This window comes from Pinus tabuliformis, chromosome 3_1 (genome assembly GCF_031772625.1).
Source record: "Pinus tabuliformis cultivar Carrire ecotype Pingquan chromosome 3_1, CPIR1, whole genome shotgun sequence".
Lineage (NCBI taxonomy): Eukaryota > Viridiplantae > Streptophyta > Pinopsida > Pinales > Pinaceae > Pinus > Pinus tabuliformis.
In genome coordinates this window covers 346,307,942-346,452,120 of record NC_142301.1, presented here as the reverse complement: position 1 = coordinate 346,452,120, position 144,179 = coordinate 346,307,942, and the positions used below count along the sequence as shown (strand labels likewise).

Here is a 144,179-nt window from a genome sequence, read left to right as displayed (position 1 = left end):
CAACAAATTACATAGGCAGCAGTATAGTTCTCCAGCGCAACAACAGATTACATGGACAACCTCCAGCGCACAAACCTTCAACGAGAATCATTCATCGGATGACCTTCAACAGAGTCTACGACATATGTGATTTAACTCGTAAACAAATCCAATACAAAGGATTCAATACAATGCACCAGAACTGTATGCATTCAACAGACACCATTGTATGGAACTCTTTGTATTCCTTGTGTAGAGTATAGAGAGACTACACATAAAGTATGAGTCAATGCACGCAGAGCGACACTCCAAGTTTCATAGAGGAACAAAGGACAAAGCAGGGAGCAGAAAAATAACAGTCATTACAAGGATAAAATGGAGGCCAGCAGCATTCCAACCATTCACTGCACCCGTTCAATGCTCCATAATCTTTCACGCAGATATGGAGGCCAGCAGCGTGGAGAGAGCAGTGTATGGACTATGTCAGAGGAGTGTGGGAGGTTACAAAAATTGGAAGAAGAATGCAGGACAAACTGACAAATTTCTGAAGAAATAACAGAAGGGAGTTACAATGGTAGACTGCAATGCCAAAAATGGAGCTGGCTCTGATACCATGTCAGACCAGGCAGTAACTCCTCAAAACAATTCAATTCATGTTATTCCTTTAGGTTGGTCTTTATTATATACATGAGGGAGACTGTTCACTTCATCTCTCGATGACTGTTCATATCTCTTATTATTTATTTACATTGATTATATTTATTCACCCAATCCTGATGATTAGGCCAACCAATTTAGGGACTTCCACGTACCACCCGACCATAGATTGGGCTAAACCAAATCTTTCTTTTAGCCATTCACCCCTGTGCCATATTCCAAGCATGAATGTGGGACTCACAACAAAATCACCCAGGGATTTTCAAGTTTTACTGTGTATCCCGCCATTACCAGTCAAGGGATTCCTAGGCCTGAACCCTCATCTATACAACTAGGCTTTATTGTGTATCCTGCCATTGCCGATCAAGGGATTCCTCAGCCCAAACAATAAACATACACTACCAGGATTTATCGCAATCCTGCCATATACCGATCAAGGGATCACTAGGCCCTAAACAAGCATGGATGCCTCTGGGTCTCTCCACCTAAACCATGATGAATTTGCCCGTCTCCACCCTCAAGCTTTACCGTGTATCCCATCATTTATCGATAAAAGGATTCCTAGGCCTTTGGGAATTTTCCTGAAACCACCCCACTCAGTTTCAAAACCATCCTTTAATCCAGCTCAATCAAGTAAAAGAATCCCATCACACCATGGCTATCTAAAAATGGGAAGGCAATGTTGAAACCATTGTCACACCTGGAAAAACCCATGCCAATGAGAACAAGATAACCACAACACACACATGCATGTACCATGCATGCCAAAACTAGTAAGGAAATCATACATGCAACTCGATACCTGCAAGTAATCCCACTGTAGTTGCTTGATCCAACTCTTCCTTGTTTGATCCTTGCTTCCCTTTTCCTTCTTATCCTTGCTTTGTCTTCCTTTCTCTAATGCTAGAGTGCTCCAAGAATGCTCTAAGTGTGCACGAGTATGAGAGAATAGAGGTAATAGAGAGAGAGCTCCAAAATTGACTGACAAAATTTTGTGAACTGATCCTCATAAGCCTTTTTATCATTGAGACCTCTAATTTCTTCATTTTCCTCCATTTTCCTCCTCACATGCAACATGTGACCTTTCACCTTCCTTTTCTCCTATTTTCCATTATTTCATAAATAAAATTCCAATTAATGCCTCTTTGCCTTTCCAAATCCTTTGCCATTGTCTTTGCCAATTTCCCCTTAGCCATAATAAACCAAATGAACACCCACTAGGATGTTTTACCTAACATTTAGCTTGGAATACATGTCCCATGACCTTGGCCATATTTTTCTTTTATTACTTTATTACATGAAATTATAGCTTGGGGTTGTTACAAGGCCCATACCAAAACTTCACTGCCTGTTTGTGTAGGCCATTAAATTTGTTGGGGTGATAGGTAAAATGGAAATAAATGAGGTGGGTGTGGCCTAGTCTTAACACATCACAAGCCACCTCTCCTCCTTAAATTTGTAAATCTATGTCCTCTCCTTCAACTCATTCATCAATTTCATTTTTACATAAATTACAAAATCAAATTTACACAGTGACATTTACATGGGGTGCAACAAAAAGGGCTATTATAGTTTTATAAAGTGCCCATTCCTCCTCCCCTTCTTCTAACACCATTTAACCTTACCACCTTTTCTAACCTTTTCCCTCCATTTACCCCATGGTTTAATCTCTCTTGTAGCCAATTCTTTTACTGTTAATTCCAAAAAATTCTTTTGAGCAATAAACAATTTTATTAAGGACATACTCATAATATCTTCATCCCATCCTCTAGGCTCCATTTGTCTACAATCATGATTTTGTCTACTATGTGCGATCTTCATACATTCTCTGAGGATAGGATATTTATTCCATTTTAAATCTCATTTTTAGAAGATTTATATCAAATAGTCTTGGTTTGGAACTCTGACCATTAGGGATTTTATTAGCGTTGATGTTCATTACATCATTTCATCTTTAATGATTATTGTGGTTTTAGTGGGTAAAATGACCACAATCTCTACCGCGAATGGATGCAATCTCTTCCACTATGCTTCCAAGGCTAGTTCTAGAGGTCAAGGGATCATCTATTTGGAGAAAGATTCCTCCAATGTCAACTTTGATGTCTATCCCTTTATCTTTTTATCTTAGTGTTCATGCCTTTTGTGTCCCTTAAGAAACCAATTTCCTGGCTGTGTAGAAATTGTGCTTAAGACATTAATGTTTATAATTATTGTCAATTGTTTGTCACTTAATTGTATGTGGTGTTCTCAAATGAAGGACCTGAAAGACTTGGTTTTAAACCCTCAATACTTAGGTGACATGAAAATCTCAGAATGCCATTTGATTGCTGAATATAAATGATGAATGAAGAAAGCTTGTAGAAGTCATAGACAATATGTTGTTTTACACAGAATCTACTATCTGTGACACTTGGAGAAGTTAAAGATAATATGTTGTCTTACACAAAAACTACTATCTATAACTTAGAAGAATTGCAGAGGTGGGAACTTCAAGTATAGGAGTCATAGACAATATGTTGTTTTACACAGAATCTACTACTTGTGACACTTGGAGAAGTTAAAGATAATATGTTGTCTTACACAGAAACTACTATCTGTAACTTAGAATAATTGTAGAGATGGGAACTTCAAGTATAGGAGCGCTCTTTTAAGGGATTTTAACTTCATTTACATAAGAAAATAAAGGCATGCAGCTTCATTACCATACTTAAAGGAAGAAAACATTTGATGACACATAACATAGAAGTCACAAAATCATACCCAACAATGTGTGGAAAACTTCTGATTCTTTCATTAATCAACAGTTGTATCAGGAATACAGTGGCCTAGTCTTCAGGTTCTCCAAAGTTTCAACCCTTTCCTTTCTATAATCTTACCTCTTTATACATCATAGATAGCTAATAACCACCCAAAACTGTCAAACTACCTAACTATCCTCTAACTACTTTGAAGTAAATATCATTACAAAATATTACATTTGAGGGTAAAGACACCTCATTCATTTCAAGAAAACAAGATAATAAGAATTAATAGAAATCAGAGAATGATGGAAGATTGTTGCTCGCTATTAGAATCTATAGCTTGAGCTTGTGGTTCTGCTGATGTATCTTTGTGTTGCTCTATCATCCATTAATGGGGTATGGTGAGTGACGTGGACAATTAACAGATGAAAGTGGTGGAAGATGTGGAATGAGCGACGTGGGGCGGAAAGATTTGGGAGCTCATCGCGGGGGTAAAGAATGTACGGGAGCTTCAACGAGGTTGAACCCCCACAGTAATTTCAGGCCACACATTGTGGTCAACCATGCTAACGTCACGGTCAACTGCGGGGGTTGAGCTTTAATTAATCTTCGTGCTCATTGCTTCCCCGCAGCACACCTCAACGTACTTATAAAGCTATCTCTTGATCGCACCTCTTGAACCTGCATGACCTTTAGACAATGGAAAATCGACGGAACTCAAGAGAATTAACACTCTGGTTCATAAACATATTGTAACAGCCTGAGCTGTACGCGATCACCGTCTAATCACCCCTTCAATGGACGGTCTAATTCTTCGGAACTAACAAAACTTTAACCCTGTTGAACTAAATCTTATCGAGTCCGCTTTTCCAACGCCCCTTTGACTCCCATATGGACCTGATAGGAAATAAAAACTGCCAGTTAATGATTTATTGGGTCCGATTTTAAAGATAAAACCTAATTACTTTCCAGCCCGATATCCGTCAGATCCTGTCTCTTTCGATGAATGGCTAAGATCGGCACAGACTTCAGCGAATTAAACTGTATTTGATACACCATCGCATCCGGTTTTAGAAATAAACTTCGTTCTAGTTACCCACGCGATTGTCGTAGGATTTGTGGCCTATTGATCGAATGACCCAAATCTTCTCACGGGTTTATCACTTTCAAAAGCCATTAATAATATAAAATCAACCATTTATTTCAAATCTTCGCATTTCTTTTTATTTCCGTTATAACATAATATTTGGTTTTTCTTTCATGCCTTTTTATTTTTCTTTCATTTTGTGATAAAACTGAAAATAAAAATTAAATAACAATGGATGCTAAAAACTCTGGCTCCACCCGGGGATAGTGATTTTGCCACAGAAGCACTAAGAACCGCAGATCAGTGCCTTCACCTCGGGCATGGAGTCATATATTGATTAACCAATTCAAATTCTATGGCATTTGTACACTGAATTCACTCTAATATCTACAATGATAGGATGCTTGTGCTACAGAACTTGAAGTAATGCTTGAGGTACTGCCCATTGACAAGCAACTATAGAGTTTCATCAAAGTTTTGTTAGTGGATTCAGCCAATCCATTTCCCTGTGGAAGATAAGTAGTTGAATGAGATAAAATAGCATTATACTTCTGACAAAAGGTAACAAACTTACTTGAATTGAACACTTGAGCATTGTATGTTATGACTTTGACAGGGCATCCAAGTCTGTTGAACATGCTTTCCTCATATATCTTAAGATTCACATAGGACCAAGACAAAACATCAGTGTATTTCCTGAAAAGCTTAATATATCTCTCCTTATAATTAAGTGAAACTTCCTTGAATAATTTGACCAACTTGGTCTCCTTCTGGGTTCCAATATTGTGATCTTGAATCTGTTCATCCTATAAAAGGAAACCATCACCTGTTTCTTCTTTAGAATAGGCTCTAGCAAAGAAGCACTTCCACACCCCTTCTGTTTGCAGCTCTGTATTTACATAGGCTGAAGTAAGTTGCCTCTAGTTATCTTTAGCCAATTCTGCATTGTCATGCAACATGAAGCAAGAAAAGTCATCTTTTTCCTGGCTATATACAGGTGAATTGCTTGCTTTGTTATTTGTGATTGTTCTAATAAGTCTTGTTTCTCTGTACATCCTCCTTTCTTCCCCACCAAAAATTGTTATGACAGCATAAGAAAAATCTAGTTTCAAAACACCACCCAATTTATCCCCCCATGACCTAGATAGTAACATTCCAAACCTAGCAGGGATATCTGCTACCACTACATCCATTACCAAACTTTTGGCTGGAATCTGGGCTAGTGACACCACCATATCTTTAATGCCCCCCAGACACTTGACTTTATGTGAATCAAAAGAATACAAGTCTCTGTAAGGTTTAGTAACTTGTAGGTTTAGTTGTTTCATCATTGATAATGGCATAAGGTTATGTGAGGCTCCTGAATCAAACATACAATTGTGCAAGAGTAAATCATGAACTAATAAAGAAATGTACAAAGGAGGTGTCGAAGAATATACCTCCTCCACATGTGAACCAAAAACCACTACCGGTTTATCTTTTTGCAAATTCACAATGTCATTTATATTCACATTCTGAGATAGATTGATAAACTCTGTAATTTCTCTTTGATAAGCTGGTGTTTTGACTAACTATGTGAGGGGCACTTGAATTCTGATTTTTTCTAATTCTTTAGTTAAATTGAACACATGACCTTGTTTAGTGTTATTTTCATTTTCATCTTCACTTCTCTTCATGACTGAAATCTCTTGTGGAATTGAAACAAATTTCTCTAAAGGAATTTTTTCACTTTTGTCTTGAGAGGACTCACCTTGAAGCATTTGAGTCTTGCTACTTGTATTCTGTTGCTGCTTTTCTTTATTCAATTGTTTTGCAAGTTGTGGTTCTTGTTCTTGTGTAGTCACCTTTTGTAAGGGAGCTGGAACTTGCTGCTCACCTTCATCTTCTTGACTTCAAAATCTTTTCCTTGATCTCAAGTCATATTTCTTATGTAGTTCTGCCTGCATAAAATCAGAAAACCGCTTCCAACATTCATCAATTTCATTATCATCATAGATGACATCTGTTTCACTATATTCTCCTCCCTCAACACCTAGTTCATCTTCATCTACTGCCTACAATATGAAAATATGGTCATCATGATCCTTGGAATGCTCTAGTACTCCATTAGGATCTGCCTCTATATACAGTGGTGCTTGAATTTGATCTTGATCTTTTCTCTCCCTCTATAAAATTTGCAGAGGTCGACTTCTATATTAAGGATTAAAATTTCTATTTTTTTTGTACTTGTCTCTGAGAATTCTTACTCTCTAATTCCAATTTAATCAATTTATTAGACAAATTTCTAATTACATTATTCATATCCTCTAATGTTTGACTTTGAGAGGATTCTATCTTTGCCTTTCCCTTGTCTTGAATAGGTTGTGTCTCTGGTTCTTTGCCTGCAGCCACCAGATTTGCTTCTATCTCTAATGCATCTGTTTGGATCTGATCAAGGGTTGGAGATCTCCTCTCCCTCAATGTGAATCCAAAATTTGACTCAAAAGCCCCTGCAAAAGTTATTTTTGCACCAGCAGGAGGGGGCTTAATCTCCATTGGAAGACTATTGTACAATTTATTGGACCTTTTGATGATTTCAACTACATTTTCATCAGATTTCTTCTTTATAGCATTAAACTCTGTGAGTGAATACCCATGGTCTCTTTTTTCTCCCCATCTTTGGGTGAACAAGCACTCCATCTCTTCCCATGTTGTAATAGAGTTATTAGGAAGCCCTTTAAACCATTTTCTTGCTTCTCCATCCAAGGATTGGACAAAAAGTCTTAGAACAACATCCAGGTGTTCAACATTTAGGTTTTCTGCGAAATTACAAAATACTAATATATGATTCTTTGTTGTTTGTTCATCCTCCCCTGTGAAACGAGGAATAATCTTCAAGTATTCTTGTGGAATTTGATTCAACTATTGTGGAAATTTAATATGTGCATACCTATTCATTAAAAATGCAGGTGCTGCCATATTTGCTTCTGAATTTAGTGAACCTTGATTACCAGCAAATGTGGAACCTGACTGAGGAGTAAATGGAGTGTGGAAAGGTGGTAATGTAGTTATAGGTTCAGGCTGAATAACTACAGTAGTCACTGAAAAAGAAACAGACTCTAAAGATTGTTCCTAATAGTTGGGTTCTTGGAATGAATTGGATGTAGAAGGTGACTCTTGGTCAATAAAAGATGAATGTGAAAGATGTGATGAACTGCTGCTTGGCGCAGACAATGTAGGACTCAGTGTAAGTGGAGTTTTAGGCCTTCCAACCCTCTTGGAAACTATCCTCTCAAGATCTGAAAGGGCTTGAACTTTATTCTGTGAGGTATCTGACCTTGTATGGGGTCTCTTTGGAGCCAGAGTTATTGCTTTGGTTCAAAACAACCAAATATTCTCTCCTGATTGAACAACCAGAGGAAACTATTGAAAACCTAGGGAAAAGTGTTCTTGTCTTCTCTCCCCGGCAGCGACTCCAATTAATGTTGTCCCTTAAGAAACCAATTTCGTGGCTGTGTAGAAATTGTGCTTAAGACATTAATGTTTATAATTATTGTCACTTTTTTGTCACTTAATTGTATGTGGTGTTCTCAAATGAAGGACCTAAAAGACTTGGTTTTAAACCCTTAATACTTAGGTGACATGAAAATCTCAGAATGCCATTTGATTGTTGACTATAAATGATAAATGAAGAAAGCTTATAGAAGTCATAGACAATATGTTGTTTTACACAGAATCTACTATCCGTGACACTTGTAGAAGTTAAAGATAATATGTTGTCTTACACAGAAACTACTATTTGTAACTTAGAAGAATTGCAGAGGTGGGAACTTCAAGTATAGGAGTCATAGACAATATGTTATTTTACACAGAATCTACTACCTATGACACTTGGAGAAGTTAAACATAATATGATGTCTTACACAGAGACTACTATCTGTAACTTAGAAGAATTGCAGAGGTTGGAACTTCAAGTATAGGAGCGCTCTTTTAAGGGGTTTTAACTTCATTTACATAAGAAAATAAAGACCTGCAGCTTCATTACCATACTTAAAGGAAGAAAACATTTTATGACACATAACAAAGAAGTCACAAAATCATACGCAACAATGTGTGGAAAACTTCTAATTCTTTCATTAATCAACAGTTGTATCAGGAATACAGTGGCCTAGTCTTCAGGTTCTCCAAAATTCGAACCCTTTTCTTCCTATAATCTTGCCTCTTTATACATCATAGGATAGTTAATAACCACCCAAAACTGTCAAACTACCTAACTATCCTCTAATTGATTTGAAGTAAAGATCATTACAAAATATTACATTTGAGGGTAAAGACACCTCATTCATTTCAAGAAAACAAGATAATAAGAATTAATAGAAATCAGAGAATGATGGAAGATTGCTGCTCGTTGTTAGAATCTATAGCTTGAGCCTGTGGTTCTGCTGATGTATCTTTGTGTTGCTCTATCATCCATTAATGGGGTATGGTGAGTGACGTGGGCAATTAACAGATGAAAGCGGTGGAAGATGTGGAATGAGCGACGTGGGGCAGAAAGCTTTGGGAGCTCACCGCGGGGGTAAAGAATGTACGGGAGCTTCAACGAGGTTGAACCCCCGCAGTAATTTCAGGCCACACATTGTGGTCAACCATGCTAACGTCACGGTCAACTGCGGGGGTTGAGCTTTAATTAATCTTCGTGCTCATTGCTTCCCCGCAGCACACCTCAACGTACTTATCAAGCTATCACTTGATCGTGCCTCTTGAACCTGCATGACCTTTAGACAATGGAAAACCGACGGAACTCAAGAGAATTAACACTCTGGTTCATAAACCTGTCACGTCCGCCTGAGCTGTACGCGATCACCATCCGATCACCCCTTCAATGGACAGTCCGATCCTTCGGAACTCAACAAAACTTTAACCCTGTTGAACTAAACCTTATCGAGTCCGCTTTTTCAACGCCCCTTTGACTCCCATACGGACCCAATAGGAAATAAAAATTGCCAGTTAATGATTTATCGGGTCTGATTTTAAAGATAAAACCCGATTACTTTCTTACTCGATATCCGTCGGATCCCGTCTCTTTCGATGAATGGCTGAGATTGGCCCGGACTTCAACGAATTAAACTGTATTTTATACACCATCGCATCTGATTTTAGAAATAAACTTTGTTCTAGTTACCCACGCGATTGTCATCGGATCTGTGGCCTGTTGATCAGACGGCCCAGATCTTCTTGCGGGTTTATCACTTTCAAAAGCCATTAATAATATAAAATCAACCATTTCTTTCAAATCTTCGCATTTCTTTTTATTTCCGTTATAGCTTAATATTTGTTTTTCTTTCATATTTTTTATTTTTCTTTCATTTTGTGATAAAACTGAAAATAAAACTTAAATAACAATGGTTGCTACAACACCTTCCAAAATTTTAGTTAACAATGTTTTAATCCTCCTCGCACACTTGTTCAAATTAATCCCCATAGATTCCTCTTCCACTAGGATCCCAAGATTCTTTACCTCAAGGATGCTATTTATTCCTACCATTCTTTCCCACCCTTCTCCCTTCTTTAGAGTCCAAGTATCTATCATCTCATTTTGTGAAGGGATTATAAAATTCCCGCACAAAGCTTGTAATGACCCTAGTGAAAATTCCATGTTATAAAAGATAATAAAGGCAAAATAATAGCCATGATTGATGGAACTCTTATTCCAAGTTGAATGTTAGGCAAAACATCCTAGTGTGGGTGTTCATTGGTTTATTATAGCTAAGGAAATTGGCAAAGGCAATGACTAAGGCTTTGGAAAGGAAAAATGGCATTTTTGACACATTTATTTATGAAAATAACGGAAAGTAGGAGAAAAGGGAGGTGAAAGGTCACAAGTTGCATGTGAGGAGGAAATTGAAGGAAAATAATGGAAAATTAATCAAATACAGTCCTTATTAATAAAAAGGCTTCCGAGCATTAGTACACAAACTTTTGTCGGTTTAGTTTTGGAGATCTCTCTCTCTCTCATTCTTGGACACTTAGATTTTTCTTGGAGCACTCTTGGAGGGTGTGACATACTTGGAGTTTTGGAGCAAGAAGTCAAAGGAAGAGCAAGAAATCACAAGAGGACAAACTTTTGTCAGTTTAGTTTTGGAGATCTCTCTCTCTCTCATTCTTGGACACTTAGATGTTTCTTGGAGCACTGTTGGAGGGTGTGACATACTTGGAGTTTTGGAGCAAGAAGTCAAAGGAAGAGCAAGAAATCGTAGGAGGACATTGAGATCAACAACTACTATGGGTTTTTCTTGCAGGGACCGAGTTGCATGTATGTTTTCCTCACTAGTTTTGGCATGCATGGCATATGCATGTGGATTTTTGGTCATGATCTGTCACTGGAATGGAGGATTTCCTGGATTGACAGTGGATTTGCCTAGCCTTGCCATTTCCTGGATAACCATGTTGTTGTGGGTTAATTTCTTGTTTTCTGGTTGGTTCTCATGTATCCTTTAGCTTGGGTTGAGTTACTAGTTCCTGGAAGCCCTGGTTGGACAAACGCTCTAGAAGCCCTATAACAGCTTAGGTTGAGTTTCTAGTCGTGGAAGCCTTGGTTGGACAAATTCTTTGGAAGCCCTTAGTGGGTTGAGTTACTAGTCCTAGAAGCCCTTGTTGGACAAACACTCTGGAAGCCCGATTAAGCTGTGGGTTGAGTTGCTAGTCCTGGAAGCCTTGGGTGGAACAAAAACTCTGGTGCCTTGGAAGGCTTGGGTAGACACTAATCTGATGATGGTTTTGTGATGTCCGACCATGAGGTCAAATCACTGTTTGATGGGTTGAGGTGGTTAGCGTCTGGAAGCCCTGAATGGTTTTGGATTGATGTGTTTATGAGATCCCACATTCATGCTTGGAATATGGCATGAGGGTGACTGGCTGAAGAGAGTTTTGGCTCAGCCATGTCTACGGTCATGTGGTTTGTGGAAGTCCCACAATTGGTTGGTCGTTGCATCATTAATATGATGTTATTTCTGCTTGTTATTTTATGAGTATTGTACTATTTTATATGTGGATTATATGGTTGTTGTTTCCTTGGTATTTCTGTTGTTATTATGTTGGTTATGATCATGTATTATGACAGTAGCTATGTGTGGCTCTCATCATGTTTTCACTTGTAAATGAATTAACAATGTATCTAAGGGATAATGGATGAAACTGTAGCTAATGCGTTGAGGCTTCAATCCTTCTTAGCGATTCTCAAATGAGTATGATACCCCCATCCTTAGATCTGTCATTTACACCTTTAGATTACATATTTGTGATATGTTTAACTAAATGCCCATCATGGCTAGTAGGGGTCCAATTAAGGGTTTGTTCAAGTAATTACATATGTATCATAATTTCTTTGTTATCTTTATGTTTTGAAGGTTTCATTGAATTCTGGGCGGTGACCTGAGCTCTGGGCCTGAAAAAGTGGCTCAAATCCCGAGAATGCTGGCACAACAGTGAGCAAAATAGTCCCTGGTCACTGGCATGCCATGCTGTGGGAGCATCCAATGCCTTCTGGGCGATGTCATGCCCATATCATGCGAGCGTCCGGGGGTTAAGTGGTCTAAAATCTTAGTGGGACCTAAGCGTTGGTTACTAAAAAGGTTGGGATGGTTCTTAGGAGTCCTATTGCTGATGTGGAAGGTTTGTATGGTGTGTTTCCATCGGTTCCACTTCCTTAACGTGACTTAGGAGGTCGAATCATATCATAGTAACTTCTCATCACATGTTTACCTCGGTTGGCCAATTACTTGAGTAGATGTGGGAGGAGGGTGTTACAAAGCTTCTAATATGTTCAAGGAGCAGTCTCTCTCTCTCTCTCTCTCTCTCTCTCTCTCTCTCTCTCTCTCTCTCTCTCTCTCTCTCGCTATATATATATATATATATATAAAGGGAAATCATCCTCTCTCTCAGCTTGAGGGCGAGAGTGAGGGTCAATATAACAATATTCATAGGCACATAGCCATTACAACAATATTTCTCATCATGTCACTCGTAGGGAATTTGGGTGGGGGAGATAATAACCATTTTTCCCAACCACCCAAGATATTCTCCTTTTATTCGAACGTGTGATCTATGGTCTTGTTGTCAGAAATATCCTTATGCAGACTATTCAACTAATTAAACATTAAGAAATACACACACTCTCTCTCTCTCTTTCTCTCTTACTTTTGTATCAATATTAACATTTTTTTCTTTGGAATATACATTCCCATAAAACCCTTGGGCACTTCCCCGTGTTTTACGAATGGTACCTAGTGTAAAGCGGGCCACATAAATTATTATCTGTTGACTCAAAAGGCATATCGAGTAGGCCCCACGTAGACGTACTTGACCTTGAGACCTCTTGCTTGCTATTCACAACTCTTAACCAGTCAAGTTAATCCATCAAAATTTATATCAATATTAACATATCATGTTTTTTTGTTTGTTTTCTAACATGTTTGTGAATTGCGGGACTAGAGTGTGTTCTAGAAAATCGTGACCTAGGGGTATTTAAGACATCAAAATCACCTGATGGATTACCCTAGCCTGGGCCACACAAACCCTTAACATGGTTGTTTTTTTTTTGGTGTTCTCTTAACTATCGCAAGTTTCAATTATTGGCTGCCTTACAAAATAAAACCCTCCAAATCTAATGACACTAACAAGATTTGACAATATTAACACACACAGACACTCACACACACACATTTATTTAGTAATCAAAGGTTTTGAAACAATAATCTTTACATAAGGAATACCTTAACAATACACTTTATTATTGAATATGCTACACCTTATAATCTAATATTAACATCTTTGGCCTGTTGTGCTAAGGCTAAAGGAGTAGGCTCCCCCACCCTGTTGGTCCTCGTTATGTCATAAATTCCTTGTATATCTCTCTTATGGGCTTTGGATATACTTTTAATGAATGATTGGAGACTTCCACAACAAATCATATTGTTAGAGATTTCCAAAATAACATTGTGTAATATGTGTGATTTGTCCAACGTTTTGGATGGTGACTCCATCCATCATCAAGGACCACAAAGAGCCTTATGAGTAAACGAGTGTTGGAGAGCTTTATGAGTAAACGAGTGTTGGAGAGCCTTATATACTCTTAATGTTATAATAGCAGGGGCTAGGTTTGATCATGGACCTCAACCAAATTACTCCAACAAAATTACAAATTCATGATGATAAAAATAAATAAATAAATATTTCACTTTATTTTCTAAAACTATTATTATATCTAATTTACTCCCTATCACATTAATATTATATATTTTAACGCCTTTTTCAATTATATCAATATGCATTTCTTAATTTACAATTTTTTCCAAACTTTAATTTTATATATATTTAATATATATTAAATTTCACATTTTTATTAGGGATACTGCAATCGGTAATTAGTTGATCGGGTATTAATTTAATCAAACTTTTTATATTTTTAGTTTTACTAAAGCAAAATTTTAGAAAACAATTTTTTTTATTATGTTACTATTATATTATTTAAAATTATCTCTCCACTTATTGGCTAAAAACTTTCACATCTTATTGGGAAATACCTCGAATTTCACAATTAAAAAGTACATATGCCAGACGTCGCCACTGCCACTATTGAAGTCAGTCGTATTTGAGCAAGTCCAACAAATTTACGTGGAAATCAATTTAAAGCAAAATTTCCAAAATTGCGCTACTATCGAAACATGAAAAGATGCAAACACCGCGAAATATGTGGCGAATAGGCCCTAGAGATCCTACAAACGGGCCGCACTTGACATCTCATTGTGTTGCTAAAAACATATTTAGGAAAAATGTGTGCTCATCTAATTTGGTTTGTTTTAACTAGATGGTAATCTAACTTTCATGAAGATTTGTTTTAACTTCATTGTAATTTAGTTTTCATGGAGATTTTTTTAATTGATGTTTTTAATGTAATATTAACTAGCAATTGCACTACATGTTGCAAAGGAAACGTCGTAAGGCTATAGCATATGGAATAATAACATAGATGAAAAAAATGTGATATGTTATGTGATCTAGATGTTGCCTAGTTTGGACTTGTTTCCTTTGCAATATAAGTTACTTAATAAGAATAGGTAATAAATGAATTTAACTTTACAACAACCTGTCCCCTAGTTTTTTTGTTAAAGATATTAGCATACCATTCTATAAAAACAAACATTTTCCTCCACTCTAATTGAAAATTGAGAATGGATTGACGAGGGTAGGGTGATGGTACAACACAACAACTTTCTATTATTTGTGATTTCATTGTGAGGGCATGATCATAATTGGATTTGGTGATGCTCATATTCTCCTCATTTCCTCCTCAACATCTCCAATATTAAATCAATGCAACATATAAAGAAAAAAATAATATGGGTCGTCTCTTCATTATCAATTTGTTAAGTGCCACATAATCAACACCTTAGTAGTTGTGTCTTGAAGAACATGCTCCACACCTATCTCTGTGTTGAATTTATCCAACAAATTACACAAAATGGAGCATCCTCAAATTTTGTTATTAACAAATCAACACTTAAAAAGAAAAGGTCAATAGCTAAGGTAAATGTAAGTGATTATACAAACACTACCCCTAAATTACATTTCTGTTGGAAAACTAAGTTTCAGATTTCAGATGTCACAGAATATAAATTTTTCAGTGTCTTAAAGATGCAAAGACAAGTCAAGCTCCACATCTTCTGTATTAAAAACGACCATGTTTCAATTTGTAGTTTGTTGTAGAATGGTGCAATTACCATGACAAAAAATCAATCCAAATCAATCTCTTGGCTCTACATGGCCTTCAAACCTATTGGCTTCTGCATCAAAGTACACAATAAGGTAGTTTCCTACCTGAATTATGAGGTATTTTACAGTACCAATATTCCATATTTCCTAGTGATCTAATCTCATTATGACCTAAGTTCTTAGAGCAAGGTTATCAGCCTGCAAAAAGAAATTCAAAAAATCAATCCAAATCAATCTCTTGGCTCTACATGGCCTTCAAACCTATTGGCTTCTGCATCAAAGTACACAATAAGGTAGTTTCCTACTTGAATTATGAGGTATGTTATAGTACCAATATTTCATAGTTCCTAGTAATCTAATCTCATTATGACCTAAGTTCTTGGAGCAAGGTTATCAACCTGCAAGAAGAATTTCTTCTGGCATGTAGTTTACATATAACTTTGTCCATGACTCCCAAATCCATGAGATTACCCTCTAACGTAAATCAAATATTACATTTCCATTGGAATACAAATCAATGTTAATCAATCTCTTGGCTCTCCATGGCCTTCAAAACTCTTAGCGTCTGCATCAAAGTACATAATGAGATAAATATCCTAAGCCATTGAAGCACATCCATACCAATCTTCTCGGTAGGCTGCAGAAATGATTCAATCTCTGAAGGCATTGCGTAAGTGGGAGCCATGCAATCCCCTACAACCCCAGTAGTGAAACCACTGTGAGGGGCTATTCTATCGGGCTCAGAAGATGGCAGAGAATGTCTATATGTCATCTAATGAAAAGAGAGCCCATTCCATGTAGAGGAAAGTAAGTCTTCAGAGTCCCTGACAATACCGAAGTAGCAAAATTTAGTACCCAAATGGGAAAAATATATTCTAAAAAATTTTGGTTCCTAAAGATGTGTTGCACATAAAGCATTTTATGTGTGTATGGATATTGGCTGAAGGGGAATGATGTGCGATGTAAACAAAGTGTTTTCTTGATGTGGTTGGACAACACTTCCCATTGTTTCCTTGGTGTTAATATTATTGAATATTCCATCTCTAGTGGAATGAAGGAAGAACCTTATTTGGGTTGATTTCTAAACAAACAATAGTGGCATTTGATTAGTGCAGTAACATGCTTTTCTAATTTGTAGATAGGTAAATACTCATTCTCAAGTTTCTAACAAGTATTTAAGTACTTTAAGCAGTGAGTTCACGATCTTTTCCCTTTTGATCATGAGCCACAATGGAACTTGTTCTTTTACCTCTAATGTGCCCCACAAACATTGTATGTAGATATTCAACCACAATTTTCTATGTTGTCATATAGTTCTCCAAAATGTTAAGCTTATTGAAACCCTGTGAGCTTTCCTCATGTTCCAATGCAGTAGGTTGAAGTTTTTTTTCATTGCAAGCTTCAACACCAAAGATCCTAAGGCTCCCAGACTACTTGCATCCTCTCTCCTTCAAACATCAAATACTTGAGCTTCATGGTGATGTGTGAACTTCATCATACAAGTTGCTCTACTCCAACCTCTCCCCTCATCCAATCTTAGTGGACAGAAAGAATGGAACTTTGGTTTTGTTAGACCTACTTATTTCTAACCTCCTATTAACAATTGTTTAAATTACATTGTATAACCTATCATGAGTTATTTAGGATTGCAGTGGCATATTTGAGTTTATAAATCTAGGAAATTTACATCGTATTTGAACCTTCATCATATGGAGTTTGTATATGCATAGAAATATGTATATGGATTTGAAACCAAACAACCTGCAAGCATTAGCCACATAACTTGTTGGACTAGGGTGTCTTATCTTTTAACATTACCTTGGAAAACATGATAAGTTAATGTATTGTGCTACACTCCCCTTAGCTATTGGGCTGCATTTTTTCATTATCCATGTTTCTTGTGATAGATGGAACTGACTTGTTTGAGAACAACATACAACCCCTAGGGACATCCCCTTGAGACTACAAAGCCACTCTTCCATCCTAGGGAAATTCAATAGGCATTTAAAAATATGTTAGACAAAATAAAGGTCAGACCACATCATTTGTCATCAAACTTATCTAATCTAATGCTTGGTATTCATGTATCAATCTTGGGCCCATGGCTATTTGTATGCACTTCATTGTTGTATAATTTTCATATCCACAACAATGGGTTTGGCTATGTTTTATTTAGCGAATGGGAGATACGTTAGGGAATGTAGTTGGGGAAGGAATTTTGAAACTATCAATATGCAATATTGTTTATAGCATTTGTGGAGATGTGTTGTGCATAAAGCATTTTCTGTGCATAAGGATATTGGTTGAAGGGGAATTATGTGTGGTGTAAACAAAGTGTTTTCTTGATGTGGTTGGACAACACTTCCCATTCTTTCCTTGGTGTTAATATTATTTAATATTGCATCTCTGTTGGAATCAGGGAAGAATCTTATTTGGGTTGATTTATGATCAAACAATAATGGCATTTGATTAGTGAAGTAACAGGTTTTCTAAATTGTAGATAGGGAAATCGTCATTCTCAAGTTTCTAACAAGTATTTAAGTACTTTAAGAAGTTAGCTCACGATCTTTTCCCTTTTGATCATGGGCCATAATGGAACTTATCCTTTTACCTCTAACGTTCCCAAGACACATGGTAAGTAGATATTCAACCACAATTCTCTATGTTGTCATACAGTTCTCCAAAATGTTAAGCTTATTGAAACCTTGTGAGATTTCCTCATGTTCCAAAGCAGTAGATTGAATATTTGTGTCGTTGTAGGCCTCCACACCAAAGCTCCCAACCCTCCTAGACTACTTGCATCCTCTATCCTTCAAACATCAAATACTTGAGCTTCATGGTGATGGGTAAACTTCAGCGTACAAGTTTCTCTACTCCAACCTCTCCCCTCATCCAATCTTAGTGGAAAAGAACATTATACAACCATAGGGACATCCCTTGAGACTTGAAAAGCACCACTAAAAAAAAGGGACATCCAGAGGGGTTTAGTTGTCTAGAGTTGGTCCACAACTCTGTTGGCACATACTAAGAAACATAGATGCAAAAGAAAATAGAAAATTCATCACAAAAGGTGATTCGAAAATTCATGTTAATTATTTAAGAAATAAGACAAAAGGGAAACAAAATATCCAACTTGTAAATTGATACAATATCAAAAGAAATATACCAGTGAATAAACCAACTTCAATACCGAAGGAGGGAGGAGGAGGAGATGTTCTACTCTAACCACATTCAATCTGCCAGTGCGCCCATTAATGGTTCAATCTGGAGTTGATTGGCTACAATGACTCATATTAGGCATGGTGCATTGATGACAAGAAGTCCACTTTAGACAATTTTATACAACTAAAGATATGTGAAACACATGTTATTAATTCCAATTCTGTAGAGATATTGGGGTGATGACTAATTCACTAGGCCATCAAGCTTCAATGGATTAAGGGTAAACTGCTAAATAATGATATAAATCTGAGGGGTCGTCTCCGAAAACCACATGTCGATCTTGCTCTTCAATTGTACCCGCTCTTGTATATTATGTGGGTTCTTTCCTTTTGACCACATGTCTCAACTCACTATAAATAAAATCAATCACTTGACATTCTACGCTTTCTTCTACCCCGAAGATTAATCGAATTTTTGATATGGGATCTCACTCGACTGCCATGGGGAGAGGGGACAGGAAATTATTATATAAGCTGTGATTAGGTTGGGGACTCATTATTTATGTTAACAAATCAATGCATAAGGATGAGAGGGAGGGTTCGATGAGTTTTACCACTCCATCCCTAGTATTAATCCAATCTTCTCCTAAGCTCAGGGTTCATTAGAGTGTTGGAAATTTCTTAGTTGTGCAAGATTTATCCAACATGCTTATGAAAGTTTAATCTATTCTCTCAATTATGCTACTCAATTAGGTGGCCATGGTTATTTAATGTTTTGGAACTGATAGAGCATTTCTTCTTTGTTGCTAGGAGAGAGACACTTTGTTTACTTTCTAAAGCCCACCTTGCTTTTGCACATATTTCGGCCATAGGTTTAGGATTTGAGAAATAAATAAAACCCTAGAAAGGGAATTTCATGGCTAGATTGATTGAATTGGCAGAAATATTTTGTGCTTTAGCACATCAGGAAACCTAATAATAAGTGGCGCCGACATTCCCAACCCTCCCAAATATTTGGAACCAACAACCTTCTTGATGAGCTTCATCACATTGATTTCTTCAAAAGGAAGAGTTTCATAACCATGAGGTCAAACAACCACGTTCCCATTATAATTCACCACAAAATTTGGGTTGATTTATGAGCAAACAATAATGGCATTTGATTAGTGAAGTAACAAGTTTTATAACTTGTAGATAGGGAAATCCTCATTCTCAAGTTTCTAACAAGTATTTAATTACTTTACGAAGTCATTTCACGATCTTTTCCCTTTTGATCATGGTCCACAATGGAACTTATTCTTTTACCTCTAACATGCCCAAGACACATTGTATGCAGATATTCAACCACAATTCTCTATGTTTTCATATAGTTCTCCAAAATGTTAAGCTTATTGAAACCCGGTGAGTTTTCCACATGTTCCAAAGCAGTACGTTGAATATTTGTGTCGTTGTAAGCCTCAACACCAAAGCTCCCAAGCCACCTAGACTACTTGCATCCTCTCTCCTTCAAACATCAAATACTTGAGCTTCATGTTGATGGGTAAACTTCAACATACAAATTTCTCTACTCTAACCTCTCCCCTCATCTAATCTTAGTGGACAATAACATTATACAACCCTAAGGACATACCCCTGAGATTGGAAAAGCACCAGTAAAAAAAGCGATACATCCAGAGAGGGTTTAGTCGTCTGGAGTTGGTCCACAACTCTGTTGGCACATATTAAGAAACATAGATTTCAAAGAAAATAGAAAATTGATCACAAAAGGTGATTCAAAAATTCATGTTGATTCTCTAAGAAATAATATAGAAGGGAAACAAAATATCCAACTTGTAAATTGATACAATATCAAAAGAAATATACCAGTTAATAAACCAAATTCGATACCTAAGGAGGGAGAAGGAGGAGATGTTCTACTCCCACATTCAATCTGCAAGTCCGCCCATTAATAGTTCATTCTGGAATTGATTGGCCACAATGACTCATATTGGGCAAGGTGCATTGATGCAACTAAAGATATGTGAAACACATGTTATGAATTCCAAATTTGTAGAATCCTTCTCAAGTTAGGGTGCTGACTAATTTTAAGGGTAAACTACTAAAACTGATGATATAAATTTGAGGGGCCATCTAGGAAAGCCACGAGTTGATCTTGCTCTTCAACTGCACCCGCTCTTTTATATTATGTGGGTTCTTTCCTTTGGACCACCCATCTCAACTCACTATAAATAAAATAAATCACTTGACCTTCTACGCTTACTTATGTTGCAAAGATTAATCGAATTTTTGATATGGGATCTCGCTCAACTGCCATGGGGAGAGGGGACAGAAAATTATTATATAAGATGCAATTAGGTTGGGAATTGATTATTTAAGTTAACAACTCAGTGCATAAGGATGAGAGGGAGGGTCCTGTGAGTTGTACCACTCCATCTAGAGTATTAATCCATTCTTCCTCCTAAGCTCAGGGTTCATTAGAGTGTTGGAAACCGCTTCGGGTTTATCCGGTGCGCTTATGAAAGTCTAGTCTATGCTCTCAATTATGCTACTCAATCAGGTGGCCACAGTTATTTAATGTTTTGGAACCAATAAACCATTTCTTTTATGTTGTGAGGAGAGTGACACTTATATTTACTTTCTAAAGCCGCCATAGGTTTAGGATTTGAGAAAAAAAAAAACCCTAGAAAGGGGATTTCATTGCTAGATTGATTTAATTGGCGGAAAGAGTATGTGCTTCAACACATCAAGAAACCTAATAATAAGCGGCTTTGACATTCCCAACCCTCCCAAATATTTGGAACCAACAACCTTCTTGATGAGCTTCATCACATTGATTTCTTCAAAACTAAGAGTTTCATAACCATGAGGTCGAACAACCACGTTCCCATTATAATTCACCACAAAATATGGAGCTACCCACCCCTCGAATCTATACTAAGTAAAATATTTAGGCTATATCTTGAATATAGAAACAATAAATCTAAGCTCATGCTATTAGATAAAATATTTAGGGTATATCTTGAATACAGAAACAAATTTGCAGGAGTCCAGATATTAAAAAAAATTGACTAAGTAACTAAATAATTCAAGATTACTAAATAATTCAAGATTTATGTAACTAAATAATTCAAGTTTTTTATGTGCACAGATAATAAATCTAAGCTTATGCTATTAAGTAAAATATTTAGGTTATTCTAAGCTTAGGCTATTAAGTAAAATATTTAGGTTGTTCTAAGCTTATGCTATTAGGTAAAATATTTAGGTTATTCTAAACTTATGCTATTAGGTAAAATATTTAGGTTATTCTAAACTTATGCTATTAGGTAAATATTTAGGTTATATAATGCTTTTGTGAGAATGAAAGTTTTGTTGCGCGTAGCTCTGGCTTGACCTAGCCGCGCGCCCTCCTTCCTGAGCTGCCTCCTGCGGCCGCCCCGCCTGGCAGCCTCCTGCTGCTGGGCTCGCCCGCCCCTGCCCCTCCCTCCCTGAGATCCTCCCCGCAACAGCCTGATCATTGTTGCTCCCTACTGTGCGATCTGTGCAGCTGCTCCTTGCCATGGCTCCCCCAGGGGGCCCGGACCCTTCGGCCCCTCCTCTGCCCCCACCCCCGGAAGTGACAGCATTCAAGGCAATGATCGCTTCGAGCTGTAAGAGAGTGCCCTCTGTCAATCAACAGAAGTTCGTCAAGAAGATGGACTCCATCCCCACAGTAGCCCTTCCTGAAGAAGAAACCTGCAAAGCAGCTTTGAATCTCGCTGAGAGAGGCCTCATAGGTCAGTTTACAGGCCTCTGGCCTTCACCCAAGTCGGTGGAGGACTGGACACAAAGGAACTGGAAGCCGTTAATCAAAGAAGGTATAAAAAGCTACTTTGTAGGCAAAGGCTTCTTCATCTTTGTATTTGAAAGTGCAGAGGACAGAAGCCTAATCTTCAGAAACGGACCTTATTTCATGGGCCCCCAAGGTCTATACTTAAATAAATGGTCGCCAGACTTCGACCCAACCCAGGATGTCCCATCAGCTGTTCCGGTGTGGGTGCGACTCCCTCATCTCCCCTTACACTGCTGGAACCAGAAGTCACTCCAGATCATCGGCAATGGATTAGGGAAATACATAGATCAGGCGGTAAGAAAAGACCAGTACTCATGCGCATGCATCTGTGTCGAAGTCGACCTGGAAGAGGGTTTGCCAAAAGCCATAAAACTTACAGTCGCAGGCTGGACGCATGTCCAAGAGCTGGACTATGAACAACTGCCATTTAAATGCAGGCACTGTCATGGCTACGGGCACTTCGCCAGACACTGCAAGAAGAAGTCAGAAGAACAATCAGACAATCAGAACGGCGAGCAATGGACTCAAGTACAAAAAACCACTAATCAGAAGAAAGGCAACGGGAAAGGCACTCAGAGAGAGACTCCAAGCAGCTCCAACCCCACTCAAGAAAAGATCTCAAATGACAAAGAAAAGAGTCAGAGCAAGACAGTCACAGCAACTCCGGAAAATGTGAACCAGATCGACCCTCCCATCAACAACACAGAAGATGCAGAAATGGCACACCAGGAAGCCCCCCAAGGAAGCCCCTCCAACCCTTCATACGCAGAAGTAGCAAGGAAAAAACCCGCTGAAAGTTCTGACTCCTCGGATGAGGAAACCTTCGAGCAACCCACAAGAAAAGTTGGAAGGAAATCTCGCAGAGAAGTAAGGGAAGAGGAGGCAGAAAGGCTCAAAACTCAAGGGAGCCAGCCTACAGTAGAGATGTCAATCGGGAGAAACCCCAAGAACAGGCCCCAAAAGGGGGGTTCCCACCCCACCCCTGGTAAATAATGCGACTCATCTCTTGGAATTGTAGAGGTCTAGGAAACCCCTCGAAAGCAGAAGCGATCAAGGATCTCCTTAAAATAGAACCCTCAGACATTCTAATGCTCCAAGAGACTAAGATAGAGGGGAAAGCCCTGCTAGACATCAGCAAGAAGAAATGGAAGAAAAGCACAGGAATAGCAGTCAGCGCAAGAGGCTCATCTGGAGGGCTGGCAACTCTCTGGTCAGAAGACCTCTTCCAGCTGAACAAATACCATGAAACCCAGCACTGGATCTACACGGAACTTACGCACTGCACAAGTAAGTTAACCTTCTCCCTTTTCAACCTTTATGTACCTGTTTTGTATTCAGAAAAAAGGGACTGTTGGAAATCTCTCAATGATTTCCTTGAGCAGCACTCCCCCAGTAATATCATTCTTGCTGGGGATCTAAATATAGTATTAAAAGCAAAAGAAAAAAGGGGAGGCACTAATAACAGAGACCCCATGCTCCCCATGGTGGAAGACCTCATCCAGCAGTGGGATCTCCTCGATTTCACTCCGGTCAAAGGGTCCTTCACTTGGTCCAACAACAGAGTGGGTGAGGACCATATCGCTGCTCGGCTGGACCGTTTTTTAGTCCAAGGCACTCTGATGATGCAAAAGAAGATAATCATCACCAAAATATTGCCCAAACTGACTTCAGATCATAAGCCCGTCCAGCTAATTCTGGAAGAAGAAGAAGACCTCGGCCCAATCCCCTTTCGATTCAGCTCTCTTTGGATAGAAAGGGAAGGCTTTATAGATACAGTGAAAACTGCATGGGCAAAACCAGTCACAGGATCCTCCAGTTATGTATGGGAACAAAAGCTCAAAGCCACAAAGCAAGCCCTGAAGGATTGGATTAAGAAACCGGTCCCAAATCCAACCAGTGAAAGAAAAGAAAATGTACAGTCCCTTGAGGCCCTGCAAGAAGAAATGGAAAAAGGAGAAATAACCCCAACGCTCCTTGACAAAGAAGTCAAAAATCAATGCTCAACATATCGATCTCTTCGGAGGGAGGAAGAGTATTGGCGAACAAAGTCTCGAAGTTTGTGGCTGAAAGCTGGTGACCGGAACACCACTTTCTTCCACCGCCAATATCGAGCAAGACTTGCCAGAAACCATATTTCTGAAATAACAACCACAGAGGGGCAGATCTGCAAAGGGTTCAATCAGATAAAAGAAGCAGCAGTTGAACATTTCAGACAGCTCTACACCGCAGATAATCATATAAATGAAGAGGAAACTGCTGACCTTCTTTCCAATATCCCTCATCTGGTCAACCCTGAAGACAACTCTGTTCTCATTAGCCCCATCACTGAAGAAGAAGTCAGCAAAGTCATCTGGTCTATGGATCCGGACAAGGCCCCTGGGCCTGACGGATTCACCATACACTTTTACAAGATCTGCTGGGACATTATCAAAATTGATCTGCTAAAAATGGTAAAAGGCTTCATGGGAAAAGCCAAGGTAGGGGGAGGAACCAACTCCACTTACCTCGCCCTCATCCCAAAAGAAACCAACCCTGAAACTTTCTCCAGATTCAGGCCAATATCGCTTTGTAACGTCTCATACAAAATTCTGGCGAAGCTGCTAGCCAACAGGATCAAGCCACTGCTCAACAGGCTGATATCAAACAATCAAGGCGGCTTTGTAGAAGGCAGGCACATCTTAGACAATGTCATCCAGGTGCAGGAGATTATCCACTCAAGCAACCAGCGCAAAGAAAAAGGCATGCTGATTAAACTTGACATGGCCAATGCCTTTGACCGTGTCAACCGCCCCTTCCTCTATAAAGTCCTCCTCTCCTTTGGCTTTTCCCCTCATTTTGTCAATCTTATCACTGCCTGCACCCACAATCCCTGGATAGCTCCTCTCGTAAATGGCCGACCCTCCTCCTTTTTTCAAGCCCAGAGAGGCCTCAGGCAAGGATGCCCGCTCTCTCCCTTCCTTTACATCTTGTTGGCAGACTCCCTCAGTAGAAAGCTAGCTGCAGAAAAAGCCTCAGGCTCCCTCCCTGGCCTCAAACCCTCTCTATCCTCCCCAGCTCTGAACCATGCTCTTTTCGCGGACGACTCCCTCCTCCTGGGTGGAGCCTCAGCCAGAATAGCCAAAGCCTTTGATTCCGTTCTTAATTGCTATTGCAGGGTCTCGGGAGCTTCTATCAACAGGAATAAAAGTGAAATCTACGGCTGGAACATTGGTCAGCAGGAACTCACAAGCATCTCCAACCTGATAGGCTTCAAAGGACACGCTCAATGGGAAAAGATCAATTACCTTGGCCTCCCCATCACAAACGGCGTCAACAAGAGGTCGTTGTGGACTGGAATCATCAACAAAATAAAAACAAAAATTACAAGTTGGGGAGGATACTGGCTTACAAAAGCAGGCAAACTCATCCTGATCAAGACTGTCTTGTCGGCGCTCCCTATCTACCAAGCAGCCTTCCTTCTCGCCCCCAAAAGCGTAACAGATCAAATCTCTAAAATTCTTAGGGAATTCCTTTGGAAGGGTGGGAAAGGAAATCAAAACAAGTTTCATTTAGTGAAATGGGATGTGGTCAAGCGCCCATTCTCAGAAGGAGGCCTACAGATTCGTGATCCAGCATTAGCCAACCTGGCATTGGGAGGCAAGATCATCTGGAAACTCTTCAAAGAGCCCAATCATCCCGTCAGCGACATGCTGAAAACAAAATATGCGCACAACGTCCAGCTCAGGAACATTCAGACAACGCATCCAAATCATTGCTCCCAGGTATGGAAACTATGCAGCAAAACAACGAGTTTCTTCATGCGCAACGTGTATAGGATCCCAGGAAGCGGTAAACGCACAAATCTGTGGCAAGACAGAATCATGAATCGTGACCCCCTTGCGGAAAATGAAGAAATAACAGAGTTAAAATGCTGGCTGGAACGCGCAGGTATAAAAAGCCTCTATGACCTGTCAAACTGGGATTGCCACGATAACTGGGAAAGCTGGGATTTCTTTGGAGTACCAGAGCGATTACAACAGCAGAAAAGCATCCTAGAAGAGCTGTTAGAAGACGCAGCCCCAGTGAATAGAAAGATGAAGGATAGCTGGGGATGGGGGAGCTCAGGAATTTACACAACAGCCGCAGCCTATAACTCCCTTCAACCCAACAGGAACAGCAGCAAACCGCCAGAATTTTGGAAGAAAGTATGGGAACCATTAGCGCTTCCCAAAGTAAACTTTTTCTTCTGGACGCTGGTCCACAACAAGTTGCTAACTGGAGATAATTTGATGAAGAAAAGCATAGCAGGGCCGCATAGATGCGAGCTGTGTAGAAGGAGCTCAGAAACAGCCAGACATCTCTTTATGGATTGCAAATTTGCCAAAGAAGTTTGGGGTCTCATTCTTCAAGAGTTGCATATCCCAGCCCCCTCCTATAATTCTGTTGCTGATCTTTTCGATTCATGGAACCAAAGCTACCCCAGCAAAATTCCCAGCAAGTCCATCTGGAGAAAAGTCTGGAACGCTATCCCCAAGTTTGTTTGCTGGCAGATTTGGTTGACCCAGAATGACTTGATATTTAATGACAAGCTGCAAACTCCTTTCGTGGCAGTGGCAAAGGCCAAATCCCTTCTTCTTGAAGCAGTCCAACAACAACATTCTCCAGAAGATTCCTTGCTCCTCCCTGAAGAAGAGAGGTGGCTGGGCCCCCTATCCTCTCAACCTTGGAAGCAGTTAACAGCTCCACACACAGTAAACCCGGAATGGCGTAAAAGGGACTCAGAATCCAACTTCCATGAATGGTGGCGGCAACAAAAAATAACCACGATTTTTTTTACGGAGCCTCCAAAGGCAACCCCGGGACAGCAGGAGCCGGAGGGGTCATCTATGCCCCGGATGGCACTAAAAGGGACAATTTTTGCTGTGGCATCGGGAAAGAAACCAACAATCAAGCAAAGATCCAAGGTCTCCTCATAGCTTGTCAAATAGCTAGAGACAGAGGTGACAAAGAATTCCAAGCATTTGGAGACTCAGAGATCCTAATAAAGAATTTAAACACGGGCAAACTGTTTAACAACGCAGGCCTCAATAAATCTCTAAACAGACTAAAGTGCGTCCTGCTTGACTTTGACTCCTACAAATTCCTTCATATTCTCAGAAGCCTGAATAGTGAAGCTGACTTGATGGCAAACAAAGGCTGCATGTTGGGGAAAGGACAACTCCTCATCTTATCATCCCTGTAACCCTTGAGGTTCCTGAATATAGAATCAGCAAAAGAAACAGAAATGGATGTAATGTAAAGATGGCCGCTATGGCGTGAGCCCAATCTATTTCTCATATTAATAAAACATAACCGTTTTAGTGAAATATATATATATATATATATATATATATAAACAAATTTGCAAAACAAGAATCGAGAATTACTAAATAATTCAAGATTTACATAACTAAATAATTCAAGATTTTTAACACACTTTATATTAGATTTAAAAACAAAATTAAATACATTTTTATTATACAAGTGATTTGAGAATTTTGAAAAATCCGAGATCATTTAAATCATGTTAATTTTGCACATCAAAATTGTGAATCTACGAATACCAAAAACACTTGCCGCAATGGTTTCCAATTACTAAATAATTCAATATTTATGTAACTAAATAATTCAATATTTTTGACACATTTTATATGAGACTTAAAAACAAAATTAAATGCATTTTCAATATACAAGTGATTTGAGAATTTTGAAAAATCTGAGAACATTTAAATCATGTTAATTTTGCACATCAAAATTGTGAATCTACGAATACCAAAACCACTTGCCGCAATGGTTTGACCCACAATAACTTTATATGTTTTTGTTTTTTCGTGAAATTTGATAATTTTGAAAAATCTGAAAACATTTAATGCATTTTCAATATATTTGAGAATTTTTTAAAATCTGAGAACATTTAAATCACGTTAATTTTGATGTTGCACATCAAAATTGTGAATCTACAAATACCAAAACCACTTGCCGCAATGGTTTGACCCACATTAATTTTTTTGTTTTTTCGTGGAATTTGCTAACACATTTTATATGAGATTTAAAAACAAAATTAAATACATTTTCAATATACAAGTGATTTGAGAATTTTGAAAAATCTGAGAACATTTAAATCAAGTTAATTTAACACATCAAAATTGTGAATTTACAAATACCAAAACCACTTAAAAATAATCAAAATTTAGAAAAAGTAAACTCACCCAATTTTTATTAGAACGAGACAAAATGATATGTTCAACCATTCCTTTAATAAATTGGATTAAGAAGGCTGACTGGTCAGCTATGGTCATGCGCTCCAAAAGCAAGAATTTCTATGTGCATGCATGGTGTCGTCAGGGTATGTCTGGTGCGCCTTGGGCTTGTCGTTTTTTTTTAGAATTCGGAAGATGGATAGGAGGAGTCGTGGAAAGCTTGCTAGAGAATGTTTATTGGCATTGAAAGGAGGAATCCTCTGAGTTATTTGCCTTGGATTGTTTGGCAGGTCGTTCATAGCCGAAACTTCCTCCGGATGGCCTTGCTCCCAAACGCGTAACTGTCGCTGGAAGCTTTAGATTTCTGGGATAGTCGGTGAGGGATTCATAAGAAAAGTTATTGTGATAGCTCATCAACACTTCCAGTTGTTTTGTTGGTTCAGAGAATCCTCCAAAATCTGGATATTCCATTCCCTACAAAACAAATAAATATATCCCAGACAATGTGTCATCTCTTTTATAAAAACAATTTGCCATACGACGAAAATTACATTCTGTGTCTCGCGCTCAGAACCAAACCAACTAATGAATATACACTTTCTAACAATCGAAATGAGTGGAACAAATCAAAAGACCATAGAACAATGAATTCAAAAGAAAGAGGAACAAATCATAACAAAAATGGAAAACGGGGAATTACAAGGAGGAGAACTATTTGTACGAATTGAAACAAAAAGTTCGGCAACTATGAATATTCTTGTAATAATCAAATAGAGAAAATCTTATACCAGTTTCGGCCACCACTGAGAGGATGACGTTTCCATCTTCTAATTGCTTCAAGGAATGTGTGCACAACTGTAAGTCTCAGTTGAAGTTGCATAAGACCATAACGCTGGAGCCAGTAGAGGGTAGGAAGGAGGGTAAATGATCGCTATCGCTTGCACCAATACGAGAGCGCTGATTAATAACCCTTGCCAGAAGAAAGGAAGAATCTTGAACATATATGAATGCGATGTCATTACCGTAATGAACTACCCTAACTTCTAACGCAATGTTTATTATAACTGATTATGATGATCGGATGGTGGAAATCATTTTAATTGTCTCACATCAAATTAACAATCCAAGATGGTACACAGAGGCACAAAATAGAGTTCATTTCAAAGAAAAATGCCGCACGGCCTAAAGTTTTATGGATTTTTTTCAGGGTTAATAATCAAATAAATTAGCAATTGCACCAGATGTTGCAAAGGAAACGTCGTAAGGCATAAATTCGACAAGCACAATGCAATATAAAAAATCATTGAAGATAAAAAGTAATAAACAAAATGATAGCCAATTGTCTTAAATTATATCAACAGTTTCATGTGAGTTATTAAATCCTTGAAAGTGTCCATTGTCAGTGGCATATCTCTGAAGTGATAATTCATTCAAGAGTTGATAAACTCTTGGAAGTCCTTGTGACCCAACTGAAATTTGATAATCCTCACCATATCCAAAACCTTTGGGTAAAAAACCATTATAGCAAAAATCACCTGAGAAATTGTTGGGTCCTATCTTTTGAGGCATATAATAACAACTTGAACCACCTAAAAATTGAGAATCATATTCTGTTTTTTGTGGATCATACTTGTTAGGAGCGTGTGGATGAGAGTCTGTACATGGGTGTCAATGAGTGGAGATTACCATCCATGGAGAGAACAAGGGTGTTCAATAAATATGGAGTTACATTTCATGAACTCAAATAAAGAAAAATCTGACATCAAAATTTAAGAAAACAATCACAATCAAAATTGATGATTATAATTAATCTTGAAATAAAGAATCCATTCTTGTTGACCATTCCAAAATTGTATTTCAAGATTACCATTAAGAATAAATGAGTGTTCTCCTTTTTTTTCACTCTACAACTCTAATGGTCAGGCGGCCATGAGTTAGGCGGCGTGGGAAAACCAAAAACTGTAGCAAGCGACAAACACAGAAACCAAGAACCAGCAGAAATGACAGAGGAGGAGAGGAGGGGAGAGATCCCCTCCTATCGAGATGCAGCAGCAGGGGAAGGCCAGAACACCAGCAACCAGGCGGGAGAAACAAGAAAACCAAGACCTATCCTTGGAGCACGATGGCAGGCAGGTAGCAAAGGCAAGTGTTTACCATGTGCGACAGAGAAACCAAGATTTATAATCCCAATGAACAAACTGGAGCGATACAGAAGCTACATGAAAGACCATGCGCTAATCTGCAAATTCATCGGAGTTTGGCCAACGAAAAAGGACCTCACCAAATGGATCCAGCAAAAATGGCAACCCCGAGGCCATATCGAGCTAAAGTTGGGAGCAAGAGGCTTCTTCACGGTAATCTTCTCAAACCTGCAAGATAAAGAAAAAGTGTTTGAAAATGGTCCATACTTTCATTATAATGTTGGACTGTTTATGAGATACTGGGAAGAATGTTATAACCCTAATAAGGAAAAATTCTTAGCAGCCCTGGTATGGGTAAGGTTATTCGGGCTACCAATGGATTTCTGGGATCTAGAAATCCTAGAGGGTATAGGAAACACAATAGGAAGCTTTGTTAAAATAGCTGAAACTACAAAAAAGGGAAGATACACCTCATATGCTAGAATTTGTGTCTACATGAATATAGCTAACCCTATTCCAGATACAGTCGAGCTAGAGTATCATGAGGAAGTATGGCAACAAACCCTTGACTATGAGCACATTCCATTCAGATGCAGAAGATGTCATGAGTATGGACATCTGTTCAAGGAATGCCCACTCAACATAGAAGAAGAGGAGCGAAGAAACAAACAACAGAGGAAAAATCAAGAAGACAAGGAAGGGTTTCAAGAAGTAAAAAGCGAAAGAAGACACACAAGAGAGAACTCCAATGAAGGAAGGAAAGAACAACAAACCCAGCCAAGTAATACAAATAGCTTTGAAATCCTACAAGAAGAAGAAGAAGATAATGAGACCCAAACAATGGATTATCAGGGAGAAAAGGGAAAGGAAAGCAGCACAAGTCAAGGAAAATCACATACTAAGAGAAAGGCACAAAGTGAACCAACAGAGAAGGAGGAAAAGGAAGCGAGGGAGAAGATGGACAACGCAGTAATGGAAATTGACACAAGCAGAGGAGAAGAACTAAGCTCAGAAGAAGAAGTATTGCAGAAACTTCTAGATGAATGGAGACACCTAGATGAAAGATTCATTCCAGAAGAGCAAAAAAGAATATATAGAGAAACTTTTCAACAGTACCAAGCGAAACAGGGATAGGGAAAGTTGGAAATGGTAGAACAACTAGGCCTCCAACAGGATAATACTCAAGACCATCAAAGCAAAGCAAAAGGCGGGAAAAAAAGAGGTCGGCGAAATATACAGGAATCGATACAGATCATGGGAGAAATGTTAGTGAACACCGGGAGAGTAGTTCCACTCTTAACAGTATTCCACCAGTCAAGCCAAGCACCCCAATGATAATCACATCCTGGAATATAAGAGGCCTGAATAGTAAAGGCAAACAGAGACACTTAGCGGAAAGGCTAAGAAAAGAAAAACCCCAACTAATGTTGTTACAGGAAACAAAAATCTCAGGAAGGAAAATGGAGGAAATCCTAAACAAAATCAAACTGAAATATGAATGCATGACCATAGATGCGAAAGACAATGCGGGAGGCATAGCGATACTATGGAATCTTGCAGAAATAACAACAGATTATTGGATAGGCATGAAAAGAATACTCATGGGGAAGTTCTGCTTAATCAGAAATAGATAATGGTTTCTCATTTCGGCAGTATACAACCCTCATACACCAGCAGAAAGAGGAAGCTTCCTCCTCCAACTTCAACAGCTAGGAAACCTTCATGAAGAAAAATTGTGGTTGATAGCAGGAGACTTTAACATGACAACATCAAAAGATGAGAAGAAAGGTGGACTGCAAAGAGAAGAGCCAGAGATGGAGAGATTCAGGGACCTTCAAGCAGAACTGAAAATGGTAGATATCCCAACCATAAATGGAAAATACACATGGAACAATCGACGAGGAGGGAGCAGACAAATAGCATCAAGGCTAGACAGATTCCTAGCAACAGAACACTTCATTGGAAAAGATATCTTCTATGAAGCAACAATCCTCCCGTGTCTAGGGTCGGATCATTGGCCCATCAAATTAGAAATAGCTATGAATCAACAGAACCAGAATAGACCCTTTAGGTTTGAGGCATTCTGGTTGAGAGATCCCACCTTCATAGAAAAGATGAAGAATTGGTGGAAGGAGACTGAGACTGGGATGGAAGGAAGAAATAAAATGCACACTCTCCAACTCAAACTAAAAGACTAAAAAGGAAGGATAAAGAAGTGGAACTAAAAAGAATTTGGAAATATTCAAAAGGAATAAGAAACGCTCCATATAAAGATGAAACGAATACAACAAAAAATCATAGATGAAGGGAGAAATGAAGAACTGGCAGAAGAAGAAGGACTGGTGCTAAATAAACTGGAGGAAAGAAGAAAACAAGAGGAAATCTTAGAATCCAATGGCTAAAAGAAGGAGAAAGAAACACGAAATTCTTCCATAAGGCAATGCTGCAACACCAACAACAAAATAGAATATTCTCCCTAAAAGACAACCAAGGCAATAGGCTAACACAGAAAGTTGAAATGGAGAATTTGATGGTACAACATTTTAAAGAGCTCCTGACAGAACCCAATATCAGAAGGGAGGACGACATTGATAAAATTAGTCAACATATCCCCAAAATAGTGACTAGAGACTAGAACTTGGCACTCCTAAGGGTCATAACGAAAGTAGAGGTGGAGGAGGTAATAAAAAAGATGGCAAAGAATAAAGCACCTGGGCCAGATGGATTCACCTCAGAATTCTATCAAGCCACGTGGAACTTCATGAGTCAGGATATAGTGAATGCAGTAGAAGAGTCTCGATGCACCAAAAGAATGCACCTGGCCTTGAATGCTACATTCCTAGCCCTGATACCAAAGACAGAGAACTCAGAAGAACCACAAGGATTCCGACCGATAGCGCTCTGCAACGTTATATATAAAATACTAGCTACAATCATGGTGAATAGACTAAAACCAATACTACCAGAGTTGATATCCCAGGAGCAGATGGGGTTTGTCAAAGGCAGACAAATAATAGATGGCATAGTGGTAGCACAAGAAGCAATTCACTCACTGAAAAATTCAAAAACCAAAGGGATGTTGATAAAACTAGACCTAGCCAAAGCTTATGACAGACTTAGTTGGGGATACCTCCAACAAATCCTAAAGGCATACGGTTTTGACGATAGGTGGATAAACTGGGTAATGTCAATGATAACTACGCCAGTTATGTCAGTACTACTAAACGGGTCACCAACAGAAGCCTTCAATCCTTCCAGAGGACTCAGGCAGGGTGACCCGATATCCCCGTTCCTGTTTATCCTCGCAGTGGATGGACTAGGAAGACTAATAAAATCTAAAGTTAATAGCGAACAACTGAAGGGATTACGACTATGGGGAAATGACCTACCTCTAACCCACTAACAATTTGTCGATGATGTTATGTTATATGGACAGGCAACACTCAAAGAAGCAAAAAAATAATGGAAATTCTCACAGAATTCACAGGGGCCTCTGGGACAGAGATAAGTAAAGAAAAATCGGAAATTTATTTCTTCAATACCCAAGCTTCCTCCCAAGCCTTCCTGGAAAGAACCATGGGATTCAGAGTCGGGAAATTCCCTACAAAGTACTTAGGCATCCTATTAAATGACAAGCAAAACAGAGTTGCTAATTGGGGTACCCTGATGGGTAAGATTCAAAGGAGAATGCAAAACTGGACATTCAGGGCACTGAACATCCCGAGCCACATAATCCTACTAAAATCGGTGCTCCAATCCATACCGATCTATCAATTGACCAGCCAAGCCACACCTAAAACAATCTGCCAAAAAATGGTAGATATGTTTAAAAAGTTCCTATGGCAAGGGTTGAGTAAGATAATAAAAAATGGGCGCTTCTATCCTGGAGTTGGCTAAGTAAATCCCTAAAAGAAGGAGGACTAGGCTTGAGAGACCCATACATTTTGAACCAGGTAATGGGGGCAAAGTTGTGGTGGTGATGGGTATAGGGAGGGGACGACTTGTGGAAAAAACTATGGGAGAAAAAATACGAGATGCCCAGGTCTCCAGAAGGAAAGCTGAGAAGCCAAACCGAGAAGAAAGGCTCTGCAATCTGGAACTTGGCAAGAGCCAATAGGGATCTGATCAGGGAGCATAGCTTCTGGGAAGTAAGAGAGGGGGATAAAGTGAATTTCTGGGAAGAGGCATGGCAATAGAGAGAAAAACTCAACAAACAGCCTCTACTCCAAGAGATCCACCAGTTCACCATCCAAACTGAGGGCGATACAGTATGAAACTACTGGAGCCTAGAGTTAGATGGATATTGGAGAAAGTGGAAACAAAAGGAAAACTGGCCAGAAGCACCTGTAACAGCTCACTGGGAAATATATGAAAAGGAAATGGCAACAAGGAAAGTAGCAGTCAAAGAAGGGACGAACACTCTAAGATGGGGAAATAGAATCAAAGGTATGTTCACAATAGTAGAAGGATACCATCTAAAAGCAGGATACAACAAACACCCAGAAACAAAAAAATGGGAAAGCATATGGAAAACAAAAACATGGCTGAAGGTAGCATTCTTTACCTGGATCCTGAGCCACGGGAGAGCACTAACATGGGACCAGCTGAGGAAAAAAGGAACGCAAGGCCCATCGCGATGCGCCCTCTGCCGAGAACAGGAAGAAACCATGGAGCATTTAACCAACGCTTGCAAAGTCAGCGGCAACCTGTGGAGACAACATCAACAACTTTTTGAAATCAGTGATAGAGACATAAACAACATGAAAATAACGATAGAGAATTGGAGGAATAAACCTTACCAGAATACAATCTTGAACAGGGCTTGGAAACTCTCAATAGGATTTGTTCTGTGGAACATCTAGAAAGAGCGGAACCACCTGATTTTCAAGGAGGATGGTAGAGCAAATAACGAGATATGGAACCAAATCATCCAGAATATAAGAGAGACCATTCTCACAGAGAGGTGGTACGAGGAGGATTGGAAAACTGACCAAACAGAGACAAGAATAATGACACGCCTGCAACTAAAGCCTAGTATGACACACAAGATAGCAAGGAAACACCAAACTAACGAGATGGAAGAGGTCAATCACTACAGAAATCCTCAACAGGGGTTCATCAAGTTGAATTTCGACGGGGCAGCGAAAGGAAACCCAGGAGAGGCAGGGACTGGCGAAGTATTCAGAGACGACAAGGGAACAACGCTCAGAATCTACGTGATGGACTATGGCAACGCAACAAACAACGAAGCAGAGCTTCATGCACTGAAAAGAGGGCTGGAAATTGCCATAAGGGAGGAATACCAAAAGCTACAGGTAGAAGGAGATGCGAAACTGGTAGTGGATATAGTCAAATAGCTACAGCAAGGAACACCAGCAGAAAAAATCAGCCGTAGCTAGAGAACCGCCTGGTTGGTGAAGGAGATAAGTAAACTCCTAAGACATGTAGCCTACATCCTTCCCACCCATGTGAGAAGGAAGGGCAATGAACCAGCGGACAGTCTGGAAAATTGGGGTTGCAGGAATGGTGGAAGAACTCTGGATGCAAGTGAGGTCGAGCTAATTCAGATGGAGGAGATGGCAAACTTAATGCAACTCCTCGAAAAAGACAAAGAAGGAGAGAGGAACTCCAGATCCAGGAACATCATAGAAAATCTAGAGAGACCGGGGAGGCGCGGCCGGGAAGGGGAAGGAAGAGGACAGGTGGGGGAAAGGACAGATGCGGAGAATGAAGTGAGTAGACAGGTAATCTGGCAGGTGACGGAGCAGGGCAGAGAAGGTACAACTCTCAAGAGTACGAGGGTGGTGATGGATGAGAACGATAGAGAGGAGGGCAGGGTAGAGAGCAGGAGGGCGGGCAGAAGAATGATACCAAGTGGCAGAACAAGGACAATAGTAACACGGCAAGAGCAGCTGGGAGAAAGTGTGGATTAATGAGAGGTGACAGTAGAAAGGACAGAAGGGTAGCATCCCAAGATGAGGGTGAAGGGATCCGTGCCGGTAACAAAGTCAGACAGGTGGTAGTAAAGGCAAGGGACCAGAGGGAGAGAGGAATAAAACTTAACGAAAATAAGAATATAGCAAATTGCATGCAAATGAAGACAAGGAAAGTTGGCGAGAGGGAAGGTGGTAGAAGAGCGAAGACGCAGGCGGCAGAAGGAAGAGGCAACAGATCGGCAAGTTGGTATGTAGTCCTTTCACTCCACATTCCTGCTAGACTCAAAAGTATTTTCAGTAGGAAAATAGGAAGACTGAGTTGGAACATGTATAAGACTGTAAAAAAGGATAACATAACTTCCCGTGATAAGGGAAAAACCAATTCTGTAGTGCATCTGAATTTCCAGGGTAGGGAGATTGGGTGGGAGGGTCTCGCACCCAGGAAGGGAGAGGGCCATCCTGTGAAAGAAGCCTGTAGTATTCCCCGAAAGAACATGACCCTAGCTAGCCCTGTAGGAACTGATGGGAGTGAGCCAGTAGACAAAAGGGAAGAAACTTGGAAGGGAAAAAACCTAAGGATTAGAGGGAACTAGGCAATCATGCAACCTATGGGGGAGGGAAGGAGAGTCAGCTCCAGGAAACCTGTTGACAAGACAAGGAGACCCTGGGAAAGGTGGAACAAAAACCTGACCTCATCCGGGGAGGAACCCATGAGGTCAACTAAAATGGAAAGGCAGGGCACAGAGTTCTGCCACGGGAGGAAAAAGGGAAGAAACCCAAGAAAATACCAAACCCCGACCAAAAAAATGACTGGCTCTAAACCCAATCTGGCTAAAAACTGGAAGGTGGTAAATACAGGAAAGGGAAAGAAAATGAGCAATTGGGAAAGTGCTTTGATTCAATATTACAACTCTAATAAATGCGTCGATTTTGTGATAGGTATATTAACATACCATGGAAAGTACAGTGAACAGAACAGAGAACACCAGGAAGAAGATAGCTACAGTTAGGCAGGGAGCAAAATGGCCCCCAGGAGAGGAAAGAGAGTAACCAAGACAGAAGAAGGAACAAGTGGGCTGACCAGGGAAAGAGGTACGAAATGAGGTAGTGAACATATGAAGACAATCATCGATGCCTACATGGTAGGGAATCCATTGGACATTAGAGCCCAGATTGCGAGTTGGGAGAGGGAACTGAATGAAAATATCAAACACTGGGACATCCCCATGGAAGAGTGGGAAATCATGGTGCCGGATCCCGGGAACACTCGTGGTAGGCATTCCCTATTCAGGCAAACCATACAAAAGTACTCGGTAATGAAGAACATGGTGGCATGGGCCATGACCCTACATCGAGAACAAACTACGGGAGAATAAGCATTGGCACAGGACAAGAACAAGGAAAAGGACCCAGTTAGGGCAAAACTACTCAGGGAGATAGCGACAATTCAGATACAAACCTACAGAAATAACCTGGCCCTGGGTAGAATTGAACAGACTCTAAAAGACCTGAAGTGGAGAATTGAGCAGCAGAGCGAGATTCCAAGATCCAGTGCCAAGGCACCAGCCCCGGTAATATCCTCGGATGAGGATTGAAGCAGTGAACCAGTTTGATATCAAAAATGGCCTCTTTTGATGAAATGCATTTACATGTTTAATTTTCTTTCTAGGAACAGTAGTATTGACAGTCAAAACAGTGATGCTAGATGGATAGCAATAAACCTATTTAAATTTTGGACAGGGTTTAAAGCTGACAAGTGGTTATCTGGTTTCCTTCAGGCAGGTAAACCACCTGGAGCAAATGGTTGTTAAATTTTTTGAAAATGGAATATAAATAGAGGAATTGCCAAGTTAAAAAAAAAAAATGTATTTCAATGGAATCTCAAAACTGAAAATATATTTAATCTGTAAATTTGATCTAACATCCATTCCTTCATCGGAATTTCACACCACTACTGTGAAGGCAAAACATGGTCTTCAGAGATAAGATGCAAGGGCCCTCACACAAAAAAAAATTGGTGTCCTTACTGATTTGTAGTTCTCTTTTTTAGGCTCCATAGATCAATTCTAAAACAAAGTTCTAGATAGCATAATTTGAAGCCTTGTATTCACTCTTGTTAATAAATTCCAAATAGTCCGAGGAATGTGGCCTTCATCAAGAATTAAAAGACCTAGACTCCTTGTAAGGTACCTTCCTATCTGCTTTATCTCTTCAGATATTTTGGCATTTTCTTAATTAGTGAAAGTATAAAACAAAGAGTAGCTTAGTATCAGCACACTTTCCTTTTTATGCCACTCACGTGGCATTTTTATGTTGTAAATAGTATAGACCTGTTTGATGGGTACTTTACATGGCATATACATTACAGATCCTCTAAAAGGGGAATCCCTTATTGTGAAGTGTCTTAATGGGCTCAGAACATAAATGGAAATGTTAAAATTCCACTTTTAAAACTCTTTTTGCCATGTATGGAGCATGCTTTTTGGGGCAATGATAAATGGTTTGCATGTTGGGAAGAAACTCAAATAACTTTGTAGGAAACTTATAATCATGAGTGATTTTCCTATCGCAGGATTGCCAAGGATGAGAGTGGTAAGTATATGAGCATGGAATGACCAAACATCTAGTAAAAAATCAACCCCTCAATGTAGGGAGAAGTAAATATGACAAACAATAATTTGTAATTTGTATGTCAATGAAGCCATTATTTGGGAAACTCACACATTCGCAATATTAAACTTGCAAAGCACCAACAAATTTTTGAAATAAAGCGAACAATTTAAGACATGTAAAAAATGAAGAGAGGTTTTTTTAAGAGTTTTAAGTAGCTCATTTCAATTTGAATAAGAATGTTCTAAACCCGAATGCTAACAAAGTCTAAAAGTTAATAATGTACCATTTATAGGCATATAACGGTTTCTTGCTACAATTCATTGCTAAGTATATTAAACTTGCAAAGTAACAACAAATTTCTGAAATAAAGCGAACAATCTAAGACATGTAAACAAATGAAGAGAGGTTTTTTCAAGAGTTTTAAGCAGCTCATTTCAATTTGAATAAGAATGTTCTAAACCCCAATGCTAACAAGGTCTAAAAGTTAATAATGTACCGTTTATAGGCATATAACGGTTTCTTGCTACAATTCATTGCTTAGTTTTCAAAGTGTTGACATGGCGAATTTTCGCTATGCCAACAAGGGGAACTAACCCGATCGCAGGCCCCAATTAGATCTGCTTTCGTTTGGAGTGGCTAGTTCCGACGGGTTTTAAAGGACCCCGTGAACTGTTACTGGTGTTGAAAGATTGCTCCCCGGAGGAAGACTTCATTTAAATCCAAAAAAAGGAAACAACTAACCTATATGTATCAAATCCTATCTACGCTACTTCTACTTTCCTATGCTAAGCTTAACTATTATAGTCTATCCTGCAAGAGCATAATAAAAGAGATTAAACACCGTGAATAAATTCCAAATCCAAAAGAATCAATTATTGAGTTCATAGATGAACAAGGCTGTATTAGAGCTTGATTGCAATCAGATTACTCATACAAGAATACACATTCCTTCCGTACAAATAAACTTGCAACTGGTGTTTAATATGGTTTTGAATCAGAGATCGCTCATAAGTTAACCAAGCAATTGAATCATATTCGAATAAACAAGACTAATCATGAGCAGTATTCCATCCATATGCACAAACACAAATCACATTTATATTGATGCCCTCGGCAATACTCGACTTCAAACACATAAAAATAAAGGAAAATAAATCAGAAACTAAAGGCCCCTTCTTGAAGTAAACAGTCCTCTTTATTCACAATAAACCAAAACCGTTCTTCCCCCAAAAAAACCCCTTCTCATCTTTGGACGTAATACTTATGCAAAATCCCGTGAATCTCGATCTTCCCTGCCTCTTCATCTCCCCCACTGTTTTCGATATACAAATCAAGTATACAGAGATAGGATCGTCAGTGTAACCACTGACATTTAGAAAGCATATCTGTTGGAGGGCTTCCTTTTCTGAGGAAGTGAACAGATGTTGATAAAAGGGTGACTGTGTGTCTCCTCCCCATGATGAAAACCAGCACAAATTTGCTTTCGGAATGCATAGGCAACGCGTGGAATCCCCACCTGGAATGCCTGAGGCCCTGATCTTTAAACACAACGATTCTGCATACATGACTCTTCGAATCCACTCCTGCATCCTTTGCTTCTCACCTACAGAGATGGTTGTCATTAGCTTCATGATTGTGAACAATATAATAGAAATGTTCAAACGAAACATAAACGACACCTTTATTCACTTTTATAAAACTACGAAGAACAAGTGTTAAAGAAAAGGATTTACGCACAAAACACACTTAACACACTATTTTCCCGCTTAATCCATAGGCTTGGCATGGTTTTCGAGGGCTTTACGTAATCACAATCGGGTATCGACCCCTCCGCGGGTCGCAGTACCCATGCCTTCAACTTCCCCGATGTGCGATTACTCTATCGCGACTCCACAGGCGCGCCTGTTACACTAAAAACCTGTTCCTTTTGTTATATCTGGAAATTTGGAAAACACAGGAATACAAAGAAAATCCCACTCCGATCACTTAGGCCGAACCTCAAATTTTATGTATCGGGGCCTATAACTGTTATCGGGTCTGGCATATCGCATATCGCAATATACACAAGCCTGGGGCTCCGCCGATATGCGATATGCCCCCGAACCCGAAAGTGTATATATATATATATATATATATATATATATATATATATATATATATATATATATATCATATTTGATAAGCTCGGCGGGTCCGCCATATCGCCGCGCACATTGTGTATAAGGCCCGGGCTCCGCCGATATGCGATATGTGATATGGCCCCGGACTCGACATATGTATGAAGTATGGTTAATAGTGTCGTCAAGTCCAGAGTACAGCGACGCACTTTATATATATATATATATATATATATATATATATATATATATATATATATATAAGCCTTAGACCTTGGCTGATTGCGATATGCGACGGGGCTTCAGACCCGACATATGTATATATTGTGGTTTATAATGTCGTCGGGTCCGGTGCCTTATGGTATGCGTTATGTGCCAAGGTTGAGTGCGATAAGCGAAAAAGGGAATATTTATGCATGTTAGTGAAATCTTTCATTGCAAAGAGTTAAAATGGAAATGAGGTGCGATAGAAGGTTTTGTGTGTTAAGTACTCAAACGACTATAGTGAGGGTGGGGGTGATTATGCATGCGGGCATAAATGTACTATGGATGCTTATGAGGATTTGAAAAGTCCTGATGAAGGGAATGAATGAAGGGCTAGGCTGGGTCATGAATGAACCATGCAACCGAGATTTATTCAAGGGGCTCAACCATTATGAATTGAAAATTTGACTCGTGATAGAGTTAAAATCACTAGGATGAAACAGATCATTCGGAGAGATGAGAGATCAGATTTCTACAGGACCCATTCAAAATTGTTAATAGGGCAAGTTTTAATAGGGTGGTGGTTGTGACCACAACAAATGGCGAACCGCTGGGCAAACCAGTTATCTCTGTTTCCAAATAAACCTTGGATCAATAACACATCAGGGTATTAAGATAAACTTGAAATGCAAACTATATAGATGAATAGGCATGGGTTCCACTTCAACATTAATTGCTTCAGGTGGGATAAAGACAAATAGCTTCTACTAACTGATGGGGTTTTGACAGGCATTCTCCAATGGTAGTATTATGGGATTGGTTGACCTTCCTTTACCTGTTTCCAACTTTCAAAATCCTTTTAGGGCCATCACTAGTTTGCCAATACTTGTTTTAGGCGTGTACCTCAGCTCTTTATGTAGATATGTTTATTTGCACTTTGTATAAGAATTTCAGTGCTATATTTTCATATGATTGAATGGGGCGCAGTCATGGATCATGCCATATTTTTAAACCGCTTAAGCAAGGTTGGGCTTGCTGTGTCAACCGTACTCCGAGCCCAGCAACAGTGCCTACTCTAACCGGCTTCCCAAACCACCCATCCTTCCAGATTGGCATAAGGACTTGACATTTCATTTTCTTTTAAATAAGTCCTTCCAGTTTTAGGCACAAGGACTAGAGCGCAATTGGATTTGCCACAGGGTGTATGACAGGGAGCTTGGCCCATGAAAGGAGGTATACTTGTAGATGACAGATATTGGAGAATTTAGTGTGGTAGATGGGACCAATGGAGAATAATTTCTAACCTTACAGGCAAGTATAGGCTAGGTCTGAGTGGGATTAAAAATGCAGCGTTCCTCCATGCCAGTCCAGCGGTAGTTACACATTTTGTTTTATAAAGATGTCCCTGCATGCTCCAAATATCCAGGTTATCAACGAATCTTACCCAGTTCTCAACAAATGCCAATGAGTGGCTTTGGTTTGAGCTCCACGGCTGATTTTCAGGTTCTTATGGGTTGATTGAAATTTTGTTTGATTTGGAAGGTAATGATGGGGCTAGAAACAATAGAATTATTAGCAGGTTAATGAGGGAAGGAAAGGTTGAGTGAATGAGGGAAAATCTGAGAGGTCAAACGAGGCTGGAGGACTGAAATCAGTTGGCTGAGAAAGGACTGTGATTCAAAACAGCAGGAAAATAAGCTTTACAGAAAACAAAAAGAAAAGACAGAAATATAACTAAACTAACAACAAAATGAAATGAACTCTAACCTACTCAGGAGGTAGCCACCATGCAGTGGCTACTGGAAGTATCTTTTCAGATGCTGGCCATTAACAGGGAGCTTTTTAGTCTCTCCCTGTAACGTTTTCAACCTGTAAGTTCCTTGACCAATTTTTTCAACAACTTGGAATGGGCCCATCCATAAGTGTTGGAATTTTGTGTGTTTGCCTTTTGGCTTACTCATCTTGTCCCATTTCAAGACTAGATCCCCTACTTGGAAATTTTTATCTCCTGCGAGATGATGATCAAACCAATTTTTTACAATCATTTGGTGATTTTTGAATTTAATTCTAGCTTTATCTCTTAATTCCTTCAGCCTCATTAGTTGGTTGATCCTTTCTTGAAGCAAGGTTGAAGGGGTTCCTCATGAAGCTTGGGAGATCTATAAGGAGGGAAGGTTAACGTTTGGAGGCAAGATGGCTTCTTGTCCATAGACGAGGAAGTATGGGGAGTTTCCTAAGGCCACTTTAGGGGTGACCCTATCGGCCCAAAGGGAATTTGTTAGGGCGTTGTTCCAGTTCCTCTGGTTGTCAGCGACGGACTTGCGAATTATGCGGATAAGGTTTTTATTTGAAGACTATACAACTTCGTTTCCCTGGGGGTAATAGTTTGCTGCATACCTTATGTGGATTGATTTATCAATAGCAAACTCAGTCAATTTTAGTGATGAAAAGTAGGAAGCGTTATCAAATATGAGAGAATCAAGGATGCCATACCTGTTGATAATGATTTTATCCATGAATGATATTACCTCATCTTCATTCACCTTCCGAAGCGGGATGGCTTCGATCCATCTAGTGAAGTAACTAGTCACTGTGAGTATATACTTATGCTGCTGTGAAGAGTTTGGAGTGATCTCGCCTATGACATCTAGGCCCCATTGCTGGAACGGTCGATAAATCATAACAGGATTGAGGGGAACAACAGGCTTTCTTTCTCGTCCGGTGGCAGTTTGACACACCTTGCATTTGCGAGTGTGGTTATGCGAGTCTTTGGACACTGTGGGCCAATAATACCCAACTCTTAATATTTTGTGGGTGGTGGTCTCTCCGCCGTAGTGACCACTTGCTGGGTCATCGTGCATTTCTTTCAGTACATGGTCGGTATCACCATTCTCCAAACACCTCAGCCAGATTCCATCATGATTTTTTTCTGTACAATACGTTGGCGGCCAAATGATACTGATTGGATTTCAATCTGAGTGCTCTCCTCTGTGATGCATCCATGTTTCTAGGCCACGATCCCCGCACTAGATAGAAGTGTATGTTGTAGTACCACGACTTAGGGTCCAAAAGGGCTTCCGACTTCTCTCACTCATACATCAACGCTTCGTTAATCCATAAGGGCTCTTCCCCAAGTTCCATTTGTGCATATTGCATGCTCAATGTTTATGGTTCTTCGTGTTAGAGCCTAGATTTGCCTCGGGCTAAAAAGACAAGGTTCTAGGTCCACATCAAACCACGCTCAGCCTCGTAGCTAGCCCTACGAGGACAGGAGAGGGCTCTCTCCAAGTCAATCTCAGCGAAAGATAATCAATGGGGCTTGAGATGACTGAATAACAAACTAATTTTAGGCTAGGTATGAAGTGCAAAGGATTTGATTTGAGTTTTTGAGGGTTTTGTTGGAAAAAAGGGACAGGCAAATTTTGGGTCCAGGGATGAGGCCAGATTTTTGCAGAGTTCAGGTAGGGGCAAGATAGGCAGTAGTTTTGATGCTTTGGATTGAATGAATGGGTGGATCAGACCGGTGAGAAGCTAAGGAGGGCAAGAGGGTCTCAAGAGTCCTCCTCAAATAGATGAAAACATGAAGAATTAAACAAAATATCCAGGTAGAGCATAGCAGTCCAATGAATTCTACCTTAATCACTCATTTGTTTAATTGTAGAAGACAAGAGAAGGGAAAATGATACACATAAACATCAGTGAACTTACAAGTACATAGAGAAAAACACCATCAAAACATAGAGCCACATGGATCCCAACAAGTGCTGCAAAACCCTGGTCTTTCCTTTGCCAAAATTGCAGAAATGAAATGTACAATAGAGTGCCAAGCAATCTCAAGTGTCCAACCATGAAAATGACTGAGAAATTACATGATATAGACAAGCCTAACTCCTTCCCATGCCTCTAGGGGTTGAGCTCATCATTCTAGGAACTGTTTCAACCAATTCTAAACAAGGCACTGAAATCTAGGCAATCAAACAACTTGCCTCTATATGTTAGGAAATTGATTCATTCATTTAATTTTCACTTTTTAGTGAATGAATCCTCTATAACAAGTAAATATGTGCCAAAATTACATCATGGTGATGAAATTACATCATGGTAGATCAAGAGTAACATCAAAAAGTAAAACTAATCAAAACTGGCCGAAATTCTGAGCTGAAGAGTGAAAAATAAGTCAAATTCCTCTATGCGTTGTGCCCAAATTCTCTATGCGCCACTTTGGAGCTGATTTTGAGACACTTCCTGAAGTCCAAATTGAGCCCAAGATAGCTTGTTGGAAAGCCCTGCCTGTCTACTTTCCAACCCAAGTGGAATTTCTGAATTTGGATGTCATTTGCCCCTCCTAAACTTCAATCTCCCAAGACTGCTTCCTGTTTGTCAAAATAAGGGTAGTGAGGTCATTTTTTGAGTGTTTTTGGCCTCTTGAGGTCTCAATGTTATGAAACCAGCTCAAAAAAAGATAGAAAAGAGAGATCCACGCCTTAGAATTCAGCCTCTTCGAGGGGGCAACCTCCTTTACATTACATAAATGAACAATTCTTGGATGATACAAATGAAAATACCTCCTTTCTATATATAGGAGTCTAAGTGGTCCCAATACAATCAAAGCCTACATAACAATAATATTGTAGGGCACAACAATAACAATAGTGGGCTTCTATGTGGCACAATAGTAACAATATGGGCACTACATGGGTACATCAATATAAATAAGGGGTATAACTACAATAGTAATGGGGTAATCACTAGTATTATAGGGACCCAACATGCCCCTCTCCTTCAAAAAAGTGTTGTCCTCAACGCTTGAGTAGTTCAGGATACTTCTGCATAAAATTCTCATCCTCCCATGTGGAATCTTCAGCGGATAAGTTCTTCCACTTGATAAGGTACTCTGAAATTGATCGATTTCGTAGCTGTCGAGTTCTTGTTTCTATGACTGCTTCCGGTTCCAATATAATTTTTCCTTCCTCGTCAAGTTCTGGCAATATTGTTTGAACTGGGAGCTTGTCGCCTATAACCTTCTTTAAACATGAAACATGGAAAACTGGGTGCAATCGAGAAGCTGCAGGAAGCTCCAATTTGTATGCCATAGTACCAATCTTTTGCAACACCTTGTACGGACCATAATACTTTGGTGATAATTTATTATCCTTCTTAGCTTGCTTGAGGGACATTTGCTTATATGGTTGTAGCCGTAGGAATACCCAATCACCTACATCAAAACTTCTTTCACTGCGATGCTGATCTGCCTGTTGTTTCATTCTATTCTGTGCCAACACGAGGTTATCCTTTAAGAGTTGGAGGACTTGTTGTTGATGTTCGATGTGATGTTCCACTGCCTGAACCTTAGAATTTTCTCTTAAATATGATGTGATGGATGGTGGTTGATACCCATAAAGTGCCATAAATGGGGTCATTTTTGTTGCTGTATGGAAGGAAGTGTTATACCACCATTCAGCCAGAGGCAACCATTTGACCCATTGTGTCTGTTTATCAGATACAAAGCAACGAAGATATCCTTCCAAACATTTGTTTACTATCTCAGTTTGCCCATCAGATTGAGGATGATAAGATGAGCTATGAGCTAACTGAGTACCAAGACAAGAAAATAATTCTGTCCAAAAATTTCCAGTGAAAATGGGATCTCTGTCACTTACAATAATCTTTGGGTTTCCATGTAGCTTTTGAATTGTTTCCATAAATGCAGTAGAAACTGTACTGGCTTTAAATGGATGTGATAATGCACAAAAGTGTGCATACTTGGTAAGTCTGTCAACTACCACCATGATGACACTCTTTCCCTCAGACTTGGGTAAACCTGTGATAAAATCCATTGAAACCTCCTCCCAACGTTGGCTTGGAATGGATAAAGGTTGTAATAGACCCGGTGTCTTAATTGTTTCAACTTTATTTTGCTGGCAAACCAAACATTCTGCCACAAACTTTTGAATATCTGATTTAAGGCCATCCCAAAAAAATTCCTTCTTAACCCTGTGGTAAGTTTTTAAAAATCCTGAGTGCCCTCCTAAGGGAGAAGTGTGCAATTCCATAAGAATCTTTTGTTTTAGCTGGGAATTCTTACAGAGGTATAAGCGATCTTTGTACCATAACGAATCATTTTTCCAGCTAAATGTATCAGACGTACTGGAATCTTGTTGTAGCTTTCGAATAAGTGCCCACACTTCTTCGTCATTCTTCCATTCCTCCCTTGCTTCATTTATCCAATCTGGTTGGATAATAGAAATGGCGCACAACAATGCTTCCACATCCTCATCCTTCCTTGAGAGTGCATCTGCCACCACATTTTGCTTCCCCTTTTTGTAGATGATTTCAAAGTCATAACCCAACATCTTTGTGACCCACTTTTGTTGCTCTTCAGAGGATAATCTTTGTTCTAAAAAGTATTTAAGGCTATCATGATCTGTTTTTACCTTGAAGTGTCTTCCCATTAGGTAGGGTCGCCATTTCTTAAGTGCATGGAGTATTGCCAACATTTCCTTCTCATAAATAGCTTTGCTTAAAAACTTTCCCTTGATTGGACGACTTTCAAAAGCAATGGGTCTTTCATCTTGCATTAGAACAGCACCAATTCCATTTCCTGAAGCATCACATTCCACAATAAAGGTTTTTGTGAAGTCCGGTGTAGCTAAGACCGGTGCTTGGCACATTGCCTCTTTAAGATGTTCAAAGGCCTTTGTTGCTTCCGGAGTCCATGAAAATGCATCTTTCTTCAATAATGTTGTTAGAGGTGCTGCTATTCTCCCATAATTCTTAACAAACTTGCGATAATACCCTGTCAACCCAAGAAATCCTCGCAGATGCTTTATGGATGTGGGGATTTTCCATTCCTTAATGGCTTTAATTTTGCTAGGGTCTACCTTAACTCCTTCATGAGATACAATATGACCCAAATATTCCACCTCCTGGACTCCAAAGAAACATTTGGATCTTTTTGCATATAATTGTTTCTCCTCCAATAGTTGTAGCACCCTGTCAACATGTTCAACATGATCCTTCCAAGACTTGCTGTAGATTAGTATATCATCAAAAAATACTAACACAAATTTTCTAAGGAATGGTTTGAAAATTGAATTCATCAAACCTTGAAATGTTGAAGGTGCATTGGTAAGGCCAAAAGGCATGACCAAAAATTCATAATGACCCTCATGAGTTCTAAATGCTGTTTTCGGAATGTCTTCAATCTTCATTCTGATTTGATGATATCCTGAACGAAGATCCAACTTGGTGAAGTAAATTGATCCATGCAATTCATCCAGTAATTCATCAATGACAGGAATGGGGAACTTATCTTTAATAGTGAGCTTGTTGAGCTCCCTATAATCCGGACACATGCGCCATGATCCATCCTTCTTGTGCACCAATACTACTGGAGCAGAGAAAGAACTTTGACTCGGTTGAATTATACCAGCCTCTAGCATTTCTGCAACCATACGTTCAATTTCACTTTTTTGGACATAGGGATATCTGTACGGCCTGATGTTTGGAGGAACACTTCCTGGAATCAGATGAATAGCATGATCATGATCACGCATAGGTGGGAGACCTTTGGGAGTCTCAAATACCTTGGAATGATTGTCCAGGACTTTTTGGAGATCTGGAGAAATAGATGATTCCAATGTGGAAACATCTAGCGAACATAATTGTGCAATTACACCTCTTTGCTCCTTTTTTAGAAGCTTTGTCATACCATTAGAGCTGATTATCTTTCCTGGTTTCCCTGCAATACCCCTTAATTCAACTTCCTTTCCTTCCACAGAAAATTTCATGAAAAGTTCTTGAAAATTAAAAGCTATTGTACCCAAGGATTGTAGCCATTGGACTCCTAGTACAACATCAGCACCTCCCATTGGAATGGAAAGCATTGGGCTAGTCAATACATATTCTCCCATGGATAGCTTGATATTATGGCACTTTCCAGAGCAATTTATTGTTCCTCCATTTGCAATCATCACTTGACACTCTGGTGCTGGATATAGGAAGCAATTCAATTCTTTTGCTACCCTACAATGAATAAAATTGTGGGTGCTTCCTGAATCAATCAACACTATTACCTTTTTCTTCTTGATTTGTCCTTCTATCTTGATGGTTTGAGGAGTGGTAATTCCCGCCAATGCATTACAAGATATGGTCGGATTTATTTGTTCTTCATCTAGGCTTTGTTCCTGGAATATATCCTCTTCTTTTGACCTTTCTTGCTCCTTTTCTTCTTCCTCTTCACAATCTATGTAGAATAATTTCTTCTCAGCACACTTATGACCTTTTGTGTATTTGCTATCACAATTGTAACAAAGCCCTTTTGCTCTTTTTTCTTCCAATTGTTGTGGTGTCAACCTTGTAGGTTGTGGAAGACTATGGGCAACAACACTTCCATCTTTATAGTTGTGAATGGTATGCTTCCTAGTTGCCATAATTTTGCTTTCCATTTTTCTTGCTAACCTGAATGCCTTCTCTAATGAATCAGGTTCCCAAAGGCGCACATCATGTTGGATATTATCCTTTAAAGACCCTATGAACACATCAATCCTATGCTCCTCTGGAATATCTTTTATCCTTATGTTCAATTTTTGGAACTCCTCAATGTGCTCCATTATTGAACCCTTTTGTTTGAGATTATCAATTGGCTAAAAAAAGTGTTGCTTTTTGTATCCTCATAATGTGCTATCAATTCTTCCGTAAAAATTGCCCAAGTGATAAATTGTTTACGAGAACAAAGCCATTGATACCATACAAACTGATTTGGTTCCAAATATAAAGTTGCCATACGTACCTTTTGTGTGTTTTGCACATTATTGAGATCGAAGAATTGCTCCATCTGTAATATCCATGTGGCGGGATCCTTGCCATCAAACTTCCTCATATCGATTTTTGGAACATGGTGAGTCTTTGATCCAACATTAGATTCTATGGAATCATGATTAATATTTCTTTTGTTCTCATCATGAGTTTCCTTTGGTACTCTTTCACCCTTAGTGACTATTTCTTGTAGCAACTTATCCATCTTATCATCCATGCCATCAATTTTAGCTTCCATGCCATCCATCTTAGCTTCTACACCTTTCTTTAAACCATCCATCTTAGCTTCTACATCTTTCCTTAAACCATCCATTTTAGATTCTGTTGCTTTTTGTGCAAGTGACACTCGTTGCACTTGTTCTTGTAATTTTGATATATCATATAGCATTTCTTCTTCTTCTTCATGAGTCATGCTAGAGCTTTCAGGCTCCTTACTAGGTGTTTGCATTTTCTTTCCTCGTGTCATCAGTTACCGATAATAATTCTCTAATATTCCCTTTGAGTACCTTCAAAATAAATTTTCAAACCACGTTTAAGCAAAAATTAAAGAAAATCTACACACCTTTTTTCACTTTGTAGGAGCTTGATATTGCCTCCGATGTATCTCTGTACTTTCTGATTATCTAGTTCTAAATTTGTGACCTGTAGTAGCCCTCTGTGTCCTCTTTCCAATGCCACAAGTCTGACCCAAATTGGATTCTCCAAGGAAGAGTTATGCGAAATCTCCCACAGTTACTTGATTATAGACTAGTTCAGTAGAGCGAACTTGGACGACGTGCCACGTGTCACTGTTTCAACCTTTGACTCTGAAAAATATATAAAAGAAAACTACAGTCCGTCCTCTTTCTGTACCTTCTTACGAAATTTCAATCCGATGCTCAGAAAGAAAGTTATGACGATTTTCCCTAGGTCACCTGTTTTGAGTGTAATTCAAGAGTCTGCAAAAAGACCAACTTCCTCAGATCATATCTCCGCAAATATCGCGCGAAAAACTCTGAAATTCGGACCCAAGGTTCAGCGCGATTTCTTCTCAAATGGGTTTTTTTTGCGACTTCTGAAACGTCACAGAAAAAAAATTATAGTGAAAATGCCACGATGACCTTTTTGGAGCAGCGAAACCCTAGAATCCAAAGCTCTGATACCAAATGTTATGAAACCAGCTCAAAAAAAGATAGAAAAGAGAGATCCACGCCTTAGAATTCAGCCTCTTCGAGGGGGCAACCTCCTTTACATTACATAAATGAACAATTCTTGGATGATACAAATGAAAATACCTCATTTCTATATATAGGAGTCTAAGTGGTCCCAATACAATCAAAGCCTACATAACAATAATATTGTAGGGCACAACAATAACAATAGTGGGCTTCTATGTGGCACAATAGTAACAATATGGGCACTACATGGGTACATCAATATAAATAAGGGGTATAACTACAATAGTAATGGGGTAATCACTAGTATTATAGGGACCCAACACTCAAAACCTGCCCCAATTTCTTGGCCATGCCCAAGAAACCATAATTATTCATGCCAAATCCAGAAATGCAAAGTTTTTGTAATTTGGAGCTCCTTAGCAAAAGCGTGCGCCACGTGGCGCGGCGCATTGGGCAGAAAAGCCTGTTTTTGCTCAAAAATTTCTAGGTCCGCACTTTCTCTCAGTATTGCCTGTGGTCCCACACCCATTGGTCATGTACCCAGCGGACCTGACCGCACTTTCTCTGTGGTAAAGGTGCGGACCACTGAGTGCGCCGCGCCACTACCCAGGTGCGCCGCGCCTTTTTGCAGATAACTTTTGGAGGCCTTCCTAGTGTCCAAATTGGGCACGGGATAGCGCGTTGGAAAGGTATTTGAGTCTAATTTCCAACCCAATTGGAAATTTTCAATTTGGAGTTCATTTTCCCTGTGAAAAATCAAATCTCCCAAGACTGGTCAAAATGTGCAAAATGAGACTGCCTAAAGGCAGAGTGTTGTTGCAGTCAACTTTTGAAGGTGTTCCTCAACTCCAAATTGAGCTCATGATAGCTCATTGGAAATATATTTGTGTCTAGTTATCATTTGACTCATCAAGCAAGTCATTTGGCCAACCAAGCTAGGAGAAATCTTGATTTTCCCAAGGTCACTTCAGAGGTGCATCAATTCTCCTGAGGCAACTATATTTTTGACATTTCTCTAAAACCATGACACCTGTGTAAAAAGTGAAGGAGGTTTTTCTTCCTTGGCATATTTTGGACAAAAAAAATCTCTCAGTTTTCCCAAATTCATCTTTTATTTCTCAGAAACATCATTGGAGTAAAACCTATCTCGATGTGTGGAACAGGGGATTTGTCGAAATGAAGCGAAATGAAGGGGATAGGGGGCTTCTAAATTCTTGAGAAAATTTTTGGAAGTGGGGAGGGATGTTAGGAAGCAGGGGAAAGTGGAATTTCAAAGATTGAGTGAGGGGAAGGGGTCCAAAAGGGCAAAACACAGGCCTAGCCTAGAAAATTGCCAAGTTGTAGCAAGAAACTAGGGTTTGTGCGAAAATGAGGAATTCGGGGGATCTCAGTGATGGGAAGTGTTTAATAAGGTACATTAAGGATAGGGGAAGGTGTATGAACATCAGGATACAAGTTTTGCTGATGGTTTGACCATCCAGGAGAAATTGCCTTCAAAACCCTAGGAGAGGGAAATGAACCTTACCTAGGCGCAACTGAAGCATGAACAAGGTGTAAAATGACCCAGTGGAACTTGACATGATAATGAAAACCCTCTGAATGATGGTACACTCAGCTGAATAGTGACATGGACCGACATTTGGACAACTTTTAAAGAAGTAAAAGCAAACCCTAGACCTAATACGTAGTGACCAAATTTTGCTCAAAGACTCATTGAAATGACAAAATTTGACTTTGACACTCTCATACCACTTTGTAAGAGCATATTTGATCACTAGAGGAAGGTTGCAAAGACTGACACTAACACTTCGGACGCCCCTTCTTTGTCCACCAAGGCTTTTGCCGCTAGCTTGCAAAGTCCCTGCCCTTGAACTATCTGTGTTGGTTTTACCTCAAGGTCGAACTCTTGAAGGGCGGTTATCTAGTTCCCTCTTCGTTCACCCATTTCCTTCTGCATGAAGAGGGCTCTTACAGCAGGATGGGGGACAATGACTTTGGTCTTGGCCTTTAGTAAATAAGGGCAGAAATGTTTTACGGCCTTGAAAACTGCATAGCCCTGTTTCTCCACGTCTGGGTAGTTGAGTTCTGCCCCTTGGAGATTAGAGCTCATATAAGAAATAGGGACTTCGTTGCCTTTGTTGTTTTTTTGAGTGAGTATTGTGGCATATGAAACATCAGAAGCAAAAGTGTATAAGAAGAACTCCTTGCTGAAATCAGGGCTGACCAATGTAGGAGCTTCAGTGATGGCTTCCTTGATTCGCCGAAACGCTTTCTTGGCTTCATCGCTCCATTTATACACAACGTCTTTCTTCATCATCAACTGCATGGAGCACACTATTTCTACAAAGCCTGAGACAAATTTTATAATGAATTTAATCCTCTCGAAGAAAGATTGCATGGCTTTTTTATTGGCAAGGGGTTGTATTCTCATGATGGTCTCTATTCTTTCAGGATCAATAACAATCCCTTCTTTAGAGAGGATATGACCCAGTAGTTTCCCCTTTGTGACTGCAAAAATGCTCTTCTTGGGATTCAATGAGATTCCATACCTTCAGCATCTTTCGAAAATCTGTCTCAGGTGATAAATATGATCCCTTTTGTGATATGAATACACAGTGATGTCATCCATGTAAACCACTACTGATCTGTTAATCAACCCTCAGAAAGCTATGTCCATAGCTCTTTGGAATGTGGCGTCCGCATTAATGAGTCTAAAAGGCATTTTACGATATGCGTAGGTGCCCCATTTAGTGTTGAAGGTTGTCTTAAGTTTATCCCCATGAGATACCAATACTTGATTATATCCTTAAAACCCATCTAATAGGGACAACATTTCAGACCCATAAACACATTGAAGGATGTGTTCCATAGAAGGGATAGGATAGTTATCCTTTTGAGATGCTTTGTTCAGGTTCCTGAAATCAATACACATCCTGATGTCTCCATTTTTCTTTCTTACTGGCATGAGATTGGCTACCCAACGAGTGTGTCTAACCGGGAAGATGATTTTAGCATCCAGCATCTTGTTTAGTTCTTTCTTCACCAATGGTTCTAGGCTTGGATGCATCTTACACAGCTTTTGTTGGTAGGGCCTGACTTCTTTTTCCAAAGGGATTACATGCTGCATAACACTAGTATCAAAGGTTTTTAGGTCTTCATACGTCCACGCAAAGACATCCTTGTATTCTTTAAATAGCTTAACAAATGCAGCCTTTTCCTGTGGAGAGAACCCCAAGCCCAGATTGACATTTTTTGGGTCTTCTTTGGTCCCAAGGTTGACCGATTCATACTTCATGGATGAGCTATGCGTTTTGTAGTTAGTCAGCTTCTTGAATTTATCATGCAAGTCATACAAGTGCTCCATCTTAACAACTGACTTGGGAATCACATTGGGCTGACCCTTTTTCTCACCTTCCCTCTTGTTATCACCAAAATAGGACCCTGATAGGCTGCTGATCAGACTATCTCGGTGTAACTATTTCAAACCAATCTTTTGGCTGAGGCTTAGCCTCCTCAACCTGAGAGGGCTCTCTCAAAGGTTAATGATTTTGATAAAGATTAGATGGCTAACTCTATGAAACAAGTATGAAAAATATGAATGGTGGAAACACATTAAACAAAACTATCCATTGGGCTTATGGAGTCAACAACACCTCAATATAACAATGAACTCAACCTTACATGGAAGTCAGGGCATTCAGCGTTTAAATATTCAGAACATAAACTCATATGGGACACACAGTTTATGCATGCATACAGGAAGTCAGAGCATGATCAATGAATTCTGAGTGATTATGCATTTGTACAACTGTAAAAGAACACTAAAGAAAATATACCATCACACATTCTGAACAAGAAAATCCCTTATGAATCCTGAGAAGTAAAACAGTCATTTATATTACTGAACTTTGTTTTTTACATAAGCCAAAACAGTCCTCTGTTTTATCAAATATCCCACCCTCATTACATCACTGTCTTAGCTATATATAGAATTCTTATTCTACCTAATTCAAGATTCCTCCTCCAGCATGAGGGGAATTCGATAACTGCTTTTGATGACACCTATCTTCTATTCAACTAACTATTAAATACAATAAAGTGCTTAACTGGAGTTTTAAAGAGTTCTAATTTGACTATGACTCTAACTCTATCTTCCATGTATAATGATTCCTCCTCGTTCTTTAACACCTGGTCTCCTTTCAGTTTGGCTGAGATGGCTGAGATGATTGCTGAGATGAGTATTTAATGCTCCATGTTGGCCTTGGATGCTGAATGCTTTAACTGCTCAGTGATGTTAGGTGATAACCCTTGCTTTTCGGTTCCAGTCCTCCATAACTTCGAATATACAGCAGCATGTCTTTTAGCCCTTTTAATAACCCAAAAATATAGAATACCACCATGTTCCTGATGTGTTGGAGGCTTCATCGATGGCCAAGTGTGCAAGCCAAAATTCCTTGTATGCAACTCATTCAATACCCTATGACCGGTAATAAAGTGGCTTTATAACAGAAACTTTAAACTTGAGTTAAAGCATTTCACCTTTTAAAGGTACACCTGTCTTGATCTAAATGGTTGTGATGGCTTCATTTGGTCTCTTACATATCCTTTAGGTGTTTCCTTTTGAAAATTCCCGCACATATTACCAAACTGTTTGTCTGCGTTGAAAACACCACCTACAGCAGTTTCGTAGCGCGCTACGAAACTGCTGTGTAATTTCAAACAGCTTGCTTTTTAGTGCTTAGCGGACCAAGTAGTGGTAGCTGTGATATTACTAATGCAACAACTATACGACTATGAACATGTGGCCAAAATGCTGCTACACTCTCACATTCCTAATTATACACATGGATAACCTGATATCGATACACAAAGTATGTAAATCCAAAAATATGACTATGAAAGGCAGAAGTATTGGTGTGACCGCTTTGCATACACCAGTCCAAGCAAAAAAGTATAGTTGAAGTTGAGGAAGTGCTTCTAGGAAACCGACACTGCCAGGATCCATGGCATTCTCTCTATCCTTCTCAGTCTTCATCAAAAACATGTTCTTCAGATAAAAATGATTAATGGCTTCAATAAGAGAATTTCACCAGCAATGCAAGCCCATCCATCAACCATGATATAAGTGATGAAAAAAAGGTAGCTTTCATTGGTATTGAAACTCCAATAGTCTTTGGTATCTTAGTAGAAATTCTTGAAGAAATGACTTGATAATTTTCACCTCTATTTTTGGTTTCAGGAAGGGAGCAACCTTCTCAATCCCATCAAGGTTTGCCAATGACTTCATTACTGTAGCTACTTGAAGTACATTCTGTGCTAACATTTGTTGGCCTTTCTGGAATAGCATTGCCATGACTGCTGGAACACCTGTTTACAAATTTCACAAGATTCTTCCCACTGCTCGACAGAGATGCAGCCGCACCTAAACAGCAACTGTAGAATGTGTGACATTACTCTCTTCAACATCCATGTCACCTTTATTCCATGTGATTTCTTCAAAATCTTCACATATTGCCTTTATAGTAGCAATTTTGTCCAATTTCCCTCTATACTGTCTGTTGTTTATCACAAGAGTGGGCAATATTGTTACATCGCCTCAAGAATCATGTCCAACCTGTGCATCTTGTTTTGCTTTCAACGCACTGTTCTCAGCATCTGCTTCTGGATCTCCCATACATTTATCTATTTTCTTACTGTCCAGACCCAAAGATGTTATCACTTCCTCTGCACATTCTTTGTTGTATTTCTTTTCTTTCATTGGACATCTAATTTGGAAATCAGTTACATAGTCCCACCAGACCCATGACTTTTTACTTTCAGTTGCAACTTTGAAAACACATAGTTGCCTCAGATTTTCAATTACCACATCTTTGCCATCATAACCTTTATTAAAATCGTGCTCTGGATCAGGAGCACAGTACCTGCCATGATTGATACATTGAGATTTACACTGCTTGCTCAAAACAAAGGCTTGGGGGCAGTACCATGTTATGTAGTGAGGAGTAAATAGAGTATAGCCCCCTTTTTTCTCAACGCATTCGTCATGGAGTTTGCAGCATGCATCGAGATCGTCGCAGGGCTCCTCGCCGGGGCAGCCGGTCCATCCAACGCCACAGTATTTACCATATCGAATTCCGAGAGAATTACAGTCCTGTACGACGCACACCCTGCTACAATTTGGCAGCGAGGTTCTGTTGGCCTTGGAAGCCCGCGTCCCAATTCCATCCTCCGCCTTATGCCTTGCGCTGTCTACCTTTTCCTTGATTGATTGAACAAGAGCCTTGTCATGAAACAGCACCAAGGCCCACCGAATTCCCCTGCGAATCTCTCCAAAAAGACACTCCGAACTCCAACGGAAGCCTAGACCTGTTTGTTGAGAAGTCCGAACACGCAGCTACAGAGTTGTAAGCCTTAAATTTGAGAGTTGTAATATGAAGCACACAGACAGAGAGAACTTCATCAGTGAATCTCTAAAAATAGAGGTTCATCCAGGGAGCTTTCCCCTGTTTGCGTTGAGAAATTCACACATGCGCAACAAGATAGCTGTGAGGCCAGGGAAAGACCCCATCCTCGCCTTTTAGCACCTGGAACTGTTTCTAACACACGTGTTGTTTTACTGCCCCATGCATTTGGCAAACCATTCGCCACAGATCCTCATTTTTTGTCAACTGATAAAGACGCTTGCAAGCTGATCCAGCACTGTGACATGTTGAGTCAGATATTCCCACAGAATCCATAGGAGACAGCTGTGAAATATTGGCTATGGATTCGAACAATTCCCCAATTTCGTAGCGCAGCCAGTGCAAAATATGAATTATGCGCTACGAAATCACCTAGACAATTTCAGCTTTGAAATTTTTTTCTTGAGTGATAACACCTCTCATTCATAAGCTTGTCATGCTCCTCTTCGTCAATGACTGCATTTTTGAATGTCTTCTCGCAGTGCAAGAGCTCAAGGATTTGCTCATCATCTTCGAACACCTGCCAATTCGAGATGTTATCAGGCACAGATGGTTTGAAAATCAATTCAACATAACATTTATTTTTCTTCAATCTAAAATCAGGCAAAAGTTTAGCAGCCATATTAGCCATTAGATCAGCATCTTGGTTTTGCCCTCGAGGTATGTATGTGATATTAAAAGACTCAAAACTGTCAATTAAGTCCCATACCTCATGCTGGTACCTTACCAGGTGTGGTGAATTGCAATGTATCCTTTTCCTTACCTGATCCACGATTATCTGTGAGTCACCAAAAACTTTAAGATTTTTTGCATTCATATCAATGGCCTTCTTCAGGCCTTGCAGCAAGCCTTCATATTCTATTGTATTGTTGGTGCATGCAAACTCCAACCAGCTGGCCATCAAATGTTGGTTCCCTTGTGGGTCAATGAGAATACTCCTAGCACCTGCACCTTCAAGGCAGTTAGAGCCATCAAAATAGAGTGTCCAGAATATAGAATCTAATGCTACATCAATTGAACTACTACCTAAGAAATTAGTCCTATCATCTACTATAATATAGGATAGTTCATCAGTTGGATTATGGGAGGGAATTTCCAACTGTGTGAATGTCAAAGTTTCTTCAACTGTTTCTGCATGGAATTCTCCAAAACAAGTTTCTGTGGCACAAACATTGAAACTATAATTCCCAAGGATGGAGTTGGTAAACATTACAGGCTCATTGGGACCATTTAGTTTGGTTACCAAATGCTTCATGTATCTTTCTCGATCAACTCTCTGCATATCACCTTTTCCCTTCTGAGGCAACAAGAGATGGGACCAAGCAGTTGAGAAATATCCATTGAGTTTTGTTGACCAATCCCTACTAAGCAACATTCCATAAGCCTTGAGTATATCGACTACGACTATATCAATGACTTGTGTGTACTATGGTTTAACAGCCATCTGAATCAACACATCTTTCAGTTCCTTAATCACTTTCACATTTGTCCTGTCTAATTGCATAATTCGAGTCTCAGTTTTCTCAGGTATAGCATGCAGTCTTTTTGCAACAGCGTAAGGCATCACAGTGGACGAGGCACCAAAATCTACGAAGCAGTTGTGTACATTCATGTTGAGGATTTCAAATGTGATAAGGAAAGGTGGAGTCATGGATTTTGATTTCCTCTGTATCATGGCTGCACTGACATCTTGGGGTTTTTGATTCATTTTAGACAAAGTGGCTTCCAAAGTTGATGGTATTTGGGCTGTATTGGAGGTGTTGACAAGTCTGGACATTGGCTTCTTGGTTCGATTGCTTGGGATGGTGGGAGTTTTTTTATTTCGCTCATTCATAGCTTTCAGGAGTAGATCTCCTTGCTGCGTTAATTTCAGCAAATCAAAGTATGTGATATTGGCCCTAGACTTCTTAAGGTCATCCACAATATTGTAATCAATGTTAGAAATAGGATAGGGCAGAGTAAACATAATAGCTTTGCTGTTCTTAGGTGGGAGTTTATCATTTGGAGTCGCCTTCGTTGCAGTGGGAGCTGTGTTCTCTTTCTCCGGATGGTTTGCCACTGGGGTATTCTTGGACTTACCACTTGGTCTACCCTTCTCAACAGGAGCTTTGGGAGCAGGTGCCTTCAAGGGGTGGACATCTTTCTTTGTTTGGTCAACAGGCTTCATCGCACCTGGAAGTGGCCCTTTACTTCGTGTGTGGATTTCATTGGTGTGGATTTCTGCCATACAATCTTCTTCGTCATCATCATTTTCATTTGTATAGAAATCCCACAGTACATTGATCTGAGATTCTTCGTCCACAGGCTCTTCTACTTGATACTCTTCCTCATTTTCTTGTTCTGGCTCCAGCTCCACTATAGTTTATTATTTGTTAAGGAGCGACCCAATAAGAGCCAAATTTTCCATATTTAAATTCCCTTCATTGGGTGGAGCAAGCAGCGCAAGTTGACCATGACCACCTTCTGTTTTCTTACGATAGAAAGGCTTGAAGGGCTTTCTGTTGTTATAGTCTCCTCCACTACCACTAATACTCTCTCCATAATTCCTTTTCATATCAATGATTGTATTTGTCAGCTTCTTAATGATCCGATGCAAACCTTCTACATCTGTGGTATCCTTTTCCTTGGTTTCAGCCCCTTTGTTATCACTCCCATTATTCTTCTTGGATACTTGAGAGGCTTTCTTTTCTCCGGTTGTAGGGTGGCATGCTGTGAGACTGAGCATTTCATTCTCAACTTTTACTGCTTCATCGATAGCACCTTGTAAGGTCTGTGCGTTACTCCTTTTGACCCACATCGTAGTAGGGACAGGGAGAGCAGTGATGTAGAATTCCATGAGCACCTCTTTTGTAGGTCTGGCGGTGGCCGGGATTCTGTTGAACAAGGTGTTGAACTAGATATTAAAATCCTTAACCTTTTCTTTGGTTTCCATTTTCAAACGGGATAGTTCTAGGACTAAGGCAGCAGGGGTTTTGTCATCACCATACTTGTCTAGAAAGGCTTGTTGAAAGGCAGCCCACGAGGTGATCGATCCGGTTCTCAAGCTAAAGTACCATGTGGAAGCTGCACCAGTTAGGGTAAAAGGGAATAGGCGACAGAATATATCTTCATCAGCTACCCCCAGCATGCGCATGGCCAGGAAGAACGAATTGATATGGTTTTCAGCGGTGTCTCCCCACTCAGGGTCGAATTTAGGCAGTACCTTTTCTGCATTCTTGGGTAAGGGATGGTGCTGCCCAGGTATCGCCACGACATCCTGAGTGAGCCAGGGAGGTAGTGCTCGCGGAGGAGGTGGTGGAGGTTGATTTCCACCTAGAGGAGGGGGAAGTAGAGGTTGATTCCCACCTGGAGGAGGAACGTTAGCCATGTTATGGATATGGAGATTCTGGTTGAGGGTCTCTTCATTAGGATTTTCCAAATCAGGCCAGGGATTTCCTTCAGACGGGGGATCCTCAGGGATTTCTTCCTAAGGAGAGTTGATACTCTGTAAAGAATCAAGCACAATATCTTCAAGAGAAGGGGTTGCAGATGTCTCCTCGTTTATGTGATAGACCCTTGGTTTTCTTTTTGCTGTTGAGGTAAAGATTGAAAGATAGGGAGCTGTGATAGGGAACGAGCGTAAGCTCGAGTAAGTCTTCTGACTGGTTGTTCCTGAGTGACAGGATACTCCCACAATGTCTCTTCTTTGAAACGAGGCTTTTCCAAATGAGAGGATGGGTCTTTTCGACCTTCACAGTCCATGTATTAATCTTCTTGAATCCATGCGTGGCACTTATAGATGAAATCTTGAAAAGCTGTGGACGGCAGTTCAACCCTCCTTTTGGCGCCAATTTGTTGACATGGCGAATTTTCGCTATGCCAACAAGGGGAACTAACCCGATCGCAGGCCCCAATTAGATCTGCTTTCGTTTGGAGTGGCTAGTTCTGAAGGGTTTTAAAGGACCCCGTGAACTGTTATCGGTGTTTAAAGATTGCTCCCCGGAGGAAGACTTCATTTAAGTCAACAAAAAAAGAAGGAAACAACTAACCTATATGTATCAAATCCTATCTACACTACTTCTACTTTCCTATGCTAAGCTTAACTATTCTAGTCTATCCTGCAGGAGCATAATAAAAGAGATTAAATGCCATGAATAAATTCCAAGTCCAAAAGAATCAATTACTGAGTTCATAGATGGGCAAGGCTGTAATAGAGCTTGATTGCAATCAGATTACTCACACAAGAATACACATTCCTTTCCGTACAAATAAACCTGCAAATGGTGTTTAATATGGTTTTGAATCAGAGATCGCTCATAAGTTAACCAAGCAATTGAATCATATTCAAATAAACAAGATTAATCATGAGTAGTATGCCATCCATATGCACAAACACAAATCACATTTATATTTATGCCCTCGGCAACACTTGGCTTCAAACACATAAAAGTAAAGGAAAATAAATTAGAAACTAAAGGCCCCTTCTTGAAGCAAACAGTCCTCTTTATTCACAATAAACCAAAACCGTTCTTCCCAAAAAAAAGCCCTTCTCATCTTTGGAGGTAATACTTATGCAAAAGCCCATGACTCTCAGTCTTCCCTGCCTCTTCATCTCCCCCATTGTTTTCAATATACAAATCGAGTATACAGAGATAGGATCGTCAGCGTAACCGTTGACATGTAGAAAGCATATCTGCTGGAGCGCTTCCTTTCCTGAGGAAGTGAACAGATGTTGATAAAAGGGTGACTGTGTGTCGCCTCCCCATGATGAAAACCGAGACAAATTTGCTTTTGGAATGCACAGGCGACGCGTGGGATCCCCACCTGGAATGCCTGAGGCCGGATCTTTAAACACAACGCTTCTGCATACATGACTCTTCGAATCCACTCCTGCGTCCTTTACTTCTCGCCTACAGAGATAGTTGTCATTAGCTTCATGATTGTGAACAATATAACAGAAATGTTCAAACAAAACATAAATGCCACCTTTATTCACTTTTATAAAACTACGGGGAACAAGTGTGAAAGAAAAGGATTTATGCACAAAACACACTTAACACATAATTTTCTTGCTTAATCCATAGGCTTGGCATGGTTTTAGAGGGCTTTACTTAATCGCAATTGGGTATCGGCCCCTCCACGGGTCGCAATACCCATGCCTTCCACTTCCCCGATGTGTGATTACTCTATCGGGACTCAACAGGGGCGCCTGTTACACTAAAAACCCGCTCCCTTTGTTATATCGAGGAATTTGGAAAACACGGGCATACAAAGAAAATCCCACTTTGGTCACTTAGGTCGGACCTCAAATTTTATGTATCGAGGCCTATAACTATCGTCGGGTTCAGCATATCGCATATCGCAATATACACAAGCCTGGGGCTTCGCCGATATGCGATATGTGATATGCCCCCGGACCTGAATGAATATATATATATATATATATATATATATATATATATATATATATATATATATATATATATATATATATATATATATATATATAGATATAATAAGCTCGGCGGGTCCACCATATCGCCGCGCACATTGTGTATAACGTCCGGGCTCCACCAATATGTGATATGCCCCTGGACCCGACATATGTATATATTGTCGTTTATAATGTCGTTGGGTCCGGTGCCTTATGGTATGCATTATGTGCCAAGGTTGAGTGCGATAAGCGAAAAAGGGAAGATTTATGCATGTTAGTGAAATCTTTCATTGTTATATTCCTAGGGGGGATAATATGGGGTACCAAGGGTGGTACCCAAGGTAATAATGTAATAATGGGATGGGTCATAGTAATAAATAAGGTGGTTAACCCATGTCATGTAAGGGACCACAAGTAGTTAATAATAATGTAATGGGCCCATGGTATTAGTTGATGGTATGAGGGAACCATGGTAATGACCCATGGTATTGTATGTATGAGGCCTATATAGAGGCTAGAGACTCCACATGGAGAGATATGAAGAGGAAGATGAAGATGAAGTGAAGTATTATTGTATGAACAAGCATATGGCTTGTGGAGTGCTCTCCTTCCTTAAGGAGTGAATGTATGGTGTTGCCCTACCATAAGGGTTTTGATCAATAAAGCAACATTTCTATCTATGTCTATCTTATTGTTTCTCGGTATATTTGCATTATCTTGTATTCTCATATCAGATTTATAGTATTTCTGGGTGTAGATCTACAACAAGTGGTATCAGAGCTATTTCATATCAGATCTATAATATTTTTGGATCAGATCTACAACAATTGGTATCAGAGCTACAACATTCATTGCAAAGAGTTAAAATGGAAATGAGGTGCGATAGAAGGTTTTGTGTGTTAAGTACTCAAACGGCTATAGTGAGGGTGGGGGTGATTATGCGTGCGAGCATAAATGTACTATGGATACTTATGAGGATTTGAAAAGTCCTGATGAAGGGAATGAATGAAGGGTTAGGTTGGGTCATGAATGAACCATGCAACTGAGATTTATTCAAGGGGCTCAACCATTATGAATTGAAAATTTGACTCGTGATAGAGTTAAAATCATTGGGATGAAACAGATCATTCGGAGAGATGAGAGATCAGATTTCTAGGGGACCCATTCAAAATTGCTACCAGGGCAAGTTTTAATAGGGTGGTGGTTGTGGCCACAACACAAAGGCATGATAGTTCTTTACAACTTATTGTGCAACGCGATTTATATTAAAATATTATTTTCATGGTGATTAAATTAGTCAGACAAATCAGGGTTTTGTTCAAGGAAAAATGATCTAGGATCTATGAAGAAATAGTTCATCCCATTAATCACCTAGCTATTCATTTTCTCTTAACTATTAACTATTAATCTTAATTGAAATTGTTCATCCCATTAATCACCTAGCTATCCATTTTCTCTTAACTATAAACTATTACTCTTAATTATTAATTATTAATCTAATGGCCTAAGAATCTTCAATCGTCTAACATTTCACCCTATGGTATCAAGATAGGATTGAATGACTCGTAAGATAGGTATTAAGTCATAAACATCAAAACATTTACTCCACAATAAGAGTTGTTAAGGCCTTATGTTGTAATGATATGTTATGTAAATACTTTGACTTGCTCAAATAAAAATAAAAAGAATAAAATTGAAATTGTTTAAAATAAAATTAAAATTTAGTGTTTGTAGATTTTGGGATGGAGGTTTTAGTAGGTGATAGTTTTGCTAATCCCTGTTAACTCTAGAGGATTGAAAGAATCAAATCTTTTGAGGTGCAAAACATTTAGTTAGTTGTGGAATAAATTATATTAAATTAAACAATATTCTTAATTAAGGAGAGCCACACCCACTTTGCTATATAGATTAATTTTGTTATAATACTATGAGCTAATACCACATAAGTGTATGATATGACATCTTCTAACCATCTCTCAATACTAGTGCATATTCCAAATTCTATAGAGATTAAATCTACACCATCCACCTAATTAAACTAAAATTCTAAAAAACTTCTTCTAAAATAAAAATAGATATACTTGTAAATATAAATTGTTATTTTAATTTTCACCACTAATATCCATATTCAACAACAATAATTTACTCCTATAAACATTCCCTATCCTCTTTAAAATTTAAAATATAATCTCTTAAAAACATCCAATGTCGTTCTAATTCATTTGGTGAAACGTCCAATGCCGTTCTAATTCATTTGGTGACATACATTGCAGCTTAAAAAATGCCAGGACGTTACATCCGAAAAAGACTAAAATATTAAGCCTCGTTAGTCACCAGAAACGTGATCCCTGAAGCAATGGATAATTATACAACTACTTCTCTTCCTATTTCCTTTTAGGATTTTAACGATAATTTATGACATCCCATACTTTGATTCTTATTTTTAATATATGCCAAGACAAGGGAAGCCCATATGTATACACATGCTAGACAGGATAAGAATATAGGATGGCAGAGAAGCCCAAATCCAGTGCCTGTACTTGCCTTATATACATGCTTTTTCATCATCTCTCAATACCAGTGCATATTCCATAAAGATTAAATCTACACCATCTACTTAATCAAACTAAAATTCTAATTCTAAAATAAAATAAAATAAATATCCATATTCAGCAATAATAATTTACTCATATCAACACTCCCTAACTTTTTAAAATTTAAAATATAATCTCTTAAAAACATCCAATACCGTTCTAATTCATTTGTGACATATATTGCAGCTTAATAGGATGGCAGAGAAGCCCAAATCCAATTCCTGTACTTGCCTTATATACATGCTTTTTTGTCATCTCTCAATACCAATGCATATTCCATAAAGATTAACTCTACACCATCTACTTAATTAAACTAAAATTCTACTTCTAAAATAAAATAAATATATTTATAAATAAAATAAAATAAATATCCATATTCAACAATAATAATTTACTCATGTCAACATTCCCTAACTTTTTAAAATTTAAAATATAATCTCTTAAAAACATCCAATGTCGTTCTAATTCATTTGGTGACATATATTGCAGCTTAAAAAATGCCAGGACGTTAGACACACATGTTGAACAACATAAGAATATAGGATGGCAGAGAGAAGGCCAAATCCAGTGCCTGTACTTGCCCTATATACATGTTTTTTCGTGTTAAACTTGTCCTCTTGTTCTCCTTAGGCCACTGCAATGAAATGTTTTCTCTGTTTTAGGGACAGTGTTCAAATGTTCTGCTTGACATTTTAAATATCGAGGGAATATATGGTATAGTTTTTATGCTTTTCAGATAGTGGAGAGGCCACCAACTCTGCCTTTGGGTAGAGAACTTTCTTCCTCCAAATCCCTCCGAAAGAAACCTGCAAAAAACAACACAAAAAAAGACCTTTCTGCATGCTCTGTCTATTGCACTGTACTCATCATGCACTGCCCTTTCATCATTACCATACTTTAAAAAGCTATTGTATAGAATACCACCTTGAAAAGCCAATCTACAAAATACCATTTTTTTGACAAAGAAAACAACCCTCTAAATCTTTTCAGCATTCCTCTCTCGGGATGGCTTGCCCACTGTATATGTATATATAATGGCATACATAAAAGAGGGCAGATTAAAGACTAATAAATTTATGAAAACAATCGAAACCTTCTTAGGATTTTACAAAAGAACTGGTGAATTTTTTGTTGGAAATCCAAGATATAGCTATTAAGTTTCAAGATTTTTGATGTGTCCATTTTGAAAATGCTGAATACATTTTCACCACTTCAATCATCAATGTTTTTGAAAAACAAAAAAACTAAATTTCTGATCTAGCGTGTCAGTAGAGATGGGGATAAGCGGGGCGTGGGGATTGCTTTCAATGGAGCAGCTTTGTCCAACGAGAGCCCATTTTTTTATTCATGTCTAACTGGGTATGAACATGGGGAAGGGAGTAGTCGAAGGAATGAAGCAGAGAAGTGAGAATGAAGTGAAGCATGTGATGGCCGATGGGAAGGCCTAGGCATATTCTTCTTCCTGCTCCAAATGGAATCAGTTCGAAGTTGTGTAATCAACTGTAGGCGTCTGCAAGAATCGCTCTGGAAGATATTCAAGAGGATCGCGTTGGGATCCTGTCCCATCACCCACAAATTAATGATCATTTGGGTGTGTTTCGATATGAAGAAGCCTCCGATTTGGCAAGGGGAGTCTGCTCTGTTGCACAGAAAAGGAGTCAAATGTTCAATAGAAATATTCAACTTATTGGTATCAACACTGGTATTGACATTAATTAAAAGCCTGCGATTTCGCAAGGGGAGTCTGCTCTGTTGGACAGAAGAGCTAAATGTTCAATAGAAATATTCAACTTTTCGTATCGACATTAATCAAAACTTACAACGCAAGATCAAGTTACAAACTGACATAATTAATGAAATGAAACAAGCATACCTGAAAATCTAAAGAAAAACCTTGTTCATGGAGCAAAATATTATCGATATCGACATTAATCAAAACTTACAACGCAAGATCAAGTTACAAAGTGACATAATTAACGAAAGAAGCATACCTAAAAATCTGAAGAAAAACCTTGTTCATGGAGAAAAATATTATTGATATAAGAAGTTAAGTCAGTTGATGATTCATAAGGAAGATAGTTGACAATTTATTGTAGGATCCAACGACCTAGTAGCAACCGTTTGTTCAATTCAAATCAACGGGTAATGATTACCCAATCATCTAACACAAAAATCCAATGGCACAGATTTTGACACGAAAGCAGTGGGGAAGTCTTTTTATAGGGAAACACCTTACGACGTAAATATTTGAAAATTATTTTAATTATAATAAATAATTATTTTGTTTTTCTTAATTGAGATCCATTTTAGGTTTTATTTATCTATTTAAGAGATAAAAACTTTTGTTATGGAAAATTTCCACAAGTGTACTTGGGATAAGGAGCTAGGAAGAAAAAACAAGTACTATATTGAAGTGTTTAATCCCACTCATAGTCATTAACCAAAAGCATACATAGAGGCCAATATCTCTTGGAGAGCCAAAATTCTTATTGCTCAGTTAAGGACTAATTCTCATCAACTTCGTTATAATTCTTATTGCTCACTTAAGGACTAATTCTCATCAACTCTGTTATAATTCTTATTGCTCAGTTAAGGACTAATTCTCATCAACTCCGTTATGAAACAGGGTGCTAGAAAAGGCCAAAAGAAGTGCGGGAGGAAAGAGTATGCCTTTTTTGTTCTTCCGTAAAAGTGGAAACAAAAAAACATTTCATTTTAGAATGAGAGGCGTTCAAAGAAAATAGGGAAAGTTATGCAGATATGCTGGCAGCTAGCTCTTGGGATAATCTATTTAGTGGGGGGTTTGTCGAGAAGCTAGGAGCATTTATTGTGAAGCTTCACAGAAAAAGGGCCGAATACATCAAGCATATGAAAAAGCAATTTGTCCCATAGGCTATCTTAGCCTCGTGGATGTTAAAATAATTTATTTATTTCTTTCTTTCTATAATAATTCTATTTCCTAATTAGTTTTTTTTTGGTAAATATAATAATTCTATTTTTTTTGTATTTGTTATGTATGAGTTACTTTATTTTCCGCTCCTTTTCTAGTCACCTGTGATGTGAATAGCGAGTGGATTCATACACATAGCATGAACGTATGAAGGTTGTAACTTGGTACAAAATTTCTAATTCAAATTAAATTTTTTATTAAGACTATTATCAAATCAACATTTCGGTATACCACTACCAATAAGGAAAATTCTATTCAATCTCTATTAAAAGAATTCATATCTCAAAGAGTTGTTAAAAAGAAATTGAATAATGGTATGGATGTCGAGATGACATTTGTTACACAAAATATTGCACATTATAGAAATGCAAACATAAGCTCATCAACCTATGCATGCAGTGTAATTGGTACTATGCATAAGAAGAAGAAGAAGAAGAAATTATTTTAACGTCCATGAGGCTAAAGATACCCTATGGGACAGATCGCTTCTTCATTCGCTTGATGTATTCGGTCATTTTTCTGTGAAGCTTCAAAATAAATGTTCCGAGCTTCTCGATAAACCCCTCGCTAAATAGATTATCCCAAGAGCTAGCTGCCAACATATCTGCATAACTTTCCCTGTTGTCTTTGAAGGCCTCACATTCTAAAATTAAATGTTTTTATGTTTCCACTTTTTCGGAGAACAACAAATGCATACTCTTTCCTCCCACACTTCCTTTGGCCTTTTCCAGCACTGTTTCACAACGGAGTTGATGAGAATTAATCCTTAACTGAGAAATAATAATTTTGGCTCTCCAAGAGATATTGGCCTCTATGTATGCTTTTGGTTGATGACTATGAGTGGGATTGAACACTTCAATATAGCATTTTTTCTTTCTTCCTAGCTCCTTATCCCAAGTACGCTTGTGGAACTTTTTCATAACAAAAACTTTTCTCTCTTTACTGTTTATGGGACACGCATTCACCCCATTTACTAAACCATTTGTTAATTTGTTGCATCCAAGTTTTTTTGCTCTTGCACAATCTATCATTAAAGACAACCTTAGGCCATCTACCCTCTTCCATTTGCTCAATTTTTTTTAAATACCTAACGACTCGCACCATAGCAATTGCTTCAATAGGAGCAGTCCCTGTTTCATTTAACAAGATATCATAAGGAACTGCACTTTTAATCTTAAATTTGTTTGCAATCAAACGCTTCTAAATTTTCTCAATTTGTTTCCACTGCATGTGAGATGTATTATTGGCCCATAGTTCACAACCATAGAGAATCACCAGAATCACTAGAAGCCCAAAAAGAGTTTGAGTGGTTTTCCAGTCCCATAACTTTGCCTCTTTACACCTATTTTGAAAAGCATAAAATGCTTTCCAACTCCCCAAAGTTCTTTTCTTTCTACAACCATTCCAGCTTAGATTTTTGTTGAAGTCAATTCCGAGGTATTTGTAATCCGCAACTTCTTCTAGAATGTCGCCTTCAAAGTAGAAGTTATGTTGGTAATGTTTTCTTTTCTTAGTGAAGACCACTACTTTTGTTTTGCTAATATTGACTTGCATCCCCGCACTTCTACAAAAATGCTCAAGGGATAGTAAGTGTTCTTGCAAACCAAGAGTCGATTTAGCAATCAGAATAAGGTCATCAGCATATGAAAGAAGCCTTATAACAAACTTTCCCAAATAGATACCATCACCCCCTTGAGAATTTAACCACTCCTCAAACTTGTCAATATATAAACCAAAAAGGGTAGGAGACAGTGGGCAACCTTGCTTGACCCCGATATCGCTTCCAAAACTTTTAAAAATGCCTGCTGAAGTTCTAATTTTGACTTTCACCTCTTCATGCAGCCTATGCACAACTACTCTCAAATGTTTAGGAACCCCAAGTTCCTCCATTCTATGCCAAAGTTAATCGCTAGGAACCAAGTCAAGTGCTTTTATGAAATCAACAAAGCAACAAAAGACTTCTTCCTTTTTCTCCCAAACTTTTTCAATGATGTGCCTTAAAGTTATACAATGATCAACTGTGGAATGTTTAGGTCTAGAACTTGCTTTCCCTTTAGCACGCTTATCTCTTTCTTCTTCCCACTTGCTAAGTTTGTTTTCTAGCATGCTTCCAAATAGCTTTGCAAACAAAGGGTTTATCATGATGGTCCTATAATTAGAGGGATTATTGACGTCACCGCTCTTAAAAAGAGGTATTGCCAGACTAGTTGTCCAATCTGTGGGGAGCCCTTGTTGTATGGTGTTGTTGAAGATTTTTGTAATGTGAGGTGCAAGAATCTTTGAGCCCCACTTTAGATATTTTGCTTAGAGTTCAACTGAGTCTTTTGCTTTTCCAACACCCAACTTCTTGATACCCATCTCTACCTCTTGTACCGTGAAGAGTTCAATATCAGTGTTGACCAAGGGGGGAGGGTCAATGTTGGGAACCTGCTCATAGAGTTGTCTTGCATAGTCAAACCATTTAGAAGCTGTAATATTATTTCCAATTTGTACGTTTTTCGGTTGGAGCTCCTTCCAAAATAATTTGGGATTATTTTTCCCAAGGAATATTAGTTCTTCCCTCCTCTAAACCATGAAATCGACCTTTTTCTTGCTTAATAACTGCTTATAAGCTTTGAACTTTATGTTATCCTTGTTTGACTCTTTCCACATTCTCCTTGCCTTCTTTCATTCCTCGTCAAACCAAGGATTAACCAGAAAGCAATTTGTTTCAAACTTCTTAATTTTTGCTCTTTTGCACTTTGCAAGTGCGCTTTGAATTAAATGTGTTAATTCATGACTATGAAGTCTGCGAATTGTAATTTTCTCCTTCTCGAAGAGCCTCTCTAACGTCATTTTGAAGGTATTACAATTTTCTGGGGTCAAAAGAATTCTGCCCTGTGGGGGATTTTGTTGGACATGCTGAATTTTTTACTCTAGTTGTTTCTTTCCAATCCCAGAGAATCATAAATAAATTGGCTTGTGATTTGATTTCAAGTCCCACAGCTGATCTCCAATTAAAACTTCCTCCATTTTCTCACACAAACCATGCGAGCAAATTACATAATCTACCACACTTGCTCCATTGTAAGTATTGCAAGTGAAATTACCAGACTTTGCCCATCTAGTCAAGCCATTACAAATGACTAAATCAAAGGCCCCACATAGAGTAAGCAATTGTTCACCAAAGAGATTGCAGCCCTTGTCCTTTGAAATTCTTTCCCATTGATGATTACTTTCTTCTATAAGCCAAATAGGGTCACAATCATCTTTACAACAAAGAATGCTAGCTTGCTCACTTGCAGTACTAGCATTGAAATCACCCACTATAAGGACTTCACCTAGTTGCAAATATGTTGCAATATCCGATTTTAAGGCTGCAAATGGATCTCTGTGGTCAAGCCCTCTACATTTGAAGATTTTTGAAACCTGTGGCGCAAAATAACATGCTGCAATTCTGGTGTGGTTTCCATTTTATGATATTTTAAACCAAATGAATTGCTTATTTGAGTCTTCTTTTTCTAATTGAATGAGACGACCTTCTTTCTCCCTTACTAAAACCATGATACCCTTGTGCCCTTTGCCATTCCCTTTGCCTTGTTCCACACTGGCATCGTCCAGTATCCTTCAAACAAAGGTGTCTTGCACCCTTCATGCTCATGTGTTTCTATGAGGCAAATTATGTCTATATCTTTCGCAATAGGCCCTAACCCAGGTCCTCGTCTCCATGGGTAACCTCTGCAGTTCCAACAAACTAATCTCAAGGAAAACCGGGTATGACTTGCTATTTATTTTGACATGCAAGACTCACATTTGAGTCTTTGTCCTTGCTTTCCCATACTGACCTTGCTTTCTGATTTCTTGTTGAAGAGTTTGTTGCCTCTTCTTTATTACCATCTTGCTGCTTTGTTTTGGAAGGAGGTCCAAATCGCGCTATCACAACTTTGCCTTTATAAATCCATGCTCTCTTGCCTTCATCTCTTGCTGCCCTAACCTTTAAAATTTCTTCCCTTCTTTCCTCCTATTGTTTTACAGTTAAGTCTTCTTCTAGGAAAAAATGAGAACCCCTCAAGAGATGTTTCTTGCTTAGAATTATATATTTATCATGCAAGCTAGGCATAATGACCTTTATGGGCCTGACTCTCTCCCCGTTAAACTTACCCACCCTCCATGCTTGGCATATTTGTCTTTGCCATATCAACTTGTCTTTCAAGAAGTCCCTTGCAAGGTCAAGAGTATATTCATTTTTCCCATAGTCTTTCACCCCTTTAATAATTATGTTTGCTGCCCTATTTTGTCTTTCCTTGCCTTCACTATCTTGCATGTTGCCAACTTGAATATTTGTTTCTCATTCCTTATTAGCAGAATTGCTAATAACTTGAGCCCAAGTTTTGGAAACTTTGGTGGAATCTCCTTTCGTTTCTTCTCTTGCGTTCTCTCGATGGTTGTTTATTTGGGCAATCATTTTCCCTTTATCCTGAGATGATTTCACATTCACCACCTCTGTACTTTCCACTACATATTTCTTTATGTTTTGCACATTTTCCTTCATGTGTTGTCATTCTGTCTTCCCTATCAGGAGAGCTTCCTGTAGCAATGCCACTTGTTCTTTCAAAAATTTATTGCTTTATGCTAAAGCCTTGTTACCAGCTGTTATTATATGAATTTTATGATCTCTTTCACGCCCTTTAGCTTCTAAAACCTCCAACCTTTGTTTTTCATTTAACAATTCTTTCACATAAAGATCAGATGACCAGGTGAGAGGTGTGGATGTGGGACTATATAAGGCAGAATCATCAATGACTTTTCCTATGGACTTCTTGTTGCCACGTGCTTGTAGAGGAGACTTGTTTGAGTACTTTTTGAGAAGGGCTCGAGTACTTTTCTTTTTAGAACATTTCTTCATTGTTTGCTCCCATTTTAGACGGGCCATTCTTTGTTTTAAAATGCCCCGATATTGTTTAGCATTGACCCAAACCCACTTCCCAACTTTGGCAAATGAGGCAATTTTCACTTGTCCTAAATCATTTGTCTCCACATGTTTTGAAATTTCTTGTTCCTTTGTCATATTTGAATGTATTTGTCGTCCAACCTGTTTCGAGAAATATGTAGGTCTATAAAATGCCAAGATTACTTCACACTGCTCCCTGCTGTTCAGGTTATTGCTACTCTTTGCTCGCTCCTCGATACTTCTGCTGCATAAAAGCTCCCTGCTCTCACACTGCTCACTGTTCACTGCTCGTTGCTCTCAATGCTGACCACATTGCTCTGCTCACGTAGCTCATGTCAGACTGCTCTGCTCACACTACTCATGTTGGATAAGTAGGTTGAGATCAGTGATCAAGTTTGAAAGGTCGTCAAACGTTGTATAAACGACTCATTATCAGATCGCGATTATCCAAATAAAGCGAGCATGGTGTTATATAAATCAATATCAACCACAAAAGAAATGCTCTCTGTGATCAGTTTCATAAATTCTACCCCACAGACTGCGATTCAACAAATACACATGCATAGGAAAATATGAAAAAAGATAGTAGCATGCATATGCTAAAGTAGATTTTAAAAGATTTTGGGGGTGTTAAATTTAATGTAAAGTATGTTGCTTTTATCGAGGTAAAAGTTATTGATCTCATAAATTTCATAAGATCTTAATAACTTAGATTTGAATAGTTGAATATATATATATATATGATTATTAAATTTATGTATAATTTTAAAAAATTAATTTAAATAATAAAAAATACAATTTTACTAAAAATTATAGAAATTTTAGTAAAAAAATTTATGGCCAAATTTTACACCAGTTCATTTGTCAATCTTGTGATTTCAGTGAATCCCCTATCACATCCTAGACAAATTAGATATAAAAAAATAAGTTGGAAAACTTTCCAAAAAAACACACTTAAAGAATATTCAAATTTGAAATATAAATCAAATTTTCATAATACCGAACATTAATAAATAATGTGCTTACCAATCATATTATTTTAATTTTTAGGAAATATTTAAAAACTAATTTAATTATATAAAAATTAAATATAAATTTAAATTTGAATAACTTTTCCCATTACTCCAAATTACTAGCTATTGTTTGTTTTAATAACCAATTATATTATATTTAAAAACTAATTTAATTATAAAAAATTAATAATAAATTTAAATATGAATCTGGTTTTGGGATAACTCCAAATTACTAAACAATTCCAAATTACCAAACAATTCTGGTTTTTATTAACCAATTATATTCTTTTTATTTTTGGTAAAAATTTAAAAACAAATTAAATATAAATTTCATCAAATTTTCTCATGATTTAAAGATTAGTATATTAAGTTTGTTTTTTATAATCAATCATATGTTAGTTTTTAATAATCAATTATATTATTTTTATTTTAGGAAAACATTAAAAACTAATTTAATTGAATGTAGATGTTTATAGTTATTTATACTTTAGAAAATTTTATGTAATTTTTTTTAGTTTCGTGTAAAAATTTAAGAACTAATTTAATTGAATGTAGATTTTCATAACTGTTTATATTGTAAGAAATTTTCGAAACAATGTTTCAAGTGGACATTCCACCTATCTAGTGCTTGATGATAGATGTAGTCTCCACACCAGTGTCCACACAAAATCTAGTGCACTTTGGGATTCCTATTGACAAATCAAACGATGTGCTTACATCTTATATTTTAATGGTAGATCTACTTGCCTCAATTTTGATCTCAAATTTACTAGTGAATTTTGATCGTAATATTTAATCTCCCACTCGATTTCATGACCATTAACAAAACTTTGTTGATTAGACCTACCAAATAAATTTGATTTCATTTGATTTCTTCAAAGACAGACTTCAAAATTAGTTCACTTGGACTAAGATTATCTTATCTATATACAAATCCTGCTTGGAATTACTTAACACATTTTTGGAGAGTAAATTAACCTTCAATAAATGTTGGAAGGAAATGTTTTTTTGCACACTACTGAATTCTAGTGGACAGTTCTAATAACCAATGTCACATAATTCTTTTATTGTTTTGCACTTTAATTTACCTATCTTTAAACTAAATAGCAGAAAATAACTACTATATAGCACTTATTACCTAATAAATTGAAAAATATAAAAATATACTAAATAATTGAAAATTAAAATAATTTAACAAATATTTTTAATTATATATAAAAAATAAATTAATATTTTTCAATAATAACACAATAATATTATAATAAAAATGTTAATTCAATAAATTTAAATTAAAAAAATTATAATCAAATGCATTTCAAAATCTTGCACACAATTCACTTCCACAGACATTTATATCATTAATAATCGCCCACATTCTTACCACCACGTCGAAAACCCATATTAAACCAAAACATATTATCCGTTGTGCCACTGTGAACATTTTTGTCCATGTCAACTTTCCAAATATTTATACCTAATTAAAATTATAATATCCAACTTATGGACATTCAAATACTTTTTTTCCCTCTTCTCTGCTATATTCTACTGCCGCTCGCGAAGCAGACAATGGTGCGATCTAGCAGAAGACACAGACCGAGAAGAAGAAGAGGGTTTGGTCAATTTCCGCCATGGACTTCACTGCTTGTATCAACACCACTTTCAATTGCTCTTGTTATTATTACTATTAATACCCAATGAAGGGTCCTTGTAGGGCATCGGCAATGTCTTGCAGATTGCCAAAAGGTATGCGCGATGGAGAGTCAAATTGATCAACCACTTCAGGTTGAAGGAGAAGAAAACAGAGTGAATCAGTGCGCAGCCCCGGCTTCTTCTTCTTCCTATTCCCAAGGACAAGCAGGTCTCAGAGACAACCAGTCGAGGCCCTTGAGGTTTCGGTATCCTCTTGTAAGCCTGAAGCGCCTCAAAACCTTGGGTTAGTCATTCTATATCCATCGTTGTTTTTAAAGATCGAATTCAATCATAAATTTGAGCTTCAGTTTCGTGGGTTTGAGCATGAAATGCACTTGAATTTGTCTATTTTGCATTCCTCGAGTTCTAGACTGGATTTCGTACAACTGGGTTGGGTTTCATGGGCATTTCTTTGGGAACTCGAATGATATATTTTCGAGATGAAATACAATGTACCTCAGAAAATGATGTTTCCACAAGCTAGATTAGAAAAATGGTGTTTCCACAAGCTAGATTAGAAAAATTACATGTGTTCCGGACCCACTTGGGCGGGTGAATTTGGCCCTTCAGGGGGATTGGAACCCTGGTGATCAGCTCGATAAGCCATTGCCCTCAACACAGAATCGCAACTTTATTGGCCAGATTTGAGACTTTAATAGGTATAGGGAGTGACAAGACTTGCAATTATAATGTGGTTTCCTATGTATTTCGGATTTTAGTATCACAAACCAATTGATATGCAACCCAAGTGACCTGTGCTGGAGACTTTCTTCTAAATATATATGGCTCCAGTGACAATGGGGGACACTGATGATGAAACCCAGATTGATTTGCATACAATTTTTATGATGCCATGGGTAATCCTTCTGTATGTCATTACCCCTAGGCCATCTATTTTCTCTACCAATTGTACGGTCTGGCCATTCACCTGGTTATGAAACATTTGAGTTACAGAATAATTTCAGAAAATTAAGATTAGAAGTCAAACCCTCTTCGGTTCCAAGTTACCCTAAATATACTAAATACTTAGAAAATACATAATAGTCGGGAAGCAATGCTTCATAGTGTTATAAAGGTTGCATAACAACCATAATCCATCAAGATATGGAGCGAACATCTCTCGATAATATACGGACTTTTTATTGTACCACTTTACTGCATGTCTCACTGAGTGAAATGATCTCCCTTTACATAGTAATTTCATAGTAATTTTTCCAACATTTTCAATTTAGATCCTATTTTGTTTGACGAAATAACTGAATACATAATTGTATTAGTGTGCCCTCACGTTGGCTTAGAAGGGACACAGTAAAATTGGAAGTCTTGTTCTTAGATGCAAGACATTATATGTTTTTGTTGTTCTTTTCGACTAAAAAATAGAGGTTCTAAAGTGGTTACTGATAGACTGTTTTGGGAGGTATATCTCTCTGTGATTCATTGGCATGCTTGTTCTTGCATGTTGTATTTGAAAGTTCACTTCTTGTGATTGAGTTTGATCCAGACCATCTGAATCCTTCAACATTCACAGTCTCTGGCCATTTTGTTGGGCATGAAACTAATACAAGATGTGGAACCATGTACATTATACAAACATTGAGTGGGGAATTAAGACTCATGAGATATTTTCAGAAAAGACAGTGGTTCACATTGTTATTGTTTTTGATTACAAATAATGAATAATTTAATATTCTTTTTGATTAGAAAGAGAGATGGTTGGAGGGACCCAACTAGAAGAATATATCTTTGAGATTGAAGCTATTCACAGTATTACTTTATAACTTTTTATCAACAACCATTCTTTAAAAATATTTTGAAAATGGTATGCATCATTAAAGAATAGAAAGTTGACTGTTGGAATTGATTAGTTTGCATTTTGTAATGTGTCGCAGCTAACAAGCCAACCCTTAGATGGATGCTTATTAAAATCATTTAGGAGGAAACCCAACACAATGTTGTTTTGGTTAGCTTTATTAAATCAGATAGGAGGCAGCTCAACTCCGAGAAATGATATAAGGAGAATTAAAATGATTTGTTCTGATACAAACAATGCTTGGAATTCCAATGCATCCGGTGAAAATACATAGAAAGGACTAAAAGTAATTCTGCATAACCAGCACTTGCAAATTTTTGTAGATCACCGTGTAGTTCCCTACATAAAATACAATGCATGATATGTAATTTTCTTGAGGCATGAGTAAGTAGAGATAAGCAAAAGAAATTTTGTGACATACAACTGTGGCAATCACTTCTGTGTAATTCTGTTCTCTAGATTCAGATGCAAGATTATATGGCTTGCCAATTTGAAAAAAGAGCGAATTGAGAGAAATTGGTAAAGAGTGAGTGATAAAGGGTTTTCTTTTGGACCATGGATTTTATTTGGTTAACAGTGGTGTTTGGTTGTGTAGGGCCTGCCAGGCGTGTTCTCATATCCAACACAGAGTCGGATGTCTGTTTTCCAAATTCCAGGGAGGAAGAAAATAATGTTGTCCCAAAGATGTCACTATTTGGTGAAAAGGACCATGTAGAAGCTAGCACAGACTCCCCTGTACCTGCTGGAAATCTTTTTCCAGACCAAGAGAAGGCAGCATCAACTTCAGACCAAAGTAGTTCATCTGGAAGAGTTACTGGAGGAAACTATGATGTCCCAGAACATCGAAAGAGAAAATCCTTAGCTGAAGATACGTCTATCTCTTTAACTGTCGATATGGAGAGTATTGGAAGCCCAAGCCAAAACATTGGAGATTTAAGGTTAGGTGAAAAGGGGGGTGATTATTTTGGCACAGGTGGATTTGATTCAGGGGTAAGCTTCCAGAAATTAATGACTCAGCACAATTTATCCACGAATAGCTATAGTGTATACAGTGAAGAAGTTAAGCCTTACTCTGTGCATTCAAATGTTGAAGCAGCAGCAGCTCCAAAACATCAACTGAAACAACAACAGGAGTCTCATGATGCGTTTGGTAGGTCCGAGCCTTTAAAACCAGTGATATCTGATGGGCCAAAAAGGGTGCATTTTGTGAACCTTGACTCCTCAATTAAAGGTGAAAGTATTGAGCTTCCAAATTCATGCATTACAGACACACAAAATAAGCAACTCTATCCAGCATGTGACGACCAACAAGTGCAGTTGAAGTCAAGCAGCTTGTTGAAGCATGCTGCCGATGGCAAAAAGACATTCTCAAGCTCTTTTTCTAGAGATGACTCCATTCACAGTAAGCCCTACCCTTCACTCATAAGTGAACATAACAAAGAAAGTTTTGTTAGAAGGGGCCAATTTGTAAGTTATGATCTTGCCTTGGGTTGTAGTGATACACTAAAGAGTGATTGTTACATTTCTGATGTTGAAGTTAGGCCAAATATGTCATCTACTCCTATTGTTTCTGTGTCTACTGAGGCCTATGAAAAGGTGGCCACTGATACTGGTGTGGAGAACTTGTCATCTCATTTAAATTCACTTGCATTGACAGAAAATCAGGGAAGCGAAAATTTGAGTAATTTAGGGCAGTCATTTACCATTCATCAACAGAACTCGAAGCAGGCAGGTCTACCTAATGCGGTTAAAGACGAAGTTCATACTCATAAAGAGGTATATGCTACCAAACCAAATCTGACTTCTATAGCAACAATACAAATGACCGTGGATCAAAACCTGAAACCAAGGGCTAGTTCTTCTTCTGTAAATGAGGCAAACAACTCTTCAATTCTGTCTGTACCTGCATTTTCATCATGCACAGCGTCAGCATTTGTTGCGACCAATCCAACGTTAGTCCAGGGCATGCCTGCACCCAAGCCGTTATTCTCTGTCCAAAATCATGGTCTATGTGAGGATCCAAGTTCAAATGGTAAGAGAGGAGCACTACATGAATCAAGTGGAAATTTGAAGCTTCCAGATCCTCATTCTGTTTTGGGCAATTCTTCAAGGAATTTACATCTTGATGCATGCAACTCTTCAGCTCTGCACGCATCTATTTTTCCATCCACAGCTTCAACATTTGCATGCCAGAGCATGGCATCAATCCGATGCACTTCTGGACCTTTGGCATCATTATCTGTAGATCATGGCCTCTATATGTCCAGAGGACAGATTGCCTCTACGAAAGAAAACAGTGGTAGATGTTTAATTGAAGAACCAAGCAATGCAAGGCTTCAAGATCCTCGAGTTGAAACCAAGTCAGCAGAAGAAAGAGTGTCTCAAGAGCCCCTCGTTGAAACCAAGTCAGTAGAACAAAGAATTTCTCAAGGGACTCATGTAGTGCCCAAAGCAAATGAAGAGAGAGGTCAAGATCCTGAACCAGCAAGTGGATTAAACAAATTGGTCCAAGTGTCTTCTTCTCAAAGTAACTTTGAGAAGGCTGGTACCAGCAGAGAAACAACTAGCAGTCGCAAAAAACACTATGATCCAGATGCATTCTTTCGGGTTAATAATAAAATCTATCAAAAACTAGGTAAGATAGGCAGTGGTGGTAGCAGTGAGGTACACAAAGTTATATCATCGGACTGTACCATTTATGCCCTTAAAAAAATCAATCTAAAAGGCCGTGACTATTCTACTGCATACGGTTTCTGTCAGGAGATGGATTATCTAACCAGGTTGCGTGGAAAGAACTATATCATACAGCTTATTGACTATGAGGTACTCAAAACAGTTCTTTTGTGTACAAATGCAATTTTTGTCATTTAATAGTTGACATCATAGCAAAAGGCTCATGTAAGGTTTGAGTTATGTTTTTTGATTCCTGATGTTATTTCAATGTTCAATGAATTCTTGCATCTCTGCTTAGATTTGTTGAGATACATTAACTTATCACTTGTACAGATTACAAACAAAAGTTTATTCAAGGGTGTGATGACGGGAGACTCAAAATTCAAGGATGGCAAAATCAATGAAGAAGCTTATATTTACATGGTTCTTGAATATGGAGAAATTGATCTCGCTCAGATGCTTTTACAAAAACGGAAGGAAATGGATGCTGGGAAAAAACAAATAGATGAGAATTGGTTGCGTTTCTATTGGCAGGTTTTCCATCTAACACAAGCTCCTCTCTCTCTCATATCTCTTTCTCTCAATATGTATCATCTTACAAGTCTCATCACTTCCAAGAAATATTGTTAATACATTGATATTTTGCATGTATCAAGAGAATATTGTTTCTTTCATAGATAAAGTTATTAAATATAAGATTGACAGTGTATTGTCGTGATTTGATCTCTGACTGCTGTTCATGTTTTATTTTCTATTATTATTAGAAACAACACTTAATAAGTCTTCTGATTACTGAATAGGGGTGATCTCTAGAAACACATTTCTGAAGGATATTATGAAATGTTAATATCTGGTGATACATTAACCCTGGCATTTTCTGCTTACCATAAGATCTTTTATGTAGAATTATTACTTTTCAAAGCTTGTTTCGAAATGTACACTGTGCTAGCACACTGAATAGGTAATAGAAGTAAGCATCTGTGTCAGATATACTGCTCAGACACGAGAATAATAATACAAATTCTATCTAGACTAAGAAAAAAAGAATATTGTGTTGGCATTATGGCTCACTTGTTGGTTGGCATTGATGTCAACCTGGTAGCATGCAATGCAGAGTCATGTTTATGCACATGGTGGATTGGTACAGGTACTGGGCTTGATGATTGGGTGCAGGTGCTAGTGAGATGGTACTTGGCTTGTGCATTGGTTGCAGATGTTAGTGCAGGTATTTGGCTTGTGTGTGGATACCTTGGCAGGTTGTGGAGCTGCTACACCTAGTTGACAGTGATTGGACACTGGCAAGTTATGCTGTTAAAATTGGCAACTAGGGCTAAACTCCACATGGATCGTCTTATTTATGACAGCTGATATTTTTCTTGGATTCCTTTCTCTGAGAGGTGTAGGATTGATCTACAGATATCTGATTCTGACATGTACGAATGAAGTTATGAATTTATTTTGATTATGGTCCAATAGTCAAGGTCAGCCAGCAAACTCATGTAGGCTCAGAAGCCCAACAGTTACGTCTATTCATCCTCAACGTTTGCCTATAATGTTTTGATTGCGTTGACATGGTTTTGGTGCGATTTTGGGTGGAGGAATTCTGTCCTAGCAGGCCGCAGATCTGGGCACAAGAACCGAGGCAACTTGACCTTTTGTTTGACCAATGTTGACTGTACTAGGGCTGGCCGCAGGGTTGACCAGTTTTGACTGGACTTTTTCGGAATGTTTTGGGTTGATTAGACTTGCTGTTGGAGGCCGAAGTTGATTAGGTTTTGACCGAGCTGAATTGAGGAAGAAATTTGTCCTGTTGACCAACGTGACTTTTTTGGTTAGGGCTCTTTTGTTGCTGTTATAAATTATCAGAATTTGTAAATTGTACTATCTCTCTCTGCTGAACTATTGAAGACTAAAAGAATATTTGATCAAGGGTTTCCCCACATTGGGGTTTGTCCCTGGTTGGTGCCACATCTTGTGTCCTCTTGTCTTGGCTTGTCTTCTACTGTTTATGTTTATGTTCTATCAGCGTTTTACTTACATGTTTATGTGATTGCTAAACTGAAATTGATATTGGGCTCATAAAGAAATTGAAGTAAAATTGCTCTAAAGCATAGAACATACCATTGTTGCCTAAAATTGACATGGTACCAGAGCTGAGGTGAAGACAAAGCCCAAGCAAGAGTGAAAGAGCAATCACCAAAAACAGTTGGACAAGGACAAAAGACTCAATGGGTTCCTCATTCTACTTCCCAGCTGAGTACAAGCTCCAAGATAAATCTGACTATCATGGATGGAAGATGTCTCTTGATTTGAACTTGGAAGAGAAGGAAGTGATGGATTATGTGCAGGGTAAAATCCCTGAGCCTCCTTCAAATGCACCAGCTGTTGCGAAGACCAAGTACAATAAGGTTGAAGTCAAAGCGAAGAAGATTATCAGGGATTCCATTGACAAGCATCTGGTGGCCTATATCTTCGAATTGAAGACCTCCAAGGAGATATACGACAGGTTGGTCGGCATGTTCAAGGTTAGTAATGCTAATCAAATTCTCTTTCTCAAGAATAAGTTGAAAGATATTAAGAAGGGCAAGGACGAGGACTAGTGTTGCACACATCGCGATCGGGATTTAATCGGCGCCGGGAAAAAAGCGGAAAAAATCGTTAAAATCGGGAAAAAATCGGAAAAAAGCGGGAAAAAATCGTTTGGCACAAAAATATTCATTTTTTTTCAATTTTTTTAATATCTAAACCATCTACAACATAAAATAAATACATTGACACATAAATATGATAAAAAAACTAATATATAAGATGTTTAATATCATTTCTAGCGCTAAAATCACACATAACATTAAATCATGTCCTGAATAGTAAGTCCCAACTCAGCCTCAAAATATCAACAAAAAATATGATAATGTATCTCATCATGTCATAATGTCATATACAATAAAATGAAAGTCTAATCCTATTGATTTCCTCTGCCCCTCTTGCGAGAAAATGCCACAGCTTTCCCTTTCCCTCTAGATGTAGATGCTGGTGCCCGTGCAGGTGGAAATGGCAGTGGAGTCTGATGTGATCTAGACGTTGAAGAACTAGAAGTAGGAGCTATAGGAGGTAGACCACGTCCTCTACTGGTGGCAGGGGTAGCCCGGGCAGGTGGTGTCACCTGGAAACATTACAATCTCCCAATCCCGAAATCCTGAAAAACTGATAAGTCTGCTGGATTTTAAATGAAATCTAAAATTCTACTTTCTCCATATGAAATCCAATGAGGCTGGAACCACTCTCAAACATCCTGAGTCATTTCATGGTAATGTTAAAAATTTAAGTAAGAGGATGAAAATGAAGATTAAGGAGAATGTCACTTTTACTTTAAGAATTTAACATTACCATGAATAGCATATCCATACTAGGGCCTAGACTTGATCATTAAGCTACCCCACTCAAAAATTATTTGTTTCTTTCAAAAAACATTGCATGAAAAAACCCAAAAAAGTTATAAAACTATGCTGTCCTGATCCCCCACGATTTTTTCGTTAAAAATCGCGCTTTTTTCGAAAAAATCGCGATTTTTTGAAAAAAGCGCGATTTTTTCAGTAAAAATCGGCAAAAAAAAAGTAGGCGATTTTTTCGTATAAAAATCGCGATTTGATCGGCAAGATGAAAAAATCGCGATTTTCCGATAAAATCGCGATTTTATCGCGATTTTAACAACACTGACGAGGACATTCAATCCTATTTCTTGAGGATTACTGAAATCAAGAATGATCTACTCTCGATTGGAGAAGTCATTCTTGACAAGGAACTTACTCTCACCACCTTTGGAGGACTCCCACCTGAATGGTATGTATTTAGAACCACTATACTCAACAATGATCGAATTCTAGGGTTTGAAGAATTGATGTAGAGATGCATTCAAGAAGAAACAAGAATGGTGGAGCAAGAAATGCCTTCTAATAGAAGCAACCCCATTGCATTCTCTGCTCATTCCAAGAGGAGGAATAATGCAGTGTCTAAAGGTCATTTCCATGGAAAGCCTGGATCTAAGGGAGGAAGGAAGGGCAGGTGCTTTGTTTGCAATAAGTTTGGCCACTATGCAAGGGAGTGTCCTAATAAAAGGGATACACCTCAAGATGATGACTATCATAACAACTCTAGGGGCAACTTCAACAACAACAACAACAACGATCAAAGGAATGGCAGGTCCAATGGCAAAGGAAAAAGGAATGCGGGACATCAAGGAAATGGTCGACCCTCCAAGAAATCAAGGAACTCTAGGTATGATGAATCCAATGTTGTTAACAATAAGCAAAAAAAGTACTATCTTATATCGGCCCTCTCCACTGCCTCTCCTCCGGACACTTTGGGAAATTGGCTGATTGATAGTGGTGCCTCAAGGCACTTCACTGGATATAAGGAAGTCCTCTCTAATTTGATGGAAAAGGAGACAAACTTGGAGATCATCCTTGGAGACGATGTCACCTATCTCGTGAAGGGAGTAGGGAATGTTACCCTTCAATTTAATCAAGGTAACACTATTCATTTGAAAGAAGTACTATATGTACCCAATCTCAAGAAGAACCTGGTGTCCATTTCAGCAATGAAAGATAAAGGATTCAAGGTGGCTTTTATTGATGGAAAGGTACGTGTTTGGAAAAGAAATTTCAAGGATGCTTTTACTCTTGGGTTTAGGGTTGATAGTTCGTATCAAGTTGGAGGAAGTCCATTGGGAGCCATGTCTTGCGACACATCTCTACAATCTGAACTATGGCACTGGAGGTTCTCCCATCTTCATTATAAGGCCCTACCCAATGTGAGATAGATGGTGACAGGTATGCCTGAGTTCAAAGTAGAGCATGAAGGTGTATGTTTGGGATGTGCCGAAGGAAAACTTACAAGGGTTCCATTTCCCTCAAGTAATAGCAAGAACACAGACATTGCAATTGATCCACTCTGACATATCTGGTATGATGCCCGTAAACTGCTTGGGAGGATACTTATATTGTCTCACCTTTGTGGATGATTATTCTCGCAAGTCATGGATCTACTTCTTGAAGAAGAAGGATGAAGTGTTCACCTAGTTCCGACATTTCAAAACCTTGATCGAAAACCAATCCGGGAAGAAAATCAAGGTATTGGGGACTGATAATGGGACCGAGTATGAATCCAATGAATTCCAAGTTTATTGCAGAGAAGCTGGCATTAAGAGGGAGACTACAATGCCATAGACTCTCGAGCAGAATGGTGTGGCCAAAAGGAAGAACCGCTCTATTGTAGAAGCTATTCGTGCCATGCTTCATTATCAAGGCCTTCCGAAGCTTCTATGGGGTAAAGCTGCAAATACCGCCGTGTATGTTTAAAACCGATGCCCTCATCAAGCATTGGACTCCAAGACTCCCGAAGAAATGTTCACTGGTAAGAAACCCGATGTCTCTCATTTTAGAATTTTTGGAAGTCCTGTATATTTTCATGTGTCGAAAGAGAAAAGAAGCAAATTGGGTGCATCTGGGAAGAAAGGAATCTTTGTGGGCTATAGTGAAAATTCTAAGGGATACATAATTTGTGGCTGGTCAAAAGGAAGTTGAGATAAGTCATGGTGTCACCTTCGACGAAGATATTGCCCTCAGGAAGATCAACAACCTTCCTATCCTAAGGAAGGACAAAGAAGTTGACACCGGAAATCAGGGTGAAAAAGAGGACGAAACGATGCCTGATGTTGATGAACCTATGGATCCTATTGATCCACTCCCTCATGAGCCTTCCTCCTCCAAGAGGAGACCCTAATGGCTTAGGGAGACTCTCGAAGATGCTGAGAGGCACATTGCACCAAGGGGGACTTTCCGTGAAAGCAAGAAGCCGAATAGGTACCAAGGATATTTGACCGCCATGAGCACTATCATTCAAAATGAGCCTTCATCATTCGACGAAGTCGTGAAGCAACAAATATGGAAGGATACTATGAATGAAGAATACTAGTCAATTATGAAGAATGATGTCTAGGAAGTGGTCCTTAGACCCTAGAACAAATCGGTTGTCACTTCTAAGTGGCTCTACAAAATCAAGCATGGAGCTGATGGAAGTGCAAAAAAGTTCAAGGTTCGCTTTGTTGTTTGAGGCTTCTCTCAAAAGGAAGGTGTAGATTACGATGAGATATTTCTTCTGTTGCCCGATACATCACCATCCGCCCGATCCATGAGACCGCCTTCTTGCATGGTTCAATCAAAGAGGAAGTCTATGTGGAACAACCCGAGGGGTTTGAAGTTCATGATCGAGAATCTCATGTATGCAGGTTGAAGAAAGCTCTCTATGGATTGAAGCAAGCACCCCGGGCTTGGTATGAGAGGATCGATAGCTATCTGATGAAGCTGGGATTCACTAGAAGTGAAGCCGATTCAAACCTTTACTTTAAGGTTGAAAATGATAAACCTCTCATTCTGGTACTTTATGTGGACGACCTCTTTCTGACAGGTGCAAACCTTGTCATTCACATATGTAAGAGGGAGTTGGCTTCTGAATTTGAGATGAAGGACTAGGACCGATGCACTATTTCCTAGGGTTGGAGGTCTGGCAAAAGTCAGGTGAGATTTTCTTCTCTCAAGGAAAATATGTTGTGAAGATATTGGAAAGATTTGGGATGGTGGACTGCAAGCCTGTGACTACTCTGATGGAACTTAACTTTAAGAAGTTATGTGGTAGTGCTGCTGGACCTGAATTGTGAAATGCTTCTGAGTATCATCAACTCATAGGAGCACTGATGTTCTTGGTGAATTCCTGTCTGGACATATGATTTGCAGTTAACACATTGAGCCAATACATGGTTGAGCCTCATCATATACATTGGATTGCCGCCAAGAATCTTCTGAGATATCTTCGGGGCACAATCACTAATGGACTGAGATACACTACCAAAAATGTGAGGCTACATGGTTATTCTGATGTTGATTGGGCTGACAGTGTGGTGGATTGCAAGAGCACTCCTGGATTTTTTTTTTTGGGTTCTGCTTCGATATCCTGGATGAGCAGGAAGCAAAAATCGGTTGCCTTGAGCACCGCCGAGGCCGAATACATAGCTGCTAGTATGGCCTTCTGTGAAGCTATTTGGTTGAGGAAGCTCTTCAGAGAGTTGTTTGGAGATGTGCTGGATACCACCATGATCTTTTGCGACAACCAGAGTGGGATCCAATTATTAGAGAATCCCGTGTTTAATGATCGCTCCAAGCATATAGATATCAGGTACCACTTTATTCGGGATATGGTACAATGAGGAGCAATAAGGCTCCATCACATTGGGACTGATGAGCAGGTCGCCAATATTCTGACAAAGCCCCTGGGGAAGGTCAAATTCTTGGCCTTCCGAGAACGACTTGGAGTTGTGGAGAGACCCTCTTATGAGGGTCCTATATGAGATGGACATTGAGCTCTGGGAGCTCTAGGGGGCTTGGGGTACTTCTTGGAGCGGTGAGCAACCATAGGGTGAGTGGTTCAGCCTTCCCCTAGTGGTTTGTTGTGTATAGGGTGAGTGGTTCATCCTTCCCCTGTGATACCCCTTGGTGACATGTGAGCAAGACGAGTGGTTCATCCTTCTCCTGCTAAGACATCCTACCCATGCAGTCTGGGACTCATGGGAAGTACCTCTCATCTGGCCAATGAGTAGGGAAATGAGGATAGGGACCATAGTACTACCGATGGACGCATCGTGTACTACCGTACTCCCTATGCTAGGATGTCTGATATTGATCTGGGATCAATGGGAACTGACTTTGGGTTAGTAAGAGTGGTATGAGACACTCTCTTTTGATTGGGACTAACTTCGGGTCAGTAGAGAATGGTATGATACATTCTCGATCACTTCTTTTTCTTCATAGTTTAGTAGTGCAAAGCAGTGCATGGATGGTAGAGATGGTACAGATTGGCAGATGGATTAGCTGGTGGAGTTTTCCCTAGTTGAGAGGGAGTGCTAAATTGGCAACTAGGGCCAAACTCCACATGGGTCATCTTATTTATGACAACTGATATTTTTCTTGGATTCCTCTCTCCGAGAGGTGTAGGATTGATCTAAAGATCATCCGATTTTGAAATTTACGAATGAAGTTATGAATTTTTTTTGATTATGGTCAAATTGTCAAGGTCGACCAACAAACTCATGTAGGCTTAGAAGCCCAATAGTCACATCTATTCATCCTCAACATTTGCCTATAATGTTTTGATTGCGTTGACTAAGCGTTGACTTAGTTTTGGTGCGATTTTGGGTGGAGGAATTCTGTCCTAGCAGGGCGCAGATCTGGGCACAAGAACCAAAGCAATCTGATCTCCTGTTTGACCAGCGTTAACTGTACTAGGGTTGATCGCAGGGTTGACTAGTTTTGAATGGACTTTTTTTAGACTGATTAGACTTGCTGTTGGAGGCTGAAGTTGACTGGGTTTTGACCGAGCTGAATTGAGGAAGAAATTTTCCTTGTTGACCAGCGATGACTTTTCTGGTTAGGGCTCTTTTGCTGCTGTTATAAATTATCAGAGTTTGTAAATTGTACTATCTCTCTCTGCTGAACTATTGAAGACTAAAAGAAGATTTGATCAAGGGTTTCCCCACATTGGGGTTTGTCCCTCGCTGGTGCCACATCTTGTGCCCTCTTGTCTTGGCTTGTCTTCTATTGTCTATGTTTATGTTGTATCAACATTTTAATTACATGTTTATGTGATTGCTAAACTGAAATTGATATTGGGTTCATAAAGAAATTGAAGTAAAATTGCTCTAAAGCATAGAACATACGATTGTTGCCTAAAATTAGCATATGCTTATGGTACTTGGTGTGTGTATGGATGGTTTTTAGCCTATATGCTCAGGTGTAGGGCCTATCATTGATGATTTGATGGTTATGCAGGTGTTGGAGAAGCTGTGGAGTAGTTTGTGTTGAAAATGGTAACTAGGTTCGACCTTTATACATATATTTGAGTTGTACTTATCAAAAGAATGAAGAAAATATTATTATTATTATTATTATTATTATGACTTATTAAAGCATGGGTTTCATACTTGGGTCATCATGTTTTAGGTCAAAGTTTCCATTTTGAGTACTTCTAGGATTTATTCTAAGTCATTAGAGTCATTGTACATTTAAAGAGACCCTTCTTGGGCTTTCAGATCATGTAAAAAGAATTATTTTTGAGTCAAAAATGAATTTAGTCTCCTCCACACCAAGTTAGCCTCAAGAAGATCAAGTCGGCCTCAAGACAGTAATTCGACCTCACAGAAGGGATATAAATACAAGGAGTTCGAATTCTTTTGGAGCATCTCATTTCTCTCTCACATAGTTCGATCTTTGAAGCTGGAAGCTGGAAAAGTATGAAATTGTCTAAGGGTTGGAAAAGAAGCTGGAAAGAAGTGCGAGTTTTTGGAAGAAGATAGAAGGGCTAAAGATCGAAATTTTGGGACAAGTCTCACTCAATTCCGAGGTGTATCAAGAGAGATTGTAGTCTTCCAAGTTTGGTCGAAGCTGCTGCTGCTACATCTGCTGGGTCAAAGCTGTTATTGCTACATCTGCTGGGTCAAAGCTGCTATTGATGCTGCTAGGTTGAAGTTGCTTGTGAAGGGCTGACATCTGCATGAAGGATTGAGGGCTGAATTGGTGCGGAAGGAATCTTTGTTTGGGTCTAGAGTCTTGGATTATCTTGAGAAACTATTGAAGGAATAATTGTTGACTGGGTTTTCCCCTAGATAGGGGTTTTGCCCTAGCTTTCCGCCTACATCTGTTGTCCTTGTGTTATTATTTTTGGTAATTACTTGATGAACTAAAAGATAAAAGAAGAACATAAAGATAAAAGAATCACAAGTAATTATCTATATAAGAAAATCTTTCTGCCTTTCTGATTTTCTAACAGTTTGATGGCTTAGGTGTGAGTGCAGATGTTGGTTGGCATTCAAGTCAACCTAGTTTGACTTGTGATGGTGTTGGTGATGTGGCAATGGTTTGTTGAAGTGTTGTAGAGGTGATTGGCTTCTTGAGGAATTACTGATGATGATCAAGCTATGGAAGAAGTTTGGGTAGATTTTGAGCTAAGGAAAGTTGATTTTGGTCATCCTCTACCCCATTTACTTGGATGATGGGTTATGGGAGCGATTGAAATTCCCAGTCGCTGGAAGGCATTGTTATGGGAGCGACTGCAGTGTAATTCTCATAGGCTTGTGTGTGCGACCAAAAGAAAAAACGAAATTTACTCCTCATTTCTCACGCACATCGGGTGTGTGTGTGTGTGTTTTTTTTTAATTCTTTCTTATTTATGGCTTGTCTTGTTCGAGACTCATCATGTAAAGGTTGGAAAAAGGTTATTGAACTTCTAGAAGATGGTTAAAAGAGAATATTCATTAGTAAGTGAAGTTAGTGGCTAGATTGAGTCAAGAAGCAATGAACCAAACCACTTCCAACATATGAACAAAGCTCCACTACAGAATTGTAATTATTGATTTAACCATTACAAAAGATTACAAATAGATGGAGATCATGAGGTTATTGGTTGGTTCTCTTGTGTGAGAAAATTGTCATAGTGTTTTGGAGAGCTAGTGGTGAGGAGAGTGAATTTGCTGTAGCAGAGTGCATGGAGGTGTAGCAATAGAAGAGACAGAAGTATGCATGGCTGAAGACTATTTGTATGTAGAAGAAAAGTGACAGGATTATTAAGGAGTTTGCTAATGTGTTTGTGATTGCAGGGGAAGAATTTATTTGAGTTTATATGTGCTGCTGCTGATATGATTGTGATAGATTGGTTGCAACAATGTCTCATGTTTTTATATGGCAATCTTATATTGCATCATTGAGATTTTGCATCTAGATTATTTGCAGCTAATGTATTGAGGCTATGTGAGTTGAGGATGGTGTGTGGATGTGAGAGAGATCTATGATTTGAGTTTGATTCAGTGATTGATGTTTTGTATTGAGAGTGTTGATAATGTGCTATGATGATATTGCTGTTGTGATGTTCATGTTGAGCAGCTCTGGGGTTCCAATTTGAAAATGCATGAAAGGTGAACCACATAGAGAAGTGGGGTGGGTGCTCCGACAAAACAAGTATTGAGAACATATTTCTTCATAAGTCCAATTGGAGTTGGGCAAGGCTCGATGGTTGTGGAGGCTTCCAGCGGATGGTGGTCCGTAGAGTCGTGAGATGGAGATCAGAGTTCCTTTCAGATAGTTGCCATATTGTACTCTCTATGTAATGATTTGCTTGACAGATAATAAAATATATTGAGCAGTGCAACAATAGCAAGGGTGGTTTTTGACCCAGAGGGGGTTTTCCACCAGAAATATCTTGTGTCCTCTTGTGCATGTTTCTTTGGTTATTTCTTATGGTTCTCATGTGTTTTTCTATATGATTTAATCTACTAATGGGTTAATGAATGTTGTGTTTCAGTAATTGGAAAAAGATTTAAAAGTTAATAAAAATAGTCACTATTGATTCACCCCCCCTCAGTAGTGAGCACATTTCTAACAATTGGTATTAGAGCAGGTGCTCTTCAGTAAACATTGACCGCTTGGAGAGTAGAGCATGGGATTATGGCGAAAAACAAGAGGAAACAATCTCATAAGAAGAAGAGCTGCAAACAATCCAAGAATGCTGCAAAACCCAAAGAACCTCTTCTGTTGGTAAAAGGTATGGCAAACAATATTTTCAGTCATGGACATTTTCCTTGCCAATCTAGTGATGATGATTTTGGGGTTATTGAAGAAGTTGATGATCAAAGTTTTGAAGTTGATTCCTCAAGAAGTGAGGAAGGTGTATTTCCAATGTAGGAATCTGAAGGTGAAGAGCTTAGAAGAATAGTGACCCTTGAAGCCAAAAACAAAGCTCAAGCAAGGTTGATAGAAGAGCTTAAGATGGAGAACAAAGATCTGAAGAAACTTCTTCAGATTCTTGAAGAGATAGAGCATACTTTCAAAGAAAAGAATTTTGATATGAAAAATCAATTGGAGAAAGCAAGGAGAATTAAAAAAAAATTGACAACCAGCTCAAAAATCAAATCAATCACGTGAGAAACTAGAATCTGAATTAGAAAAGAGCATCAAGAGAACAAATGAGGCAACAATTTAAGAGCCCAAAGCAAAAAGTTTGAGCAGCAATGAAGGAAATGCTAGCAAAATCAAGTGCCAAGTCAAGAGCCCAAAAATGTACCAAGGGAAGATATAAGACATGTTAAGTGTTTTAGTTGTTAAAAACTTGGGCACATTTCAGTCAATTTCAGGAACAAAAAAATGAATGATTTCAAGTAAAATAAGCAGCCAAATAAGGAGCATCCTTAAAGATCAAGCCCTTCAGTTTTTAGGTATAAAAATTTCTTTTATGGGTACTGTTCTTATGTAATGATTTTGGTCATAAAAGTGCTGACTGTAGGACCTATGGAGCAAGGGGTAGAAATCAGAGCAATAGAAAATCTAAACATTTTCGATGTTTCTTGGGCACATTAGATGTTATGTTTGTGATAACGTGGGCCATAAGGCCAATGATTGCAAGCTTCCCATGCGTTTCAGACAATCAAATCAAAGGAAAAAAGTCATGCAAAGCCAATCAGACAAGAAGCCAAATAAGAATATGCATGCCAAGGATTAACCTCACAAAATTTGGAGAAGAAAGGAACAACAAAACACTCCCACTAGAAACTGAGCCTTGCATGGTCTCAGGGGGAGCATCTCATATGCTTCCAATTTCTAGCAGTTTATTGATGGCATCATGATCCATGCTAGCACATGAAGAAAAAGTTTTTTTTGAAAAAGTTGCTATGCCATGTAGTTATCTAATCTTGATCGTTGGAGGAGCTAATAGAGTTTGTGGAGCATATATTTTGAGTCTGCATGGCTCTTCATAGTTTTTGTATCAGTTAGTATGCAATTGATTATTTTGAGATTGATGGTTGTTTTGAACATTCATGCAAAATTGCCTTTATATGAAAACATTGTATGTTATTAGCGAGAGAGATCGACATGCATTAATTCCAGTGTTTAGAAGCCACATTACATGCATTTGATACAAGGTTACCTTGTTCATCGAATAGTGCATTTAGAACAATGGTGATCATTTCTTTATAACATATATCTCTCTTAGATCTTGAAGTTGATTCCTTATTTGAGATGCTTTTGTGAGACATGTAGATATCCCTTCATCTTTTGATGCTTTCAATTTGTATAGTCAGATGTTAGTGATATGATTTTTCCTGTCATGCTTTCAGAAAATAGTTCTACTAGCTTATCATATATCCCTTTTGATGTCTCCAACTCTGCTATATAGGGGATGAGGGAATCCTTGATGGACTCTATAAGAATCCTTTGAGCCCTTAGATCCTTTTTCATATATTTAGATAGTGCTTGCCCTTCAGATGGTTTGGAGACTTTGCCATTGACATGATCAATAACTTCATTTTCCTTGAGGACTAAGTCTATCCTCCTTTTCCATGCAAGGAAGTTCGATGACCCAACCAACTTGTTGTTCTCCTTGCAAAATGAAGTCATTTTACTAGATTTAGTTATAGAAATAAAAATGCTTGTCAAGTGAAGATGAGCTCTTCAACTTGATGCCTTTATTGATGATGATTGATGATGACTTCTTGATGATGCCTTGATGCTTCTTGGATGATCTTCTTCAAGGATAAGGATTTTCTTTTTGAGATGAAATCCTTGCTTCAATGAGAGGGAGATTGCCTTGATATCTTTGATGATGACAATGCCTTTGATCTAGCTACCCTTGGATGAGTAGACTTCAAAATGCTTCAATTTGTATTCCTTTCTTTGAGTAGAGATAGGGTCTTTGAGATCTTCTTCTTTGATGTGATGATAGAGCGAAGATCCCAAGAAAGTTCCAACAGTAGATGCCTTCTTTGATCGAACTAGGGTTTTGACTTTCTTCAAGATGATGATGTGATCCTTGTCCTTGAGGTGAGTGGTCTTTGATGATCTTCAAGATGATCTCTTTATACTTTGACCCTTGAGTGTCCTTTGATGAGCTGCCCTTCCTTGACTTGTCACCTTAGCTCTGATTCCATGTTGAGAAATCTAGGAGCAACGATATAGGTGATTTCTCTTACCTATGATAACTGCTTGTGAAGTGTTTTTACTTTTATTACTTAAGTTCTTGATTATTATTGTGTTCTCTTCATCAAACAACTACCAAACCATAATGAACATGAGACAAAGGACACAAGATATAGGCTATCAGTCAGGGCCAAAAACTCTCCAAACTTGAGAGGAAAACCCATATAATTCTTCTTCTTATAGAATCTTCAATTTGACGAATTCCAAGACCTAGACCCTTGACCAACAACTCCTCCAAGACCAAGTCAATCCTTGCCTCAAGTCAAAGTCAACTTCTTAATATTGCTGCAATCTCTCCTTTGTTCTTGACCCTCAGCACTAAAACCCTAGACTGAGATTCTCAGCCTTCCTGCAATTCTCGGCTTCCTGTAGCTGACCACACTTTTCCCACATGTAACAAAATTAGGGGAACTTTAGCCTTCCTCCTTCGCTTGGCTTAATCTAGCTTCTCTGTGATTTCAACCTTCAAGAAAGATCCTTTCCTTGACTTGTTTCGGTTCCTTTGAGATGATTATACTTCGAATTTCCTGTAGTGAGATGAACCCTCGTTCCCTTGCACGTGTGAACACCCGGTGGGCTATGTACCTTGGAGAGACAATGATGATGGTGTCTATACATCATTGGTTTCACCAACATTGTGCTTTGATCTTGTGGAGAGATAGAGTTGTTAGTCAAGGCCTTGCTATGTGACAATGTTGGTTATTATGATGCTAGACAGATGGGTCCCCAATTTGACTCTTCTTATGAGATCTCTTCAGATTGAGAATGACCATGTACCTCTAATGAATACCTCCCTAGTTAAGAGGGAGTGTTGAAAAATGTGTAACTAGGTTCGTGTTGAATTTTCTAAGTCTATCTGTTAGAAAATTAATCTGTATTCTGCTAGTTTATTTCTTCTACTTGTTTAAATTCGAACAAGTTATTTAAAACATTTAAATACCAAAATAAACACAATACAATCACAACATCTACAGATCATCAGTTGAAAGAAAACAAACACACAAATGACATCGTTATTACAAATGTCCTCGGAAAAACCTAATGCGGGAAAACCGATGCAACTGTTTTCAGGGTCTTTTATTATGCAATATTTCCTTGAGTACAACTGGGTGCCTAACTAGCTCACTTGACAGAGAAAAATACATGGCAACAATACCTCTATATTCGGAAATAGGTATTTAGAAAACCTGTCCCACGAAACCCTCTCCGGAGACTTTGAAGCTCAGCGTTGGCCCTTCTGGCCTCTGCGTCAGCCTCCTGCTGACCTGCTTCAACCCCAGGACCCTCTGTGTCAGCCCTCTGAGGCATAGCGCAACCTCTGGGACCCTCTGCGTCAGCGCTCGAAGGCACTGCGCAGCCTCTGGGACCCTTTGCGTCACTTCCAGCAGCCTCGGCGTGGATGAAGCAGTCCCTCTGTCCTCTACGCCGTCTCTGTTGGGCTCTGCGTGGCCTGAACTGGTTGCTGCTCTCACTCTCTCTGCTCCTGCGTTGGTCTCTTAGTACTGTCTCTGCCTCTTTGTCCAGTACTGATTGCCCCTCGCTGTTGATCACTGATTCACTTTTGCTTAACAACCCCGCTGTAGCAAAATGAATGACTGATCACTCTGGTGTGTTCTCCAACTGACCCTCAAGCCTCTTATACTTTTCTTGTTGGTCCTTCAACGACTGAGATTAAATCTCTAATCAACGACTAAGATTAGATTTGGCTTGATCCATGACTTTTGGAACCTTCTAACCTAGTTTTATATTAATACCCATTAATATTTTATTTTGCGTAAGTTTAGACTTAGGAACTCCATTAAAAATATTAATTATTTTAATATCTTCCAAACTAGGTACAATTTGTACAAACCATTTCTGGGTCTTGGAGATCTCATGTGCTTTAGCCTCTCCACCAATTTTCATGGCTAGAGCACATCTGATGTTACCCCAAATCAACACTCCCTCTTAGCGAGGACTGTGCTCTAGTGATACTCCACGCTGAGCATCACCCTGATCATCCGACACCGGTACCTGTGCTGATGCTAGGCCTCCCCACCCAACATCCTCTGCACTGCTGCATCCTGTATTGCTGCCCATGGCCCTGCCACTGCCACTGCTGCATCCGTATGACATCTCCTTCTGCATCCGTGCTGTTGTTGGTCTATCCTCCCAACACTGCATCTGCATTGCAACCCCCTCTCATGATGCTGCATCGTGCTACTGCTAACTGCTACTGCACTGCAACTCAATTACTGAGAAGTAAGTAACTGATCCACCCAACTTCTGACATCCCTGTCAGGCTAGAAACACTCCCGATGCTGAAGCTCTCTCTGCCGCTAACAAGTGCTCCCTCTACTGACCTCTCCGCTGATGCAACAACTCCTTGGATCTCACACCGTTGCACACCTCTCTGTGCCATCCTGCACTGTTACAACACTCCCGTGCCTCTCGCACTGTTGCAGCTTGTTAGCCTCGCGCTGCTCGGGGACTCCTGCATTGTAGCATTCTCTGTCACTTCATCCACATCTGTCTCAACCTACATCCACAAGTCCTGCTACTCCTCTTCGGGGTTCTCGTAGTAAGGTATAATCCAAGAGGTTGGGTACCTCAAGGATCTTGCCCCTCATCGCCTGTAGTCCTTTTGACTATAGCTTGATGTCTCCCCACCTCTTCTCTAGAGGTACATGAGCACTCATGGCACAATCGTCATCCTCCTCGACTTCTTTCTCCGCCTTCGCTGGCGTTGCCTTAGACTCAGAAGCCTCTCCCTTGTTCTTCTTCCTCGGACATTGGTTCGCATAGTGACCCAGTTCCCCACAATGGAAGCACTTGACCTTGGAGAGGTCCTTCTTCTTCCTCTTCTCCTGCTTTCCCGCAGATGCCAGAGCCGCATCCTCTTCCTCTTCCTTCTTGATCCTGACCCCTTTGCTACTACTTCCCGTCTTGGTCAGTCATCTGATCTCTTCTTGACAAAGAGCCACCCACAGTTCTTCCCAATTTGGAAGACTCGCCCTGCCCAGTATGCTTTGGACAAATGTCTCCCACTCCTTGGAGACTGCGTTAAGTGCGTCCTCACCATCAACTCTTGATCCAACGTGGTCTCTATGGAAGTCGGTTGCTCACGGATCTCCTTCAACCGACCGAGGAAGACATCTATTTGCTCTCCCTTCTGCATCTGGTATGACCTTAGCTGATTCTACAGTAGCATCTTCCTCTGCACAGAAGTACAATGTCTTCAAAGTGTCCGACATCTTCTTGGCGTTTCCTTCTCGGCAATATGTTGGACCACATGATCCTTGACCCCATCAAGGATGATGCACTTTGCCTTAGCCATTGCCTCCTCGTACCTTTCATTAGCTATCGGGTCAACTGGGATAGCCATTACTCTCAAGGCGAAGCCCTTGATACAATGTCTGTTTGGAATGGATAAGATCCTGGCCTTCCAGACCACAAATTTGGATGCTCCGTCCAGCCTGTCCTGATCTCTCAGCCCATTCACGACCATCTCTCTGCTCCTCTGTCGACTCCTCCGAGTCTCTCTACTTCCCGCCTGGAAGTTCTCGGTTCGACTCCTGCTGAGTCTCTCTACTTCCCGTCTGGAAGTTCTTGGTTCGACTCCTCCGAGTCTCTCTACTTCCCGTCTGGAAGTTCTCTTTTGGACTCCCTCTGAGTCCCGATTTCCCTCTTGGAAATCCTTCTGCCAATCGTCAAGTTGCCCCTCTTCGATCGTCTGTGCAACTGCAACACTGATCCGGATTCCTTGGCTAGAAATCTGCCTCGACAACAACTCCCTCTACCTTGGTTTTGCCCTGTTAGGTACTGTTTTGACCACAGTACCCCACCAGCTTCGCTCCTGCAAACTGCCCACAGCTTCCTTCACCCCAGCAACTGAAGGATTGAGCCTCTTGGCTTTGCACAATCCCGACACCAGTAAAACCGCTTCCTCAGCGAATTGTGTCAGCTCTCTTGGCCTCTGCGTGGCTCTGCATGAGCCTGTTTTTGCCCTCCTCAGCCTCTGCACTGGCCTCTCTCAGGGCCGGACTGATGACTCAGTCCCTCTGCGTCAACCCTTCCTCTGTCGCTTTTTGCAAGGATCAACTCTATCACTCGGGATAGTTGAATTTGCTGCAAATGCTCTGTTCAGCTGATGCCTTCAACTCTCATGTGATCCGCAACTTGCCTCTGATACCATGTTGAATTTTCTAAGTCTATTCGTTAGAAAATTAATTTGTATTTTGCTGGTTTATTTCTTCTACTTGTTTAAATTTGAACAAGTTATTTAAAACATTTAAATACGGAAATAAACACAATACAGTCACAACATCTACAGATCATTAGCGGAAAGAAAACAAACACAAAAGTGACACCGTTATTTTTGGACCAATGTCCCTGGAAAAACCCAATGTGGGAAAACCGATGCAGCTATTCTAAGGGTCTATTATTATGCAGTATTTCCTTGAGTACAACTGGGTTCCTAACCGGCTCACACGACAGAAAAATACACGGCAATAATACCTCTACATTCGGAAACAGGTATTTAGAAAACCTGTCCCACGAAACCCTCTCCAGCGACTCTGAAGCCCAGCGCTGGCCCTTCTAGCCTCTGCATCAGCCTCCTGTTGACCTGCGTTAGCCCCAAGACCCTTTGCGTCAGCCCTCCGAGGCACTGTGCAACCTCTGGGACCCTCTGCGTCACTTCCAGCAGCCTCTCGTGGATGACACAGTCCCTCTGGCTTTTGCGCTCTCTGCTGGGCTCTGCGTGGATGACACAGTCCCTCTGGCCTTTGCGTTGTCTCTGCTGGGCTCTGCGTGGCTTGAACTGGCTGCTGCTCTCGCTCTCTTTGCTTCTGCGCTGGTCTCTCAGTACTGTCTCTGCCTCTCTGTTTAGTACTCATTGCCCCTAGCTGTTGATCACTGATTCATTTTTGCTTAGCAACCTCACTCTAGCAAAATGAATCACTGATCACTCTGGTGTGTTCTCCAACTGACCCTCAAGCCTCCTCTTTACTTTTCCTGTTGGTCCTTCAACGGTCGAGATTAAATCTCTAATCAATGGCTAAGATTAGATTTGGCTTGATCCATGACTTTTGGAACCTTCTAAACCAATTTTATATTAATACCCATTAATATTTTATTTTTCCTAAGTTTAGACTTAGGAACTCCATTAAAAATATTAAGTATTTTAATATCTCCCAAACCGGGTACAATTTGTCCAAACCATTTCTGGGTCTTGGAGATCGCACGTGCTTTAGCCTCTTCACCAATTTTCATGGCTAGAGCACATTCGATGCTACCCCAAATCAACAGTTCGGTCTTCATTAATATGGAATATATTCTTGTAAATGTAAAATAAAAAAGAAATTATTATTATTGTTGAAGCATGGGTTTCATGCTCAATTTCTTTTATTTTATAGGTCAAGCACCCATTGAGTGCTTCTAGGGTTTGTCCTAGGTATAAAAGTCATTGTCATATATGGAAGAGACCCTATGGGCACATTGTATTGTAAATAAAAATTTATTTTGTCTTGAAAATGTCAAAATACCTCCAAGATCAAGTCGGCCTAATGAGCTGTCAAGTTGGCCTGCATGAAGAGCCATGTCCACCCTTGAGGAACCCTATATATAAGAGGAAATCGTCCTCCACTTGGATCATTCATTCACTGATCTCTTATGCAAAGAAGGCAGAAGAAGCAATTGCGAAGAAGAGAAGGACGAAGAAGTTGAAGTATTTGTGTTAAGTTTAGGTATGTTCTTATGCAAGAGCAATTTATTTAAATTTTCACAGTTAGCAATCACATCAGCATTAAGATAAACTGCAGATAGAACATAAATATAAATCGCAGAAGACAAGCCAAGACAAGAGGACACAAGATGTGGCGCTAGCCGGGACAAACCCCACAATGTGTGGGGAAACCGTTGATCAATTCTTCTTTTATGTTCTTCAAAGTTCAACAGAGAAAGAGAGAGAGAGATAGTACATTTACAACATAAGTCAACACATTGACTTATCTAGATCTAGCATAGATCATTTCGTATACCGATGGGATCAGTTGAAGACGTTCTGCTTCAAATGATTCTCCAAGGTGACGACTTCACCTATCGTAGTGCTGCATCTGGTCCGCTTGCTGCACCATTGCATGCTGCACTAATCATGATTATCATCTAGCTTCATGCTGCCCATGCATCATCATGCTTCATGTTGCCCATGCTGCCCATGCATCATATCAAGCTTCATGCTGCCCATGCTGCCCATGATCTTATCATGCTTCATGCTGCCCATGCTGCCCATGCATAATATCAAACTTCTTGCTGCCCAAGCTGCCCAAGCTGCCCATGATCTTATCATGCTTCATGCTGCCCATGCATAATATCAAAATTCTTGCTGCCCATGCTGCCCATGATCTTATCATGCTTCATGCTGCCCATGCTGCCCATGCATCATATCAAGCTTCATGCTGCCCATGATCTTATCATGCTTCATGTTGCCCATGCATAATATCAAACTTCTTGTTGCCCATGCTGCCCATGATCTTATCATGCTTCATGCTGCCCATGCATAATATCAAACTTCTTGCTGCCCATATTGCCCATAATCTTATCATGCTTCATGCTGCCCATGCATAATATCAAACTTCTTGCTGTCCATGACCTTATCATGCTTCATGCTGCCCATGCTGCCCATGCATAATATCAAACTTCTTGCTGTCCGTGCACAATGTATCATTGTGCAGCACTGAGTTCCTCCGGGACCATGAGATCACATTTATGTATGATCAATTACAGTCATGATCTAGACTATGATCATAATCACTCTTCCTTGAAGTATGATGAGACTGCCTCATGTTGTGATGATATAGTCTCCTTCTTTAAGTATGTCAAGAATCTTTGTTATGATGGAAACTTCTTTCATGGCTCTGTAGTACATCGAGTTGAGGCTGTTACAAGTCCATTCGAGGGCATCATCTATAGGTATGTCGAGAGATGTATTTAGTCTGCGTCCTCAACACATTTCCTAGAACCTTGCTGCTTCATCAATACGTATACCCAAGTTACGCTTTGACTGCGGCTTCAGTGCGGATACCTGATTTTAGTTTTGACTGCGGCTACTCAGAGCGGATACCCGAGTTTGATTTTGACTGCGGCTACTCAGTGTGGATACCCGAGTTTGATTTTAACTGCGGCTACTCAGTGTGGATTTCCGAGTTTGGTTTTCCCTAATCATACTTTACGCTTTGATTGCGGACATAATGCAGATCCATATGACTGTGGCTTCATCGTTACCCTTATGTGACTGCGGAATATCAGTCTTCATGAACAGTGTGGATATGACTTTCATGCCTAGCGTATGCATTTCCAAGACTGCATTATTACTGCGTTAGGTTAATGCCATGACTGCGTTCACAAATGACTACGTATAAGTCAAGAGTCTTCATTTCCGTGTAGAACCCTACTGTGCATACATATATTGCTGGTCATTTCAGCTCATTACCAACGTATACATATATAACCATGAACATCGTAGTGTATAGAGTTTTCATGTATCAAGTTTCCATGAACAGCGTATAGGGTTTCACCATGTATCAGATCTCCTGAACAACGTATAGATATGAACAATGAATCATTTGACAGTGGATAGATGTCTACTTGACCTTCATTGGATTAGGGCCTCATTATAAGGCCAACATATTACTCTTGGTGTCTCACTCCTTCTCCAAAAACCCAAGACATGGAGAGGAAGAGATCACTCAAGAATGTGTCTTCAAATGACATCAAAGCCTCATCTATTTATACTAACGTGTAGATGATGAATAGACACGACGTTTGGGCTTCTTGAGCCTACGTAAGAGCTGGTCGACTTGATAATAATCACATAATCAAAATAAATTCATATCTCCATAAATACTTATCGGAATCGGATGATCTTTGGATCAATCCTACACCTCTCGACGAGAGGGATCCAATAAAAATATCAGCTGTCATAAATAAGCTGACCCACATGGAGTTTGGCCCTAGTTGCCAATTTAACACTCCCTCTCAACTAGGGAGAACTCCATTCGTTGATCCATAAGTCCGACTGTACTATCTCTGCCATCAGTGCCCTGCACTGCTCTGCCCAGCTCTGCTCAGCTCTGCTTTGCGCAACTCTGCTGGCTCTGTTCAACTTTGCTGGCTCTGCTCTGCGGAACTATGAAGAAGAAGAATTGATCGAGAATGTCTCATACCATTCTCCATTGACTCGAAGTCAGTCTTAGAGTGCGTACCACTGGTCCCAGACCAGTCTCAACCGACCCAAAGTCAGCGTCATAGTGGGTACCACTCCTACCATTGGTCCCAGACCAGTATCGCAGTCTCAGAGAGTGTACCACTGGTCCTAGACCAGTCTCAGCCGACCCGAAGTCAGCGTCATAGTATGTACCACTCTCACTGGTCCCAGACCAGTACTGCACTGACACGAAGTCAGTCTCTGAGTATGTACCATTGGTCCCAGACCAGTCTCAACCGACCCGAAGTCAGCGTCATAGTATGGTACAACTCCTACCACTGGCCCCAGACCAGTATCGTAGTCTCAGAGAGTGTACCACTGGTCCTAGACCAGTCTCAGCCGACCCGAAGTCAACGTCATAGTATGTACCACTCTCAGTGGTCCCAGACCAGTACTGCACTGACACGAAGTCAGTCTCAAAGTATGTACCACTAGTCCTAGACCAGTCTCAACCGATCCGAAGTCAGCGTCATAATATGGTACAACTCCTACCACTGGTCCCAGACCAGTTTCATTGATCCTAGATCAGTGGAGGTCATCCTAGCGTAGGGAGTACGGTAGATACAACGATGCGTCCATCGGTACTACTATTGTCCCTAACTTCGTTTCCCTACTCATGATCAAATGAGAGGTACTTCCCATGAGTCCCAGACTGCATGGGTAGGATGCCTTGACAGGAGAACTTAATCAATCCCGTCCTCACAGGAGAACACATCAATCTTGCTACAATCGCCATGGAGAAAACATCAATCCAAGCCTCACAGGAGAACACATCAATCCTGCTACAATCGCCACGAAGAACACATCAATCCAGGCCTCACAGGAGAACACATCAATCCTGCTACAATCGCTATGGAGAACACATCAATCCAGGCCTCACTGGAGAACACATCAATCCTGCTACAATCCCCATGGAGAACACATCAATCCCGGCCTTACAGGAGAACACATCAATCCTGCTACCATGGAGAACACATCAATCCAAGCCTCACAGGAGAACACATCAATCCTGCTACAATCGCCACGAAGAACACATCAATCCATGCCTCACAGGAGAACACATCAATCCTGCTACAATCGTCATGGAGAACACATCAATCCAGGCCTCACAAGAGAACACATCAATCCTGCTACAATTGCCATGGAGAACACATCAATCCAGGTCTCGCAGGAGAACACATCAATCCTGCTACAATCGCCATGGAGAACACATCAATCCAGGCCTCACAGGAGAACTAATCATCCTGCTACACAAGAGAGCGAATCATCCTGTTCCACAAGAGAGCGAATCATCTTGTCTCACAAGAGAGCGAATCATCTTGTCTCAGTGCGCACCACCAAGGGAGGGTGAGTTAGCCTGTGGTCGTACGTTGCTCCATTAAGAACCGCAAGCCCCTAGAGCTCCCAGAGCTCAATGTATGCAACATGTAGGACCCTTGTACAAGGGTCTCTTGACGACTCCAAGTCGTTCGGGAAAATCCCAGATTTGATCTTTCCCCCCGGGGCTTTAGCGACCTGTACATCATCTCAGTGCGATGGAGCCTCTTTGCTCATCGACTTACCATATCCTGGATAAGGTAGTATCTGATGTCTATCTGTTGAAGCAATTGTTGAATACGAGATTCCTCAATAATCGAATCCCTCCTCTGGTTGTTACAGAGAATCACAGTGGTATTCATTATGTGTACAAACAACTCATTGAAGAGCTTTCCCCAACCAGGCAGCTTCATACGAGATCATACTCATAGATATGTATCCGGTCTCGGCGGTGCTTATAACAACCGACTTCTACTTCCTGCTCATCCATGATATCGAAGCAGAATCCAAAGAGAACTAGCACTGAAAAGTGCTCTAGTGATCCTCCACACTGCCTGCCCAATCAGCATTCAAATAATCATGCAGTTTTCATATTTCCGACAGTGTATCTCAATCCATGAGAGATTGTGCCCCGAAGATATCTCAGAAGATTCTTGGCATCAATCTAGTGAGGCTCAACCAAATATGAGCTCACCATGCTAACTGCAAAACATATGTCCGGATGGAAGTTCACCAAGAACATCAATGCGAATGAGTTTATGAAACTCAATCGCATTTCCCAAATCTGGTCTGACATCACTACCATATAACTTTTGAAAGTTAATATCCTCGAGGTAGTCACAGGTTTGTAGTTTATCTTTCCACATTCAGAATCCAACTCCCTCTGTCTTCTACAAATGAGAGGGTTTGCACCTGTTAGACATAGGTGCCGGTATGAGAGGTCTGTCATCCACAACCTTCGGAGGTTTGGATCGATTTCACTCCTAGTGAATCTCAGCTTCATCAGACAGTTGTTGATCCTCTCATACTATGCTCGGGGTGATTTGCTTCAAGCCATAGAGGGCTTTCTACCACCTGCATACGTGAGATTCCCGATCATGAATCTCAAACTCCTCGGGTTGTTCCAAACTTGTGGACCTGTGGCATGAGGGGAATGGTCCCCTTATAAAATTTTCCTTCGATACATCTCAGACATGTACCTTCATGCTCCTTTTGAATTCAGGCATCCCTGTCACCATCTGACTCACAGACCTTCGGTGTTATGTGACAATGGACATGGTCCCCAGTGGAATTCCTGCAATTTGATACAACCTTGAACTCAAAAACATCTTTGAAAAAATCTATTTTCAAACACGTACTTTTCCATCGATGAGTGCCACCCTGAAACCTTTGACTTCCATTGCTGAAATGGACACCAGGTTCTTCTTGTGATCAAGTACATAAAATAGATTGTGTACATGAATCGAGTTACCTTCATTCAATTGAGGGGTAACATTACCTACACCCTTAGATCTGAACTTCCCAATGAAGTGATCTTTAAGTAGGCCATCAAAAACTTTCGTGGCACCATTATGATAATATTCTATGCTTTCACTTTAGCCTTGGTGAATTTGAACCCATTGATCCTTCTGTCTTGTCCCAACTGTCTTTGGTGATTGCTCTTTCACTCTTGCTTGGGCATTGTCTTCACCTCAGCGCTGATTCCATGTTAAGTTTAGGTATGTTCTTATGCTCGAGCAATTTATTTAAATTTTCACAGTTAGCAATCACATCAGCATTAAGATAAACTGCAGAAAGAACATAAATATAAATCGCAGAAGACAAGCCAAGACAAGAGGACACAAGATGTGGCGCTAGCCAGGGACAACCCCACAATGTGTGGGGAAACCCTTGATCAATTCTTCTTTTATGTTCTTCAAAGTTCAGCAAAGAAAGAGAGAGAGAGATAGTACATTTACAACAGAAGTCAACACATTGACTTATCTAGATCTAGCATAGATCATTTCGTATACCGATGAGATCAGTGGAAGACATTCTGCTTCAATTGATTCTCCAAGGTGACGACTTCACCTATCGTAGTGCTGCATCTGGTCCACTTGCTGCACCATTGCATGCTGCACTAATCATGATTATCATCTAGCTTCATATATATATAACCATGAACATCGTAGTGTATAGAGTTTTCATGTATCAGGTTTCCATGAACAGTGTATAGGGTTTCACCATGTATCAGATTTCCTGAACAACGTATAGAGATGAACAACGAATCATTTGTCAGCGGATAGATGTCTAGTTGACCTTCATTGGATTAGGGCATCATTATAAGGCCAACGTATTACTCTTGGTGTTTCACTCCTCCAAAAATCCAAGACGTGGAGAGGAAGAGATCACTCAAGAATGTGTCTTCAAATGACATCAAATCCTCATCTATTTATACTAACGTGTAGATGATGAATAGACATGACGTTTGGGCTTCTTGAGCCTACGTAAGAGCTGGTCGACTTGATAATAATTACATAATCAAAATAAATTCATATCTCCATAAATACTTATCGGAATCGGATGATCTTTGGATCAATCCTACACCTCTCGACGAGAGGGATCCAATAAAAATATCAGCTATCATAAATAAGCTGACCCACATGGAGTTTGGCCCTAGTTGCCAATTTAACAGTTTGGGTCTCTCTCCATTCTTCTAGAAGTGCAAAGTTAGGGTTTCTGCGCTGGGAAAGTCTGAGGTTCGATTTTGGAAGCAAGAGAGAAAGGAAAGCAAGCGAAGGTCTCTTAGGGCATCTTACTAGCCCTAGGACTCAATTCAAGGCAAGCGAGGTCAAGGGGAAGGCAGTCTCCTAGAGAAGCAACAATAGTTGCAATAGTTACTGGGGAGCAAAATTTCGGATCTACTGGGAGGTTGAAGATATTTCAGCAAGAGGTTGAGGAAGACTTGATCTTGGAGGGTATTTGTCTGAGTCTAGGTCATGGTATTCATCAATTGAAAGATCTGAAATATACGAAGAGATTTTATGGGTTTTCCCCTCAAGAGGAGGGGTTTTGGTAGTTGTTTGATGTATTGCACATTGTAATAAGGAAGATCAAAGCTAATAAGTAAAAAGGTAACACAAATAGTTATCAAGTTAAGAGAATTAACATATACATTGCCCTATTAAATTGTCAACACCATAGGCCAATCCTCTAACTACATGCACCAATTGTACAACTTGGAATATTTTACAATTGAAAGTACACTACCCTTGAACTCCAATCCCAACTAGGTAACTTGAATTGTCTACATGCATGAGTTAATTTACGCTGATTGATTAGTTATCTGGATGATCACTTAGTGTGGTTGAATTTCCACTTCCACAACTTGACCTTTCACTAGTTCCTCCATCAGTTAGAACTAGTTTAATTGACCATAACTCTATTTAACTAAATTAAATTGTTACAACCGAAATTAACTCAACCTAGGCTCCTAAAATTTAGGAACCCACTACACACAACTAAACTTCATGCCCCTAACTCGAATTAATTGAGTTAGACTCCTATTTTTAGGAATCAACAAGAGTAAACTGAACCTCAACTCATTAACTCGAATTCAGTGTTCTTAATTGAGTGACAAGTGCCATGTCATCTCAGTTAACTCTGAGGAAAAAATCTAAATTGAGACTTTTCTTGCTGCATTTTCAACATTGGGATGGGGCAATTCATTATCCATTAGGGGTTGGGACATGTAAAGGTTCCTTGTCTTCTATGAGATCGAGCAACATTGGCCTAGGAACCGAGTGATGGTCATATGAGAGAGGTAGAACTCATGCTTGGGATTTGCCCATGTGCTAATTTGTAAGTCCCGACCATCTTTTACATTTTGATTTATCTTTTGTTTTTCTTGTGGCCATAATGTAAGATGGAAAGTGGTAATTATGGAATAGGGAAAGATGGGGCTACACTATCTCAATCATGGATTCTGAGGTAATGCCCCTTTCTAAAGCCATGGGCCATTAGGGGAGGTCCCACTGGACTAGGATTGAAAATTAACCCCCCATTTAAGGTGAGGGAACAAGACTACGACCAAGACCCTTATTTCTTCCAAGTTACGCCATAATCCATGTCAAAATGCCAACTACAAACAAGCATAAGCACCCAATTGCAAAATGATTAAAGTACCTTTTGATCAGAAGCCCACCTTCCAACGTGTCCTCTTGACAAATGGGCGAGGAGACATATGACGGATGTAGGTGGCAAAGATATGAATGAAACGTCACATTGGCTACATGGTGGTTGTCAAGCGCTGCTAGCTGCGGATGAAAGAGATGAATAGGAGAAAAGTTTCTCTTAGGGGCCACCCACTTTTGGTGGGTAACATCTGGCTCCAACTGCGACATGAGCTCACTATAGAGCGCATGATCCATGTACTAGAAAAGGGAGTTCATGAGAACTCCAACAATTTCCTGGGACCGCAGTCCTGTAACTTGCACATTACAACACAACTATTTGGAAGCAAATGCACTAGGCGTAGGGTATCACACATGTTTTTCATATTAGTAATAAATCCACATGGAAAAGAAATCTATGCTAAATGCAAGTTTAATCTATGTGCAAGACTGCAATCTAATGTAGCATTAGAACATGATAAGATGATATTAGTTATGTAAAAGGAATATGCAATGCACCTACACTATGATGCATAACATGTGAGATCACATCTCATTGGGATAATACTCCTTTAGGAGTTGGCCATTCATTGGGAGGGGAATCTGTTTTGCTTTGAGAGTCTCAAGATGATAAGCATTAATACTTGCTATATCCAATATTTTATTCGAACCATTCCTCCAATTGTTGAGCTTTTTCGGCATGCCAGGCTTTTCCCTTCTCTTGTCCCATAAGAGGACCATGGTCCTAGGATCTAAGGCTCAAACCCTAGTTTGTTTGTTGAAAGCATTCTTCACATTCTCTTGGTTTTGACCTAGCTAGTCAATATCCCTTCCACACATCTCATCAACTTCTATGATTTGGTCAATCCTTGATTGCATAACGTTTTGTTGGTAATGGACTGTTTTCAAGCACTCAAGCACAAGTAATTTCAATTGAATAGGTAGTTGCACCTTAGCCCCATATACTTGTTGAAATGGGCTATAACCAATGGGGGCTTTCATCGTGGTGCGATTAACCCACAAGGCATACTTGATCTTACTATCCCAATTTTGCTTATTCTCTCCCACTGTTCTTTTGATGATCTTTATGAGGTTCTTATTACTAGACTCATCTTGACCATTTCCTTGAGGGTAGTAATTAGATGAGTGCGCTAGCACAATTCCATAGTCACAACACATCGATGCTAGTGCCATGGGGTTGAATGCCTCTGCATTGTCAATCACAATCTTGGCGGGGACACCAAACCTTGTGATGATTCTCTCCTCAAGGAAATCCATAACAACTTGATCAATGACTCTCTTGGTAGGTATGGATTCAACTCATTTTGTGAAATAGTTTGTGGCTGTGAGGATCCACTTGTGCCCATTGCTTGGATTGTCTTTGAACTCTCTAATGAAATCAAGACCCCATTGTTGGAAAGGTGCTTCTACGGTGACACTTTTGAGGCACAAGCCAAGGAGCTATTGTTTACCAGTGAATAATTGGCATGGTTGGCACTTTTTGACGAAGTTCAAGGTATCATCAAAATAGTAGGTGAGTAATACCTTGCTCTTAATATTTTGTGTGTGGTGGTCTTGTTACCCAGCATTTTGTGGGTGATATCTCTAGGAGATTTTTTTTTTCTCCAAGATGGTCCTCAGTTGGTAGCTAGCAACCCCTTGTAGTAACCAACTACCTCATTGTGCCATTTCTTCACCACTTGAGTCAACCATGTGGTCCCTCACCCATCTGCCATGATGATAGGTTTGAAGGTGGACCTCCCGAGCCTAAAGGTATGCCTTATCATTTGGTAATTGAGTATTGTAGTTTGCTTATCATGGACACTTATGGGCATGGATTAATGGGGGGATTTGGCGGAAATAATGGGCTAGGTCTGTGCTCTTGTCCCTTAGTCCCCTTTGGATGATTAACCTTGGATTCTAGTCCCGTGGGATCTCTTTTACTGACCATTTAGCTTTAGGGATGGTATTTCACGGGAAACCCTAATTTTGGTTGCGTGGTCTTGCTCCCTCATCCACATATATTACCCCCTTTCCACTCATTATTACCCCATTCATCATTTCTCCCACCTGGGTCCACATTCCTCCACTGGGTCCACATAGGGCTAACTCTCCCCTTCCCCTTGCCCACACCTTGGGTCAGGCTTGGAATGATGCCCTGGAGGTTGATGCAGCTAAAAAAGAAAAGCAAAAGCAAAATTGGCCACATTCAACAGGAAAACGTACCACAAAATGCAAAAGATGGTCGGGACAAACACATTTAGCACGTGGGCAAAAGCCAACACATGAGCTCTACCCCATCATCATGGCCATCACCCTGGTTCCTATAGGTTCTATGAGCCTCCTTCATCATATAAGAATCCATGATTGTCCCAACCCTTGGTGAGCAATGAACCGCCCTACCTTAAAAAGGGGTATCCACTGCTATATCTCACACATCATGCCCTCACCTCTTGAGCCCCAAGCAGTTAATTAAAGAAAAATCATAAAAGGCGAAAGGCAAATAAAGAAGGGTGGAAAAATCAAGGCGGAGGCACCTCATGTACCACGATTGCTCCCTCCTATACATTATATACCCAAGTGTGGGCTTCCCTTCTACTAGTTACCCTTGTACCCTAGCATGTGGCCTAGGGCTGCCCTTTCTCATCCCCTACTCCATTCACCTCTTTATCACGTACCACCACTTTTTAAAGGATGTACCTTGGACATATTATCCCCTTTAGAAGTAGAAACCACATAATGGGATACTTGTTTAACCCCATTTGGAGTTTGGAGACATTAGCACATGCCAAAGCCCATTATGGAAGGGCAGACCATTATGAAGTCCCGACTTGTGGTCCATGGTTGGTAAGCTCTTTTACTTGATTTCCTTGATGACTTGTTGTACTAGAAGGCTAGGGGACACATTGGATCTTATGCAGGATTGCAGGTGGTCTCTATCGTAGGTTTGGTCTCCCTATACGAGGTCCTAACCCTCTAGAGGGCTACATTGGCACATGTAGGGTGTGTGTTCAGAGCCATGGGCCTCGACAATAGTAGACAACATTCCATGGATCCCCAGAGATGTTCAGAGATTGGCTTGAGATCCACTTATTGGATGAGGAAGATCCACCTGGTTCACCTTTGCCCAGCCAACCCCGCAGATGTACCATGCACTTGGAAGCTGGCCTAAGACTTGTAGGATGGTGTGGCATTACCTACACCATCATCTGAGCCCTTACAGATGGTATACAGACATCTTCGACTCATTTGGAGACCTATGAGGTTATTATTGTGCCCTCACACCCACTAGGAGCACCACAGGTTTATTGTTTCGAGAACAAGGGGCCACCCCCTTGTCCATCACTTTTGAGGGTCCTATTATTCATTATGGCATCTATGGACCTCATCAGGCCTCTTGGAGGGCCCTACGACATATATTGTTTATCATTTGACCTCTTGAGAGGCTTATTATTTCATTTATGAGCTAGTTTGGTGGGCTTGTCACCAAAAGTTAGTTTAGTAGCACATTATTTTATGTTTGGGGTTTATGTAGGCCTAAGAAACTAATTCAAACTCCTAATTAGTGTATAAATACAAGTGAGATGAGTTCATTTTCTCATCATCACTTTGGATTGGATCACTCCTCTTTAGAGAATTTCACACTTTTTTTGGGATGAAGAATTGGAGCATGGATGAATTTTGATGTTTGGATTGGAGTATTTTATCTTGGAGCTTCTTTATTGTCAAATTGTTGATGGTTGGATATGTTCTATTACATGTAAGTACACACTTTTAATGCTATTCTTGTTTTACTTTTGTCACATGCATTGAATGGGATTTTCGCTATAATAGGGCTAATTGTGCTGCATTGCATAATTGCAAATTTGTGGAATTATTGTTTCTATATAGCATCTCTCAATGTTTGGGCCATGTATGTGAATGAAATCTCCTAGGGATAATTCCACCAGTGAATTTATCTTGATAAGCCATCTCTTTTTGCCAAGCGAAGTATAAAAGCTTTGAGGTCTCTTCTTCTTGCCCTAAAGGCTAAGCGAAGTAGTCCTTAAGGCCTCCTTGACCGAAATACAAGTTCCTTTCTCATCATTCTCCTAGAATCCATTCTCGCCAAGGGATTAAGGCACTGGTCCTCCAATAGGTGATCACTCAAAGAACATTTTTTTCCACCTTTCCCTCTCTCTTCTAGGTCTAGCCAAGTTGGGTCACTCAAGGCAGCACTTTTCCGGAAAAATAGCCCAAGAAAAAGTTCGATCTCTTAGCCTCTATTGTGCTGGTGTGTCCTCAAGGCCTCCTCCAATTTTGAAGCCATTTCGATGGTGCAGTTGTGGGATAACCTAAGCCCTAGCTCTGAGATCAAACTTTGCCGTGGTATTCCCTAGGCTAGCACCTCATAGGATCAATTTAATACTTCTAATTGGAAATTCTTGCTTTGATCCTTTCCCCTTGCTTGTTTGGGTTAAGAACATCATTGGTTGCTAGATTCTCTCCCCTTAACCTCGGCTAGGTCCATTGGGTCCTGTGTGGTCCCACACCTTTGAAAAGTCAATTCTTCAAGAATCATTCAGGAAGTTAAGTTCAATAAGGATTTTCGGATTGGGAAACCCCTTTACAAGGCATATTCCTCTAACCTAACCCTCAAATCCTCAGCTCCTTATCCTAGAATTCTTTGCACCTTGCTTAAAAAGCAAGTAAGCTCTATTCTTAACCCCCCTAAAGGAAAAGGATCATTAAGGTCACTTCACATCCCTTGGTTGAAACTTGATTCATCTTTCACAAGTGACTTTCTATATATCGGGTCTCCTCCCATCAGTGAAAGTTTGTAAAGAGTAGGGAGTCTTAGCTGAGGTTACAGTGGGGTAAATCTCCATCGTTGACCTTGATCTAGCAGTTGTCCCTTTAGGAGTCCCTTTTATGCCCCCTGCTAGTTTGAGCGGTAATAGGTCCTAGCAGCATAATGTCCTCCACAAAAGCTCGTGTGAAACTCTTTATTCAGGTTCTCAAATTCCATTTTGTTTATGCACCAAAGAATAATCCCATCTGGGCTCATCCAATTGAGGCCATCTTGAGTCGAACAATATTTAGCAACTTTTAGTCTAAGAGCCCTCCTTTTAAGATCCACAAGTCCAGGAGGGGCATATAAGTTTCACAGATAATAGATAATCTTAGAATACTATTCATCGTTTTCAAGTTCCATAGTTGTGGCACATACCTGCTCATCTTCCCCTGCTTAGATAGCCTTGCTATTTTTTGCAGTTAACATCTCGGCTAATCCTTGCCCTTGAATGATCCTTTTGGGATGGATTTCCAAATTAAATTCCTGGATTTTCACAACCCATTTGTCTCTTGATCCAAGGGAATCACTTTGGGATAAGGCATCATTCATTGTGGGGTATGGGATGAAAGGATGTATCTTACATAGGCCCAAAAGTACTTAAATGATTTTACAAGGGCATAAGCTTGTTCTTCAGTCAGAGTGTACCTTGTTTTTGCATCCCTAAATGTCTTTCTCTTGAAGGCTATGGGTCTTTCATTACCATCGTCATTTTTTGCATCAAAATTCCAGCAATTGTGTCCTCGGATGCAAATGAATAAATAATAAAGTTCTTAGAATAATTGAGGCTAATGAGCACATGGCCAAAGCTATTCTATTCTTGATTTCTTTGAAAGAACTATCTTTATCCCTATCCTAGATGTAGGGGACATCTTTCTTCAACAAGTCATTCATTTGTTTGACAATTTTTGCGAAATTTGGGACGAATCTTCTCACGAAATTAATTTTGTTGAAAAATGATCTCAAAGCCCCTTTATCCTTTGGAGGAGGGAGTTTCGTAATGGCTTCTATTTCTTCAGGATCAATGCTAATCCCATCCTTAGAAACAATATGGCCGAGTAATTTCTCGTGATCTACTCCAAATATGCATTTCTTAGGATCAAGCGAAGTGTTGTATTGTCTACATTTTTCGAATACCTTAAATGTTTACAATGATCATGCCTTTCTTTGGAAGCAATTGTCAAATTGTCTTTGTAGGAATTTACAGGGTAAGTTCCTCAGACAGAACACCAAAGGACACCGCTCACAACCAGATCACAGATCAATACACCAGTGTTTTTGACGTGGTTAAAACCCTCAAAGAGGGAAACAGTCCACGGCCTGAGCCAACGCGGCCACTTCAGGCAATTTATTAATAAAAGAATGAAAATTTACATAGGCTTCTCTCATAGACGGATTACCCTACAAATGACCCTCCATGCGCTTTAAATAGAAATCATGGACCAATCGGGTGTCAAGCACAGATCAAGTGTCGGTAATACCGATGAGAGAATGAACCGTCGGATCACTACATATCGTGACCGTCGGATTGTAAGTTACAAAATGTACAAGGTAAAGAAACACACTTTACCTAACTCTATACTAGACCAAGTTGTACTTAACTATTTCCTATGTGTCGGAATATCCTAACATCCCCCCTTAAGAACAACTTGGGATAGCATTGAAGGATTTACAAATATGACACAATAGGAGAAGGAAGGAGGCACTAGAGCCTATCCCCCCTTAGTGACAACTTCCTGAACTCCAACAATAAATCGAAGTTTAGTGAACTTCGCCTCTGTGAGAGCCTTTGTAAAGATGTCTGCAACTTGATCATCTGTTGAACAATATTGCACTTCAAGAACATGGTCATGAATGAGCTTTCTGATGAAGTGCATGTGCAGTTCAATGTGTTTGCTGCGCTGATGTTGGACTGGATCTTTGCATAGCTGAATGGCACTTTGATTATCACACCAAAGTGTAGTCGGATGTTGTTGCTGAAAGCCAAATTCTGACAGGATCTGACGAAGCCACAAGGCTTCCTTACTAGCTTCTACGGCACCATGATATTCTGCTTCTGCTGAAGAAAGAGAAATGGCACCTTGTTTCTTGCAGGCCCATGTAATAGGTCCTGAACCAAGAGTGAACACATAACCTGCAGTAGACTTCCGATCATCAGGGTCACCAGCCTAATCGGAATCAGTGAAACCAACCAATAGAGGAGATGCTTCGGCACTGTAATGAATTCCAAACTGAACTGTACCTCGAACATAACGAAGTATTCTTTTAGCTGCTTTCCAATGACTTTCACGTGGGTTTTGCATAAACCGAGCGACAAGGCCAACAACAAAGGAAAGGTCAGGACGAGTATGGGTTAGATACAAAAGTTTTCCTACAAGTTGACGGTATAAGGTAGCATCAACTTCAGGAGAAGTACAAGTGACTGAAAGTTTGACTCCAGACTGAAAGGGAGAAGGGGCTGGCTTACAGTCTTCCATGTGAAAGTGGCGTAGAATATCACAGGCATACTTGGACTGAGAAAGGGAAATACCTTCCTTGGATTGCAAGACTTGAAGACCGAGAAAATAATGTAAGTGTCCTAAGTCTGTCATTTCAAACTTCCTTTCAAGGCTAGACTTCACATGGTTTATAAGGTTGGGATCACTACCAGTCAGGATAAGATCATCAACATAAAGAACAAGAATGATAAGAGACTTGCCCACTTTCTTGGTGTAGACAGTATTGTCAGAATGACACCTAGAAAAGTCGGATTCTAAAAGAAACCACTTTCTTGGTGTAGACAGTATTGTCAGAATGACACCTAGAAAAGCCGGATTCTAAAAGAAAGCTATCCATTTTGGCATACCAAGCTCGAGGAGCTTGCTTGAGACCATAAAGGGATTTCTTAAGCCGACATACAAGGCTGGAGTTTGTTTTTATGAAGCCAATGGGTTGTTCCATGTAGATTTCTTCATGCAAGTCCCCATGCAAGAAGGCAGATTTAACATCCATCTGATGGGCTTCCCATTTGAACGAGGCAACAAGGGAAAGAACAAGGCGGATAGAGTTCATTTTGGCAACAGGGGAGAAGGTTTTAGTGTATTCAATGCCTTCAACCTGTGAAAAACCTTTAGCAACAAGACGAGCTTTATGTTTATCAACTTTCCCATCTGGTCCATACTTGGTTCTGTAAACCCATTTGCATCTAACAAGTTTTCGTCCCTTTGGTAGAGGAACAAGATCCCATGTATCATTTGCCAATAATGAATGATATTCTTCATTCATAGCTGCTTCCCAATCTGGATGGCCTGAAGCTTCTGCAAAGGTGTCAGGATCATAATTTACTGGAGCTTGAGCCAGTAAAGAAGAGGGTCTGTCAAACTGAGAACGTGTGCGTCACTGATCTGTAGGATCACCGGCAAGATCACCTGCTGCATCTCGAGTAGCACGAACCCATTTTGGAAGCTGAGGAGCTGAAGGAGGATCCTGAGATGGTGGGGGAGGATTGTCATCCTCACTTTCATCATCTGAAGAAGAAATGTTTTCAAAAGTAGAAGAGATAGGGAGAGGTGGCACATCCGCCGGACTAGGCTCGCAGGCTATATTTTCATCAAATTTTACATCTCTTCTAATGATAACATTTTTGGACTTAAATGGAATAAGTCTATCGCCTTTGACATCTTCAGAATATCCAACAAAAGTACATTTTTCACTCTTAGGTTCTAAAGCTTTATGCTTTTCATCTGGAATATGGGCCCACGCTTCACTTCCAAAGACACGAAAGTGACTTACATCTGGTTTGATTGAGCTCCATGCTTCTTCTAGAGTGATATTCTTTAAAGCCTTAGTAGGAGTGCGATTTATTATGTAATTTGCACAGTTAATTGCTTCTGCCCAAAAACTAAGACCAAGTCCTTTAGATTGTAGCATACAATTAGCCATTTCTTTTAAGGTGTGATTCTTCCTTTCAGCTACACCATTTTGTTGTGGAGTATATGGAACAGTATGTTGCATTTGAATTCCATTCTCAGTGCAAAAGTTGATGAATGTGTTTTTAACATATTCTCCGCCATTATCAGATCTTAGCTTAAGAATTTGATGTCCAGATTATTTTTCAACAAAGGCCTTGAAGGCCAAAAATGTGTTAAATACATCACTCTTGAGTTTTAAGAAGTATACCCAAGTGCGTCTGGAGAAATCATCAATGAAAGTTAAGAAATACTTGCAGCCAGAGAATGAAACAACTGGAAGTGGACCACATAAATCACTATGCACAAGCTGTAAAGGGGCTGAGGCGTGCCAAGAGGCACGTTTTTCAAAACTGTCCCGATGATGTTTTCCGAGTACACATCCGGAACAAACACCATCTCTGCAAGATACCATAGGAAGACCTGTCACCATATTTTCTTTACATAGATGCTGAAGGGAGCGATAGTTTAAGTGACCAAATTGCTCATGCCAAATTTTGCTCACTTCATCGTTATGAGCAACAAATACTGAGGGAAGATTTGATGACCCAAAGTTGTGAAACTTATACAACCTTGTAGAATCATCAGCAATGCCAGTAGCTAAAATCTGTTTAGGATCTCTTAGGTCCTTGATTACAACATCATGAGGTGAAAATTCAACGATTTTACCTTCACCTGAATGAGTTATCTGATATACAGATAGAAGGTTGCAGGATAAGGTTGGAACACATAATACATCATTAAACTGACCATTATCTAGATGAACAGTTCCAGTCCCTACAACACTAAGAGATCTATCATCACCAACATATATATTTTTGGTGTTACAATCATTTAAAGAAGAAAACATGGCTTTGTTTTTGGCCATGTGATAAGAAGCTCCAGAATCAATGAGCCACTCATGAGAATGAGAAGAAGAAGATACATTTAGTGCATAGCCAGACCGAGATGCTTGACAACCACATGCAGAAAGTGCCATTCCTGAAGATGAAGTTGAAGTTGAAGATTGCTCCAAATGGATGTTATGTTTCTTCATCGCTGCTTCCAACGCTTCCATCTTCTTAAAGCATTTGGATTCTAAGTGGCCATCTCGATTACAAAAGTTGCAGTGTCTATCAGTCTTCTTCCATTTGTTTTTATTTGTCTTATCATTTTGTTGAAATGATTTTTCATTTTGAGGCTGAGATTGCTTAGGACCCTTGTTTGGTTTAGGACCATTCTTTTTAGGATATGACTTCTTAGGATTCTTTGAATTTGGTTGCTGCTGGGCGGCTAACACTTTCTTGGAAGAGTTTCCAAGATTAAGAAGACCAAGGTGTAAGAGTTTTTCTTGTTCTCTTATTAAAGAATCACAAAAAGAGTCAAAGGAAGGGGACTTGTAGTTTGTTCCTTGAGAAATGAAGGCTTCTCTTGTATAATGGAAGGTGGAAACAAACACAGAGGAGGCTGGTCCCAACTTAGTAAAAATGGAATAGATAAGGTTACTATCTTCTTTCTTAACCTTAACACCTTCCAAGAGATATCTAAGGGTCTTGAACTTGGACAAGAAATCTTCAATGCAAGAAAAATTATTAGGGTCCAATGTAAGCAACTCATTTTCAAGTTGATGGGCTCTAAGTTCATTTTTAATCCTAAAAACTTTATTGATTTGTTTCATTGCTACATCAGGAGTATCAAGTTCTGCAATATGGAATCTAAGATCTGGAGAAATAGACATCCCTATCAATCCACGTGCTTGATCTTGCCTATTTTCCCATTTAGCAGCCTTATCTTCATCCTTCGGTTTCTTTTCTTGGCCTGAGGCTATTCTGTAGAGACCTTTACTTCTAAGTAAATCCTCAATGTAGGACAACCATTGGAAGTAGTTGGTGCTGTCAAGGGTAACTTGGTATTGACTTTCCATTTCAACGGAAACTGAAGCTAAAGATGCTGAAACTAAGTGTTCCAATGGATAGATCTCGAAAAATTAGGCTGGTTTAAAAAAAACGGCTCTGAAAACGGCTTTCGGATGAAGAAGTTATGGCTTTTTGAAAAAAAATAAAAAATTGATGAAGTCGCCGACGAAGTGTGGGAATGTGCGGAAATGAAAAAATCCACCCCAAAAAAAATGGAGACTTGAACCCAAGACCTCTACTCTCTTAAAATAGCTTTGAACCAATTGAGCTATACAAAAAATTTGAGAGAGAGAGAGAGAGAGAGAGAGAGGGGGTTGATGCTTTGGGTTGCGTGCTTGCTTCGAGAAGGCTCTTTTTCCCTACAAAACAAAAAACACAAAACCCAACACGGACATACAAAAAAAACGAACCTTGTGGCTCGAAGTTAGCTTTAGCCGAAAAACTAAATATTTTCAAAAATGAACCTTGTGGCTCAAAGTTAGCTTTAGCCGGAAACTAAATATTTTCCTCAATGTTTCTGATTTTCCGAGATCACACTAAGGCGCAGCGGAAAAGAGCATACGCATGAGAAAAATCCTTCCTTTCTGTTTCTGATTTGCCCAGATCGCACAGAGTCGCAGGGCAAAGAGCATACGCAGAAATGAAAGGTATAGATCCGGTAATAAAAAAGTCTAAATAAACCGAAACCGAAATAAACAGAGAGAAAATAACTGTAAACTGCAAATAAACATTGTATACCTCCAGATCTTAAAAATGACGCAGCTAGGGCTACCAGAAACCTTTTCGCGTGAAATGAAAGGGGTTCTTCACTGGAACAGATGCTCCCAACACAACAGAGCAGTCCTCTTTGCCCGAAAGCAGTCAGAAACAGTAGATCTAGGAAACGACAGTCAGATGCAGTTCTACCGGCTTCAGATTTGGATCACCAACGGACGCGACCCTCAAATAGCTCTGATACCATGTAGGAATTTACAGGGTAAGTTCCTCAGACAGAACACCAAAGGACACCGCTCACAACCAGATCGCAGATCAATACACCAGTATTTTTGACGTGGTTAAAACCCTCAAAGAGGGAAACAGTCCACGGCCTGAGCCAACGCGGCCACTCAGGCAATTTATATATAAAAGAATGAAAATTTACATAGGCTTCTCTCATAGACGGATTACCCTACAAATGACCCTCCATGCGCTTTAAATAGAAATCATGGACCAATCGGGTGTCAAGCCACGGATCAAGTGTCGGTAATACCGATGAGAGAATGAACCGTTGGATCACTACATATCGTGACCGTCGGATTGTAAGTTACAAAATGTACAAGGTAAAGAAACACACTTTACCTAACTCTATACCTAACTCTATACTAGACCAAGTTGTACTTAACTATTTCCTATGTGTCGGAATATCCTAACAGTCTTGATATATTTCCTTAAACTTTTCTATCAAATCTCGAAAGGCAAAATCCAAAGCTCTTTGAAAGGTAGACATGACATTTAGTAATAAAAAAGGCTTTTCAAGGAACTTTTAAGTTCCCTAAGGGGTGGTGAATGTAGTTTTTAGTTGATCTTCTTCCTTAACCACTACTTGCTTGTACCCGGAGTGTTAGTTTCTGTAGCATCAGACAAGCGTTCTATTCTCGACTTTGATCAGAGAGGCTAAGAAACACAAGATCTCCAAAACCCAGAAAAGGTTTCGGGAGAAGATACCCAAGGACAACTCAATTAAGTTAATTGATCAATAATTAAATATTTCCCAAGTCTAATTTAGGAAAAGTGATTAATTAACAACAATTAATTGAAAAAGGTGTGAGTGCTCTAGAAACTCACACAGATTGAGTTTGAGATGATCTTAGCTATTGATGGAGATCTAATCATGGTCGTTGGTTCACCAACGAGAGATTATCAGAGTAGGACACTAGGATGGAGATACACACACCAGTAGTGTGAGTTCCTTGGCAAATTGAGCTACCCAGTTGCAGAGATTAAGCAAGGGAGAGAAGTTCGATCCAGAAGGAAGGTGTTAATTTTTAATGTACCTTGGACAAGTGGTTTCCCATGGGCTAGTCTCTACCTAGGGAAAAGTGTCCAAAATATTTTTTTTCCTAAGTGTGACTTCATAAAGTGAAAGTGACTTTATAAGTGGTAAAGTCAATGTGAAACTATAAAGTGAAAAGTGACTTTAGACATAAAGTACAATGTGGGTATTTTATTTAATGGGTGAGTTAAAAAATAGAAAGTGAGAATTAAATGCACATTTATTCTTATCCCTTGATTTAAATGAATCTGAGCCATTAGATCTTAGGGTTGCCCAAAAGTCATTTAGGGAAACAAAAGGGGGAAAAGAAAAGGGACACTGCATTCATTCTTCATGAGCAGATTGGAGAAAGGAGACTGAGAGTTGGAGAAAAGTTTTGAAGGAGAAATTTGTTGCAGCAAGCTGAAGGAGTGATTTCTGGGCAAAGTTGGGCATGGAAATCAAGGCATAGAAGATAGCAGAAGGTACAGTACGAACAACATTGAATGCTGTGAGTTGCACACCACTCGAGAGAAGTTTTTGAAAAAGAAAATCCGTACAGTCCGTACGATGGTACGAAAATCTGTATAGTTCGTATGGAGGCCGTACAGTGGTATCTGTACAATACATATTTTCAGCTTCAAGTGGGCACGAAAATAGAGGCAAAGTGGGCATGATTTTCAAGGAGTTTTGGGCTGAAAAGATAAGTTGTATTTTGCTATTTTGTTTTGTTTGCAAATGTATTTTTCCTGAACTTGAAAGATAAATAAATTTGAAGAGCTCTCTAACAGGTTTTCCCCGGAGAAGATTGAAGGGGTTTTTCCTGGGTCTAAGTTGATCAAAAATCTGTCTGTATTTTTATGTGTGTTGCTGGAAGGTCGATTTTCCTATAAAAGTATTCCAATTGTATATCGTAGATTAATTACATTAAAAGGGAATACCCAAGGGAAGGAGATTAATATCACTATGAACACAAGTCACGAGGAAAATTGCATCATTGTTAATCTGGCAAATCAACTTTTAATTCTAGAGTCGAGCATAGGAGAAAAAATAGATATTTTTGGTAAAAAAGAATATGAAATTAATGACTTAGAAGTAATAATTGACAACTATGAATGCACCACTCAATTCCGTTTTGTAACGATGTTTAACCCAAAAATTGACATTATTTTGGGTCAACCTTGGTTAAAAGAATTGGGTACGTTCATGTTTAACTTAGAAAGAAAGATTTCGATGTTTCCTTACAAAAGGATGATGGCCATTTTTCAGGATGTGACAATGAAGTCAAAACTGATAAAGCCTTCATCAGAAGACTTTAGGGATATTTCAGAATTAATGTTTCAAGGTAATAAAAAAGCTATACCAAAAAAGCAAAAAGAGCTTGAAGAAGTCATCTCCAATAAAGACAAAGAAATTTTGTGCCTCAGAGAACACAATGAAAAACTACTCGAACAAGTCAAGAAAGTTAAAGCCATAAAGAAGGAACTTAAGAGACACTTGTTGGAACAAAAAGAAGAAAATTTACGTTTAAAGAGCCTTAACCAAACATTATTAGAACAAATCAAGAGTTTAAAAAATGATGCGGCCACTAAGAATGAAATCAACAATCCAGGAAGCGAAGAGGTTTTACGTCTAAGGAATCATAATTGAAACCTACTTACACAAATAAAGAAGCTTAAATGTGACAAGATGTCACTTAATGACAAGTTAGAACAACTTCAAGAAGTAGTATTGAAGTCTCCAATCGTTTCAGTGCAAATAGAAGAAAATGGAATGAATATCAATCGAGCGAATACCACAACTCAAAAAGAAGACACATCAGTTAAAGAAAAAACACACTCAAATGTTGAGACGAAGGAAATTCCAAGTGAAGATTTTGTAACCAACTCGACAACATCGGAACCTGAAGTAAATTAGAATCTAGCCACACACATGATAAGGGAAATCAAAAGAACTCTTTATCTACATCCGAATCACAAGAACAAACATCTCAATCAATCTATGAATCCGTATCAATCAAAACATAAGTAACAAACTTACGTTCCGAAGAATACTGAAGTGCGCACAAATGAGTCCAGTGATAACAGTTCATCACAAATTTCTAGTAATCAAAAGATTTCACAAAAGATTAATATAGGATGGTCAAATCCTTCCACCGTGCAACAATTTTATATGTCACTCCAAGGATCATATCAACTTGTATTGACAAAGATGACTGTCCCGAGACAAGAAGACATTCGTAGTAGAAAAAGAGATCAAGTCCATTCATCAACAAGCTTTGAGGACAAAGCTTTTTGAAGGGGAAGGCAATGTTATGAACATAATTTATGTAAAAGTAATAAGTATAGATAATAAATAATAATTATAATAATATGTAATTAAATAATAATTAGTTAAATGAAGAGACATGTTTCTACAGACATGACTTCGTGAAAGGGTAATTCCTGGCTATATATATAGGTCCTTCGCTCCCAATTGTATCATCATTCTTATTCAGACATTTTAATTTATATTCTTGCATCTCAATGGAGATCTTTATATTCCAAGTCTTCTAGAGTATTCAAATTGAAGAACGAACTTTGTTCGTTTCATAGTGGTATTGTCGGGAAGCAGTTCTGGCGAGCAGATCAGGTATTTCGTTGAGCAGATATCAACGCAGTAATATTGTAATAGTTTTGCAGTAGCAAAATCAACGTCGAGCAAGGAAGAGAAAAACACAGGAATTTCTCAGAGGGTTTCCAGATCTAGTTCCAGGAGGAAATCCATGATGTGCAGTAGCAGAAGGCAGTAGCAATAGAGAAAACTGTGCATTCCAAGAGGGAGCATGAGTTGCAGTGCAGGGAAGCAAGTAGGAAAAGGATGAGATTCCTGTTTATTTTCCTAGTTTTGAGTTTTGCAGAAATGGTCTCAGCAAGACTTTGAAATCATAATAGGTTAGATGGAGCCTCTAATTATTGTATCTGGAAAGCCAAAATGTCTTTCCTACTAGATGAGCATGGTCTGAAGACATATGCAGAGAGAGTTGTAGTTGTACCTACAAATCCACAACAACTAGAGAATTACAATAAGGAGATGGCCAAGGTGAAGCGATTGATCCTCGATGGAGTTTGAGATCATATAGTCTCACACTTAGTGGCCAAGAATACGTCGAAAGAAATGTAGGATGTAGTTGCCACGCTTTTCCAGAATCCTTTTGAGTACCGAAAGATGTTCTTGAAAGAGAAGTTGAGGACCACTAGGATGCATAAGGGTGAAGGTGTCACTCTAATGTCCGAGATGAGCTTGTAGTAGTTGGGGAAGCACCTCAAGAAAGTGAACTAGTGCATACAACTCTCAATGATTTCACCTCGGAGTGGACTACCTTATTCCAAAGTATCATTGGACGAGATAATCTACCTGGTTGGGATCAATTGTGGGTTGATTTCACACAGGAAGAAATGAGGCTTGCTCTAGTTGAGAGCAATATCAACGACAACAATAGAAAAGGATCAAAGAGTGTGAAGGATGAGGAGAATGTAGCCCTTGCATCAAAGGGGAAGGCAAAGAAAGGTCCCAGTTAGGGAAAAGGCTCATAGGGAGGAAAAAAGAAAAAGAAGGATTTGTCGAAGATCAAGTGCTTCAGATGTGGTGAGTTTGGTCACTACAGTACTCAGTGTCCCAAGAGGAAGAAGGACAAGAAGAAATAGGAGTAGGCAACAACTTCAACAAAGATCAACAATTTGTGTTCCAGGTTGGAGGACGAATTCACGTTGTATGAAGCTATACCTCCAAGGGAGAGGTGGGGAGACATTGAGCTCTAGACCCTAGAGTTGCAGAGATTTGGGCAAGGTTCATGGGAGGAGCAACAACAGTTGCAAAGATTTGAGCAGGGTTCATGGGAGGAGCAGCAACAATTGCAGTATACTCTTCATATGGATCATTACCCTTCCTATAGGGGCCCACAATTTTCAGTAGCAAATGAATCAATGTTCAAGATGGCATAGTCAGATATTGAGGGACAGTTGCAGAGCTAGTTCCAGTAAGATGCTGAGGGGTGCAGAGCAGTTGCACTGGAGACAGTTGCTCAGTTGACAGTGCAAAGGCTAGTTGCAGTCAGAGACTTAGGAGACAGTTGTTGAGCCAATACAGTTGATTCATAATTTTGGTTCTTAGTTGTAGTAGTTGCAGCAGTAGCAACAACATGAGATCAGTTGCAGTGCACGCAGAGTTGGCAACAATACAAGAGTAAGGTGTAGTGTCAACAACAGTGTAGATGTAGGATGGTTCAACTACAGAGTGGCAGATGAATCAGAGTATGCGCAATAGTTGGTGGGCAATATTAGGTTGTCATAGATGTCAAACATCAACAACGTATGGGAAGATGTTATGGGAGAGAGAACACCTTCCTCGCTAAGAGGGAGTGTTAGTTTTTGTAGCATTAGATAGGTGTTCTAGTCTTGACTTTGGTCAGAGACGCTAAGAAATACAAGATCTCAAAAACCCAGAAAAGGTTTCGGAAGAAGATACCCAAAGACAACTCAATTAAGTCAATCCATCAATAATTAAATATTTCCTAAGTCTAACTTAGGAAAAGTGATTAATTAACAACAATTAATTGAGAAAGGTGAAAATGCTCTAGAAACTCACACAAATTGAGTTTGAGATGATCTTAGCCATTGATGGAGATCTAATCATGGACGTTGGTTCACCAATGAGAGATTACAAGAGTAGGCCACTAGGATGGAGATACACACACCAATAGTGCGAGTTCCTTGGCAGATCAAGCTACCTAATTCCAAAGATCGAGCAAAGGAGAGTAGTTCGAGCCAGAAGGAAGGCATGAGTGAGATTGGGGGAGTAGCAAGAGAGTATTTTAGCGAAGATTCCTAGCAACAGAGAAACAAAATTGGGAGGCCCAAATATTTCTACAGGAGGATCGAATAGCCAGTGCGAGTAACCAAAAACCTAGTACGAGTTACCGGAAGAGAGTTTGCAGTATTGCTGGTTGTCAGATCGACCTCCAGAAGGTTGGGCAAATTTTTTCTAGTAGCAGAGGGAGGTAGGACGACTCACTTAGAGGAAAGCTCACATGCCGTATGATTTTCCTAGGCCAGGCAATGCGAATTCCAGGAGGTCGAGTTTCTCAGTGGGGTTCGACTAAGTCAGAGGGAGAAACATTTTCTCCAAATTATTTTAGCAGAGATTTTGCTGGAATATTGCAAGTTTGGCATCCATATTGTACTCGGAGTTTTCACTGTTGCATAATAGTAATAAAACCCTCATCTGTTGCACTGGTTTTGCTACATTGGGTTTTTCCGGGGACATTCGTCCAAAATAATGGTGTCAATTTTATTGTGTATGTGTGCATCTATTTTCTCAGTTTTCGGTTTATTTTCCGCAATGTTCTTATTGTGAAGAAATTGTAGTGTGATTTATTTGTTAGTTTATCGTAACGAAATACACTGCATAATTAATCAGTTAGAAGAATAAATTCCAGGTGCTGCATTTCAAGGAAATTTTCACACCGAGAAACCATCAAGGATTGACATTAATTTTGGACCCCGTTATACGTTGTAATAAATTTTCCGTATTTGGTAACGCATAATTGTCCCTAAAGTCAGTTCAATTTCTAATGTTCCTGGTTTTCGTTTGGGTGACCACTAGATTAGAGATCCATAACGAATGCCTAATAAGGGAAATTATACCAACATCCTTCATTTTCTAGAGCTCTTCCTTAACCAAAGGGACTAGCTTTGGATTCATCCTTAATTTTTCTTTCACAAGCTTGGCTCCTTCTTGAAGAGAAATTGAATGCTGTATAATTTCGGGTCTATAGGCCTTTAGGTTCTGATTAGACCAAGCAAGGACATCTTTGAATTCTCTTGATAGTCCTTAAAATTCATCTCTTTTTTGCTTAGACAAACCTTTCCCTATCTTGACCATTTGAGGGGATGAAAGAGTCCCCAAGTTTATTTCCTTAATATCAGATGAGTCTAGGGATTCTTTTGTAACGAACAAAGTTCGTTATAGAAGGTTAAACACTCAAGAAGACTTGGAATATATAGATCTCCATTGAAGATATAAGAATATATATTAAAATGTATGAATGAGAATGATGTTACAAATGAGAGTGAGGGTCTGCTTATATACCCTAGGCAGGTGCCTCTTTGTGAACGGTCATGTCCTGAGGGACATACCTCTTTATTAACTAATTACTAATTAATCATTATTTATGATGTGTTATTATTATTTATATTTACATTATTTATATCTATATTTTATTGATAACATTGCCTTCCTCCTCAAAAGCTTTGTCCTCAAAGCTTGTTGATGAAAAGGCTTGACCTATTTTTTTGTTTTGAATGTGTTATTGTCTCGACATTGTCATCTTTGTTGATGCAAGTTGATATGATCCTTGGAGTGATAAATAAAGTTGCCGAACTGAGAAAGGATCTGACCATCCTAAATCAATATTCTGCGAAATCTTGCAGTTACTGGATACTTCGTGTGAACTTTTATCACAAGACTGAATTGCACTGACATTAGTAGTCTTTAGAACAAAAGTTTGTTGTTTATGATCTGAGTGATACAAATATGCAGATTGATTGAGTTGTTTGCTCTTGTGATTCATATGTCGATAGGGAGTTCTTGTGGTTTGATTTTCCCTTATCCTGTGTGTGACAACTTCCTGATTTACTTGAAGTATCTGATTTTCTTTAGTTGCATGGTTAAATTCTGGATCTTCACTTGAAATTTCGGTTGCTTGAACTGCAACTTCTAAGTACGTCTTCACTTCTGCTGGCTTATCCCCTTCTTGAGTTATAATATTGATTGGATCGGTATTCATTCCTTCGACTGTTACGACGGGAGACTTTGATACTTCTTCTTGAATACATTGTCTTAACCCATCTTTTAGTGTCTTCTTGTCCTTCTTAAGCTTCTTAAGCTTCTTTTTCGTATTTAGGATGAAGGACCCTAGACTTTCCATCCAGGGTGACCCAAAACAATGTCACTATCATAAAAAAATAAGGTTTTCATGGTGAATAGCAAGAAAAAGTATAATTCCCAATACTTAATTATAGATTAATTATATTCGATTCAGGAGTCACTAATTGCTTAGCACATTTAGGACTAACATAATTACCATCTTCAGTAGGACTGATAGAGATTACAATATCTCTTCCTTCGAGTGATCCTTTGATTTTAAATAGTGTACTAACACATTTACTAAAAGTTTTAGGAAATTTTTCATTACTGGTCTCCATTTGTTACTTCAATTCTGAATTAGACTCCATTTTTACTTCTTTCAATTCTGAATTAGACTCCATTTTGTATTCGTCAAAGAGCTTTGGGTTTAAAGGTAGCCCCTTTAAGTATGTATAAACTTTATATAAAAGTCTATATAATATATATCACCCTTCTTCAAAAGCAAAACTCTTTGAATTTTCTCCTTTTAAAGACCCTCAAGTACCTTTCACCTTTTTATATAAAGGGTTTTATAATGGTCTCTTTTAACTGTAATCTTATAATAATAATTAGTGTTGATAATATTGCCAATATTTGAAAATATCGCGATATTTTCGTCAAAACGATATATCGCCGAGTAAGTATCACAATATTTTCCTTTTTTTTGTAAGCTTTGGTAGGAACTTTCATTCATTCATTTGCAAAAAGTAGGTTACATCCATAAAAGGCGTTCCATAGCCTCAACTTGCGTAGTGGGAAGCCAAGTCTGTTGGCCATCGGACCACATTGTATGCCATCCAAAATCTGAGAATCTTAAGTTTGTCACACAAAGCCTTATAGGACTGTATGTCTATAAACCAATTCACCCTTAACATGCTAACATAAGTACTACTAACCGGCATACATCATCAAAATAAAGAAAAAAGAAGCTGCTCGCTACTACTCATCAAAGGACTTCACCGGAGCTAGGTCCTTAGCGCTAGAACCTGGTAATTCTGATTGAGGAAGGCATGAAATGTGCTTCTCAATATGACCAAGACGAACATTCTGCTGCTGAATTTGAAATTGGACAAGTTGAAATTCTTTCTGAATTTCCTGGAAACCGAGGTTAGATTTAATGGAACCTATAGAATTCATAATAGCTCGGGCCACAATACTCTTCATCATCCAGTAAAGGTGCACTGTCTGTTTATACTGAGTGAGCCTACCTTGGGTATGGCCGGCATCGGGAACTAGTAAATGCCAATCCTCAAGCTACACTTCATTCTCAGCCCGTTGGTTGAGGTCTACCTCCCATGACGCAATCAACTGCTTTACCTAAGCAAGAGTACCTGTATTATAAGCTTGGGCCGCTGCATCGATATGCTGGGCATCATATTTTCTACCACTCCGTCTCGGTGGCTGCGACGAGGAGGAGCCCCGTCCACCTCGGTTCCCAACCTTTCGATTACGACCTCGATCCCCAATTCTCAACGGACCAGCACTCAGACATGGCCGGTCCATATCTATCAACTACCACTCCAACACAGTGTATCTCCCGATCCCCAATTCTCAACGGACTAGCACTCAGACATGGCCGATCCATATCTATCAACTACCACTCCAACACAGTGTATCCGTCCACTCGAACCGACCAAGACACCGGCTGAGAGAAGACCAACGATGTGCAGGCTGAGCAGAATCCCAAACTAATTAGACCTGACACATATACAGATGAAAAGAGAAGGAAGCAAATTACATTAGGCTCGGGCCATGCAAAACCATAACAGGTCGAGAGGGCCAACCACCAACGTCGCTCATTGCCAATCACCAACACCTCATGCTCAGACATATCACTTGACAGAAAGAACCCAGGGATGGCCTGTCTACATAGAAGGGAGGTGCTACAGGCCGACTTCTCGATTCAATTCCTATAGATAAACACACCATAACGATGTAAAACTAGAGATGACGAGATAAAATACACTTTTAGAAGCCAGGCCATCCAATCACAAAGACAACCATTTCCATCAGGTGGACAGTCCTTCCATAAAAGACAACTGATCCAAATTGTTCCATACATTCCCATTCGAAGCAATAAAATACCATATAAGATAGACACCAGCATAGAAACAACAGATGCAATATAAAAATTAGCCACACAAACATGCTCGCCTGCCGAGCAGGCAATTCCAGGTTGTTCAATAATCCAGTTGCAGGAGGTTTCGACTACCTTGCATGCAACAGTCATAACTATAGTTTGTCGTGGGCGAGGAGGGGAGAAAAGAAACATTACATACCCAACTACCATCACCATGAACCCGAAGCCAATGTTTTCCCGCGGACGGAACCTTCCTACCAAGCTTGCCACCAGAGAATAAAGATCCAAGCAACTCCGCTTGACTCTTGAAATTAGTCTACAACACAGAGCAATTGCATGAATTGGGCTACGCGCCCTCAGCACTTGGAGGTTATGAGCCCTGCGTCGAATTACTCCCGCCTTAAACTCCCCCACGCGAGCTACCACCTCTTCGTCCTGTTCACACATGCGATGTTCTGGCAAGAGCCGCCCTTTCGCTCTGCCTCCTATCATATCACTGTTAACAAGAGTCCCAAGAGGGACTATGAACTGTCACACACCTTGATCAGGGAGCAATATTTTCCGTTTTGAAGATATCACGATATTTTCAAAATAAGGGCTAAATATCACGATATTTTGAAAATTTCGGCTAAATATCGCCATATTTTGAAAATCTAGGCTAAATATCATTATTGCTTTATATGTTTACATATTTGAAAAAAAATGATTTTATGTTTGCTGATATTTTTCGATATTTTCCCTGATAAGATGTTTTCAGGACCCTCGCTGATATTTTGCCGATACTGATATTTTCAACACTGATAATAATACTTTATAAAAAGGTTGACTTTCTTTTTGGGATTGACCCTTTTACACCTCCTTTTTTCAATATATATATATATATGTTAACATATATCAACATTTTTATTTTTTTTCTTTTTGTGCTTTGTGTTTTTGTTTTTTTAATAATTCTCTTTTTATTTTTTTAGAATATATACTTTTTAATTTTTTTTTTTTTCAATATATATATATATATATATATATATATGTATATTTTATGGCCAAAGGCTTGAAATGGCGAAAACCAGAATGGAGAAACTCCAACTATGTAGCAAAACACTTGATCACATGACAACAAGGTTGACGAATATTAATGGTCAAAGGTTGGGATCAAAGAACGTGACTTTGTGTAGCGGTTGAGCGGCCAGAAGATCGAACAACTGTGATACCAATGTAATGAACAAAGTTCGTTCTTCACAATAATCTTCTGAATACTTCGAAGACAAAGACATCCATTGTAGGACAAGTAATTGTATATTGAATTATAAAGAATTGATGAGATGATTACAATGAGGGTGAAGGCTTGCTTATATACCCTGTTGAAATATGTAACTAGGTTCGATCTTCATAATGACATATGTAATCGTGATTTTATGTATTTAATGAAAAAAAGAAAAATAAATTTATTATATGTGTTCTTGAGGCATGGGTTTTATGCTCAAGGAAAAATTATTTTTAGGTCAAGCACCCATTGAGTGCTTCTAGGTTTGTCATTGTCATAAATTCAATTGAGTCATTGCCATGTATTGAAGACCCATTTGGGCATGTTACATATTGTCAAGAAAAAATTGAGTCAAACTAGAGTCAAAAGACCCTCCATGACCTCGTCATGGCACAAAGATCAAGTTGGCCTACATGAAGGGACAAGACGGCCTCAAGATAGCAATTCGTATCCCTCACAAGTCTATAAATAAGAAGGAATTTGACCTCATTTGGACACTCACTCAAGAAAGTTTGATCTCCATAGGATAGAAGTTGGAAAAGGACGAAGAAGGAGAAGAAGAACAAGTTTGAAGTTTTGGGCCTCTCTCTCTCTCTCTCTTTTTGTTAGGGTTTCTACAGTTACTGGATAAGACGAAATTCTGAAGCTGCATCGAAGCTGGGAAGTTGCATCGAAGCTGTGAAGTTGCATTGAAGCTGTGAAGTTGCAAGGTCGAAGCTGTGAAGCTGTAAGGTCGAAGCTAAGAAGTTGCCTCTAGGGCGAAGTTGTGAAGCTGCTTCTAGGTCGAAGTTGTATCAAGGTCGAAGTTGCAGAAATTGTTGTTGGGGTTGAAGGAGAAATTGCTAGAAGGCTGAAGTTTGTTGATGAAAGCTGTTCAAGAAGGAAAAAGTTGACTTGGTCTTGGAGGGTCTTGGTCAAGGGTTATAGGTCTTGGAATTTGTCAATTGAAGTTCTATAAGAAGAGAAGAATTCTGATGGGTTTTCCTCTCAGTTGGAGAGGTTTTGGCCCTCGCTGATCGCCTACATCTTGTGTCTTATTGTCTCATTGTTCTTTATGATTTGGTAGTTGTTTGATGATAAAGAACACTAATAATAATAAAGGAAAGAAGAAGTTAATCAAGTAAAGTAAAAATACATCACAAGCAGTTATCAAAGTAAGAGAAATCACCTAATCTAGTTGCCCTAGATTTCTCAACATACCCTAGGCAGGTGTCCCTTTGTGAACGGTCATGTCCTTAGGGACATACCTCTTTATTAACTAATTACTAATTAATCATTATTTATGATGTGTTATTATTATTTATATTTACGTTATTTATATCTATATTTTAGTCATAACATCTTCTTTGACACGACTTTTTTTATCTCTATCAAACTGTCTTTCCTTAGACAAATCTCCCTCTTTGACACTGGGATCCACAAGCCAGTGCTCAAAATAGTCAGGGATGGCCGGACGATACATAATATCCATGAGAAATCTTCATAACTTGTAAATTGTTCATCAGGGAGTTCAGGATTAGATGCTGCTACGACGAGGGCATCTGCCAGAGAGTTGCCATTCCTAGGAACTGTTTCTATGGTAAAGCTCTCAATTTCCTTTATGGTATTTAGAACACACACGCTATATGGTATCGACTTTTCATTTTTAGTGCTAAAAGAGCCATTAACTCGAGAGACAATTAAATCAAAGTCTCCTATAGCAGCTACCTTGCGAATTTGTTTAGATTGGGCTGCATCTAATCCTAATATCAATGCTTCATACTCGGCCATGTTGTTAGTATAGGTGAACTCAAGCCTAAGGGAAAACAATGTGTAGCACATGGAAGGAGATATCAAAATGATACCCACCCCGAACCCCATCTTTGAGCAAGCTATATTAAAGTACATAGTCCATACTTACTTAGGCTTGGGGTTAGGATATGAGATGAATGTAACCCTCTCTACTGGAATGGAACATAGCTTGAAGCTCATATCAAAAGAAGGGAATGAATATAACGATGCAAATGAGTACAAAGAACTTGTGGAAAGTCTTATCTACCTTAATACCACCAAACTAGATATTTTATTCGTTGTTGGTATTCTTTCTAGGTTCATGCAAAACGCTTCTGAAGGACATTGTTCTGTTGCAAAAACAATTCTCAAGACAATGGACCTAGATATTGGCTCTGAAACGTCGACCATAACTCTCACATCTGTGAATCTTCCTGGATCAACTCAAAATTCTCAAGACTTTGGACTCAAGTATTCTAAGACGAATAACTTCAACCTGATTGGATATTCTAAATCAAAATTTGATGGGGATAAATAAAATAGAGTTTTAACTTCAGGGTAACTTATGAGTCTTGGATCAACGACTGTTGTTGCTTGGAGATCACGTAAGCAATCAATTCTAGTATATTCCTCAATAGAGGAAAAATATGTGGTAGTTATAGAAGCAACAAAGGAGATTGTGTGTGTCATGAAAATATTTGAAGATTTGCAAAAGAAACATGTGAATTCTACTCTTATTTTGGTTGACAATACTTATGTAATCAAGTTGGCCAAGAATCCTAGATTCCATGATCGAATGAGGCACATCAACACAAAGTATTGTGTGATTCGGTATCATGTAGAGGCCAAGACTATTCATTTGAGACATTGTTCCAAAAGTGACAAAATAGCACACATCTTCATCGAAGCGTTTGGAAAGGTCAGAAAGATTTTAGGAATTACAAACACTCCTTTGGATCGAAGATGGAAAATTTAGATACCTCATCCTCATGATTATGTTATTTTGTAAATATTTAAGTTAGGAGAAATATGGAGACGTAGGTGAATATGAAGAGTCATCGCATCTTGGAAGATGAAATTAAAAGTCACTTTAGGAATGTATTTATGAATGACTCACATCAATGAAATTCATTAGAGCATGGACTTAATTAATCCTAGTTGACAAGTAAGTCATAGTTGTTTGGAATGATGAGGTGGTAAAGTATTGAGTAAATAAAATTTTCTAGATTTATGATATGGGGTCAGTTTTCCTCCTTTGAACTAAAAAATTCCAAAAAAGTGGCTCGCAATGATGGATTTTTCTTGTCTTGGCATCTTCACTCCAAACCAATTGGGATTTTGGTGAAATCCCAATTGGGTATCTTCATGCCCGCCAAAAATTCCCAAAAGTTGGCCCGCAATGATGGATTTTGCTTGTCTTGGCATCATCACTCCAAAGCAATTGGGATTTCACCAAAATCCCATTTGGGTATCTTCATGCCCGCCTTTTGGGTTTGCTACAAAAATGCCATCAATAATAGGGCCTTGTCAAGGAGTTGTGCCTTGTCTTTGAAAAATCAGTGATTTGCGTTTTCTGAACAAGTGAAGCTGAATTGGCCAATGGCTCTTACTGAAACTTTTGTAACTCTTGACAATGGATTTAACCCTAGAATTTCACTTGATTTGGAGTTAATATGCTCTTGTTATGGCTAAAACAAGTTTTTGGCTCCATATTTTTTTAAATTTTAATAAAAATCAACATCTTGTTGACATGCCATGCAACATGGTTGTTGATGTCATATCAATGTCCACTTGTTAACCTTTGATTCAACCATGTATTCAACCCTATTGGTAAGTTGAAGAAAACTTTTATTGACGATTTGTCCAATTTCTTCATTGGTAGTTGGTGAAAACCTTCATTTGTGGCTAGCGAAAACCTTCATTGGAGGTCGGCGAAATTCTTCATTAGTGGTTGACGAAATCCTTTATAGGCAGTCGTTGGAATCTTTCCATTGGGAATTTGCTTGAAACTCTCCATCAGTGTTTTTTAAATTTTTTCCCCAAAACCCCTTTTCAGTCATCCTCAATACTCCATTGACACTTTTTGAAAGACCTTTCGACTGATTCGTTGAAACTCCATCGATGCTTTTTATAAAACTTGTCAAAAAGGTCTTTCAGTGGTTTTGTCGAAACTTCATTGACACTTCGAAAACCTATTGAAAAGTGTCTTTTGATTGTTTCATTGAAACTCAATCGACGCTTTGTAGAAAACTCACTGAAAATGGTCTTTCTGCAATTTCGTTGAAACTCCATTGCTGTTTTCTAGAAAGCTCACCGAAAATGGGCTTCTTATGGTTTTGCTAAAACACCAAATTTCTTCTTCGACGACTTCAAAGTTTCTCCAACTTCGTCGAATTTTAGCCAAACTTTGAATTCTTCATCATTGAATCGAAGAATTTGATCTTTGGTGAACTCAGGATTGTTGTTCAACGATCTTGAAAATTGTTGCTTGAGAACACTAAAAATTCTCCATATTCTTGAACTTTAAGAGTTTTTTGACCAAAGCCGAGATGAATTTAGGTTATCAGTCTCATAATTAAATGTGATCTAAGTCATTGAATTTGTTAAACTTCACAACCATTGTGGAAACTTGAAATTTGACCTTCCATGCTGAATTTAATTGGACGACTTGCAGGTTGATGTAATTATTCACCTTTTTGATGATTTTGAGGGCAAATTTGAATTGAATTTAATAATTTTTTTTGGGATTTCACCATCTTCTTCAAATTCAAAGCAAAATAAAATTAACCACTGTGAATTTGATAAGTTCGCGCTAGCCTTTGGTCCATACGTATATAGTTTTGAACCAAAGCTCTGAGATGTTAAATTTGGCAACTAGGGCAAAACTCCACCTTGGACAGCTCATATGATGGCGCTGATATTTTCATTGGATTCCTCTTTTCGAGAGGTGTAGGATTGATCTAAAGATCATCTCATTCTGACAAGTATAAATGGAATTATGAATTTATTTCTTCTATGGACAAATTGTCAAGGTCGGCCAGCAATCTAATGTAGGCTCAAGAAGCCCAAAAGTCATGTCTCTTCACCCTCAACGTTGCATATATTTGGACATTCATCATCTCACACATATCTCTCTCTCTCCCCTCATCTGATTGGGTCGTACGCATTTCAGGGCAGCCTTCTTCTCTTCCACACGTGTGAAGGGTTGACTGCGTTTTCTGTTTTCCTGCGTTGATCAAGTTGCAGCAAGTTTGACCAGTGTTGACCGAGCAGCGTTTGACCTTGTTTGACTACATTGTTCTTGGAAGAATTTCTGTTTGGGCAGGCCGCATTCTTTGGCACAGATTTTGAGGATTTCTGGGCAGGTTGACCAGCGTTGACTGCAGGCCCTTTGACCACAGGTTTGACTGTGCGTTGACCAGATTTGGCCAATTTCTCCAGGGCTGTTTTGTGCTGATTTGGACTGTTTTTGGAGGCCAAATTGACTGGGTTTGACTGAGCTGATTTGGAGGAGTAATTCCGCTGATTTGACCAGTGTTGACTTTCTGGTTAGGGCATCCTGTTGACTGCAGTTTGACTGGACAGATTTGACTGTGTTTTGGGCAAATAAATTTTGTATATTGTACTCTTTCTCTCTGTGCTGAACTTTTGAAGAATAATAAGAAGATTTAATCAAAGGGTTTTTCCTCATTGGGGTTTTTCCCTAGCATCCGCCAAATATTGTGTCCTCTTGTCCTGACTTGTCTTCTGCTTATTATTTATGTTCTATCTGCATTTACTATCATGTTAATGTGATTGCTAAATTGGACATTGATAGTGGGCATATAAATAGAAGGAGCATCTACCTCATTTGGACATTCATCATCTCACACATATCTCTCTCTCTCCTCATCTGATTGGGTCGTACGAATTTCAGGGCAGCCTTCTTCTCCTCCACACGTGCGAAGGGTTGACTGTGTTTTCTGTTTTCCTGCGTTGACCAAGTTGCAGCAAGTTTGACCAGCGTTGACTGGGCAGTATTTGACCTTGTTTGACTGTGTTTTTCTTGGGAGAATTTCTGTTTGGGCAGGCCGCATTCTTTGGCACAGATTTTGAGGATTTCTGGGCAGGTTGACCAGCGTTGACTGCAGGCCCTTTGACCACAGGTTTGACTGTGCGTTGACCAAGTTTGACCAATTTCTTCAGGACTGTTTTGGGCTGATTTGGACTGTTTTTGGAGGCCAAATTGACTGGGTTTGACCAAGCTGATTTGGAGGAGTAATTCTGCTGATTTGACCAGCGTTGACTTTCTGGTTAGGGCATCCTGTTGACTGCAGTTTGACTGGACAGATTTGACTGTGTTTGGGCAAGTAAATTTTGTATATTGTACTCTCTCTCTGCTGAACTTTTGAAGAATAATAAGAAGATTTGATCAAAGGGTTTTTTCTCGTTGGGATTTTTCCCTGGGATCAGCCAAATATTGTGTCCTCTTGTTTTGGCTTGTCTTCTGCTTATTATTTATGTTCTATCTGCATTTACTATCATGTTAATGTGATTGCTAAATTGGAGATTGATATTGGGATAATAAGAAAAATTGAAGTAAATTGCTCTTAAGCATAGAACATACCATTGTTATCTAAAATTAACATGAGACCACCCTGTAACACACCCAATTCTCTTGCTGGGCCACATTACTATTAATTCGACTCTGATACCAAATAAAATGTGGAAATGTGGATAGCATGACATTCATATGCATGCACAACTAACATAATTCTCAAAATGGTGAATGCAAATGAATTGAACATACACATCAACATTTAACCATACAGAACATGATCTAAACAGAACATTCAAGCACAACGTTAACATAATAAATAACACAGTGACCAGATCACTTATCTTCATAATGGTGATTTACACAACCGGCTATAGACATTGGACGTTCCACCTTTATAGACTTTGTTGCTCCATTTCTCTCAGTAGCAAGTTACTTCCAAGTTCGGGCTATGAGTCCACAAGGATGGAAAAGCTCCCATGGGTCTGTATTGTCCACTTACACAAGTCAAAACCCAAGTCAAAACACAGTGACATGATTCCTACAACAATTCCAACTGCTCTACTGTATTCCCCATTAGTCTGCACAACCCACGGGCTGAGATTTCCTTCTATGCGTTGCAGTTCTTCAGACAGTCTCAATCTCCTTTAGGGGTCCAGCTCAAAACCAGTCAGGAACTTCTTAGTTGGGGATTCCAGGTAATCCCACTGTTACAGGAGTACTTACAACAGGTTTTACATAGGCTCTCATGTGCTTTTTCAATGCGAACTCCTCACGGGCATAGCAACATAGGTCTCATCATAATTACCAGCCATAATTTTAAAATGGGAACTGCTCTTCGAATCAACCACATATCAAATCAGGTTTTGACTTGTAGTTGGATCAAACCAGATTCAATGAATTGGTTTTTTTAAATATACATAATAATTATTTTTTAATAAAAAAATGATTTTTCCGATTCCAAGCTGTTGGAGACAAAATATACAAAGTTTGCTCATCGATATACCATGTAAGGGTGAATATGAAAGGTTTGCTCATTTATATGCCTTTTTTTAATATAAAAACCAGCCTAGAAACCCATTTCAAGTGCCTGTGCATGTGGGGTCTGTGTGGCCTGACCTGCTTGGCCAGTTCAAAACAGGACTGACCGGTTTGGGCCAGTTTGAACTGGTTTGGTACCAAACCAGTACAAACTGGCCCACCAGTCGGGGTTGCTGGCCTGTTTGATACCTGGGCCTGTCCAACCGGTTGGTTTGGACTGGGCCGGGCTTTAAAACTATGTTACCAGCTTCAACAAGTTGACCTCGACCTACAGTAATGATTTCCTGCTTTGCACAGCACTAAACTTTGCTTCTCTTCACTTCTTGCTGCCTGATAACTAACTATACTCTCTACTTGAAATTTTCCTCTTCCATGCGTGGTTACTTGACTCTCACTCTACCCAAAGATGATTGTACTCAGGCTGTTATAACTAAGTGAGCTGACTCTCTCATCTCTTACATGAGTGTACCTAAACCCATGCTTCAGTAACTAGCTTAGATGACTTTTCTACTAACCTCACACATGCACCCAATGATTGGTTTTAGCAAGTCAAATGGGGATTATATGGTAATAAAAATTAATTCAGGAAAATGACATGGAATTATAGGCATTTGGAATTTTGCCTTGGATCTCTGCATTGAGCCCCCTTTCTCGTGGAATCATAGACCCCTATGACTCTGTCCATATCCATCTTGTAGTCGGCGGTGTATTTCACTTTATTATTTTTCAGTGTACAATGTTTGCATATTTCCATCGCTAGTCCCTTTGCCATTCATAATATATACAATTATACATTGTTAACCTGTGGATCAAAATTGAGGTGTTATGCTTGGCCTGCATGACTGATATATGGATTGGACTCATACATTCCTTTGTACTGTGAAGTACTATTTGTAATTGTCTGCAAACTGCTACATACTCTTCCATGCTGGTAGTAGAGGCACAATTGAGTTAATGTTCATGGTGTCTACAAATGTTACCTCACTTCTAGGCAGGGTTACAAATGTGATCTATGAATACGGTTACTGTCTAGACAGGGTTCTCTTATTGCTAGCAAACTGAATCATGGGGTCTTTGAATTTTCAAGCACGCCTAAGCCAATTTGTAAGTACCACAGTATGTTTTTTGTCAAAGTTTACTCTTTCAACACCCCGATCATTTTTTGATGCTAATGGCATCCACTTTCATGTATTATTAGCTCGCAACTATAGGGGGTCTAAACACTTATATCATTTACCTCTATTTTCATTATTTTTGCCTTAGTAAATTATTGGGTTGCCTTTGTAATCTTCTTAAGTTAGTAGTCTTAATTCAAATCTTGTTTTTTTATACAATGACGTTTCTGAAAATTGCCATTCATGTGACATGTTTTTTTTTTTCTACAGCAAGTTCTCAAGGCTGTTAATACAATACATGAGGAGCGTATTGTGCATTCAGATTTGAAACCTGCAAATTTCCTTTTGGTCAAGGGTGTGCTAAAGCTGATTGACTTCGGAATTGCTAAAGCAATACAAAGTGACACTACAAATATTCAACGAGACTCACAGGTATTGGAGAGAGCTCTCTTCCAGGCTGTTTCTTTATTTAACATTATAATGTTCCATAATGTTTGAAAATGCTAGGTGATGCAAGCTGACATTTGTCAGAAGCTCATGAAATGGCAACATTGCAGGTTGGGACTTTGAATTATATGTCTCCAGAGGCATTTATGTGCAATGATCAGGATGAAAATGGCAAGATAATTAAATGTGGGCGACCCTCTGATATTTGGTCACTAGGATGTATTCTATATCAAATGGTATATGGGAAGACACCATTTGCAGATTTTACTACATTTTGGTCAAAATACAAAGAGATAACAAACAAAGATCATAAGATCACGTATGGCCCTGTCTCTAATCCATGGCTTCTAGATATTATGAAAAAATGTCTTGCTTGGAATCGAAATGAACGGTTACGAATTCCTCAGTTGTTAGAACATCCTTTCCTCCAGCCACCAGTATCACCCGTGTCACTAACTCAGGAAGAATGGCATTGTAAAGCTCTTTCTGACATATCCAGAGCATATGGATCCGATGGTGAAGTTCAGAGCCTATGCGAAAAGCTACAAGAGCACATTCGAAACCTTTCCAAACATACAACAGGTGAACAAACTGTAATTGACAAGGGGTAAGTTATTAAAGAAATGACGATCTTTATACTGGAGGATGGAAAATCAACTCAAACCCACAAATACAAGGATGGAGTTGCATTTTGCATGAAGGTACATTTGACTGCTACTTCATCTGTTTGTTACCTGTTCTAGTATTGTACTATTATCCTGATTGTGTACAAGCTACAGATTGATTTTGTTAAGTTAGCTGCGGCAATTTTCTATCGACAGGCAGGGTTACTAAGTGGTTATTAATCAGAATGGGATATATCATTTCTAAGCTAATATTGGACTGGATAAAATGAGAACAACTTTCTCGTGTGTTGTATCTCTGTCCTGAATTCAGGTTATTCTGCATCGCATGTTTGGCAATGATATGCCAAATTGTATTCATAATATGACATTTTCTTGCGAAATTGTTTATGGTCAGGTTTGTAAGTTTGTGAATTTATTCTCTTTCAAAGTACCATTTTCTTGAGTTGTCCATGGCTTTTATTCAAATTCTGAAGTGAAGTATTTAGATATAATGAACATGTTCTACAAGAATGTGGAAGATCAATCTTCCTCTTTAAATCCTCTCTTTTCTGAAATCATTCCATGCATATTTAACCTAGTAAGGATAGCTCAATATTTGCTTCTTCTAGAGGGGTTATTTTGAAGAAAAATGTATTTCGAGGGAAAAATAAGCAATAAACTAAAAAAAAGTGTAAATGTAAAATGAATGGGCACCAATGTTTTGAAGGCTGTCTTTGATTCCATGCTCTCTAGCCTTGCATGGTTGCCATGTGGGTATCTAGTGTCACAAAATAACATTGATTTTTGGCCACATTATATTCTTAAATTTGCTTTGATCATTCTAGCTTCAGGGCTAATTTATAATATTTTAGCTCCAGCATTGTATGTCTTTTCCTTCTTCAACTGTGTTTGGATGCACAGAAATAACTTTATTTCTGTTCTTAAATTTAAGGCTGAATGTACATGCTTTCAGAGTGCCTGCATCTATGTTTTCTCTTTGTTTTTCTGGGTGCATGAGTGGTGGATTGTATAGTTAGTGCAAATATTTTTATAGATGCAATAATTTGTTTTGTTTTGTTTTTTGTTTTTTTTTTTTAAATAGGAACGTTTTCAAACACGGACATTGCTATTGGAGTGTACAGTTTACATGAGAAGGCTGCCACATATGCTCATCTGACCTCATCCATATTATCGATGATCTGAGCGCCTAGGAATGGACTAGAACAACCAAAGAATCCATAAATTTTAAGGTTATAATGTTTTGAATGCTAAATTTGTGGAGAATACATTAATTACAGATAGACCAGAAGAGAATATCATTATCAACTTTTCTATCAATTCTTTTGACTGTTATATATTTCATACGAGTATATGAAGAAGAGAGAACAATAGGATATGTTCTCTGCAAGGGAAGTCTAGTAGGGACTTATACAGGTTAAGGATGTTAATGCATATTGCTGGGGAGGATTTTTACAGTTAAGTATGTTAATGAATATTGCTGGGGAGGCTTTTTAGTTCATGACAAATGTAGTATAGCTTACATCCTTGAATGCTGGCCTTTCACCATTTGAAGCTGGTGCTCACCTGAGGTGAAAAGAGGTTCTGACATGTTCATCTAATATGAATAGAAGGAATGTATCGGTAAGAAGTGAGAATATTTATATTACATATTATCATTCATACCAAAAGAGATAGATTAGTGCAAAAAAAGGTTGGGAGGTTTGTGGGGAGAAGGGGGGGGGGGGGGGAAAGCGGGCTGGCAGTCATGCGGGGCTGTTTACATGTGTAAGGAGAGTGCAATGATTAATGACAAGATCTTTAAATTCAAGATGGAAACTCAACGTGCCATGGAATAGGTTACAGCCAAATAGATCATGTACTCGTATCAAGATACCATTTATGTTTTGAGTTCAAGCTGTTGGTAACCATTGTTCAAGAAACCTAGTAACGCTACCAAAAAATAAATAATCACAGTCCAACCATAATTGTGTCTATTTGAGTGGTCCTTTATGCAGTTTGATTATGAGATTCTCAATATGGAATTCATTAACAGTTTGTGGCTTATATTGATTGATTTGTGACATAAGCTTAATACCATCTTATTAGGAAAAATGGTGGAATCTTGTGACATCTCTGAATGTCAGACCAGGAGATAACTCCTCAAATGTAATCGTATTATTCATTCAGGTTATTCATTATTTTATACAATAGGGAGTCACTGTTAGTTCATCTCCCGATGACTCTTCATTTCCTTTATTATGTATCTACACTAATTACAGTTATTCACCCAATCCCTATGATTAGGTGTCAACATTCCCCCCCTTAATCTGAAGGGATGTTGGTGAGTCCAAGCATCGTTTTGAATTTTTCAAGCTTCTCTCTTCCAAGCACTTTGGTGAAGATGTTTGCAATTTGCTCATTAGTGGAACAATGGCAAAGATGGATTGTTTTGGCCTCAACATGATGTTGAATCAGATGATATTTTGTATTGATGTGCTTCGTTCGATCATGGAACTTTGGGTTCTTGGCCAACTTTATTGCTGAGGTGTTGTCAACCATGAGTGGAGTGGATTGTACTTCTTTTACCTGCAAATCTTCCAGAATTTTCCTGAGCCACACAATTTCTTTTGTTGCCTCAACGGCTGCCACATATTCTGCCTCCGTTGTGGAATCTGTTGGAACTGATTGTTTGCGTGATCTCCAGGTGACAACTCCTGATCCAAGACTCATAGCATATCCTGAAATAGATATCCCAGTTTCTTTGTCTCCATCGAAGTCTGAATCAGAGTATCCAATTAAGCTAAAGTCGTCCACCTGTGTATACTTGATTCCAAAGTCTTGAGTTCCCTTCAAGTACTTTAGAACTCTTTTTGTAGCAGACCAATGCCCTTCACAAGGCTTTTGCATAAACCTGGAGAGGATTCCAACAACAAACGAAATGTCTGGTCTGGTAGTAGTTAGGTAGTTGAG

General features: G+C 39.2%; 1 protein-coding gene across 2 annotated transcripts; it reads left to right on the top strand.

Moving 5' to 3' along the window:
* Positions 1-76,279: 76,279 nt before the first annotated feature.
* Positions 76,280-141,680, top strand: LOC149187143 (uncharacterized). Of its 2 annotated transcripts, XM_089411295.1 has the most exons (5): positions 76,280-76,700; positions 78,862-81,089; positions 81,273-81,473; positions 140,428-140,589; positions 140,715-141,680. In XM_089411295.1, the coding sequence occupies exons 1-5, from the start codon at positions 76,520-76,522 to the stop codon at positions 141,213-141,215; spliced, it is 3,273 nt and encodes a 1,090-aa protein (XP_089267421.1). In that variant the 5' UTR covers positions 76,280-76,519; the 3' UTR covers positions 141,216-141,680. The 2 variants fall into 2 exon arrangements, with proteins under 2 accessions (XP_089267421.1, XP_089267422.1); XM_089411296.1 differs by lacking the exons at positions 140,428-140,589; positions 140,715-141,680 and adding an exon at positions 137,381-137,606.
* The last annotated feature ends 2,499 nt before the right edge of the window (positions 141,681-144,179 follow it).

Coding starts and splice junctions, on each gene's coding strand:
- LOC149187143 (XM_089411295.1), top strand. CDS start 76,520: ATGGAGAGTCAAATTGATCAACCACTTCAGGTTGAAGGAGAAGAAAAC. Junction 81,090..81,272: donor TACAGCTTATTGACTATGAG/GTACTCAAAACA, acceptor TCACTTGTACAG/ATTACAAACAAAAGTTTATT. Junction 140,590..140,714: donor ATATTCAACGAGACTCACAG/GTATTGGAGAGA, acceptor GCAACATTGCAG/GTTGGGACTTTGAATTATAT.